The sequence below is a fragment of the Hyla sarda genome, chromosome 8 (genome assembly GCF_029499605.1).
Source record: "Hyla sarda isolate aHylSar1 chromosome 8, aHylSar1.hap1, whole genome shotgun sequence".
NCBI classification, from domain to species: Eukaryota; Metazoa; Chordata; class Amphibia; order Anura; family Hylidae; genus Hyla; species Hyla sarda.
Genome location: NC_079196.1, coordinates 211,111,409 through 211,255,587, shown reverse-complemented (window position 1 = coordinate 211,255,587; position 144,179 = coordinate 211,111,409). Strand labels below are relative to the sequence as shown.

The 144,179-nt window shown below is 45.8% G+C and overlaps 1 protein-coding gene across 8 annotated transcripts; it reads right to left on the bottom strand.

Annotated features, from left to right (window-relative positions):
• Positions 1-30,577: 30,577 nt before the first annotated feature.
• On the bottom strand, positions 30,578-121,947 carry LOC130284659 (low choriolytic enzyme-like). Of its 8 annotated transcripts, none has more exons than XM_056535220.1 (15): positions 121,834-121,914; positions 119,924-119,963; positions 119,493-119,543; positions 60,379-60,429; positions 57,012-57,062; positions 52,547-52,597; positions 52,279-52,452; positions 50,945-51,062; positions 47,134-47,312; positions 42,288-42,372; positions 40,278-40,402; positions 38,896-39,081; positions 38,304-38,413; positions 37,515-37,772; positions 35,905-36,060 (listed from the first exon to the last, which is right to left on the bottom strand). In XM_056535220.1, the coding sequence occupies exons 1-14, from the start codon at positions 121,897-121,899 to the stop codon at positions 37,539-37,541; spliced, it is 1,521 nt and encodes a 506-aa protein (XP_056391195.1). In that variant the 5' UTR covers positions 121,900-121,914; the 3' UTR covers positions 35,905-36,060; positions 37,515-37,538. The 8 variants fall into 8 exon arrangements, with proteins under 8 accessions (XP_056391201.1, XP_056391202.1, XP_056391195.1 ...); XM_056535222.1 differs by lacking the exons at positions 57,012-57,062; positions 119,493-119,543; positions 119,924-119,963; positions 121,834-121,914 and adding exons at positions 58,668-58,718; positions 65,545-65,595; positions 65,966-66,005; positions 66,650-66,730; XM_056535221.1 differs by lacking the exons at positions 119,493-119,543; positions 119,924-119,963; positions 121,834-121,914 and adding exons at positions 65,545-65,595; positions 65,966-66,005; positions 66,650-66,730.
• Positions 121,948-144,179: the final 22,232 nt, after the last annotated feature.

The following is a 144,179-nucleotide window of genomic DNA, read 5'->3' as shown; positions in this document are numbered from 1 at the left end:
CCCCTTCATCATCACCCCTTCATCATCACCGCCTGTCATCATCCCCCCTTCATCATCCCCCCTTCATCATCACCGCCTGTCATCATCCCCCCTTCATCATCCCCCCTTCATCATCACCGCCTGTCATCATCCCCCCTTCATCATTACCCTGTCATCATCCCCCCTTCATCATCACCCCTTCATCATCACCGCCTGTCATCATCACCGCCTGTCATCATCCCCCCTTCATCATCCCCCCTTCATCATCACCGCCTGTCATCATCCCCCCTTCATCATCCCCCCTTCATCATCACCGCCTGTCATCATCCCCCCTTCATCATTACCCTGTCATCATCCCCCCTTCATCATCCCCCCTTCATCATTACCCTGTCATCATCACCCCTTCATCATCACCGCCTGTCATCATCCCCCCTTCATCATTACCCTGTCATCATCACCCCTTCATCATCACCGCCTGTCATCATCCCCCCTTCATCATCCCCCCTTCATCATCACCGCCTGTCATCATCCCCCTTCATCATCCCCCTTCATCATCACCGCCTGTCATCATCCCCCTTCATCATCCCCCCTTCATCATCACCGCCTGTCATCATCACCCTGTCATCATCACCGCCTGTCATCATCACCCTGTCATCATCCCCCCTTCATCATCACCGCCTGTCATCATCACCCTGTCATCATCACCGCCTGTCATCATCCCCCCTTCATCATTACCCGGTCATCATCCCCCCTTCATCATCACCGCCTGTCATCACCCCAACCCTCCCTTCATCATCACTGCCTGTCATCATCCCCCTGTCATCATCCCACACCCCCTTCATCATCACCGCCTGTCATCATCCCCCTGTCATCACCCCAATCCCCCCTTCATCATCACCGCCTGTCATCATCCCCCTGTCATCACCCCAATCCCCCCTTCATCATCACCGCCTGTCATCATCCCCCTGTCATCATCCCACACGGGGGGGTGTGGGATGATGACAGGCGGTGATGATGAAGGGGGGCTTCATCATCACCGCCTGTCATCATCCCACACCCCCCCTTCATCATCACCACCTGTCATCATCCCACACCCCCCCTTCATCATCACCGCCTGTCAATGTCTGAACAGTGGTCTTCAACCTGCGGACCTCCAGGTGTTTCAAAACTACAACTCCCAGTAGTTGTAGTTTTGAAACATCTGGAGGTCCGCAGGTTGAAGACAACTGCGGCCATCGTCATCATCCAGACCCCCCCCCCCCCCCTTTAGTTTTGTACTCACCTCCGCTCGACGGGAAGGAAGGGTGAGCTGGTCCGGGCCATCTGTGCTGCAGGGACCGTCCGGTGGGGAGGGATAGTCGTTCCGGGCTGTCCATCTTCACCATCTTCGCCTCCTCTCCGCGCTTCGGGCCCGGCCCCGGAATAGTGACGTTGCCTTGACGACGAGGCACAGAGACATTCCTGCGCGACGTCCCTGTGCATCGTCGTCAAGGCAACGTCACTATTCCGGGCCCGAAGCACGGAGAAGAGGCCCCCCCCCCCCCCCCCGGTGAAGATGGACTGCCCGGAGCGACTATCCCTCCCCACCGGACGGTCCCTGTAGCACAGATGGCCCGGACCAGCTTACCCTTCCTTCCCGCCGAGCGGAGGTGAGTACAAAACTAAAGGGGGTGGGGGGGTCTGGATGATGACGATGGCCGCAGTGGTCTTCAACCTGCGGACCTCCAGATGTTTCAAAACTACAACTCCCAGCATGCCCGGACAGCCGATGGCTGTCCGGGCATGCTGGGAGTTGTAGTTTTGAAACATCTGGAGGTCCGCAGGTTGAAGACCACTGAGGGCGGAGAGTTCACTCGAGTATAAGCCGAGGGGGGTGTTTTTAGCATGAAAAATCATGCCGAAAAACTCGCCTTATACTCGCGTATATACGGTACACACATCACACACACATCTGGAGGGCCACCAGTTTGAGACCCCTGGTCTAGAGGGACTTGTGGCTTGTGCTCCTGATCTTTTAACACCCTAAGGACCCGGCCAATTTTTTTGTTTTTGCACTTTTGTTTTTTCCTCCTTCCCTTCTAAAAATCATAACACTTTCAATTTTGCACCTACAGACCCATATAGGGTCTTGTTTTTTGTGTTACTCATTGTACTTTGTAATGACATCACTTATTTAATAACATAATCTGTGGCAAAACAAAAAAAATAGTTATTTGTGGGGTGAAATCAAAAAAATAACGCCATTTTGCAACTTTTTAGGGCTTCCGTTTCTACGCAGTGCACTTTTCGGTAAAAAAATGACACCTTATCTTTATTCTGTAGGTCCATACGGTTGCAAGGATACCCAATTTATCTAGGTTTTATTTTATTTTACTACTTTAAAAAACTGATAACTACACGCACCAAAATTAGTATGTTTCAAATTGTCATCTTCTGACTCCTATAACCTTTTTATTTTTCCGCGGTCTGCAGTATTTTATCGGTACCATTTTTGTTTTGATTGGACTTTTTGATCGCTTTTTCTTAATATTTTTATGGTATATGTAGTGACCAAAAATGCACAATTTTAGACTTTTTTTTTTTTTTTTTTTTTATGTGTACGCCATCGACCGTGTGGTTTTGCTAAACTTATATTTTAATAGTTCGGACTATTTTAAATAAAAAAAATATATATTTGATTATACTGATCAATGCTACGCCATAGCATAGCATTGATCAGTGTTATCGGTGCTATGCTGCCTCCAGCCTGCCATGGCAGGCTTAGAGCAATAGAGCACTGTCCGGACGGCGACGAGGCAGGTAAGAGCCCTCCCGCCGTCCTCTCAGCTGATCGAGACATCACGATTTTGTCACGATCAGCTCTTGCCGGAATACTTTCTGTTTATTTTTAGACGCTGTGATCAACTTTGATTGTGGCGCCTAAAGGGTTAATGCCGGGCATCGGCCCGATCGGTGATACCTGGAATTAAAGGAGTAGTCCAGTTCTGAAAAACGTATACCTTTTCCTAAGGATAGGGGCTAAGTTTCAGATCGTGGGGGCGGTCCGACCGCTGGGGCCCCCCCACGATCTCCTGTAAGGGGCCCCGGCACCCCGCGGGAAGGGGGCGTGTTGACCACCGCACGAAGCAGCGGCTGACACGCCCCCTCAATACAACTCTATGGCAGAGCCGGAGCGCTGCCTTCGGAAATCTCTGCCGCCGCTTTGTGTGGTGATCAACACGCCTCCTTCCCGCGGGCTGCCGGGGCCCCGTGCAGGAGATCGCGGGGGGCCCCAGCGGGTCGGACCCCCTGCCGATCTGAAACTTAGGATAGGGGATACGTTTTTCAGGACTAGACTTTAACCCTGGGTCCTGGCTGCTGATAGCAGTTGGGACTCACCAAGTTTTAAAGCATCATCCGATCGTGAGAACGCTTTAAATGCGACCAGAACGTAGAGTTACGCTCTGAGGGGGAGATTTATCATTGCTTTTAGAGCTTTTTTTTTGTCTATGTTTTTGCGCAGTTCAGGCACAAGCAGCGTATTAAGCGACTTTTTTTTTTTTAACTGTAGTGTTTTATGAAAGATTTGTCATAGGTACAACTCAAAACAAAAAGAAGAATACTCAATTTTAAACATCATGGGGGCCAGAGCCCGTTAACAACAAGGTTAAAACAAGTGAGTGTATACGCAGGTGACGAGATCAGGACGGACTAATGAAGCGGCGACAACACTCCACCAGCCCTCCGCGATAAGCGTGTAGAACCATGACTGAAGAAGCCTTTGAGGACATAATGAAAACAAATAAGCAATTAATCCGCACGGTAGCGAGTATAGGGAAAAGGCCAGGGGCCACAAATGAGGGAGGGGAGGGTGAGGATCACAGACCAGGGGACACACAAGGACCAACAAAAAGTGACGACAACACACAAAGAGGTAGATAGTGAGACAAGAGAAGGAGAGAGAAAAGAGAATAAGAGAACAGAGTGTATCAAGGCGGTTGTCTATCGGAAAAAACTATCCCAGTAAGCGACTTTTCTGCGCCTTTTGATATACACAGTTTCACTCTTTTTTTGCCGACCCGTAGAACTTTTTCTTTTGACATGCAGTGGTCACATAATTATCATTTGCGACTTTTGTCAAAGTCGCTATTTTGTGCGAAAAGGTACTTTTTTAGGCGCAAAGCTACACCACTACCAGTAGGCGTGAGAATCACTTCTACCTTCCCGCAATTCAACCTTTAACCTCTTGTGGATGACAGCGTCCCACTCCCCTTCTATGACACGTGATCAAGAGCTGAGCGCGGGTCATAGCTGGGTGGTCCTGCCAGCTATCCGCCACCAGGACCCATCTCTAATGCCAGACATCACAATCAAGTTTTTGCCCGGCTTTAACCCCTTAGACACAGCAATCAAATTTGATTGAAACGTCTAAAATGCAAGTAAAAATGTCCAGGCAGCTCTGTGAAATTAAAGGGGTATTCCAGGCAAAAACTTATATATATATATATATTATATATATATATATATATATATATATATATATATATATATATATATATCTCAACTGGCTCCGGAAAGTTAAACAGATTTGTAAATTACTTCTATTAAACAAATCTTAATCCTTCCAATAGTTATTAGCTTCTGAGTTGAGTAGCTGTTTTCTGTCTAACTGCTTTCTGATGACTCACGCCCCGGGAGCTGTCCAGTTCCTATGGGGATATTCTCCCATCATGCACAGCTCCGGGACGTGACATCATCATTGAGAAGTTAGACAGAAAACTTCAGAAGCTAATAACTATTGGAAGGATTAAGATTTTTCTAATAGAAGTAATTTACAAATCTGTTTAACTTTCCGGAGCCAGTTGATATATATAAAAAAAAAGTTTTTGCCTGGAATACCCCTTTAAGTAAAAATACCTCATTCAGGACCTCCGGTGTGCATCCCCTGCGTCGTTGCTATGCGCTGCGAGGACACAATGACGTCACTCGTCATTACGCCGTGCAGTGCATAGCAAACGACGCAGGGGACGCACACCGGAGGCCTGAAGCAGCGCGGACTCGACCCCGGCAACAGGTAATTATACGACCGGGGATGGGGGAGGCAACGGGGCAGCGGCGTCGGCAATGGGTGCCGCTGCCCCTTCTCTCCCCCTGGCTATCGGCGCCGCTGCCCCTTCGCTGGCACCGCTTCTCTCCCCCTGGTTATCGGCACCGGCACCGATACTCAGAGGGAGAGAACGGGCAGCGGCGCAGATAGCCAGCGGGAGAGAAGGGCCGGCAGCAGAGCTCTAGACCCCAGGAAAGGCAGGGGGAGAGAAGCAGCAACGGCCCCTCTCCCCCTGTCTTTCCTGGGGGTGTATCGGGGTATACACATGCACACACACGCACCCTCATTTTACCAAGGATATTTGGGTAAAAAACTTTTTTTACCCAAATATCCTTGGTAACATGAGGGTGCGTGTTATAGGCCGGTGCGTCGTATACCCCGATAAATACGGTAGCTCTACCGTAGACATTCTTTGATAAACCTGGGCCTGAGTCCCCACGTGGTTAATAAACTTGCAACACTCCCGGCATCGCTACATCGCCAATTAACCAAAGGTGACTGACTTGTTTTATTTATTTTCAGCTTTTGGGGCCCCACTTTTCATTTTGCCCAGGGCCACATAAAGTCTAAAACCAGCCCTGGGTACAGGATAATGACACTGACACTTAGGGTACCAAGACTTCAAGATTGAGGTTCATTTCCAGTCATATTTTTCATCATTTCAGTTTGGATCCCAGTAATAGGTATCAGGGGGTCCGGCTCATTGACATAAGTCACTTAGTGTAAACAGAACAGATGGAGGGATGGACGTTTAGTGCAGTGTTTCCAAGCAGGGAGCTTCCAGCTGTTGCAAAACTACAACTCCCAGCATGCCGGACAGCCAAAGGCTGTCCGGGCATGCTGGGAGTTGTAGTTTTGCAACAGCTGGGGGCACCCTGCTTGGGAAATACTGGTTTAGTGATAAAGTGCTGGTTGGTCACATGACTGTTCAAACATATAAATATTAATTGAAGGTGCAGACACGGAGATATGTGAACACAAATGTTCTTTAGTCGGCACCACACCACATTATTAAGGCTACCAAATTAAAGGACATTTAGGTCCTATGTAGCCATTATTAGGGCGCTTACACTCATCATATTAACTAAACAGGAATATCTGCTGGTGTGAACGGGCCTTTATATGCTGGTGCAGAAGTCATGCAGCATTTGTCTTTGAGAAGATTTGAGCATGAAATCCCATATGACACGGACTCTCGTAGAGATCAGACGACACATTTACACTGATGGGGGATTTATCATTAGTATGATAGATAGTACAAGGTATGAGTGAGTGTTCTTTATTCCCCCCCCTTAGGAGTGTGTGGTATCTCAGTGATGATGTGATGACTCCCCCCCCCCTTATGTCTCTTTATATAGAGGGTAGCGAGGGACTCCGTTACAGATCTGATACAAGACTCCAGGCTGAACACAGGGGTGGAGGCTCCAGCAGTTATAGACCCTGCCCTCCCATACAGAACCTAAGGGCTCCTCTGCCCTTACAGCTCCCATACAGAACCTAAGGGCTCCTCTGCCCATACAGCTCCCATACAGAACCTAGGGGCTCCTCTGCCCTTACAGCTCCCATACAGAACCTAAGGGCTCCTCTGCCCTTACAGCTCCCATACAGAACCTAAGGGCTCCTCTGCCCTTACAGCTCCCATACAGAACCTAAGGGCTCCTCTGCCCATACAGCTCCCATACAGAATCTAAGGGCTCCTCTGCCCTTACAGCTCCCATACAGAACCTAAGGCTCCTCTGCCCATACAGCTCCCATACAGAACCTAAGGGCTCCTCTGCCCATACAGCTCTTCATCTCCTACCATCCTGACCAGTCCAGGAGGACACTCAATCTCAACTGACCTTGTGTACTGCTAAACTATGGCTTGGCTCATAAGCCCCATTGGTTGTTGTTTCTAGGGACCTTACTTCTATCTACACCTCATCCAGGGGCATCCTGGTACAAGCACTCTGCCAGTCCCAGGTACCACACTGTGGGCAGAGCCTCCGGACTCCTCATAGGGGTTCGCCGCTCACCTTACTTATGGAGAAGAGATGCTAAAGTGGACACCCAGCAGCAGGGGGAAGAAGAGGACACAGGGTTATTACAGACACCCTGGGGTGACGAAGGGGTACGTTGTCCCCTTATTCAGGAGAGAAGAGGTTATTACTGAAACTGATCCAAGATGAGAGAATCTTCAAGAAGGTCAAGATGGAAAGAGCTTCGAGCAAGAACCCTTAGTGTACAGTGACCCAGGAGAAGAGAGAAGTCTGGTGGACCAGAGCCGGGTGACCAGGTACCCAGAGGAGGAGGAGAGAAGAAGCCTTGAGGGGCCAAATGTTGGTCAACGTGGGGCAAGGAGAAAGAAAGAGGAGCCCAGAAGAGACTTGGGTCACTATGGAGCCAGAGGAAGTAGTCAGGAGTCTAGAAGGTGAGGAAAGGAAGATGAGGAACCCAGACAGACATGTGAGGAGCTCCACAGAGCCGGAGCAGGAGAGACGACCGAGTGGAGAGGACATCCTGGCCATGTTCCTTCAACTGCAGGAGAACAGGTCACCATCCCCAGCCATGGAGAACACCGAAAGATAAGCAGGTACCATTCATTTAAAGGGTGGCATATCTGGGTGACAACTAGGGCTGCCACCTGGTTGGTATTTTACTGGCACAGACAGTATTTTTGCCAACTTGCCGGTATTTATCCAACCAATTCTTCAACTCCTGGAATGTTGCACCATATACCATGCCAGTGTTTCCTAATCAGAGCACCTCCAGCTGTTGCAAAACTATAACTCCCAGCATGCCCCGACAGCCGTTGGCTGTCTGGCATGCTGGGAGTTGAAGTTTTGAAACAGCTGGAGACACACCTGGCTGGGAACACTGACCTGTACTTTATACTACTATATAGCTCAACATGCTGGGAGTTGTAGTTTTGAAACAGCTGGAGGCTCCCCTGGTTGGGAAACACTCACCTATACTATATACTACTATATAATCCAACATGCTGGGAGTTGTAGTTTTGAAACAGCTGGGGGCACCCCTGGTTGGGAAACACTGACCTATACTATTTACTACTATATAGTCCAACATGATGGGAGTTGTAGTTTTGAAACAGCTGGAGGCACCCCTGGTTGGGAAAACACTGACCTATACTATATACTACTATATAGCTCAACAATGCTGGGAGTTGTAGTTTTGAAACAGCTGGAAGCACCTCTGGCTGGGAAACACTGACCTATACTATATACTAATATACTAGCTCAACATGCTGGGAGTTGTAGTTTTGAAACAGCTGGAGGCACCTCTGTTGGGAAACACTGACCTATATTATATACTACTATATAGTCCAACATGCTGGGAGTTGTAGTTTTCTTTTGGGGCAGCTGCTGAGCCACAGGCTGGATCAGGGCATGCTGGGAGTTGTAGTTAGCATGAGCCCTCATACAGCCCTACATAAGGAGAAATAAAAAAGTTATAGGGGTCAGAATAGGACAACATTCCCCCCGCATATGTGTATCCTGTGCAACCCTAGTGACAACCAATATGGCAGTACCCAGATAAACACCCAGGCTCCTGATCATCAGGCACTAATCTCTGCTCACACCCAGCTTTTCCAGAAACAGATCTATCTAAGAAATGATTGAATAGATTGGCTAGACTATAGGCTGTGTCTGGTATCACAGTACTCACTTGAATAGTGCTGAGCTGCAATACCAGACTCAGCCTTTAGAGAAGAGTGGCACTGTTTCTGGAAAAAAAAAAAAGTCTATTCAGTGACCCCTACAGAACAACCGTATCATGACAGGGTCTGTTTCTAATGTTTAAAGGGGTTATCCAGGAAAAAATTTTTTATTACATATCAACTGGCTCCAAAAAGTTGAACAGATTTGTAAATTACTTCTATTAAAAAAATCTTAATCCTTTCAGTACTTATGAGCTGCTGAAGTTGAGTTGTTCTTTTCTGTCTAAGTGCTCTCTGATGACACCTGTCTCGGGAACTGTCCATAGTAGAAGCAAATCCCCATAGCAAACCTCTTCTACTCTGTGCAGTTCCCGAAACAAACAGAGATGTCAGCAGAGAGCACTGTTGCCAGATGGAAAACAACGACTCAACTTCAGCAGCTGATAATTATTGAAAGGATTAGGATTTTTTAATAGAAGTAATTAACAATTTTTTTCCTGGAATACCCCTTTAAGAGAACTGTATAGTGCAGTGTTACCCAACCAGGGTGCCTCCAGCTGTTTCAAAACTACAACTCCCAGCATGCCCGGACAGCCTTTGGCTGTCCGGGCATGCTGGGAGTTGTAGTTTTGCAACAGCTGGAGGCACCCTGATTGGGTAACACTAGTAGAGGTGTCACAGGAGTATAAGGGTGTCCAAAGAGATCCACAGATGAATTGTACTGTACCAGACATACAAACGTAGCAGAGTTGAATGTGTTAGGAGCAGCAGAGTGTTAGAAATAAATACTAGAGATGAGCGAAGTTACAGTAAATTCGATTCGTCACGAACTTCTCGGCTTGGCAGTTGCTGACTTTCCCTGCATAAATTAGTTCAGCTTTCCGGTGCTCCCGTGGGCTGGAAAAGGTGGATACAGTCCTAGGAGACTCTTTCCTAGGACTGTATCCACCTTTTCTAGCCCACCGGAGCATCGGAAAGCTGAACTAATTTATGCAGGAAAAGTCAGCAACCGCCGAGCTGAGAAGTTCGTGACGAATCGAATTTACTGTAAATTCGCTCATCTCTAATAAATAGGATACAGATAACAAATTCATCTCTGATACATCTCTTCGGTATCTTGTTTATATTGCTGTATTTCGTGTCATTTAATTAGATAATACAGAATATACATTACGTAGATATATAGAATCACCAGCGGAGGTTTATCTTAATTACTATAATAACGTATAATTACACTATTACATTTCATAGAGCAGGTTTATAGGGAAAGTGATGGATAAAAGGGCTCAGTGAGTAAGAGAGAGGAGGATATTGGGACAATGGGGGAGAGCAGTGACATCAGGAAGGTGCTTGGTGCAGTGAGTACGATGTACATTGGTGATATATGATGTTGGTACAGTGAGGAAGAGTATATATATATATATATATATATATATATATATATATATATAGTACCTATAGTAGGAGGTATAGTGAGAAAAAGTACATATAGTAGGAGGGATTTTGGGAGGGTGAGAATGTGTATCTATAAAAATTTCAGAATGTGGAAGACTGGTCCAGTGAAGTAGTGAATCTATTATAGTGGTCCAGTGAGGTAGAGGATCTATTATAGTGGTCCAGTGAAGTAGAGGATCTATTATAGTGGTCCAGTGAGGTAGAGGATCTATTATAGTGGTCCAGTGAAGTAGAGGATCTATTATAGTGGTCCAGTGAGGTAGAGGATCTATTATAGTGGTCCAGTGAAGTAGAGGATCTATTATAGTGGTCCAGTGAGGTAGAGGATCTATTATAGTGGTCCAGTGAAGTAGAGGATCTATTATAGTGGACCAGTGAGGTAGAGGATCTATTATAGTGGTTCAGTGAGGTAGAGAATGTAATATAGTGGTTCAGTGAGGTAGAGGATCTATTATAGTGGTTCAGTGAGGTAGAGGATCTATTATAGTGGTCCAGTGAAGTAGAGGATCTATTATAGTGGACCAGTGAGGTAGAGGATCTATTATAGTGGTTCAGTGGGGTAGATGATCTATTATAGTGGTTCAGTGGGGTAGAGAATCTATTATAGTGGTTGAGTGAGGTAGAGGATCTATTATAGTGGTTCAGTAAGGAAGATAATATATTATAGTGGTTGAGTGAGGTAGAGAATCTATTATAGTGGTCCAGTGAGGTAGAGAATCTATTATAGTGGTCCAGTGAGGTAGAGAATCTATTATAGTGGTTCAGTGAGGTAGAGGATCTATTATAGTGGTCCAGTGAGGTAGAGAATCTATTATAGTGGTCCAGTGAGGTAGAGAATCTATTATAGTGGTCCAGTGAGGTAGAGAATCTATTATAGTGGTCCAGTGAGGTAGAGGATCTATTATAGTGGTTCAGTGAGGTAGAGGATCTATTATAGTGGTCCAGTGAGGTAGAGAATCTATTATAGTGGTCCAGTGAGGTAGAGGATCTATTATAGTGGTTGAGTGAGGTAGAGAATCTATTATAGTGGTCCGGTGAGGTAGAGGATCTATTATAGTGGTTCAGTGAGGTAGAGAATGTAATATAGTGGTCCAGTGAGGCAGAGGATCTATTATAGTGGTCCAGTGAGGTAGAGGATCTATTATAGTGGTCCAGTGAGGTAGAGGATCTATTATAGTGGTCCAGTGAGGTAGAGGATCTATTATAGTGGTTCAGTGAGGTAGAGAATGTAATATAGTGGTTCAGTGAGGTAGAGGATCTATTATAGTGGTTCAGTGAGGTAGAGGATCTATTATAGTGGTCCAGTGAAGTAGAGGATCTATTATAGTGGACCAGTGAGGTAGAGGATCTATTATAGTGGTTCAGTGGGGTAGATGATCTATTATAGTGGTTCAGTGGGGTAGAGAATCTATTATAGTGGTTGAGTGAGGTAGAGGATCTATTATAGTGGTTCAGTAAGGAAGATAATATATTATAGTGGTTGAGTGAGGTAGAGAATCTATTATAGTGGTCCAGTGAGGTAGAGAATCTATTATAGTGGTCCAGTGAGGTAGAGAATCTATTATAGTGGTTCAGTGAGGTAGAGGATCTATTATAGTGGTCCAGTGAGGTAGAGAATCTATTATAGTGGTCCAGTGAGGTAGAGAATCTATTATAGTGGTCCAGTGAGGTAGAGAATCTATTATAGTGGTCCAGTGAGGTAGAGGATCTATTATAGTGGTTCAGTGAGGTAGAGGATCTATTATAGTGGTCCAGTGAGGTAGAGAATCTATTATAGTGGTCCAGTGAGGTAGAGGATCTATTATAGTGGTTGAGTGAGGTAGAGAATCTATTATAGTGGTCCGGTGAGGTAGAGGATCTATTATAGTGGTTCAGTGAGGTAGAGAATGTAATATAGTGGTCCAGTGAGGCAGAGGATCTATTATAGTGGTCCAGTGAGGTAGAGGATCTATTATAGTGGTCCAGTGAGGTAGAGGATCTATTATAGTGGTCCAGTGAGGTAGAGGATCTATTATAGTGGTTCAGTGAGGTAGAGAATCTATTATAGTGGTTCAGTGAGGTAGAGAATCTATTATAGTGGTTCAGTGAGGTAGAGGATCTATTATAGTGGTCCAGTGAGGTAGATAATCTATTATAGTGGTTCAGTGAGGTAGAGGATCTATTATAGTGGTCCAGTGAGGTAGAGGATCTATTATAATGGTTTAGTGAGGTAGAGGATCTATTATAGTGGTTCAGTGAGGTAGAGGATCTATTATAGTGGTTCAGTGAGGTAGAGGATCTATTATAGTGGTTCAGTTAGGTAGAGGATCTATTATAGTGGTTCAGTGAGGTAGAGGATCTATTATAGTGGTCCAGTGAGGTAGAGGATCTATTATAGTGGTCCAGTGAGGTAGAGGATCTATTATAGTGGTCCAGTGAGGTAGAGGATCTATTATAGTAGTTCAGTGAGGTAGAGGATCTATTATAGTGGTCCAGTGAGGTAGAGGATCTATTATAGTGGTCCAGTGAAGTAGAGGATCTATTATAGTGGTCCAGTGAGGTAGAGGATCTATTATAGTGGTCCAGTGAGGTAGAGGATCTATTATAGTGGTCCAGTGAGGTAGAGGATCTATTATAGTGGTCCAGTGAGGTAGAGGATCTATTATAGTGGTTCAGTGAGGTAGAGGATCTATTATAGTGGTCCAGTGAGGTAGAGGATCTATTATAGTGGTCCAGTAAGGTAGAGGATCTATTATAGTGGTTCAGTGAGGTAGAGAATCTATTATAGTGGTTCAGTGAGGTAGAGAATCTATTATAGTGGTTCAGTGAGGTAGAGGATCTATTATAGTGGTCCAGTGAGGTAGAGAATCTATTATAGTGGTTCAGTGAGGTAGAGGATCTATTATAGTGGTCCAGTGAGGTAGAGGATCTATTATAATGGTTCAGTGAGGTAGAGGATCTATTATAGTGGTTCAGTGAGGTAGAGGATCTATTATAGTGGTTCAGTGAGGTAGAGGATCTATTATAGTGGTTCAGTGTGGTAGAGGATCTATTATAGTGGTCCAGTGAGGTAGAGGATCTATTATAGTGGTCCAGTGAGGTGGAGAATCTATTATAGTGGTCCAGTGAGGTAGAGAATCTATTATAGTGGTTCAGTGAGGTAGAGGATCTTTTATAGTGGTTCAGTGAGGTAGAGGATCTATTATAGTGGTTCAGTGAGGTAGAGAATCTATTATAGTGGTTCAGTGAGGTAGAGGATCTATTATAGTGGTCCAGTGAGGTAGAGAATCTATTATAGTGGTCCAGTGAGGTAGAGAATCTATTATAGTGGTCCAGTGAGGTAGAGAATCTATTATAGTGGTCCAGTGAGGTAGAGGATCTATTATAGTGGTTCAGTGAGGTAGAGGATCTATTATAGTGGTCCAGTGAGGTAGAGAATCTATTATAGTGGTCCAGTGAGGTAGAGGATCTATTATAGTGGTTGAGTGAGGTAGAGAATCTATTATAGTGGTCCGGTGAGGTAGAGGATCTATTATAGTGGTTCAGTGAGGTAGAGAATGTAATATAGTGGTCCAGTGAGGCAGAGGATCTATTATAGTGGTCCAGTGAGGTAGAGGATCTATTATAGTGGTCCAGTGAGGTAGAGGATCTATTATAGTGGTCCAGTGAGGTAGAGGATCTATTATAGTGGTTCAGTGAGGTAGAGAATGTAATATAGTGGTTCAGTGAGGTAGAGGATCTATTATAGTGGTTCAGTGAGGTAGAGGATCTATTATAGTGGTCCAGTGAAGTAGAGGATCTATTATAGTGGACCAGTGAGGTAGAGGATCTATTGTAGTGGTTCAGTGGGGTAGATGATCTATTATAGTGGTTCAGTGGGGTAGAGAATCTATTATAGTGGTTGAGTGAGGTAGAGGATCTATTATAGTGGTTCAGTAAGGAAGATAATATATTATAGTGGTTGAGTGAGGTAGAGAATCTATTATAGTGGTCCAGTGAGGTAGAGAATCTATTATAGTGGTCCAGTGAGGTAGAGAATCTATTATAGTGGTTCAGTGAGGTAGAGGATCTATTATAGTGGTCCAGTGAGGTAGAGAATCTATTATAGTGGTCCAGTGAGGTAGAGAATCTATTATAGTGGTCCAGTGAGGTAGAGAATCTATTATAGTGGTCCAGTGAGGTAGAGGATCTATTATAGTGGTTCAGTGAGGTAGAGGATCTATTATAGTGGTCCAGTGAGGTAGAGAATCTATTATAGTGGTCCAGTGAGGTAGAGGATCTATTATAGTGGTTGAGTGAGGTAGAGAATCTATTATAGTGGTCCGGTGAGGTAGAGGATCTATTATAGTGGTTCAGTGAGGTAGAGAATGTAATATAGTGGTCCAGTGAGGCAGAGGATCTATTATAGTGGTCCAGTGAGGTAGAGGATCTATTATAGTGGTCCAGTGAGGTAGAGGATCTATTATAGTGGTCCAGTGAGGTAGAGGATCTATTATAGTGGTTCAGTGAGGTAGAGAATCTATTATAGTGGTTCAGTGAGGTAGAGAATCTATTATAGTGGTTCAGTGAGGTAGAGGATCTATTATAGTGGTCCAGTGAGGTAGATAATCTATTATAGTGGTTCAGTGAGGTAGAGGATCTATTATAGTGGTCCAGTGAGGTAGAGGATCTATTATAATGGTTTAGTGAGGTAGAGGATCTATTATAGTGGTTCAGTGAGGTAGAGGATCTATTATAGTGGTTCAGTGAGGTAGAGGATCTATTATAGTGGTTCAGTCAGGTAGAGGATCTATTATAGTGGTTCAGTGAGGTAGAGGATCTATTATAGTGGTCCAGTGAGGTAGAGGATCTATTATAGTGGTCCAGTGAGGTAGAGGATCTATTATAGTGGTCCAGTGAGGTAGAGGATCTATTATAGTAGTTCAGTGAGGTAGAGGATCTATTATAGTGGTCCAGTGAGGTAGAGGATCTATTATAGTGGTCCAGTGAAGTAGAGGATCTATTATAGTGGTCCAGTGAGGTAGAGGATCTATTATAGTGGTCCAGTGAGGTAGAGGATCTATTATAGTGGTCCAGTGAGGTAGAGGATCTATTATAGTGGTCCAGTGAGGTAGAGGATCTATTATAGTGGTTCAGTGAGGTAGAGGATCTATTATAGTGGTCCAGTGAGGTAGAGGATCTATTATAGTGGTCCAGTAAGGTAGAGGATCTATTATAGTGGTTCAGTGAGGTAGAGAATCTATTATAGTGGTTCAGTGAGGTAGAGAATCTATTATAGTGGTTCAGTGAGGTAGAGGATCTATTATAGTGGTCCAGTGAGGTAGAGAATCTATTATAGTGGTTCAGTGAGGTAGAGGATCTATTATAGTGGTCCAGTGAGGTAGAGGATCTATTATAATGGTTCAGTGAGGTAGAGGATCTATTATAGTGGTTCAGTGAGGTAGAGGATCTATTATAGTGGTTCAGTGAGGTAGAGGATCTATTATAGTGGTTCAGTGTGGTAGAGGATCTATTATAGTGGTCCAGTGAGGTAGAGGATCTATTATAGTGGTCCAGTGAGGTGGAGAATCTATTATAGTGGTCCAGTGAGGTAGAGAATCTATTATAGTGGTTCAGTGAGGTAGAGGATCTTTTATAGTGGTTCAGTGAGGTAGAGGATCTATTATAGTGGTTCAGTGAGGTAGAGAATCTATTATAGTGGTTCAGTGAGGTAGAGGATCTATTATAGTGGTCCAGTGAGGTGGAGAATCTATTATAGTGGTCCAGTGAGGTAGAGAATCTATTATAGTGGTCCAGTGAGGTAGAGGATCTATGATAGTGGTCCAGTGAGGTAGAGGATCTATTATAGTGGTCCAGTGAGGTAGAGAATCTATTATAGTGGTTCAGTGAGGTAGAGGATCTATTATAGTGGTTCAGTGAGGTAGAGAATCTATTATTGTGGTTCAGTGAGGTAGAGGATCTATTATAGTGGTTTAGTGAGGTAGAGGATCTATTATAGTGGTCCAGTAAGGTAGAGGATCTATTCTAGTGGTTCAGTGAGGTAGAGGATCTATTATAGTGGTTCAGTGAGGTAGAGGATCTATTATAGTGGTTCAGTGAGGTAGATAATCTATTATAGTGGTCCAGTGGGGTAGAGGATCTATTATAGTGGTCCAGTGAGGTAGAGGATCTATTATAGTGGTCCAGTGAGGTAGAGGATCTATTATAGTGGTTCAGTGAGGTAGAGAATCTATTATAGTGGTTCAGTGAGGTAGAGAATCTATTATAGTGGTTCAGTGAGGTAGAGGATCTATTATAGTGGTTCAGTGAGGTAGAGGATCTATTATAGTGGCTCAGTGAGGTATAGGATCTATTATACTGGTCCAGTGGGGTAGAGGATCTATTATAGTGGTTCAGTGAGGTAGAGGATCTATTATAGTGGTTCAGTGAGGTAGAGGATCTATTATAGTGGTTCAGTGAGGTATAGGATCTATAGTGGGGGTTTAGTGAGGCGGAGAATCTATTATAGTGGTCCAGTGAGGTAGAGAATCTATTATAGTGGTTCAGTGAGGTAGATAATCTATTATAGTGGACCACTGAGGTAGAGGATCTATTATAGTGGTCCAGTGAGGTAGAGGCTCTATTATAGTGGTTCAGTGAGGTAGAGGATCTATTATAGTGGTTCAGTGAGGTAGAGAATCTATTATAGTGGTCCAGTGAGGTAGAGGGTCTATTATAGTGGTCCAGTGAGGTAGAGGATCTATTATAGTGGTTCAGTGAGGCGGAGAATCTATTAAAGTGGTTCAGTGCGGTAGAGAATCTATTATAGTGGTCCAGTGAGGTAGAGAATCTATTATAGTGGACCAGTGAGGTAGAGGATCTATTATAGTGGTCCAGTGAGGTAGAGGCTCTATTATAGTGGTTCAGTGAGGTAGAGGATCTATTATAGTTGTCCAGTGAGGTAGAGGCTCTATTATAGTGGTTCAGTGAGGTAGAGGATCTATTATAGTGGTTCAGTGAGGTAGAGGATCTATTATAGTGGTTCAGTGAGGAAGAGGATCTATTATAATGGTTCAGTGAGGAAGATAATATATTATAGTGGTTCAGTGTAGTAGAGAATCTATTATAGTGGTTCAGTGAGGTAGAGGATCTATTATAGTGGTTCAGTGAGGTAGATAATCTATTATAGTGATCCAGTGAGGTAGAGGGTCTATTATAGTGGTCCAGTGAGGTAGAGGATCTATTATAGTGGTTCAGTGAGGCGGAGAATCTATTAAAGTGGTTCAGTGCGGTAGATAATCTATTATAGTGGTCCAGTGAGGTAGAGAATCTGTTATAGTGGTTCAGTGAGGAAAAGGATCTATTATAGTGGTCCAGTGAGGTAGAGGATCTATTATAGTGGTCCAGTGAGGTAGAGGATCTATTATAGTGGTCCAGTGAGGTAGAGAATCTATTATAGTGGTCCAGTGAGGTAGAGAATCGATTATAGTGGTTCAGTGAGGTAGAGGATCTATTATGGTGGTCCAGTGAGGTAGAGGATCTATTATAGTGGTCCAGTTAGGTAGAGGATCTATTATAGTGGTCCAGTGAGGTAGAGAATCGATTATAGTGGTTCAGTGAGGTAGAGGATCTATTATAGTGGTCCAGTGAGGTAGAGGATCTATTATAGTGGTCCAGTGAGGTAGAGGATCTATTATAGTGGTCCAGTGGGGTAGAGGATCTATTATAGTGGTTCAGTGAGGTAGAGAATCTATTATAGTGGTTCAGTGAGGTAGAGGATCTATTATGGGGGTCCAGTGAGGAAGAGAATCTAATATAGTGGTTCAGTGAGGAAAAGTTCCTACATAAATAGTCTAGCGAGAACAAACACCTACAGTCATGGCCGTAAATGTTGGCACTCCTGAAATTTTTCTAGAAAATGAAGTATTTCTCACAGAAAAGGATTGCAGTAACACATGTTTTGCTATACACATGTCTATTCCCTTTGTGTGTTTTGGAACTAAACCAAAAAAGGGAGAAAGAAAAGCAAATTGGACATAATGTCAACAAACTCCAAAAATGGGCTGGATAAAATTATTGGCACCATTTCAAAATTGTGGAAAAATAAGATTGTTTCAAGCATGTGATGCTCCTTTATACTCACCTGGGGCAAGTAACAGGTGTGGGCAATATAAAAATCACACCTGAAAGCAGATAAAAAGGAGAGAAGTTCACTTAGTCTTTGCATTGTGTGTCTGTGTGTGCTACACTAAGTATGGACAACAGAAAGAGGTAAAAAGAACTGTCTGAGGACTTGAGAACCAAAATTGTGGAAAAATATCAACAATCTCAAGGTTACAAGTCCCTCTCCAGAGATCTAGATTTGCCTTTGTCCACAGTGGGCGGCATTATCAAGAAGTTTGCAACCCATGGCTCTGTAGCTAATCTCCCTGGGCGTGGACGGAAGAGAAAAATTGATGAAAGGTGTCAACGCAGGATAGTCCGGATGGTGAATAAGCAGCCCCAGACAAGTTCCAAAGATATTTAAGCTGTCCTGCAGGCTCAGGGAGCGTAAGTGTCAGCATGAACTATCCGTTAACATTTAAATGAAATGAAACACTGTGGCAGGAGACCCAGGAGGACCCCACTATGGAGGAGACCCAGGAGGACCCCACTATGGAGGAGACCCAGGAGGACCCCACTATGGAGGAGACCCAGGAGGACCCCACTATGGAGGAGACCCAGGAGGACCCCACTATGGAGGAGACCGAGGAGGACCCCACTGCTGACACAGAGACATAAAAAAAAGCAAGAATACATTTTGCCTAAATGAACTTGAGTAACCAAAATCCTTCTGGGAAACGTCTTGTGGACAGATGAGACCAAGATAGAGCTTTTTGGAAAAGCCCATCATTCTACTGTTTACCGAAAACGGAATGAGGCCTACAAAGAAAAGAACACAGTACCTACAGTGAAATTTGGTGGAGGTCAATGATGTTTTGGGTTGTTTTGCTGCCTCTGGCACTGGGGGTCTTGAATGTGTACAAGACATCATGAAATCTAAGGATTACCAATGGATTTTGGGTCGCACTGTACAGCCCAGTGTCAGAAAGCTGGGTTTGTGTCCGAGATCTTGGGTCTTCCAGCAGGACAATGACCCCAAACATACGTCAAAAAGCCCCAGAAATGGATGGCAACAAAGTGCTGAAGAGTTCTGAAGTGGCAGCAATGAGTCCAGATCTAAATCCCATTGATCACCTGTGGAGAGATCTTAAAATTGCTGTTGGGAAAAGGCGCCTTCCAATAAGAGACCGGGAGCAGTTTGTAAAGGAAGAGTGGTCCAACATTCCGGCTGAGAGGTGTAAGAAGCTTATTGATGGTTATAGGAAGAGTGGTCCAACATTCCGGCTGAGAGGTGTAAGAAGCCTATTGATGGTTATAGGAAGCCACTGATTTCAGTTATTTTTTCCAAAGGGTGTGCAACCAAATATTAAGTTAAGTGTGACAATAATTTTTTCCAGCCCATTTTTGGAGTTTGGTGACATTATGTCCAATTTGCTTTTTTTCCTCCCTTTTTTGGTTTAGTTCCAATACACACAAAGGGAATAAACATGTGTATAGCAAAACATGTGTTACTGCAATCCTTTTCTGTGAGAAATACTTCATTTTCTAGAAAAATTTAAGGGGTGCCAACATTTACCGCCATGACTGTAAGTGGTCTAGTGAGGAAGAGGACCTGTAAGGCTAAGTTTCCTCTTGGTCTTTTTTTCTGGTAGTTTTTAGAATAGTGCCACTGCAGTTTTTGAGACACTTATGGATCCACTTCTTATTTTGGCAGAAAAACTTCAGTGGCAGTTTTCCAAAAACTGCCAGAAAAAAAAAACAAGTGGAAACTTAACCTAATAGTGGTCCTGTGGTCAAGTGTACTTGTAGACGTGGAGAGTCCCAGTAATAGGCATCAATAGTAAGTTGTGGTGTCCCGGTACCATATTACATTCCGTACCTAGTGTAGAGGTCCCCAAAGTCAGAGTAACTACGCCCAGGTAGGGTTCCTCAGGTGGGACAGACCCTAGTCGCCTCTCCTCAAAGTCTAATTCTCTAATGATAATATATGTATATATTTAATAATTATATATATTTTATAGTAATGTATAGTACTTACCTTGTTAAGCGTCGCAGAACCTTCGGTCATGTGACCATGCTAGTAACCTCTATGGTATGTTTCATGACCTTGGGAGGTCCTTGGGTCACTTGTTACCCACAAATCCTTGTAATGGTGATTGACATCAGTATGGACCAATTAGCGTTAGTCCAGCCCCTGCCCATATAAGGGAGCTGTGTCCAATTATCGCTCTCTTGGGTTGCTGCTCTCGTGGATGCCGGACTAACAGGACGGTTCTGCGCAACTTTCAAAGACACGCTAGGCCTCAAAAACCTACCGGCCTCAGCAGAACCAAAACCATGTGTTCAAATCTAAATCCCCGCTAATGCTAGCGTGACTACTAACCCCTAAATCCAGTGGAACAACGCACAGTACTAAAAGACTCTAAATGCTAAAGTCCCAACCTTTGTCAATCACCAAGGAAAACCGTTGTTATGATTAGAGACTGTTGTATTATTGAAGCTTGCAGAAATTCTCCAGTAAAAGTTAATCCTGTTACAGAAAACTCTCCGGTTGTGGACATTCTATTATTATCTACCTCCCTATCGCTCTTGGGAAGGGCGGTGGTAGGACAAGCGTTACCGAGGAGCCCTCACCCTGGCTTCGCGAATAACAAGAGTTAATAAACACCCTTTAATTACAGCACAGCTACACTCCCCATACCCTACACCCCCCAGGCTATCACAAAGTAATATGCAGATCCTCCTCAGTCTTGATGTATCAGCGCTCATCATTGTAAAGCACGTTGGCTGGATGAGCTGCGATTAGAGATGAGCGAACTTACAGTAAATTCGATGCGTCACGAACTTCTCGGCTCGGCAGTTGATGACTTTTCCTGCATAAATTAGTTCAGCTTTCCGGTGCTCCGGTGGGCTGGAAAAGGTGGATACAGTCCTAGGAGACTCTTTCCTAGGACTGTATCCACCTTTTCAAGCCCACCGGAGCACCTGAAGGCTGAACTAATTTACGCAGGATAAGTCATCAACTGCCGAGCCGAGAAGTTCGTGACGAATCGAATTTACTGTAAGTTCGCTCATCTCTAGCTGCGATGTTTAATTTACAATGTGTTAGGGACGTCTCTTGATAATCTCCCAGCAGTCCTCTGGTTAGCAGACTGCAGTGTAACAGGGGATGCACCAGGGAGCTCTGGATGACCCAGCCTTATAATAATTATTTGGTAAGTAAAGAAAATAGACGACACTGGTATACAGGGAGCACCCCCCCCCCCCCCCCCCCCCGCCTCACCTGTTCCAGCACGAGCTCCCTGTATACCTGTGTCGTCTATTTTCTCTACTTGCCAAATACAGCCTGAAGTTTCTGCACAGCCTCTGGTGAGTGCGTTATCCTTCTTCATTCTCTGATGTAGGATATTGTCAAGCAAGATTGTTCCCGTCTTTATGGATAAGTGCTCCGCTTCAGCTCTATTGTTTGACTTACAGTTACACCTGCTACACGCCACCATCTATATCAGTGGTCTTCAACCTGCGGACCTCCAGATGTTGCAAAACTACAACTCCCAGCATGCACGGACAGCCGTTGGCTGTCCGTGCATGCTGGGAGTTGTAGTTTTGCAACATCTGGAGGTCCGCAGGTTGAAGACCACTCATCTAGATACTAGGAATTTCTCTGAAATTTGCATTAGCAGTGCCAGACCATTATCCTCTTCATTTTTATTTTTTTGTTTTTTAATAATAATTGATGCCTGTTTGTATTGCTGGAGAATTGTCTGTGACATAATGGAATGATTAATGCCTTCAGCTGTCCGGGCATGCTGGGAGTTGTAGTATTGCAATAGCTAAAAGGCAACACTGCTGTAATGGAATGGAAACCCAACACTTCACAGCTGAAAACATACATCTGCAGAACAGCAGTTTGTCCTATCTTGTTACAATGTATCAGAGCAACGAGATAGATAGAGAGATAGATAGAGAGATAGATAGAGATAGAGAGATAGATAGAGATAGATAGATAGATAGAGATAGATAGATAGATATGAGATAGATAGAGGATAGATAGATATGAGATAGATAGAGATAGATATGAGATAGATAGAGATAGATAGATAGATATGAGATAGATAGGTAGAGATAGATAGATATGAGATAGATAGATAGACAGGAGATAGATAGGTAGAGATAGAGAGATAGATAGAGATAGATAGATAGATAGATATGAGATAGATAGATAGAGATAGATAGATATGACATAGATAGATATGAGATAGATAGATATGAGATAGATAGATATGAGATAGATAGATAGATAGATAGATAGATATGAGATAGATAGATAGAGATAGATAGATATGAGATAGATAGATATGAGATAGATAGATATGAGATAGATAGATAGAGAGATAGATAGAGATAGAGATATAGATAGATAGAGACAGAGAGAGAGCGAGAAAGAGAGACAGAGATAGAGATAGAGAGATCGAGATAGATAGATATATATATATATATATATATATATATATATATATATTTATATATGGACTGGCTTCAGAAAGTTAAACAGATTTGTAAATTACTTCTATTAAAAAATCTTAATCCTTCCAATAATTATCAGCTGCTGAAGTTGAGTTGTTCTTTTCTGTCTAGCAACAGTGCTCTCTGCTGACATCTCTGCTTGTTTCACGAACTGCACAGAGCAGAAGAGGTTTGCTATGGGGATTTGCTTCTACTCTGGACAGTTCCGGAGACAGGTGTCATCAGAGAGCACTTAGACAGAAAAGAACAACTCAACTTCAGCAGCTCATAAGTACTGAAAGGATTAAGATTTTTTTAATAGAAGTAATTTACAAATCTGTTTAACTTTCTGGAGCCAGTTGATGTATAAAAAAAGGTTTTCTTCTGGAATACCCCTTTAGTAAAAGAACAAATATATAAAATAACCATTTGCAGTATGGAATATAAAATAATATGTACGTACAATGTCACCGAAAATATTTAATTGTGACAATAACATAGGTCCTAATGGATTATTTGTATAATTCAGAAATAAGTTTGCAGATCTCTGTCGGCATCACCCCCCTTCATGTCTTATCTTAGACATCCTATGGTAAGTTTGCGCCAAGCACTTTCAGGGAGACACTAATATTATTAATTAGTATTCAGGAAGAAATACTTAAAGGGGTACTCCAGTGGAAAATATAATTTTTTTTTAAATCAACTGGTGCCAGAAAGATAAACAGATTTGTAAATTACTTCTATTAAAAAATCTTTATCCTTCCAGTACTTTTTAGCAGCTGTATGCTAGAGGAAATTCTTTTCTTTTTGAATTTCTTTTTTGTCTTGTCCACAGTGCTCTCTGCTGACATCTCTGTCCGTGTCAGGAACTGTCCAGAGCAGCATAGGTTTGCAATGGGGATTTTCTCCTGCTCTGGACAGTTCCTGATACGGACATCAGGTGTCAGCAGAGAGCACTGTGGACAAGACAAAAAAGAAATTCAAATAGAAAAGAATTTCCTCTGTAGCATACAGCTTGTTACGCCGAGCGCTCCGGGTCCCCGCTCCTCCCCGGAGCGCTCGCTACACTTCCCTCACTGCAGCGCCCCGGTCGGTTCCACGGACCCGGGGCGCTGCGTTACTACCTCCGGCCGGGATGCGATTCGCGATGCGGGTAGCGCCCGCTCGCGATGCGCACCCCGGCTCCCGTACCTTACTCGCTCCCCGTCAGTTCTGTCCCGGCGCGCGCGGCCCCGCTCCCTAGGGCGCGCGCGCGCCGGGTCTTTGCGATTTAAAGGGCCACTGCACCGCTGATTGGTGCAGTGGTTCCAATTAGTGTTTACACCTGTGCACTTCCCTATATCACCTCACTTCCCCTTCACTCCCTCGCCGGATCTTGTTGCCCTAGTGCCAGTGAAAGCGTTCCTTGTGTGTTCCTTGCCTGTGATTCCAGACCTTCTGCCGTTGCCCCTGACTACGATCCTTGCTGCCTGCCCCGACCTTCTGCTACGTCCGACCTTGCTTCTGTCTACTCCCTTGTACCGCGCCTATCTTCAGCAGCCAGAGAGGTTGAGCCGTTGCTAGGGGATACGACCTGGTCACTACCGCCGCAGCAAGACCATCCCGCTTTGCGGCGGGCTCTGGTGAAAACCAGTAGTGACTTAGAACCGATCCTCTAGCACGGTCCACGCCAATCCCTCTCTGGCACAGAGGATCCACTACCTGCCAGCCGGCATCGTGACAGTAGATCCGGCCATGGATCCCGCTGAAGTTCCTCTGCCAGTTGTCGCTGACCTCACCACGGTGGTCGCCCAGCAGTCACAACAGATTGCGCAACAAGGCCAACAGCTGTCTCAACTGACTGTTATGCTACAACAGTTACTACCACAGCTCCAGCAATCATCTCCTCCGCCAGCTCCTGTACCTCCTCCGCAGCGAGTGGCCGCTTCTGGAATACGACTATCCTTGCCGGATAAATTTGATGGGGACTCTAAGTTTTGCCGTGGCTTTCTTTCCCAATGTTCATTACACTTGGAGATGATGTCGGACCAGTTCCCCACTGAAAGGTCTAAGGTGGCTTTCGTAGTCAGCCTGCTGTCTGGAAAAGCCCTGGCTTGGGCCACACCGCTCTGGGACCGCAATGACCCCGTCACTGCCTCTGTACACTCCTTCTTCTCGGAAATTCGAAGTGTCTTTGAGGAACCTGCCCGAGCCTCTTCTGCTGAGACTGCCCTGTTGAACCTGGTCCAGGGTAATTCTTCCGTTGGCGAGTATGCCGTACAGTTCCGTACCCTTGCTTCAGAATTATCCTGGAATAATGAGGCACTCTGCGCGACCTTTAAAAAAGGCCTATCCAGCAACATTAAAGATGTTCTGGCCGCACGAGAAATCCCTGCTAACCTACATGAACTCATCCATCTTGCCACTCGCATTGACATGCGTTTTTCCGAACGGCGTCAGGAGCTCCGCCAGGATATGGACTCTGTTCGCACGAGGCGTTTCTTCTCCCCGGCTCCTCTCTCCTCTGGTCCCCTGCAATCTGTTCCTGTGCCTCCCGCCGTGGAGGCTATGCAGGTCGACCGGTCTCGCCTGACACCCCAAGAGAGGACACGACGCCGCATGGAGAATCTCTGCCTGTACTGTGCTAGTACCGAACACTTCCTGAAGGATTGTCCTATCCGTCCTCCCCGCCTGGAAAGACGTCCGCTGACTCCGCACAAAGGTGAGACAGTCCTTGATGTCTACTCTGCTTCTCCACGTCTTACTGTGCCTGTGCGGATGTCTGCCTCTGCCTTCTCCTTCTCTGCTGTGGCCTTCCTGGACTCTGGATCTGCAGGAAATTTCATCTTAGCCTCTCTCGTCAACAGGTTCAACATCCCGGTGACCAGTCTCGCCAGACCCCTCTACATCAATTGTGTAAACAATGAAAGATTGGACTGTACTATACGTTTCCGCACGGAGCCCCTTCTAATGTGCATCGGATCTCATCACGAGAGGATTGAACTGTTGGTCCTCCCCAATTGCACTTCTGAAATCCTTCTTGGACTTCCCTGGCTTCAACTCCATTCCCCAATCCTGGATTGGTCCACTGGGGAGATCAAGAGTTGGGGGCCCTCTTGTTCCAAGGACTGCTTAAAACCGGTTCCCAGTAAACCTTGCCGTGTCCCTGTGCTTCCTCATGTAATCGGTCTCCCTAAGGCCTATATGGACTTTGCGGACGTTTTTTGCAAAAAACAAGCTGAGACTCTACCTCCTCACAGGCCTTATGATTGTCCCATTGACCTCCTCCCGGGCACTACTCCACCCCGGGGCAGAATCTATCCTCTGTCCGTCCCAGAGACTCTTGCCATGTCTGAATACGTCCAAGAAAATTTAAAAAAGGGCTTTATCCGTAAATCCTCCTCTCCTGCCGGAGCCGGATTTTTCTTTGTGTCCAAAAAAGATGGCTCTCTACGTCCTTGCATTGACTACCGCGGTCTTAATAAAATCACGGTTAAGAACCGCTACCCCCTACCCCTCATCTCTGAACTCTTTGATCGTCTCCAAGGTGCCCATATTTTTACCAAACTGGACTTAAGAGGTGCTTATAATCTCATCCGCATCAGAGAGGGGGATGAATGGAAAACGGCATTTAACACCAGAGATGGACACTTTGAGTATCTGGTCATGCCCTTTGGTCTATGCAACGCCCCTGCCGTCTTCCAAGACTTTGTTAATGAAATTTTTCGTGATCTACTATACTCCTGTGTTGTTGTATATCTGGACGATATCCTGATTTTTTCTGCCAATCTTGAAGAACACCGCCAGCATGTCCGTATGGTTCTTCAGAGACTTCGTGATAATCAACTCTATGCCAAAATAGAGAAATGTCTGTTTGAATGCCAATCTCTTCCTTTTCTAGGATACTTGGTCTCTGGCCAGGGACTACAAATGGACCCAGATAAACTCTCTGCCGTCTTAGATTGGCCACGCCCCTCCGGACTCCGTGCCATCCAACGTTTTTTGGGGTTCGCCAATTATTACAGGCAATTTATTCCACATTTTTCTACCATTGTGGCTCCTATTGTGGCTTTAACAAAAAAAAATGCCGATCCCAAGTCTTGGCCTCCTCAAGCGGAAGACGCCTTTAAACGACTCAAGTCTGCCTTTTCTTCGGCTCCCGTGCTCTCCAGACCTGACCCATCTAAACCCTTCCTATTGGAGGTTGATGCCTCCTCAGTGGGAGCTGGAGCTGTCCTTCTACAAAAAAACTCTTCCGGGCATGCTGTTACTTGTGGTTTTTTTTCCAGGACCTTCTCTCCGGCGGAGAGGAACTACTCCATCGGGGATCGAGAGCTTCTAGCCATTAAATTAGCACTTGAGGAATGGAGGCATCTGCTGGAGGGATCAAGATTTCCAGTTATTATTTACACCGATCACAAGAACCTCTCCTACCTCCAGTCTGCCCAACGGCTGAATCCTCGTCAGGCCAGGTGGTCTCTGTTCTTTGCCCGATTTAATTTTGAAATTCACTTTCGGCCTGCTGATAAAAACATTAGGGCCGATGCTCTCTCTCGTTCCTCAGATGCCTCTGAAATTGAACTCTCTCCTCAACACATCATTCCTCCTGACTGCCTGATTTCCACTTCTCCAGCCTCCATCAGGCAAACTCCTCCAGGAAAGACCTTTGTTTCTCCACGCCAACGCCTTGGGATCCTCAAATGGGGTCACTCCTCCCATCTCGCAGGTCATGCGGGCATCAAGAAATCTGTGCAACTCATCTCTCGCTTCTATTGGTGGCCGACTCTAGAGACTGATGTGGTGGACTTTGTGCGAGCCTGCACTATCTGTGCCCGGGATAAGACTCCTCGCCAGAAGCCCGCTGGTTTTCTTCATCCTCTACCTGTCCCCGAACAACCTTGGTCTCTGATTGGTATGGATTTTATTACTGACTTACCCCCATCCCATGGCAACACTGTTATTTGGGTGGTCGTTGATCGATTCTCCAAAATGGCACATTTCATCCCTCTTCCTGGTCTTCCTTCAGCGCCTCAGTTGGCTAAACAATTTTTTGTACACATTTTTCGTCTTCACGGGTTGCCTACACAGATCGTCTCGGATAGAGGCGTCCAATTTGTGTCTAAATTCTGGAGGGCTCTCTGTAAACAACTCAAGATTAAATTAAATTTTTCTTCTGCATACCATCCTCAATCCAATGGACAAGTAGAGAGAATTAACCAGATCTTGGGTGACTATTTACGACATTTTGTTTCCTCCCGCCAGGATGACTGGGCAGATCTTCTACCTTGGGCCGAATTCTCGTATAATTTCAGAATCTCTGAATCTTCCTCCAAATCTCCGTTTTTCGTGGTGTACGGCCGTCACCCTCTTCCCCCCCTCCCTACCCCCTTGCCCTCTGGTCTGCCCGCTGTGGATGAAATTTCTCGTGATCTTTCCACCATATGGAAAGAGACCCAAAATTCTCTCTTACAGGCTTCTTCTCGCATGAAGAGATTCGCAGATAAGAAAAGAAGAGCTCCTCCCATTTTTTCCCCTGGAGACAAGGTATGGCTCTCCGCTAAATATGTCCGTTTCCGTGTCCCGAGCTATAAGTTGGGACCACGCTATCTTGGTCCTTTTAAAGTTTTGTGTCAAATTAATCCTGTCTCTTACAAACTTCTTCTTCCTCCTTCTCTTCGTATCCCTAATGCCTTTCACGTCTCTCTTCTTAAACCTCTCATCCTCAACCGTTTTTCTCCTAAATCTGTTCCTCCCACTCCTGTTTCCGGCTCCTCGGACATCTTCTCTGTCAAAGAGATTTTGGCCTCTAAAAAGGTCAGGGGAAGAACTTTTTTTTTAGTGGATTGGGAGGGTTGTGGTCCAGAAGAGAGGTCCTGGGAACCTGAGGACAATATCCTGGACAAAAGTCTGATCCTCAGGTTCTCAGGCCCCAAGAAGAGGGGGAGACCCAAGGGGGGGGGTACTGTTACGCCGAGCGCTCCGGGTCCCCGCTCCTCCCCGGAGCGCTCGCTACACTTCCCTCACTGCAGCGCCCCGGTCGGTTCCACGGACCCGGGGCGCTGCGTTACTACCTCCGGCCGGGATGCGATTCGCGATGCGGGTAGCGCCCGCTCGCGATGCGCACCCCGGCTCCCGTACCTTACTCGCTCCCCGTCAGTTCTGTCCCGGCGCGCGCGGCCCCGCTCCCTAGGGCGCGCGCGCGCCGGGTCTTTGCGATTTAAAGGGCCACTGCACCGCTGATTGGTGCAGTGGTTCCAATTAGTGTTTACACCTGTGCACTTCCCTATATCACCTCACTTCCCCTTCACTCCCTCGCCGGATCTTGTTGCCCTAGTGCCAGTGAAAGCGTTCCTTGTGTGTTCCTTGCCTGTGATTCCAGACCTTCTGCCGTTGCCCCTGACTACGATCCTTGCTGCCTGCCCCGACCTTCTGCTACGTCCGACCTTGCTTCTGTCTACTCCCTTGTACCGCGCCTATCTTCAGCAGCCAGAGAGGTTGAGCCGTTGCTAGGGGATACGACCTGGTCACTACCGCCGCAGCAAGACCATCCCGCTTTGCGGCGGGCTCTGGTGAAAACCAGTAGTGACTTAGAACCGATCCTCTAGCACGGTCCACGCCAATCCCTCTCTGGCACAGAGGATCCACTACCTGCCAGCCGGCATCGTGACACAGCTGCTAAAAAGTACTGGAAGGGTAAAGATTTTTTTAACAGAAGTCATTTACAAATCTGTTTAACTCTCTGGCACCAGTTGATTTAAAAAATAAATAAAAAAATGTTTTCCACCGGAGTACCCCTTTAAAGACAGTTAGAAAATGAAATGAAAGAAATTGTACGAGACCTTTTGAGGAACCTACTTAAAACACATCTAAGATGTTCACTACGGACAACATGTATGCCATGATTTTGATCATCATCCCTTTATCTTTTATTTTCGGATCTATAATTAGCATGACATATCCCCCCCCCCCCCCCCCCAAAAGGTATGGCTGCATTGCATTTATAATGAACAGTAATATCATGGTAGTCATCTGGGGGGGGGTTCAAAGTTGGTGACAGTTTTGCTTTAAGCAGTCTAAAGACATACAGTAAGTGTTAAAGGGGTACTCCGTTGCTCAGCGTATGGAGCAAACTGTTCCGAACGCTGGAGCCGGCAGCTCGTGACGTCATAGCCCCGCCCCCTCAATGCAAGTCTATGGGAGGGGGCGGGACTATGACGTCGCAAACTCCCGGCCCCGGCTCCAGCGTTCGGAACAGTTTGTTCAAAACACTGAGCAGCGGAGTACCCCTTCTTTAGAATCACAGTATCCAAACAGGTTCAACCTATGTTCATTGGCAGCAGGTGGATCAGGTACCTGGATACCGCACTGTTGTAGCAAACCCACATCATTAAGGGGTTATCCAGGAAAAACTTTTTTCTATATATCAACTGGCTCCAGAAAGTTAAACAGATTTGTATATTACTTCTATTAAAAAATCTTAATCCTTTCAATAACTTATCAGCTGCTGAAGTTGAGTTGTTCTTTTCTCTCTGGCAACAGTGCTCTCTGCTGACATCTCTGCTTGTCTCGGGAACTGCACAGAGTAGAAGAGGTTTGCTATGGGGATTTGCTTCTTCTCTGGACAGTTCCCGAGACAGGTGTCATCAGAGAGCACTTAGACAGAAAAGAACAACTCCACTTCAGCAGCTCATAAGTACTGGAAGGATTAAGATTTTTTAATAGAAGTAATTTACAAATCTGTTTAACTTTCTGGAGCCAGTTGATATATATATAAAAAAAGTTTTTTTCCTTAATAACCCCTTTAATTAGTATTAGATCTATACTGTGTATCAGCCACTGGGTGTAAACAAGAATGTTCCCACTCACTTACAGCAAGCAGAGATCTTGTAAAGTTTCCAAATGTTGATTTTTTATTAATTTTTTTTGCCTCCACAGCCGTTGTATCCCAAGTCCAAGACTTCCGAATGGATTAACTGTGAAGACTTCAGAGTGATGTCCTATAAGGTCCTGTGCAGAGCCAGACTACAGTCCCTGTCTCCTTGTCAGCCGCGGCCCGCAGACCCCGCCGCTGATTTATGAACTCAAGCCATCGTATATCGATATGGAAGCTCCGATAGACTGTCCATCACTCGTCTACGGTAGACCATCGCGCCGGGCGATCACCAAGGATAAAACTCTGCAGCCTCATCATCTATAGGGTGAAAACACATGATCAGATGTTCCCAGAGGACCCCCAGAAACTGGGTAATCCTGAATCACCCTCCCCCAATAGAGCTTAAAGGGATATTCTGGCCAAATATACCTTACCCTCTATCCAAAGGATAGAGGATAAGATGTCTGATCACATGGGGGCCGCCACTGGGACCCCCCGCAATCTCCTTGTAGCACCCGCGTTCTATACGGGGCTGCGTCTCCAGTCTGGGAAAGCTCTGTGTTCCGGGATGTGACGTCATGCCATGCCCCCTCCATTCATGTCTATGGGAGGGGGCATGGCAGCCACCATGCCCCCTCCCATAGACATGAATGGAGGGGGCGTGGCATGACATCACGAGGGGGTGTGGTGTGATGTCTCCAGTTCAGGAAACACGGAGCATAGAATCCGGGTGCTGCAAGGAGATCGCGAGGGGTCCCAGCGGCGCCCCCCACCCCCCGCGATCAAACATCTTATCCTTTGTATAGGGGATAAGATGTCTATGGCCGGAATACACAAAAAAGGTCGGCAGCCAGTATTTATTACCGTATTCTTCGCCGTATAGGACGCACCGGCGTATAAGACGCACCCAATTTATAGGTGCAAAATCTAAAAAAAATAAAGATTTTTAATACAATAGTGGTCTTCAACCTGCGGACCTCCAGATGTTGCAAAACTACAACTCCCAGCATGCCCGGACAGCCGTTGGCTGTCCGGGCATGCTGGGAGTTGTAGTTTTGCAACATCTGGAGGTCCGCAGATTGAAGACCACTGCATAGGAGGTAATACTCACGTGTCCCCGCCGCTCCGGACCCGTCACCGCTGCCCTGGATGTCGCTCCATCGCTGTCGCCGTGTCCCCGTCGCTCCGGAACGTCTCTGCTGCCGGCCGGGTCTGCTGCCGGCGGTCCCGAACAGCCCGACTGAACAGCCGGGTTAGTGTCACTTTCCCTTCTGACGCGGCGGTCAGCTTTGATCGCCGCGTCTGAAGGGTTAATACAGGGCATCACCGCGATCGGTGATGTCCTGTATTAGCAGCGGGTCCCGGCCGTTGATGGCCGCAGGGACCGCCGCGATAGGGGTGTATTCGCCGTATAAGACGCACCGACTTTTTCCCCCCAGTTTTGGGGAAGAAAAAGTGCGTCTTATACGGCGAAAAATACGGTAAGTAAAACATGTGAACAGGTATAAAGTAAAAAGAACAGCAAAAACTAAGAGGTAAAGCATAAAGAAATAAACAAATCTCCAATTAAAGGGGTAATTCCCAGCTCGTTACTTTCGGCTTTTTCCTGCTCCCACTTGCAGAGGCCAGAGGTGGTCAGGAAAGCCGAAAGCAGCCGAGGTGGAAAATGACATAGTCTTCACAACTTCCTATGACTTTAATGGTAATTGCGCAAATGGAGTAGCCCCGAGGACTACTTTGCTTAGGTAACTCCAGGAAATACGTAAACATATTTTTTCCTTTTCCTTTTTTTTTCCAATTATTATTTTTACATTTTTTTTCCTGATTTTTATATAATAAACTTTAACATATTTTTCTTTAATTTTTTCTTCTTTTTTATATTTCCTTTTAAATTTTTTTTTACTTTTTTAAATTTAATTTTTAAATACGTTTTCCAGATTTTTATATAATTCATTTTTAAATGCTAAGTAGAATCACACTTTTTTTTTATTATTTCTTTTTTACATATTTTTTCCTTTTTTTACATTTTTTTATTTATTTAATTTTACATATTTTTTCCTGATTTTTATATAATTCATCTTTACATATTTTTTTCTTTTTTCTTTCTTTTTTTTATATTTCCTTTTTACAGAGTTTTTCAATTTTTTTTTCTTTTTCTATTTATTTATTTAAAAAAAAAAAAAAAAATGTTTTCTTTTTTACAGGACTCAAACCAGAAATACAAAATTAAATGAAAGCAAAAATGATGGGGGGAGGTAAACGTCCCAAGACCCACCAGCACAGGGGGGGGCACCAGACAGGGAAGGGAAAGGGGAAATAATAATGGCTTGCCCCCTGACTACACAACCCCCCCCCCCCCACCCCCACCCCTGTGTGTAGTCAGGGGGGACTTTCCTTATAAAGAGCAGCCCCCCCTACAGGTTGTGCTGCTGTTTCCAATGCTGCAATGAAATTCTTCAATTTCTTACCATTGGAAACAGACGCAACGCAATTACAGACCGCAATGCCACCTGATCGTGTGTTTTTACCCATAGAGCTATGGATATGTCCATTTCAGAACTGATTTTGGTCTAGTAAGTCACCAGCGAATTTCGAGTATTCGAATTTTGTGTATTGCTTTGGCTTTCTTTTTTCCACTCATGTTCCCTTGTTATACAATAAAGGTGTTTTTTCGTTTGTTCAGCAGAATACATGTATTGAATTTCCAGAAATAAAAAATAAAAGTCCATCGCCGTTTCATTTTTCTAACCTAACTAGGTATAAAATGAGCTGAATAATTTGATATATTTCCATATCTATATATACACATATATTTAATGCAGTGATTCCCAACCACTGTGCCTGCAGCTGTAGCAAAACTACAACTCCAAGCATGCCCGGACAGCCGTTGGCTGTCCGGGCATGCTAGGAATTGTAGTTTTGCAACAGCTGAGGGCACAATCTTCCAGTCACTGAACACGTTGAGCATGCATGTGTATGGAAGGATCGGGAGAGAGATCTGTTGGCTGAAGGAGTGTTTGGCCGAGAGATGTTTTAGGGTATGATCACTATTTGCCTATCCATTGCATGGGTAATCCCTTAAAGAGTATCTGTCAGATCCTTCCCCCCCCTCAAAAAAACCTTTTATATGTTGCTCAGTACCTCACCCTGATCATATACATCTAATTTGTATGTGTCTACAACCTATATTTCTCTCAGAATTACCTTTATTTACTTGCCATAATTGCTCAGTGAGGTTTCTGTCCATGCAGAGGCCAGGGGGCGTGTCCCTCTCTTCTCCTCACTGTGATGACTCCTCCCCCTCCCTCCACTCTGCTCTGACTTACAGAGGGCAGGGAGCAAGCACAGCAGCTCTGGACCTACCTGCAGCCCTGCCAATCACTCATGGTGTCCATGACGAGTCGATGACCATTAGACACTGCAGGACTGGTATGTGTCCCAGGAGGCAGGGGGACCCCTAATGGCCACCGTTTTTGACTGGCTTTTTCAGTATGAAATACTGAAAATTTTCTGATGAAAGCAATTGCAAAACATATTGTTTTTGCATGCTTTATAACATTTGAAAAGTTATTGTATCTGACAATGCCCATTTAATGGAGTACTGTTTATCCAAAGTATAAGGGATAAGTGTGTGATCGCGGAGGGGGGTCCAACCACTGACCTCCCCCCTGCGATCTCCTGTACTGTACCCAGTATCTCCCAAGGAACAGAGCGTGTCGACCCCCGTACGTGTTGGCCACTGCTTTGTGCCGAGAGCTGGGGGGCAGTGCAGGAGATCACACTCAGACCCCCCAATGATCAGACAATCCGTTGTCCTTTGGATAGGGGATAACTTGTACTGCACCACAGTACTCCTTTAACCTGTCTTAATGGGGTGCCAACATTTCTGTGCACGGAGAGGCACAGGCCCTATAGATTTTAATGTCTCAAATGTAGTCAGTGACTACTGGGTCTTTTTACGACTGTATCTTCAAATATTTGGGCGGACCATGGAAATGGTAGAGCGTTCATGGTACAAAAGCTCAAACATTTATTGATTGGTGCAACTTAAGTTTCGAACCCACTCGAGTTCTTCGTCAGGCCCACGTATACATTACAAGTGTAAGTGTGGTATTTTTAAAACACATTTGGATTTTAAAAATACAGCACTTACACTTTTAATGTATACGTGTGCCTGACGAAGAACTCGAGTGGGTTCGAAACTTAAGTTGCACCAATCAATAAATGTTTGAGCTTTTGCACCATGAACACTCTACCATTTCTTTCCGAGGAACGGCGCTAAATTATCCACGTTTTTTTTGGATCACATTTTCCATGGTCCGTCCAAATATTTGAAGATATCATTTACCGCTGCCCTGAGAAGCATCGGGGACCACGTGGAAGCTGCCACCTCTTCACTGCACAGGATCCACAGCAGCTGCTGTGCTCTAAGCACAAGACCATCCGGTAAGCGGGGTTGCTGATTTTTAGGGGTTGCTGTTTTTTCTATTTCTTTTCTTTTTACGACTGTAGACCAGTTTTGTTTCAGACCCAAAAGTAAATAGGGTCCGTATGTACAGGCATATAACTTCGATGACCCATACATAGATGACTATGTTTGGGTTAATAAAGGGGCATTCCGGGCAAAAATATTTTATCCCCTAGCCAAAGGATAAGGGATAAGGTGTCTGATCGCGGGGGACCCGCTGCTGAGACCCCCCACGATCTCACTGTAGCACTCGCATTCTATGCGGGTGCTGAATCTCCAGTTTCGGAAACCTCCAGGTTTCCGGAACTGGGGACGTCACGCCACGTCCCCTCCATTCATGTCTATGGGAAGGGGCGTGACGGCTGTCACGCCCCCTCCCATAGACATGAATGGAGGGGGCGTGGCGTGACTTCACGTCCCCAGACCAGGAAACCCGCAGATTTCCAAAACTAGAGACACAGTCCCCGCATAGAATGCGGGTGCTGCAGAGAGATCGTGGGGGTCTCAGCAGCGGGTCCCCCGCGATCAGACATCTTATCCCCTATCCTTTGGATAGGGGATAAAATGTTTTTGCCCGGAATACCCCTTTAAAGTCTAAGGGCCCCGTGCCTCTCCATGAACTTATACATAAGCATCATGGGAGAATATCTATGCAATGGCGAGGCAAATGGTGACATGAACATACCCTTATGTGTATGGCCAGCTGTAGGGGGACCCCTAGGCCTCTGTGCCACATGGGATGGCAATACTAAAACTATGAATTCAAAGTAAAACACAATGCATAATAAGTGATATAGAACATAAGATATCATTTATTTATATGTATAAAAAACAAGAGTTACATGAAGGATACAATAGACAAAAGAACATGTAGAACATGAGACAAGTGCCTTAAATGAACAGGAGCAGAATGGAGTCTGGTCTCTTAGGAGAGGGGCCTGAGTCTTGTACGAATGTTACAATGTTCTGTAGATGTTCTCTTTCCATAGACGACACTGCGAGAAAATAAACTACAGAAAGTTAATGATGTGTATACATTGTATATTACTTGCTTAAACTACCCCAGCAGAAAGTTGATAATCCGCAACCAGACAGCTCTGGCACAAGTTTATTACTCGAAGAACAAACGGGTCGGGCGGCCAAAATCCTACATGCCAGACCCTTCTCTCCACCGACATCATCTGTCGGGGAAGAACAGGGAGGCCACCATACACCTTAGATAGTATAAGGTATATGGGCACCTTAATGAGAGAGTGCAAGCCTTGAGTCCTCCTCTACCAGGAAGCTGCTTTGAGCTTCTCTTGATGGGGGGGAGGGGGCGCCATGTTAGTTTGGGCCATACCCATGTGTAGTGTGAACCCATCTATCGATGTAGTTCCTAATAAACCAGGGAGGATTGGCAACATGTTGGTTTGGGCCTTCCCGATGGGTTAATGTTAACCCAATCTGTATCCATATAATTCCCAATAAACAGAGGTGTAACTTGCAGCGTCTGGGCCCTGATGCTAAATCTGCAACTGGGCCCCATATGCCAATTATAATACTGGTCTCTTATGGGGAAGATGTGCTTTGGGGCACCCTTAGGCACCAGAGCCCCGGTGCGACTGCTACCTCTATAGCTACGCCCCTGCCAATAAATAAGGGACGAATGGCCCAAGTGTCATATTGCCCTTCTCTCCCAATAGGGAGGGTGCAAACAAGTTCTGAGCTGTTCTAATCCCAGTTGCTTTGAGCTTTTCTTTATAGTGAGAGAGGAACCATGTTGGTTTGGGTCATCTTCAGGAATAACCCAAGTGTCCCGTTGTGCTTTTCTCCTACAAAGGATCGTGCAAACAAGAGCTGAGTTCTCCTTTCCCAGGAACCTACCTTGAGCTTCTGTAAGTAGAACAGGTAGCCCCCATCTGAACAAAGTGAAAACTGTTCTATAAATAAACCTCCTAAGAAACTGGACAGGAACAGCCCAAGTGTCAAATTGCCCTACTCCAGTCCAGTATTAGTATGCTGATCAGTGGTGGCAAGAACCAGCACCAGGATGAAGGCATTATTTTTAACTGCATTAGAAGCCATGTTTCCAGCAAGCCCCATGGACATGGGCAACAATAGACAGGAGCTGTCCAATTGACATGAATGGGAAAGGTTACTGTTCTTCATGACCTTGGAAAAGAATATTCCACAGGAAGGGGAAGGCTGAGCTGTGAGCTTCATCTATTATCTTCTCTATCTACTGGTGTCAACTTCCACTGTCGATCAGCCTCCTCCTTCACAGACAATAATCTAATTTTGACTTTGGGCTTAGTGGTGAGAATGGAAACGTATTTTATAATACCGAAAGTAAAATTAATAATTAGAAAAAAACATCACCAAAAATTCTTAAAAAATATGTTTAGCATAAAAACTTGTTTTGAACAATAGGTCATTTTCTGATACACCTCACTACAGTAGAACCTACCTTTCAGTTAAACAAAACAATCCTCTAAATGTGTTTGTAGACCACCCGAAATCCTTTCAGTACGACATGTGAGTCAGAGATGAAGACAAGCTGCATTGAGTTTCCAAAGGAAGTAATGGGTGATGGGATATCCTGCCCGCAGAGATCCTTGAGCTGATACACATTATTGAAGTCCCGTCCATTGAAGATCCTCAACTTGTCAAACAAACAGTTGTAACTCTCGCTCTCAATGTCAAAGTCTGTGAAGGTGACTCTGAACTGTAATAAAATGGTTAAAAAATGGATTAGACTGTCTCCATGTAATGAAACGGGTTGGGGTTAACATCGCTGTCCCATCCATTCCTATGGATGTTCCATAACTTAGATAGGTGGGAGGGGGGGGGGGCATAGCTAAAGGGTGACCATCAATGAGGTTCCGCACCTCCCTGCAAACACCCCGGGTACTCCTGTATGGGCAAGGTACCGACCGTTATCGGCTCTGCGGGCAGATACCTTGGCTAACGCCAAGGGGGATGCCGGGAGCATTTGTGGTCCCTTAGTAGCTTCGGCGAAAAGGGACATCGAACCTGGAACCTAGCAGGTACCTTTTGGTCCGAAGGCGAAGGGTAAGGTTTGTTGGGGGGGACTCTCTCCTATCGGAGAAGGGCTTGCGATAGACCGCATCCTCTGTGCAGGTTTTTTTTTGTGTAACACGTTTGCACTTTTTCTTGCACTTTGGGTGATTCGATCGCACGTTCCTCGGCTCTTAAAATCAACGACATATCAGGATAGATAAAGCTGGGTCCTTACCCTTGTATTGGTGGTGATGTTCCAGTGACAGTAAGCGTTATTAGGGTAATTGTTGGGATAATTCGGAGATGTGATAACACCTTCAGGTCCTGACAAGTTCCCTCCACAACCTGTAAAAACATTATTAATGCCTTATACATCCTGGAAAGTAAATGGGGATTTTGTAAGGCTGCATTCACACCTCGTTTTTTACACACGGGTGCCGGCTGGGGGAGGGGAAAACCGGGCGCTCCCGTACCCCAGCCGGATCAGCCCGTGACTTCATTTACTTTAATGAGCCGGCCAGAGTCAAACGGTGACTCCGGTAGGCTCAGTTTTGACCCGTATGCGGTTTCGGACCGGACCTAAAACCGTAGAATACTACGGTTTTAGGTCCGGTCAGAAAACCGCATACGGGTCAAAACTGAGCCGACCGGAGTCCCCGTTTGACTCCGGTCGGCTCATTAAAGTAAATGGAGTCACGGGCCGATCCGGCTGGGGTACGGGAGCGCCCGGTTTTCCCCTCCCCCAGCCGGATCCGGCACCCGTGTGTAAAAAACGAGGTGGGAATGCAGCCTTACTATTATAGTAGAAAACTGAATGTTCTTCTTACCATTAGGGATAGTGTTGGTCGTGGTGGTTGTAGTAGTAGTAGTTGTTCTTGTGGTCGGTTTTGTGGTAGTAGTGGTTGTGGATCTTGTGGTTGGTTTTATGGTAGTGGTGGTGGTGGATCTTGTGGTTCTAGTCGTAGATGCAGTGGTAGTCGTGGTGATTGGAGTTGTTTTGGTAGTTGTAGTATCTGTTAGGAAATATAAATAAATAAAGAAAAGACCAATTGGTGAATTACATTTAATTACATTTATTATTTTTTGTTTTGTTGATTTGATAGACCTAACCCCTTCGACTCAAAGACTAGAAATGAGTGGATATCTGCTAAAAGTATGGAATTAAAGCAGTACTCCGCCGAAAAACATCTTATCCCCTATCTAAAGGATAGGGTATAAGATGTCTGATCGCGGGGGTCCCCAGTCCACGATCTTCAGCGTGGCACTCCGGTCATTCGCGCACAGAGTAAACTCCGCTCAGTGCCAGATGACTGGCGACTACAGCCGCCATGTCCCCTCCATTCATGTCTATGGGAGGAGGCGTGACGGCTACTACGTAGCCGTCACGCCTCCTCCCATAGACATGAATGGAGGGGGCGTGGCGTCACATCACAAATGCGGGAGCTTCAAGCTTCCGTGTTCCGGAAGCCACCACTGGGGACCCCCGCCATCTCTGGGCCTGCAGTGGCGGCTTCCAGAACACGGAAGCTTGGACCCCCGCAATCAGACATCTTATCCCCTATCCTTTGGATAGGGGATAATATGTTTTTCGGCGGAGTACCCCTTCAAAGTAGAATTCCACCTTAAAGAGGACCTGTGGCCAACCATAAAAATTTTAGACCAGAAACTGTCAATAACTATTTTAGGGTGCCCTGATCACACCTTTTTACAGTTTTTTTTATACACCCAGATATGAGGGTTTATAATTTGTCTGACAATTCAGCAATTCAGTCAGATGGGAATGAACTTAATCTTAATAATGGGAGTGACTATCAGGTGATGGGCGGGATTATACAGTCAGGGGGTGTGAATGTTGTGCACTGAGGTGCGTCTGCCTAATACACCCCCCCCCCTCCCCGACTGTATAATCCCGCCCATAATCTGATAGTCACTCCCATTATTAAAATTAAGTTCCCGCCCATCTGACTGATTGCGTGACAAACTATAAACCCCCATATCTCAAGAATGGACGGGTGTATCTAGATACTGTAAAAAGGAATGTTATCGGGGTCGCTATGCTATTTATTTATCATGCAATTTCATTTTTTTTTGGGGGGGTTGACATATCAGAATGTAACATGAGGAACCCCCAACTACCTCCGGTTAAGAGGACTGCTCGACATCTACTTACAGAACCCCAATGAAATGACAGAAATGGCTGAATACTTACTGCATTTGTATAGCGTGTTTATTTTCAAGACATCCAATTCGCTCATGGAGAAATACTTTCCTAACTGGATAGTATTGTCGGGTATAGGGATGAGGGTCGGCTGACCATTAGAGGAGAACGCCGTACTGGAGGAGAAAAAGAATATGTAAGTGATCCGCAGTTTTCTATAACTTACTTAAGGGGTACTCTGGTGGAATAAAAATGATTTCAAATCAGCTGGTGCCAGAAAGTTATACAGATTTGTAAATTACTTCTATTAAAAAAATCTTAATCCTTGCAGTACTTATCAGCTGCTGTATGCTGCAGAGGAAGTTGTGTGGTTCTTTCCAGTCTGACCACAGTGCTCTCTGCTGACACCTCTGTCCATGTCAGGAACTGTCCAGAGCAGGAGAGGTTTGCTATTGGGATTTGCTCAATCTCTGGACAGTTCCTGACATGGACAGATGCTCTGATCCCCCACTGACTCAGCATCAGTATAATATATATATATATATATATATATATATATATATATATATGTATATATATATATATATATATATATATATATATATATATATACACATACATACATGTATTTATTTTATAACATAATCCTATTCCTTACCAATTTAGGAGCACATATACTCAAGATTAACAGTCTCTAATTTTAGGTACTTATCTACAGGATAGGGAATAAGTTTCTGATTGTGGGGGGCTCCAACCACTGGGCCCCCTTGCGATCTCCTGTATGGGGCCCCCACCTTCCTGGACCAGCAAAAATGATGGCCTGCTCAGCCAACCACAGCAATGTCCTGTCTCAGAGGGTGATTGGCTGAGCGGGCCATTACTCACGCTCGCCCAGGTAGGTGGAGCCCGGTAAGTAGCTGGGCCCTGTACATGAGATCGCGAGGGGGCCCAGCGGTCCGACACTTTTCCCCTATCCCGTAAATAGGGGATGAGTTCAGTTCCCCGGAGTACCCCTTTAAGGCTGGGGTAATACAACAATGTTAAGGGAGACAAGGGTCACACAACCAAACATCGCTGTGTTGCACTATGTGGATCACGCTGCATCGTGCCTAAGGTACGTAAATGGGGTCGTTCTGTGACCCACAAGTGGCCATGACCGCGATACAACAGTGACAAAAAAAAAATCCAGCAGATATAGATTTTTTTAGGACTGTCAGGTTAAGGTCATTTGTGGGTCGCAGTATGACCCCTTTTACTTGATTTCACACGTACATATTACGGATATATTTTTATATCCGTATTATGACTACAAGCCCAAGCCTTACTTCAGGTCTGGTGACCCGACTGGACACCAGACTATTTAAAGGAGATATCCAGTGCTGAAAAACTTAGCCCCTAGCCTAAGGATAGGGGATACGTTTCAGATCGCAGGGGATCCGACCGCTGGGCCCCCCCCCCCCCCCCGCGATCTCCTGTACGGGGGAAGGGGCGTGTTGACCACCGCACGAAGTGGCGACTGACACGCCCCCTCAATACAACTCTATGGCAGAGCCGAAGCGCTGCCTTCGGCAATCTCTGACTCCGCCATAGCGATGTATTGAGGGGGCGTATCCGCCGCCGCTTCGTGCAATGGTCGACACCCACTATCTGGCCAGCGAGCCGGGGCCCCGTACAGGAGATCGCGGGGGACCCCTGCTGTTGGACCCCCCACGATCTGAAACTTATGCCCCTATCCTTAGGATAGGGGATACGTTTTTCAGCACTGGACTACCCCTTTAATGCGTGTGAGGGTGGCCAGACTCCATACTGTCTATGGCAGTGTTTCCCAACCAGGGTGCCTCCAGCTGTTGCAAAACTGCAACTCCCAGCATGCCCGGACAGCCTTTGGCTGTCCGGGCATGCTGGGAGTTGCAGTTTTGCAACAGCTGGAGGCACCCTGGTTGGGAAACACTGGTCTATGGAGAAGTCTGGAGAAACTGAGAATGAGCATATGCAGCTTTACACTTGGCAGTAATGGTAGTAAACCATAAGTACAGTAACACAAATTAAATATATACTCACTTGGTGTAGTGCATGATGGAGTAATAGTCATAAGCAGTAAGTTTTTCGTTATAGGTGTCAGATATGTCAAAATTAGACTTCGCACCTGCAATGAGATAGTTCGGTTACATAACTGCACGTACTGCACGGGGCCCAGGCCAAACTACCCATACAAAGCGGTCCTCTATTGATGGCTTTGCCACCCGCCTACTGGACACTATTACTTGGCAAAAAAAACAAAACAAGGCAAGGCAGCAGGGCCCACCAATTAGAAAACGATTGTATGTCGACTGATCACAATTCTTGTGCGGCTAAAAAAAATCAAGGGGGGAGATTTATCAAAACCTGTCCAGAGGAAAAGTTGCTGAGTTGCCCATAGCAACCAATCAGATCGCTTCATTCATTTTGCAGAGGTCTTGTTAAAAATGAAAGGAGCGATCTGATTGGTTGCTATGGGCAACGCAGCAACTTATCCCTCTGGACAGGTTTTGATAAATCTCCCCCCATGTTACTGGTGTAATCAGCGACAGCGATGAGGTGAATGACCGCAGGATCAATTCAGCAATTATTCAGCCCAAAGAAGGCCCAATAATGGTGTGAACATGGCCTCATAGAGAAATGGCCTCAAAAATGGCACGAACATGGCCTCATAGTGAAAATGGCCCCAAGATGGTGTGAACATGGCCTCATAGAGAAAATGGCCCCAAGACGGTGGGAACATGGCATCATAGAGAAAATGGCCCCAAGACGGTGGGAACATGGCCTCATAGAGAAAATGGCCCCAAGATGGTGTGAACATGGCCCATAGAGAAAAATGGCCCCAAGATGGTGGGAACATGGCCTCATAGAGAAAATAGCCCCAAGACGGTGGGAACATGGCCTCATAGAGAAAATGGCCCCAAGATGGTGTGAACATGGCCTCATAGAGAGAAATGGCCTCAAGATGGTGGGAACATGGCCTCATAGGGAAAATGGCCTCAAGATGGTGTGAACATGGCCTCATAGAGAAAATGGCCCCAAGACCATGTGAACATGGCCTCATAGAGAAAATGGCCCCAAGACGGTGTGAACATGGCCTCATAGAGAAAATAGCCCCAAGACGGTGTGAACATGGCCTCATAGAGAAAATGTCCCAAAGACGGTGGGAACATGGCCTGATAGAGAAAATGGCCCCAAGATGGTGGGAACATGGCCTCAGAGAAAATGGCCCCAAGACGGTGGGAACATGGCCTGATAGAGAAAATGGCCCCAAGATAGTGTGAACATGGCCTGATAGAGAAAATGGCCCCAAGATGGTGGGAACATGGCCTCAGAGAAAATGGCCCCAAGATGGTGTGAACATGGCCTCATAGAGAAAATGGCCCCAAGACAGTGGGAACATGGCCTCATAGAGAAAATGGCCCCAAGATGGTGGGAACATGGCCTCATAGAGAAAATGGCCCCAAGACGGTGGGAACATGGTCTCATAGAGAAAATGGCCCCAAGATGGTGGGAACATGGCCTCATAGAGAAAATGGCCCCAAGATGGTGGGAACATGGCCTCAGAGAAAATGGCCCCAAGATGGTGTGAACATGGCCTCATAGAGAAAATGGCCCCAAGACGGTGGGAACATGGCCTCATAGAGAAAATGGCCCCAAGATGGTGGGAACATGGCCTCATAGAGAAAATGGCCCCAAGATGGTGGGAACATGGCCTGATAGAGAAAATGGCCCCAAGACGGTGGGAACATGGCCTCATAGAGAAAATGGCCCCAAGATGGTGGGAACATGGCCTCATAGAGAAAATGGCCCCAAAACGGTGGAAACATGGCCTCATAGAGAAAATGGCCCCAAGACGGTGGGAACATGGCCTCATAGAGAAAATGGCCCCAAGATCGTGTGAGCATGGCCTCATAGAGAAAATGGCCCCAAGATGGTGGGAACATGGCCTCATATGGAAAATGGCCCAAACAATGTAAACATACATTATAGAGAAAATGGTCCAAAAATTGTGCAGACATATCCTCATAGAGAACATGGCCAAAAAAAGGGTGTGAACATAGCCTTATAGAGAAAATGGCTCAAAAATGGTGTGAATTCACAGCTTTACTGTAGAACTGCTAGTATTTGATAGCAATAGTGTCTTGCATTATGGATCTGCAATAAAATTTAATTTTAATACACCAGAACAAAGTGCTGGACTTCTCTATAGGCTATGTTCACACTGTTTATGGACCATTTTCTCTATGAGGCTATGTTCACACCGCTTTTAGGTAATTATCTCTATAAGGCTATGCTTACACGGTTTTTATACTATTTTCTCTATGAGGCTATGTTCACACCATTTATGGACCATTTTCTTTATAAGGCTATGTTCACACCATTTATGGACCATTTTCTCTATGAGGCTATGTTCACACCATTTATGGACCATTTTCTCTATGAGGCTATGTTCACACCATTTTTAGGTCATATTCTCTATAAGGCTATGCTTACACTGTTTTCAGACCATTTTCTCTATGAGGCTATGTGCACACAGTTTTTGGACCATTTTCTCTATAAGGTTATGTTCTGTTTTTTGAGCAACTCTAAAAAAGCTGCTTTACAGCTCAAGAAATGGCCCAATATCTCAATAGTAAAACCCTGCTTGTGCTCACAGAGATTCATTTTATGGGCATAAGGCTAAGTTTACACTTGGTATTTTTTCTGGCAGTTTTTGGATATCTGCCACTGCAGTTTTTGAGCCAAAGCCAGAAGTGTATTCAAAAGGAATAGGACATATAAAGGAAGGAATTACACTTCTCCTCCCTTATGGATCCACTTCTGACTTTGGCTCAAAAACTGCAGTGGTAGATATCCAAAAACTGCCAGAGAAAAAAACAAGTGGAAACTTAGCCTTATAGTTACAGCTGTAAAATTAGGTGAACCTTAACTTTAATCCATCTCGCCCACGATCAATAGAGATCACTACAACAAAGGGACAGAAGCACCCGGCTGAGCGCTGTGCCCCTTCGTTTCTGCTCTACTTTCCTTAACCCCTTAAGGATGCAGGACGTAAATGTACGTCCTGGTGAGGTGGTACTTAAAGCACCAGGACGTACATTTACGTCCTGTGCATAACCGCGGGCATCGGAGCGATGCCCGTGTCATGCGCGGCTGATCCCGGCTGCTGATCGCAGCCAGGGACCCGCCGGCAATGGCCGACGCCCGCGATCTCGCGGGCGTCCGCCATTAACCCCTCAGGTGCCGGGATCAATACAGATCCCGGCATCTGCGGCAGTGCGCGATTTAAATGAACGATCGGATCGCCCGCAGCGCTGCTGCGGGGATCCGATCATTCATAACGCCGCACGGAGGTCCCCTCACCTCCCTCCGTGCGGCTCCCGGCGTCTCCTGCTCTGGTCTGTGATCGAGCAGACCAGAGCAGAAGATGACCGATAACACTGATCTGTTCTATGTCCTATACATAGAACAGATCAGTATTAGCAATCATGATATTGCTATGAATGGTCCCCTATGGGGACTATTCAAGTGTAAAAAAAAATGTAAAAAAATGTAAAAGTAAAAGTAAAAAAAAAGTGAAAAATCCCCTCCCCCAATAAAAAGTAAAACGTCCGTTTTTTCCTATTTTACCCTCAAAAAGCGTAAAAAACTTTTTTTATAGACATATTTTGTATCGTCGCGTGTGTAAATGTCCGAACTATTAAAATAAAATGTTAATGATCCCGTACGGGGAACGGCGTGAACGGAAAAAAAAATAAAAGTCCAAAATTCCTACTTTTTTAATACATTTTATTAAAAAAAAAATTATAAAAAATGTATCAAAAGTTTTTTATATGCAAATGTGGTATCAAAAAAAAGTACAGATCATGGCGCAAAAAATGAGCCCACATACCGCCGCTTATACGAAAAAATAAAAAAGTTAGAGGTCATCAAAATAAAGGGATTATAAACGTACTAATTTTGTTAAAAAGTTTGTGATTTTATTTAAGCGCAACAATAATATAAAAGTACGTAATAATGGGTATCATTTTAATTGTATTGACCCTCAGAATAAAGAACACATGTCATTTTTACCATAAATTGTACGGCGTGAAAACGAAACCTTCCAAAATTAGCAAAATTGCGTTTTTCGTTTTAATTTCCCCACAAAAATAGTGTTTTTTGGTTGCGCCATACATTTTATGATATAATGAGTGATGTCATTACAAAGGACAACTGGTCGCGCAAAAAACAAGCCCTCATACTAGTCTGTGGATGAAAATATAAAAGAGTTATGATTTTTAGAAGGCGAGGATGAAAAAATGAAAAACGTAAAAATTTAATTGTCTGAGTCCTTAAGGACAAAATGGGCTGAGTCCTTAAGGGGTTAAAGGGGTACTCCGCCCCTAGACATCTTATCCCCTATCCAAAGTATAGGGGATAAGATGTCTGATCACCGGGGTCCCGCAGCTGGGTCTCTGTGCAGTACCACACGATCTCTGTGCAGTACCTGGCGTTCGTTTAGAGCGCTGGATGTGGGTGGCGGGGGTCGTGACGTCACGACCACGCCACCTTGTGATGTCACATCTAGACAAGCCTAGACTTCCATTGAGGGGGCGTGATGTGACATCACGAGGGGGCGTGGCTGTGATGTCACATCCCCCTGCCGCCCGCTCCAAGCTTTCGGAACAAAATGTTCCAAACGCTGGGGCAGCGGAGTACCCCTTTAAAAAGTCGACCGCACCAAGTTCGGACACCATGACGGTCTCTATGCATATCTATAAGACTGTCATGGTGTACTTGATGCGCTCTGCTGTACAGATCCCAAATTGAAATAGTAGTTTGGAAAGGGGGAGGGGGTACAGATATTTCTGATGGCCGCCCTAATGATGTAGCAAGAACTTACTGCTCTGGATGTTATTCCACTGAACTTGTACGTAGCCGTCCCGGTCAGTTCTCACGTGTTCATGGTTAAGACCTAGAGCGTGAAGAACCTCATGTAGGACAATGCCTGACCACAAACATGAGGGTTGTTCCAGAGAGACGGTCTGCGCACCGCCAGTGATACCCATTGAAGACCAACACCTGCCGAACAGAAGAAGACAAAAATAGCGTAGAAATATGGATGGAACATACCGTATATACTCGAGTATAAGCCGAGGCCCCTAATTTCAACCCATAAACCCAGGAAAAGTTATTGACTCGACTATAAGCCTAGGGTGGGAAATACATCATCACCGCCTGTTAATCCCTTCATCAGTGGTCTTCATCATCTGCGGACCTCCAGAGGTTGCAAAACTACAACTCCCAGCATGCCCGGACAGCCGATGGCTGTCCGGGCATGCTGGGAGTTGTAGTTTTGAAACCTCTGGAGGTCCGCAGGTTGAAGACCACTGCGGCCTTCATCATCATGCAGACCCCCCCTTTAGTTTTCTACTCACCTCCCCTCGGTGGGAAGGAAGGGTGAGCTGTTCCGGGCCATCTATGCTGCAGGGACCGTCCGGTGGGGAGGGTTAGTCGTTCCGGGCTGTCCATTTTCACTGGGAGGCCCTCTTCTTCGCTCCGGAGAAATAAATCTACCCTCTTAGTGCCTGAGCCCTTAAAGGAAATCTGCAGCATAGGGGATACCGTAAGTGTTTGATCGCGGGGGTCCGAATGCTGGGACCCCCGCGATCTCCTGCACGGGGCCACGCCTCCTCCATGTAGTTCTATGGGAGAGGGGGGGATGCAGCGTTCATGCCTCCCCGTCTCTCCCATAGAGCTGTATGGGGAGGGGGAATACCGTCAACCTCAGTGAAGTCGATGCTACGTGCATTAGCCGACGCATATCACGGCAATGCGGGGGTCCCGTTCGGGAGATCGTGGGAGGTCCCAGTTGTCGACCCCCTGCGATCAGACACTTCTGTGGATAGGGGATAAGTTATTATGGCTGCAGATGTCCTTTACCTGTACTAGAGTCACTTCCGACTCCACATCACTATTGTGCATGCATGATACTGCACACACACCGACCATGCCATGGTTCCCATTCTATGCTTAGTACAAACCATGGCATTTGATTTGGATATATACCGTTCTTCAGGACATTGATGGTTCCCTACATCTGGTGTCTATGCTGATCCAGTATGGCTGATGACAACCCCTTAACCCTTATTACCACGTGTGAACCCAACTAGCAGTCTAATAGAAACATAGGGGGAGATTTATCAAAACCTCCATGGATCAGTGGTGCAGTTGCCCATAGCAACCATTCAGATTTCTTCTTTTAATTTTCTGAGGCTTTTTAAAAAATTAAATAAGTGATATGATTGGTTACTAAGTGCAACTGGTTAACTTTTGATTAATTTCCCCTATAGACTGTGTCAACACATAAGAACCATTTGGCTCATCTAGTCAGTCCAATATAGTGAATACTACGAATAGTCCCTGGCCCTATCTTATATGAAGGATAGCCTTATACCTATCTCTATCTTATATGAAGGATAGCCTTATACCTATCTCTATCTTATATGAAGGATAGCCTTATACCTATCTCTATCTTATATGAAGGATAGCCTTATACCTATCTATCTAATATGAAGGATAGCCTTATACCTATCTCTATCTTATATGAAGGATATCCTTATGCCTATCTCTATCTTATATGAAGGATAGCCTTATACCTATCTCTATCTAATATGAAGGATAGCCTTATACCTATCTCTATCTTATATGAAGGATATCCTTATGCCTATCTCTATCTTATATGAAGGATATCCTTATGCCTATCCCTATCTTATATGAAGGATAGCCTTATACTTATCTCTATCTAATATGAAGGATAGCCTTATACTTATCTCTATCTTATATGAAGGATAGCCTTATACCTATCTCTATCTTATATGAAGGATAGTATTATGCCTATCTCTATCTTATATGAAGGATAGCCTTATACCTATCTATCTAATATGAAGGATAGCCTTATACCTATCTCTATCTTATATGAAGGATATCCTTATGCCTATCTCTATCTTATATGAAGGATAGCCTTATACCTATCTCTATCTTATATGAAGGATAGCCTTATACCTATCTCTATCTTATATGAAGGATACCCTTATACCTATCTCTATCTTATATGAAGGATAGACTTATGCCTATCTCATGCATGCATAAACTCCTTCACTGTATTTGCAGCTACCGCTACTGCATGAGTGCATCCCTCTCTACTACTAATACCTCTCCCTAAACACCCATGAGCACTTTCTTCTCTACTGCTAATACCTCTTCCTATACACCCATGAGCACTTCCCTCTACTGTTAATAACTCTCCCTATACACATATGAGCACTTTCCTCTACTGCTGCTAATACCTCTCCCTATACACCCATGAGCACTTCCTTCTTTCTACTGCTAATACCTCTCCCTATACACCCATGAGCACTTCCCTCTCTACTGCTAATACCTCTCCCTATACACCCATGATCACTTCCCTCTACTGCTAATACCTCTCCCTATACACCCATGAGCCCTTCCCTCTACTGTTAATACATCTCCCTATACACCCATGAGCGCTTTCCTCTGCTGCTAATACCTCTCCCTATAAACCCATGAGCACTTCCTTCTTTCTACTGCTAATACCTCTCCCTATACACCCATGAGCACTTCCCTCTTTCTACTGCTAATACCTCTCCCTATACACCCATGAACACTTCCCTCTTTCTACTGCTAATACCTCTCCTTATACACCCATGAGCACTTCCCTCTTTACTGCTAATAACTGTTCCTATACACCCATGAGCACTTCTCTCTCTACTGCTAATACCTCTCCCTATACATCCATGAGCACTTCCCTCTGCTGCTAATACCTCTCCTTATACACCCATGAGCCCTTCCCTCTACTGTTAATATCTCTCCCTATACACCAATGAGCATTTCCCTCTACTGCTAATACCTCTACCTATACACCCATGAGCACTTCCCTCTACTGCTTATACCTCTCCCTATACACCAATGAGCACTTTCCTCTGCTGCTAATACCTCTCCTTATACACCCAAGAGCACTTCCCTCTACTATTAATACCTCTCCCAATACACCAATGAGCATTTCCCTCTACTGCTAATACCTCTCCCTATACACCCATCAGCACTTCCCTCTACTGCTAATACTCTCCCTAAACACCAATGAGCACTTCCCTCTACTGCTAATACCTCTCCCTATACACCCAAACATTCTGCTAGAGTTTCCTGCAGCTCTATGACATTGTCTGCCTACCTTAAGGTCTTCTGAAATGATGACCCCAATAATAGTTATGACTCCCATCAGGAGAGTGGCTTCCATAACTCCCCCTTGGGTTCCCAGTGGCCAGTCCTTCACATGTTATATGAGAAATCAGTGTGTGTGTAAAACATGTGTTATTGACGTGAGACCCCCATTTCCGACCCTAATTTATCATCAGCCCATTGCTTTCAGTGGGAACTGTCGGGGCTCTGTAGGGGAAATGATGGGAATCTTAACAGCTGGACACCTTGTGACTTATTGTTGAGAGACTGATAGCAGACCGCCCTTTAACCGTAAAAAGATTAGTACATAACCCCCTATTAGTGCAGTATGTCCCAGTCATTAATCGCTCACCTCTTAACTTCACATTATACCTGATAAACCATGAATATGTCCATTTATTGGGCTCAGGACATGCTATATGCACAACGTGTCACCCATCTATGTGTGTACCTACCCTTGAGTAGGCTGAAAGTTGATGTAGTCCTTCTCTGATGTCTGCGGTCTGAAGCGAATGCAGGTGGCGTCCTCAATGTCACTTATGGAGGATGAAATGACGATTTTGCTATAGGAGCCTGAGAAAAACAGGGGGGGGGGGGGGGGTCTCATTGAATTTAGAGCTCTTTCTTTGCTTACATTTGGCGCATGAAATGTCGCATGTATGCTTAAATGGGCACTGTCAGATACAAAAACTTTTGATGTGTTGTAAAGCAAATATAACCAATAGGGTTTGCAATTGCTTTCATTAGAAAATTTTCAGTATTTCATACTGATAAAGCCAGTCAAACAACTGCCCCCCTGCCTGCTTGGACACATACTAGTCCTGCTGTGTCCATGCATCATCACCTATGTCATGGACACACTTCCTTGATTGACAGGTGTGAGCGCAGGGTTCAGAGCTGGAGGAAAAATCCTCCCACTGTCATCCTGTGTCCCGCTACTGTCAGTGAGGACAAGCTGGGAGTTGTAGTTTTGCTAATGCTAGGGGAGATGTGAGCAGACAGCATACTGAGGGAGGGGGCGGAGACGTGCACAGTGAGGCCACGCCCCCTCCCTTTGAGAGGAATTCAGACTAATGAGCTAAATTAAAAGTGTAATAAAACAATAAATAAAGGTGCTAGACACATAAAAATTAGATGTACATGATCAGGATTAGGTACTGAGTGATATATAAAATAAAATAAAAATTGTTGGATCTGACGGGTACACTTTAAGCACTTTTTTTGTGACAACCCTATTGTAATGCATCAAGCCTCCAGATGTTGTTAAACTTCAAACACACAGTCTCCAGCTGTTGCTAAACTACAACCCCCATCATTCCCAGACAGCCGAATATATAATTAATATATGTATATGAAGAACCAAAGAATCAGCAGCACTCCGTTCCTTCAGCTGAATCAGTGCATGACTTTATTCATCTTGTGTTACAAGCAGCTACGTTTCGGCTGTCTCACAAGCCTATTGGCTTGATGATGGTTGTGTGAGACAGCCGAAACGTAGCTGCTTATAACACAAGATAAATAAAGTCATGCACTGATTCATCTGAAGGAATGGAGTGCTGCTGATTCTTTGGTTCTTTGTATACTGGAGGGCCTCTATAATTATAGTGGTTGTGCTGCTCTACTGCGAAGTATATATATATATATATATATATATATATATATATTTTTACACACGTGTGTCTGTACATTTTATCAACTCCCCCGTGATGGTATGAGAAATATGTTGCACTAAGTGGCACTATAAGGGTACACAGCAGATCTATCAACACAGAGGCAATAAAATAATTACTGAAACCACTGGATATGGCGTAAGGGATGTACACAAATCCATCAGAAGACTTGGGCCACAAGCAGATATTATTCGGACATCTAACAACTTTTGTCAATGTCACGATGTCACTTCTGCCGATTCTAGAAGCGATGTCCAGATTTCGGATTAAATATTTTCCAACGATGACGGTCCCTGGGTGACAAAAGGTGGTCAGTGGAGGAATAATAATACAATGGAGCGTCATCTCTAATACAGTGCTGGGCCGTCATACCAGAATCAGCCTTACCATTGTTGACTTCAGAAATGTTATCAAACCAGCTCTGATTCCTCTGGGCATCTATAAGGAGAAAACGAAATATTAACTTTTCGGAAATGATCTCGCTCTCTCGGTGTCGGACTGTAGTAACTTGGCCTCACTAGGGACAATCAATGTCTGAGCTTGTATTAAAATGAGCATTCATTACATTTGCCCCAAAATTTCCCAAAAAGGGCAGACAGTCTACTTGTGTATGTGGTTGCCCAGTACAGGAGTTACACCCCTGTACCCTGCTGTCCTGTCTGGCAAACTCTATTGCAGTGTCCCCCGAGTCCCCCTTTAATCTGTGTATCATAAATGGTTAACAAGTGCTTCATGTTATGTATAAGAATGCCTTTATAATGCATATACCTTTAAATGTTGTTGCTAAGTCTTGTAACCAGAGAAGGTGTCAGTGACCAGGTGACATGTGAGGTGACCTATAGGACTCCCCAAAAGATCTCCTATATAAACTAAGGGAGGAGCTAGCTTAGATGAGACGAGTCTGAGGAACAGAACAGACAAGACCTGGAGAGAGTGTCTGGTGTCCTGAGGAGACCCAAGGCCGACCACGCAGCCACGCTTCTACCAATCCAGTGCCCCACAGGTGGAGGTCAGACCTGGTAAGGTACACAAGGAGTGAAGTCTAATCAGTCCTAGTCAAGTCAGCCAAGTCTGTGTAAATTCAGTGTGGGTCTGCATAATTCTGCCAAGTCTACTACAAGTCCCAGCGAGCCCGCAAGTTTCCTAAGTCACTGGTCATCTCCTTGGGCCTAAATGAGCTGTAAAGACTATTCCATCTGTCTGCCTCAGTAAAGCGACCGTTGTTCCGTAACTTGCGTCAGAGTCATTATTTGCCCCATGCCTAGCCCAGGATTCAGCGGCCATACCTCAGGTGGTGCAGAGGTCAACCACGCCCTGGTGTCACGAATACAAGGGGTTAATGCCATCTGCCCCTAGGGTAATAACATCTGCCCTCATCACACCCTCACCACATGTATATATGAGTGGCGGGAGGGGCACTCTGTTGGCATTATAGGTGGAGCGCACTCTGCTGGTAATATTTATGGAGCGCACTCTGCTGGTACTATTTGTGGAGCGCACTCTGCTGGTAATATTTATGGAGCGCACTCTGCTGGTACTATTTGTGGAGCGCACTCTGCTGGTAATATTTATGGAGCGCACTCTGCTGGTAATATTTATGGAGCGCACTCTGCTGGTACTATTTATGGAGCGCACTCTGCTGGTACTATTTATGGAGCGCACTCTGCTGGTACTATTTGTGGAGCGCACTCTGCTGGTACTATTTATGGAGCGCACTCTGCTGGTACTATTTGTGGAGCGCACTCTGCTGGTAATATTTATGGAGCGCACTCTGCTGGTAATATTTATGGAGTGCACTCTGCTGGTACTATTTATGGAGCGCACTCTGCTGGTACTTTTTGTGGAGCGCACTCTGCTGGTAATATTTATGGAGCGCACTCTGCTGGTACTATTTGTGGAGCGCACTCTGCTGGTAATATTTATGGAGCGCACTCTGCTGGTACTATTTGTGGAGCGCACTCTGCTGGTAATATTTATGGAGCGCACTCTGCTGGTAATATTTATGGAGCGCACTCTGCTGGTACTATTTGTGGAGCGCACTCTGCTGGTACTATTTGTGGAGCGCACTCTGCTGGTACTATTTATGGAGCGCACTCTGCTGGTACTATTTGTGGAGCGCACTCTGCTTTTAATATTTATGGAGCGCACTCTGCTGGTAATATTTATGGAGCGCACTCTGCTGGTACTATTTGTGGAGCGCACTCTGCTTTTAATATTTATGGAGCGCACTCTGCTGGTAATATTTATGGAGCGCACTCTGCTGGTAATATTTATGGAGCGCACTCTGCTGGTAATATTTATGGAGCGCACTCTGCTGGTACTATTTGTGGAGCGCACTCTGCTGGTAATATTTATGGAGCGCACTCTGCTGGTAATATTTATGGAGCGCACTCTGCTGGTAATATTTATGGAGCGCACTCTGCTGGTAATATTTATGGAGCGCACTCTGCTGGTAATATTTATGGAGAGCACTCTGCTGGTAATATTTATGGAGCGCACTCTGCTGGTAAAATTTATGGAGCGCACTCTGCTGGTAATATTTGTGGAGCGCACTCTGCTGGTAATATTTATGGAGCGCACTCTGCTGGTAATATTTATGGAGAGCACTCTGCTGGTAATATTTATGGAGCGCACTCTGCTGGTAAAATTTATGGAGCGCACTCTGCTGGTAATATTTATGGAGCGCACTCTGCTGGTACTATTTGTGGAGCGCACTCTGCTGGTAATATTTATGGAGCGCACTCTGCTGGTACTATTTGTGGAGCGCACTCTGCTGGCACTATTTGTGGGGTGCACTCTGCTGGTACTATTTATGGAGCGCACTCTGCTGGTACTATTTGTGGAGCGCACTCTGCTGGTACTATTTATACGAGGCCGGAAGAAGCGTGTCCTGCGCGAAACTTTGCCGGCAGTCGCCTCCACTCTGAGCGCCCTGCTACCAGCCTGATGCCTGGTATCTCCTAGAGTCCAGGAGAGTCGGTTTGCTGTTTCCTCACGGTGAGTGCGGATACCTGTTTATCTTCATTTGTATATTGTTGAGTGACTTTGGATTTCTTTGTCCTCAGCACCCCCGGACTAAAGGGCACCAGGACTCCGCGTGGCCACAGTGACAATTCGTTAGGCTCCTTATTATATGCTGTTATACAGCTGGGCATAGGTGTCAATCCCTCTTTTCAGCAGTGCCCTCTATCTTGTGTTTGTCAGTAATATTTATGGAGTGCACTCTGCTGGTAATATTTATGGAGCGCACTCTGCTGGTAATATTTATGGAGCGCACTCTGCTGGTAATATTTATGGAGCGCACTCTGCTGGTACTATTTGTGGAGCGCACTCTGCTGGTAATATTTATGGAGCGCACTCTGCTGGTACTATTTGTGGAGCACACTTTGTTGGCACTATATGTTGGGCACACTTTTCTGGTAGAATTTGCGGAGCACACTATGTTGGCTCTGTAGGTGGAGTGTACCCTGCTGATACTATTTCTGGTGCAGACTTTGTTGGCACTATAGGTGGAGCGCGCCCTGCTGGTACTATTTATGAAGCATACTGTTGGCACTATAGGTGGAGCAAACTCTGCTGGTACTATTTATGGAGTACACTTTGTCGGTACTATAGTTTGGGCACACTCTGCTGGTACTATTTATGGAGCACACTTTGTCGGCACTATAGTTTGGGCACACTCTGCTGGTACTATTTATGGAGCACACTTTGTCGGTACTATAGTTTGGGCACACTCTGCTGGCACTATTTACGGAGCACACTCTGTCGGCACTATAGTTTGGGCAAACTCTGCTGGTACTATTTATGGAGCACACTTTGTCGGCACTATAGTTTTGGCACACTCTGCTGGTACTATTTATGAAGCACACTCTGTCTGCACTATAGTTTGGGCACACTCTGCTGGTAATATTTATGGAGCACACTTTGTCGGCATTATAGTTTGGGCACACTCTGCTGGTACTATTTATGGAGCACACTTTGTCGGTACTATAGTTTGGGCACACTCTGCTGGCACTATTTACGGAGCACACTCTGTCGGCACTATAGTTTGGGCAAACTCTGCTGGTACTATTTATGGAGCACACTTTGTCGGCACTATAGTTTTGGCACACTCTGCTGGTACTATTTATGAAGCACACTCTGTCTGCACTATAGTTTGGGCACACTCTGCTGGTAATATTTATGAAGCACACTCTGTCGGCACTATAGTTTGGGCACACTCTGCTAATACTATTTATGGGGAACACTCTGTTGGCAGTATAGTTTGGGCACACTCTGCTGGTACTATTTATGGAGCACACTTTGTCGGCATTATAGTTTGGGCACACTCTGCTGGTACTATTTATGGAGAACACTTTGTCGGCACTATAGTTTGGGCACACTCTGCTGGTACTATTTATGGAGCACACTCTGTCGGCACTATAGTTTGGGCACTCTGCTGGTACTATTTGCGGGGTGCCCTCATTTGGAACCATAGGTGGAGCGCACCCTGCTGGCACTATTTGAGAAGCGCATTGTGTCACGATCTGAGACTTTCATTAACATTTTATATAATCGGATCATTACCATGAATTCTATTATTGCTCAGAATAATATAAATATACACTGAGACGTCAGATATAAAAACTCTTATTGTAATAGACCTGTATGTACTGTGGGGGCCGACAACTATGTATAATATAAACATATTAATGTGTAAAGTACAATACATGCTTAAAGAAAAAAAGGAAAATACAATAGTGCCACCTAGAGGATAGAAAAATGTAACATCGGTGGAAGCTTATATAGGATTTGTACCTGTATATAACATTCTACATTCTTATTATGTTACATTAGGAAGACGATGACTTACTGTTAGTTGTGAATTCTTCTATAGAGTTGTTTTGTGCTGGCGGCTCCGGACCTGTGTATATGTAGACAGTAGGTGATCAGTGTTTAATAGGAGACATAAAGGCTTGTACACGTTTCTTCTCCATGCTTTACCCTGCAGCACTGCTCTCTATTACATCAATCTCTACAGAGAGGTAGTCCATCAAAAGTAATTTACATTAAAATCCACTACATTACCAAAGATTATTGGGTAATTTCTGCCCAGATAAAGAAGCTGGTACTCTTTGTGGACCACACTCTTTTGGCACTATAGGTGGAGTGCACTCCGCTGGTACTCATTGGGCACACTCCGCTGGTACTATTTGCAGAGCACATAGCGTTGGCACTGTAGGAAGCGTGTACCCTGCTGGTACTATTTATGGAGTACACTCTGTCGGCACTATAGTTTGGGCACACTCTGCTGGTACTATTTATGGAGCACACTTTGTCGGCACTATAGTTTGGGCACACTCTGCTGGTACTATTTATGGAGCACACTTTGTCGGCATTATAGTTTGGGCACACTCTGCTGGTACTATTTATGGAGCACACTGTCGGTACTATAGTTTGGGCACACTCTGCTGGTATTATTTATGGGGCACACTCTGTCGGCACTATAGTTTGGGCACACTGCTGGTACTATTTATGGAGCACACTGTCGGTACTATAGTTTGGGCACACTCTGCTGGTACTATTTATGGGGCACACTTTGTCGGCACTATAGTTTGGGCACACTCTGCTGGTACTATTTATGGAGCACACTTTGTCAGCACTATAGTTTGGGCACACTCTGCTGGTACTATTTATGGGGCACACTTTGTCGGCACTATAGTTTGGGCACACTCTGCTGGTACTATTTATGGGGCACACTCTGTTGGCAGTATAGTTTGGGCACACTCTGCTGGTACTATTTATGGGGCACACTTTGTCGGCACTATAGTTTGGGCACACTCTGCTGGTACTATTTATGGAGCACACTTTGTCGGCACTATAGTTTGGGCACACTCTGCTGGTACTATTTATGGAGAACACTTTGTCGGCACTATAGTTTGAGCACACTCTGCTGGTACTATTTAAGGAGCACACTTTGTCGGCACTATAGTTTGGGCACACTCTGCTGGTACTATTTATGGAGCACACTTTGTCAGCACTATAGTTTGGGCACACTCTGCTGGTACTATTTATGGAGCACACTTTGTCGGCACTATAGTTTGGGCACACTCTGATGGTACTATTTGCGGGGTGCACTCATTTGGCACCATAGGTGGAGCGCACCCTGCTGGCACTATTTGAGAAGCGCATTGTGTCACGATCTGAGACTTTCATTAACATTTTATATAATCGGATCATTACCATGAAATCTATTATTGCTCAGGATAATATAAATATTCACTGAGACGTCAGATATAAAAACTCTTATTGTAATAGACCTGTATGTACTGTGGGGGCCGACAACTATGTATAATATAAACATATTAATGTGTAAAGTACAATACATGCTTAAAGAAAAAAAGGAAAATACAATAGTGCCACCTAGAGGATAGAAAAATGTAACATCGGTGGAAGCTTATATAGGATTTGTACCTGTATATAACATTCTACATTCTTATTATGTTACATTAGGAAGACGATGACTTACTGTTAGTTGTGAATTCTTCTAGAGAGTTGTTTTGTGCTGGCGGCTCCGGACCTGTGTATATGTAGACAGTAGGTGATCAGTGTTTAATAGGAGACATAAAGGCTTGTACACGTTTCTTCTCCATGCTTTACCCTGCAGCACTGCTCTCTATTACATCAATCTCTACAGAGAGGTAGTCCATCAAAAGAAATTTACATTAAAATCCACTACATTACCAAAGATTATTGGGTAATTTCTGCCCAGATAAAGAAGCTGGTACTCTTTGTGGACCACACTCTTTTGGCACTATAGGTGGAGTGCACTCCGCTGGTACTCATTGGGCACACTCCGCTGGTACTATTTGCAGAGCACATAGCGTTGGCACTGTAGGAAGCGTGTACCCTGCTGGTACTATTTATGAAGCACACGTTGTCGGTACTATAGTTTGGGCACACTCTGCTGGTACTATTTATGGAGCACACGTTGTCGGCACTATAGTTTGGGCACACTCTGCTGGTACTATTTATGGAGCACACTTTGTCGGTACTATAGTTTGTGCACACTCTGCTGGTACTATTTATGGAGCACACTGTCGGTACTATAGTTTGGGCACACTCTGCTGGTACTATTTATGGAGCACACTTTGTCGGTACTATAGTTTGTGCACACTCTGCTGGTACTATTTATGGAGCACACTGTCGGTACTATAGTTTGGGCACACTCTGCTGGTACTATTTATGGAGCACACTTTGTCAGCACTATAGTTTGGGCACACTCTGCTGGTACTATTTATGGAGCACACTCTGTCTGCACTATAGTTTGGGCACACTCTGCTGGTACTATTTATGAAGCACACGTTGTCGGCACTATTGTTTGGGCACATTCTGCTGGTACTATTTATGGAGCACACTTTGTTGGCACTATAGTTTGGGTACACTCTGCTGGTACTATTTATGGAGCACACACTGTTGGCACTATAGTTTGGGCGCACTCTGCTGGTACTATTTATGGGGCACATTCTCTCGGCACTATAGTTTGGGCACACTCTGCTGGTACTATTTATGGAGCACACTTTGTCGGCACTATAGTTTGGGCACACTCTGCTGGTACTATTTATGGAGAACACTTTGTCGGCACTATAGTTTGAGCACACTCTGCTGGTACTATTTAAGGAGCACACTTTGTCGGCACTATAGTTTGGGCACACTCTGCTGGTACTATTTATGGAGCACACTTTGTCAGCACTATAGTTTGGGCACACTCTGCTGGTACTATTTATGGAGCACACTTTGTCGGCACTATAGTTTGGGCACACTCTGATGGTACTATTTGCGGGGTGCACTCATTTGGCACCATAGGTGGAGCGCACCCTGCTGGCACTATTTGAGAAGCGCATTGTGTCACGATCTGAGACTTTCATTAACATTTTATATAATCGGATCATTACCATGAATTCTATTATTGCTCAGGATAATATAAATATACACTGAGACGTCAGATATAAAAACTCTTATTGTAATAGACCTGTATGTACTGTGGGGGCCGACAACTATGTATAATATAAACATATTAATGTGTAAAGTACAATACATGCTTAAAGAAAAAAGGAAAATACAACAGTGCCACCTAGAGGATAGAAAAATGTAACATCGATGGAAGCTTATATAGGATTTGTACCTGTATATAACATTCTACATTCTTATTATGTTACATTAGGAAGACGATGACTTACTGTTAGTTGTGAATTCTTCTATAGAGTTGTTTTGTGCTGGCGGCTCCGGACCTGTGTATATGTAGACAGTAGGTGATCAGTGTTTAATAGGAGACATAAAGGCTTGTACACGTTTCTTCTCCATGCTTTACCCTCCAGCACTGCTCTCTATTACATCAATCTCTACAGAGAGGTAGTCCATCAAAAGTAATTTACATTAAAATCCACTAAATTACCAAAGATTATTAGGTAATTTCTGCCCAGATAAAGAAGCTGGTACTTTTTGTGGACCACACTCTTTTGGCACTATAGGTGGAGTGCACTCTGCTGGTACTCATTGGGCACACTCCGCTGGTACTATTTGCAGAGCACATAGCGTTGGCACTGTAGGCGGCGTGTACCCTGCTGGTACTATTTATGGTGCACACTCAGTCGGCACTATAGTTTGGGCACACTCTGCTGGCACTATTTATGGGGCACAATCTGTCGGCACTATAGTTTGGGCACACTCTGCTGGTACTATTTATGGAGCACACTTTGTCTGCACTACAGTTTGGGCACACTCTGCTGGTACTATTTATGGAGCACACACTGTCGGCACTATAGTTTGGGCACACTCTGCTGGTACTATTTATGGAGCACACTTTGTCTGCACTACAGTTTGGGCACACTCTGCTGGTACTATTTATGGGGCACACTTTGTCGGCACTATAGTTTGGGCACACTCTGCTGGCACTATTTATGGGGCACAATCTGTCGGCACTATAGTTTGGGCACACTCTGCTGGTACTATTTATGGAGCACACTTTGTCTGCACTACAGTTTGGGCACACTCTGCTGGTACTATTTATGGAGCACACACTGTCGGCACTATAGTTTGGGCACACTCTGCTGGTACTATTTATGAAGCACACTTTGTCTGCACTACAGTTTGGGCACACTCTGCTGGTACTATTTATGGAGCACACTCTGTCGGCACTATAGTTTGGGCACACTCTGCTGGTACTATTTATGGAGCACACTTTGTCGGCACTATAGTTTGGGCACACTCTGCTGGTACTATTTATGGGGCACACTCTGTCTGCACTATAGTTTGGGCACACTCTGCTGGTACTATTTATGGGGCACACTCTGTCGGCATTATAGTTTGGGCACACTCTGCTGGTACTATTTATGGAGCACACTTTGTCGGTACTATAGTTTGGGCACACTCTGCTGGTACTATTTATGGAGCACACTTTGTCGGCACTATAGTTTGGGCACACTCTGCTGGTACTATTTATGGAGCATATTCTGTCGGCACTATAATTTGGGCACACTCTGCTGGTACTATTTATGGAGCACACTCTGTCTGCACTATAGTTTGGGCACACTCTGTCGGCACTATAGTTTGGGCACACTCTGCTGGTACTATTTATGGAGCACACTTTGTCGGCACTATAGTTTGGGCACACTCTGCTGGTACTATTTATGGAGCACACTTTGTCTGCACTACAGTTTGGGCACACTCTGCTGGTACTATTTATGGAGCACACTTTGTCTGCACTACAGTTTGGGCACACTCTGCTGGTACTATTTATGGGGCACAATCTGTCGGCACTATAGTTTGGGCACACTCTGCTGGTACTATTTATGGAGCACACTTTGTCTGCACTACAGTTTGGGCACACTCTGCTGGTACTATTTATGGAGCACACACTGTCGGCACTATAGTTTGGGCACACTCTGCTGGTACTATTTATGAAGCACACTTTGTCTGCACTACAGTTTGGGCACACTCTGCTGGTACTATTTATGGAGCACACTCTGTCGGCACTATAGTTTGGGCACACTCTGCTGGTACTATTTATGGAGCACACTTTGTCGGCACTATAGTTTGGGCACACTCTGCTGGTACTATTTATGGGGCACACTCTGTCTGCACTATAGTTTGGGCACACTCTGCTGGTACTATTTATGGGGCACACTCTGTCGGCATTATAGTTTGGGCACACTCTGCTGGTACTATTTATGGAGCACACTTTGTCGGTACTATAGTTTGGGCACACTCTGCTGGTACTATTTATGGAGCACACTTTGTCGGCACTATAGTTTGGGCACACTCTGCTGGTACTATTTATGGAGCATATTCTGTCGGCACTATAATTTGGGCACACTCTGCTGGTACTATTTATGGAGCACACTCTGTCTGCACTATAGTTTGGGCACACTCTGTCGGCACTATAGTTTGGGCACACTCTGCTGGTACTATTTATGGAGCACACTTTGTCGGCACTATAGTTTGGGCACACTCTGCTGGCACTATTTATGGGGCACACTCTGCTGGTACTATTTATGGGGCACACTTTGTCGGCAGTATAGTTTGGGCACACTCTGCTGGTACTATTTATGGAGCACACTTTGTCGGTACTATAGTTTGGGCACACTCTGCTGGTACTATTTATGGAGCACACTTTGTCGGCACTATAGTTTGGGCACACTCTGCTGGTACTATTTATGGAGCATACTCTGTCGGCACTATAGTTTGGGCACACTCTGCTGGTACTATTTATGGAGCACACTTTGTCGGCACTATAGTTTGGGCACACTCTGCTGGCACTATTTATGGGGCACACTCTGCTGGTACTATTTATGGGGCACACTTTGTCGGCAGTATAGTTTGGGCACACTCTGCTGGTACTATTTATGGGGCACACTTTGTCGGTACTATAGTTTGGGCGCACTCTGCTGGTACTATTTATAGAGCACACTTTGTCGGCACTATAGTTTGGGCACACTCTGCTGGTACTATTTATGGAGCACACTTTGTCGGCATTATAGTTTGGGCACACTCTGCTAATACTATTTATGGGGCACACTCTGTCGGCACTATAGTTTGGGCACACTCTGCTGGTACTATTTATGGAGCACACTCTGTCGGCACTATAGTTTGGGCACACTCTGCTGGTACTATTTATGGTGCACACTCAGTCGGCACTATAGTTTGGGCACACTCTGCTGGCACTATTTATGGGGCACACTTTGTCGGCACTATAGTTTGGGCAAGCTCTGCTGGTACTATTTATGGGGCACAATCTGTCGGCACTATAGTTTGGGCACACTCTGCTGGTACTATTTATGGAGCACACTTTGTCTGCACTACAGTTTGGGCACACTGCTGGTACTATTTATGGAGCACACTCTGTCGGCACTATGGTTTGGGCACACTCTGCTGGTACTATTTATGGAGCACACTTTGTCTGCACTACAGTTTGGGCACACTCTGCTGGTACTATTTATGGAGCACACTTTGTCGGCACTATAGTTTGGGCACACTCTGCTGGTACTATTTATGAAGCACACTTTGTCTGCACTACAGTTTGGGCACACTCTGCTGGTACTATTTATGGAGCACACTCTGTCGGCACTATAGTTTGGGCACACTCTGCTGGTACTATTTATGGAGCACACTTTGTCGGCACTATAGTTTGGGCACACTCTGCTGGCACTATTTATGGAGCACACTCTGTCTGCACTATAGTTTGGGCACACTCTGTCGGCACTATAGTTTGGGCACACTCTGCTGGTACTATTTATGGAGCACACTTTGTCGGCACTATAGTTTGGGCACACTCTGCTGGCACTATTTATGGGGCACACTCTGCTGGTACTATTTATGGGGCACACTTTGTCGGCAGAATAGTTTGGGCACACTCTGCTGGTACTATTTATGGGGCACACTTTGTCGGTACTATAGTTTGGGCGCACTCTGCTGGTACTATTTATGGGGCACACTCTGTCGGCACTATAGTTTGGGCACACTCTGCTGGTACTATTTATAGAGCACACTTTGTCGGCACTATAGTTTGGGCACACTCTGCTGGTACTATTTATGGAGCACACTTTGTCGGCATTATAGTTTGGGCACACTCTGCTAATACTATTTATGGGGCACACTCTGTCGGCACTATAGTTTGGGCACACTCTGCTGGTACTATTTATGGAGCACACTCTGTCGGCACTATAGTTTGGGCACACTCTGCTGGTACTATTTATGGGGCACACTGTCGGCATTATAGTTTGGGCACACTCTGCTGGTACTATTTATGGAGCACACTTTGTCGGCACTATAGTTTGGGCACACTCTGCTGGTACTATTTATGAAGCACACTCTGTCTGCACTATAGTTTGGGCACACTCTGCTGGTACTATTTATGGGGCACACTTTGTCGGCACTATAGTTTGGGCACACTCTGCTGGTAATATTTATGAAGCACACTCTGTTGGCATTATAGTTTGGGCACACTCTGCTGGTACTATTTATGAAGCACACTCTGTCGGTACTATAGTTTGGGCACACTCTGCTGGTAATATTTATGGAGCACACTTTGTCGGCATTATAGTTTGGGCACACTCTGCTAATACTATTTATGGGGCACACTCTGTCGGCACTATAGTTTGGGCACACTCTGCTGGTACTATTTATGGGGCACACTCTGTCTGCACTATAGTTTGGGCACACTCTGCTGGTACTATTTATGGAGCACACTCGGTCGGCACTATAGTTTGGGCACACTCTGCTGGTACTATTTATGGAGCACACTTTGTCGGCATTATAGTTTGGGCACACTCTGCTGGTACTATTTATGGGGCACACTTTGTCGGCACTATAGTTTGGGCACACAATGCTGGTACTATTTATGGAGCACACTTTGTCGGCACTATAGTTTGGGCAAACTCTGCTGGTACTATTTATGGGGCACACTCTGTCGGCACTATAGTTTGGGCACTCTGCTGGTACTATTTCCGGGGTGCACTCATTTGGAACCATAGGTGGAGCGCACCCTGCTGGCACTATTTGAAAAGCGCATTGTGTCACGATCTGAGACTTTCATTAACATTTTATATAATCGGATCATTACCATGAAATCTATTATTGCTCAGGATAATATAAATATACACTGAGACGTCAGATATAAAAACTCTTATTGTAATAGACCTGTATGTACTGTGGGGGCCGACAACTATGTATAATATAAACATATTAATGTGTAAAGTACAATACATGCTTAAAGAAAAAAAGGAAAATACAATAGTGCCACCTAGAGGATAGAAAAATGTAACATCGGTGGAAGCTTATATAGGATTTGTACCTGTATATAACATTCTACATTCTTATTATGTTACATTAGGAAGACGATGACTTACTGTTAGTTGTGAATTCTTCTATAGAGTTGTTTTGTGCTGTCGGCTCCGGACCTGTGTATATGTAGACAGTAGGTGATCAGTGTTTAATAGGAGACATAAAGGCTTGTACACGTTTCTTCTCCATGCTTTACCCTTCAGCACTGCTCTCTATTACATCAATCTCTACAGAGAGGTAGTCCATCAAAAGTAATTTACATTAAAATCCACTAAATTACCAAAGATTATTGGGTACATTTGGCCAGATAAAGAGGCGACCTGTACCCCTGTATTCCCTACCCCTGTATTAACCCACACCGGGACATTCGGGAGTCATGGAAACACAGTAAAAGGTGTAATAGCGGCCATATTGGTTGTTACCTCATTTTTCGGTATTAAAGCTACATACAAATTCTTATTTGTTAAGAAAGTCAGAATCTCTTACCCGGTTCGTCCCCGGTGTCTCTTCTCTTCCTGTGCGATCCCTGTAAATACACAAAAATAACAATACATTATCATTTCCCAACCAGGATGCCTTCAGCTGTTGCAAAACTACAACTCCCAGCATGCCCGGACAGCCGTTGGCTGTCCGGGCATGCTGAGAGTTGAAGTTTTGCAACAGCTGGGGGCACACTGGCTGCTGTAGAGAGATGTCTCATAGGCAGATGCCACCCAAAAAAAAAAAATCAAATGACCTGCCTAGACCTGTGTACACACTATGCACCAGTGATGCTGCTATAGAGCGATGGAGATAAGCGGCTGCCAGGTACAATGGATGCCACTTATCTCTGTTAATGCACAAAAATAACAATACATTAGCGTTTCCCAACCAGGATGCCTCCAGCTGTTGCAAAACTACAACTCCCAGCATGCCCGGACAGCCGTTGGCTGTCCGGGCATGCTGGGAGTTGTAGTTTTGCAACAGCTGGAGGCACACTGGCTGCTATAGAGAGATGTCTCATAGGCAGATCCCACCCAAAAAAATCACATGACCTGCCTAGACCTGTGTACACACTATGCACCAGTGATTCCATCCAGCACCATTAACACTTGTGGTTGCCCCCATTGGGCTATGGTATCTTGGGTCCACCAATTTCCACCCAGTTGATGTAAATAATACAGTACTTACCTGGAATGGAAGAGCCAAGCAGACACAGCATAGGGCGGCCAGCACTAGAGTCCTCATGGTGTTCATGATGATGACGATGGTCTGGAGATGTCTACAGCTTCTCCAGTAGGACCATAGTATGACTTAGCCTTGTCTTACTCCTTATATACCCTCAACCCCTAAACACAGCTATGTCGCCACGTTTCTGCAAGTAACTACAGTAACCTGCTAAACAATGGACTTTCCTGGTGGACTTTCTTGTTTTCCCAGATAACTGCTTTGATATGCTCCCTGTTCACACAGTGCATCCTGTAATTAGTTAGCATTATCACAGCCCCCTTAGATATCCATCTTGCCTCCCAATGTGGAGATATTTTAATTTGATCCCTTACAGATGAACCCGCCACACTGGGTCTTCGTTGAAATTGCAGGTCTTCATGAGATGACCCCCCATGAGGTCAAACATACAAGCCAAGCCCTAATAAATACCTCTGTATACAAATCCAGGAAAATCTCTTTACAAGGTCAGTAGGGGGTCCTTTTACACAACACCCTCTCCAACAGAGGTCCATCTACTGGATTCCACCATATTTCCATAATGTTCCAGCTCCCCCATGTAATTGTTGGGCTTGGCTGGATGTGTTTAGAAGAAAACCAGGCACTGCCCATCATCTGCCCAATACCATCCCTACAGAGATCATGGTGGGGGCACCATCATGTCTGGAGGAAACCAGGCACTGCCCATCACCTGCCCAATACCATCCCTACAGTGATCATGGTGGGGGCAGCATCATGTCTGGGGGAAACCAGGCACTGCCCATCACCTGCCCAATACCATCCCTACAGAGATCATGGTGGGGGCACCATCATGTCTGGAGGAAACCAGGCACTGCCCATCACCTGCCCAATACCATCCCTACAGTGATCATGGTGGGGGCAGCATCATGTCTGGGGGAAACCAGGTACTGCCCATCATCTGCCCAATACCATCCCTACAGTGATCATGGTGGGGGCAGCATCATGTCTGGGGGAAACCAGTCACTGCCCATCACCTGCCCAATACCATCTCTACAGTGATCATGGTGGGGGCAGCATCATGTCTGGGGTAAACCAGGCACTGCCCATCACCCGCCCAATACCATCACTACAGTGATCATGGTGGGAGCAGCATCATGTAGAGGAAACCAGGCACTGCCCATCACCTGCCCAATACCATCCCTACAGTGATCATGGAGGGGGCAGCATCATGTCTGGGGGAAACCAGGCCCTGCCCATCACCTGCCCAATACAATCCCTATAGTGATCATGGTGGGGGCATCATCATGTCTGGGGGAAACCAGTCACTTCCCCTCACCTGCCCAATACCATCCCTACAGTGATCATGGTGGGGGCAGCATCATGTCTGGAGGAAACCAGGTACTGCCCATCACCTGCCCAATACCATCCCTACAGTGATCATGGTGGGGGCAGCATCATGTCTGGGGGAAACCAGGGACTGCCCATCACCTGCCCAATACCATCCCTACAGTGATCATGGTGGGGGCAGCATCATGTCTGGAGGAAACCAGGTACTGCCCATCACCTGCCCAATACCATCCCTACAGTGATCATGGTGGGGGCAGCATCATATCTGGGGGAAACCAGGCACTGCCCATCACCCGCCCAATACCATCCCTACAGTGATCATGGTGGGGGCAGGATCATGTCTGGAGGAAACCAGGTACTGCCCATCACCTGCCCAATGCCATCCCTACAGTGATCATGGTGGGGGCAGCATCATGTCTGGGGGAAACAAGGCACTGCCCATCACCCGCCCAATACCATCCCGACAGTGATCATGGTGGGAGCAGCATCATGTAGAGGAAACCAGGCACTGCCCATCACCTGCCCAATACCATCCCTACAGTGATCATGGTGGGGGCAGCATCATGTCTGGAGGAAACCAGGCACTGCCCATCACCTGCCCAATACCATCCCTACAGTGATCATGGTGGGGACTGCATCATGTCTGGAGGAAACCAGGTACTGCCCATCACCTGCCCAATACCATCCCTACATTGATCATGGTGGGGGCATCATCATGTCTGGGGGAAACCAGGCACTGCCCAATACCTGCCCAATACCTTCCCTAGAGTGATCATGGTGGGGGCAGCATCATGTCTGGATGAAACCAGGTACTGCCCATCACCTGCCCAATACCATCCCTACAGTGATCATGGTGGGGGCAGCATCATGTCTGGGGGAAACCAGGCACTGCCCATCACCTGCCCAATACCATCCCTACAGTGATCATGGTGGGAGCAGCATCATGTCTGGGGGAAACCAGGCACTGCCCATCACCTGCCCAATACCATCCCTACATTGATCATGGTGGGGGCATCATCATGTCTGGGGGAAACCAGGCACTGCCCAATACCTGCCCAATACCTTCCCTAGAGTGATCATGGTGGGGGCCGCATCATGTATGGAGGAAACCAGGTACTGCCCATCACCTGCCCAATACCATCCCTACAGTGATCATGGTGGGGGCAGCATCATGTCTGGGGGAAACCAGGCACTGCCCATCACCTGCCCAATACCATCCCTACAGTGATCATGGTGGGAGCAGCATCATGTCTGGGGGAAACCAGGCACTGCCCATCACCTGCCCAATACCTTCCCTACAGTGATCATGGTGGGGGCAGCATCATGTCTGGAGGAAACCAGGCACTGCCCATCACCTGCCCAATACCATCCCTACAGTGATCATGGTGGGGGCAGCATCATGTCTGGGGGAAACCAGGCACTGCCCATCACCTGCCCAATACTATCCCTACAGTGATCATGGTGGGAGCAGCATCATGTCTGGGGGAAACCAGGCACTGCCCATCATCTGCCCAATACCATCCCTACAGTGATCATGGTGGGGGCAGCATCATGTCTGGAGGAAACCAGGCACTGCCCATCACCTGCCCAATACCATCCCTACAGTGATCATGGTGGGGGCAGCATCATGTCTGGGGGAAACCATGCACTGCCCATCACCTGCCCAATACCATCCCCTACAGTGATCATGGTGGGGGCAGCATCATATCTGGAGGAAACCAGGCACTGACTATTACCTGCCCAATACCATCCCTACAGTGATCATGGTGGGGGCAGCATCATGTCTGGAGGAAACCAGGTACTGTCCATCACCTGCCCAATACCAGAGCTGTTTTTAGAAGAAAGAAAGAAATTAGATGAACCAATATACTAAGCTTTGCCTAGTGCAGGGTCTGAGGGAATAGAGCATGCAATAAGGAGTTAAACGGGTACTACGGGGAACTGAACTTATAATTGTCTTATCGTGATGGAGGGTGAGAATCCGACCTCTGTGACCCCCCACAATTTCCTGTACGGGACCAGGTCCTAGTTGCGCTCCGGGCCCCACCCTCAGGCAGATGTGATGGCCAATCACCGTCTGACACAGGACATCACTGCAATCGGTGATTGGCCATTACTTGTGCTCGTCTCGGAAGGTGCAGGCTGGAACGTGCCAAAGTTAATAGGCTCCGTATAGGAGATTGCGGTTGTCACAGTGGTCGGACCTCCCGCAATCATTCTGTGAATAGGAGATAAGTTCAGTTCTCTGGAGTACCCCTTTAAAGAAACAATTCCTTTGTAATGTTCCAGCCACTCAGGCAACATTAGGCCTGTGATACTAAGGGGTACTCCACTGGAAAACAATGTTTTTTTAAATCAACTGGTGCCATAAAGTTAAACAGATTTGCAAATTACTTCTATTTAAAAATCTTAACTCTTCCAGCACTTATCAGATGCTGTATGCTCCACAGGAAGTTCTTTTCTTTTTGAATTTCCTTTCTGTCTGACCACGGTGCTCTCTGCTGACACCTCTGTCTATGTCAGGAACTGTCCAGTGTAGGAGAAAATCCCCATAGCAAACCTATCCTGCTCCGGACAGTTCCTGACATGGACAGAGATGTCAGCAGAGAGCACTGTGTTCAGACAGAAAAGAAATTCAAAAAGAAAAGAACTTCCTGTGAAGCAGCTGATAAGTACTGGAAGGATTAACATTTTTAAATAGAAGTAATTTACAAATCTGTTTAACCTTCTCGCACCAGTTGATTAAAAATGTTTTTTTCCACCGGAGTACCCCTTTAAGTGGTCTATTTTACCCCATGTTCAGTAGGAGGTAACTGTAGGGAGTGCAGGGGAAGTGGCCGCACTCAAGCCCTGTTGCTTTCTGCCACATAAGGAGACACCACTATTATAGATGGGGGCCCATTACTTTGCACTGGAGTGGAGGAGCTACAAGTTATGCCTCTGGCTGTAGCATAATAGTTGACGTTTCTAGGAAGGCTGCCACTTACGCCCCTGGCCTCTGGGCATAGTACTGTAGAAAAAAAGGGCTAAAGCCAAAAACAACAGTAGAGATAGCAGAGACAGTGATAGTATCCGACAACAGAGGAGAAAATTCACTATGGTTATAAATGCAAATGCTCTGTCACCATAGAGTGACCAATATAATCTTATTATTAAGAGAGTATTCCCGGAATCTTAAAGGAAATAAATACATCTAAATAAAACTCTTCTAAACACAGTGAATATGCAGCACAGTATGGTTAATATTAAATAAATAAGTAAATAAATATAACAACAACACTTTTTTTAGGCTTCATAAAACACATAACAAATGCATATATGCGGATGAAGTCTACTTGTATATCTAACACATACCAAATACATATGTGGCGGTCATATGGTGTTAGTAAGAGTAACTGTTCATGTCGTGACGCCAGGGCACCGTTATCCTATACACGGTCCGAGGTTGGAGGCAGCTTTTCCTGTGCCAGACACGATGAGCAAATAAACACACCGACATCAGGTTGTGGATTACTGTCTTTACTGAACTTGTGCAGATGTTAACACACAGACAGCTGGCCTTGGTGTGAGAGTGCAGCATACCCCTTGCGAGCCTTGCTGAGACTAGTGGTGCTTTCACCGGACAGAATTGTAGACTGTAACTTTAGATTTTGGTTGCTAGGGTCCTTCCAAGGCTTTGTAGACTATTCTGCAGGGCCATGTAATCCTCCTGCGTGTGAACCTTGTAGGATGACCTGTAGAAAGATGGCCAGTAGGCTGATGTGTGGGAGGGAGGAAAATGGAATTATGGGATTTGTAGTAAAAAAAGGAAAAGTCAAACAGGAAATACCAGTTGACAAAAAGCTAGCCAAAGTATTATGGTAATCTCATGACATAGCCATTTAGCCCGAAGACAAGCGCAGATCCTTCCTAAGCATGTCCATTACTGTCTGCCAGGTACGTACTAAATTCATCTCATGGTGGAGAACCCCTTTAAAGCTGAAGTAGGCCTCTACTCAGAGCACACAACATACAGCACAACTGAGCTTAGCTGTTGCTCAGAAGCCTCATGGGGTGAAACTAGACTGGACTAGTGCCAGCAATGGACTGACTAACTCCCCCCCTGCTTCTGCTACTTTTGAGGTCTCAATGACTCACATGGGGTTCACTGCTCACATTTTAAAGGCACAGTACACTTATTACAACCTATATACACATAAATAAATAAAAATAATTTTATAAAAATATATTACATGATATTATATCCACAACATGAACATTATCCCAGTAGAACTGGTGTGGCCGAATACCCTGTGATGACTAGTGTTGCTCGCGAATATTCGCAATGCGAATTTTATTCGCGAATATCGCATATTCGCGAATATAGCACTATATATTCGTAATTACGAATATTCTTTTTTTTTTTTTCACAGTACCCATCACAGTGATCACCCCTCTCTGCTTCCAGCTTGTGTGGGATAAAGAAGGCTCTAATACTACTGTGAGAGACTGAGGTGCGAATTTTCGCATATGCGATTTTCGCATATATCCAAATTTTCGCATATGCAAATTTTCGCATACGCAAATTTTTCGTGTATGTGAAAATAAACGCGATTATTACGAATATGCAAATTTAGCGAATATATGACGAATATTCGTCCATATATTCGCGAAATATTGCGAATTCGAATATGGCCTATGCCGCTCAACACTAGTGATGACAAGCTGCCCGAAACAGTTCAAAGGCCTGGGACAGCCTCTGGTAATGGGACACCACACATATAAAAGGAACAATCCATACTGTGAGGTTAACCCATTATTTAGAGTGACTGCTAAACTGTATTAAAATATTTTACTAAAATAATGATGGGAAATTTTTATTATGTAACTCTGTGGTGTCCCGGCAGAGCACACCTGTCTACCTGCCCTGTCAGGTGGATGTCACTTTGACGTGTTTGCTCCGGGCCCATTTCTCAGGTTTATACGTATTGTGTTTCATAATTTATTGCGTTGTGATATACATTGTTAAGTGCACTAGTATGCCTTATTGCCTTTTTAAGAGTTAATCTTGTCTGTGCAGGAGGAAGCTTATAGAGGTACTCCGCTGCTCACCGTTTGGAACAAACTGTTCCGAATGCTGGAGCCGGCGCCGGGAGCTCGTGACGTCATGACCCCGCCCCCTCTGCTGAGCAGCGGAGTACCCCTTTAAAGGAGTTCTGTAGTGAAAGATAACTAATCCCCTATCCAAAGGAGATAAGAATGTCCATGTGGAATATTCTGGCGGAATTTTGCTCGGACATTTCTCTGTGTGAGCATACCCTGAGTGTGTCAAATTATTTCTGCGCCATCTGCTCAGCGTGACGGCATCCTAGTAGCCCCTAAAGATCATCATCTTATACATGGATGGGGTACATGCCAAGCCACTCTATTCGACCATTCTTTAAGGGGTATTTCCATCTCAGCTTGTTATCCTATGCCGGGAGGTCTTTTTGGAAGTGCTGCCTTGGATTGTCTTTAAAGGGGTACTCCACTACTAAGCGTTTGGAACAAACTGTTTTGAACACTGGAGCAGGTGCCGGGAGCTCGTGATGGCGGGAGCTCATGACGTCATAGCCCCGCCCCCTCATGATTGCACGCCCCGCCCCCTCAATGCAAGTCTATGGGAGCGGGTGTGACAGCCATCACGCCCCCTCCCATAGACTTGCATTGAGGGGGCGGGGCGTAACATCATGAGGGGGCGGGGCTATGACGCCATTAGCTACCGACGTCACGAGCTCCTGGCGCCAGCTCCAGACCTCACAAGTCACATGCCATCATTACCTTATGATGCTTTCATTTTTGTGGTAAAAATTACAGCAGAACACAGGGCATTAGCCCAAAATGTTGCCATTTTCTATTGTTGCCATTGTTTTTTTTTTTTTTTTTTACGAGACATGGAAAATAAAAATCAATATAGTGTAACCTCTTTCATAGGCCACACGTTTAAGAAGACCACCCCTTTATCTAGATCAGATTTAGTGTGATTGATTTTAAGTTCAACCTACATTATACATTCTATGGATTCAATTTGTACCTTAAACAGCAGGTGAAATAAGTATTGAACACGTCACCATTTTTCTCACTAATTATATTTTCACAGATGCTATTGACATGAAATGTTCACCAGATGTTGGTAACACGGCTCAGAAATTAAGTTAACAAAGGGAGGTGCCAAAAGACATGGAAAGCCAAGACAACAGCTGAAATTATCACTAATTAAAGAGCAATCCAGCCCCTTGTCAGTGTAAATAATATCAGCTGGTTCAGTCCCAACTAATAGCTACAAAAAGGTACAAAACGACACATCTCATGATAGGTCAAAGTAAAGAGCTATCTCAAGACCTTCACAACCTAAGGGTGCATTTACACTGGGGAATTCAAGAGGAATTCACGAAATTGTTGCCTTCTGTCATTTTATCCATCAAGCAGAATACGAGCGGAATTACCACACAGAAATGAAGAGGAATGAAGGAGGAGGCTATTTAAAGGAGTACTCCGGTGGAAAACTTTTTTTTTTTTAAATCAACTGGTGCCAGAAAGTTAAACAGATTTGTAAATGACTTCTATTAAAAAATCTTAATCCTTCCAGTACTTATTAGCTGCTGAATACTACAGAGGAAATTATTTTCTTTTTGGAACAAAGTGCTCTCTGCTGACATCTCTGTCCATTTTAGGAACTGTCCAGAGCATATGCATATGAGCAGAGCTTATGTTTGCTATCGGGATTTCAGCAGAGAGCACTGCATGTCAGCAGAGAGCACTGCGCTCATGATGTCAGCAGAGAGCTCTGTGTTCCAAAAAGAAAATAATTTCCTCTGTAGTAGTCAGCAGCTAATAAGTACTGGAAGGATTAAGATTTTTTAAAGTAATTTACAAATCTGTTTAACTTTCTGGTGCCAGTTTTCCACCGGTGTACCCCTTTAAGTAATGCACTCCGCCTCCATGGCCTGTATGCACGCCCACTACGCAAGACTCCATTGTTAAATAAAAAGCATATTGAAGCTCAGTTAAAGGGAACCTGTTATGAGATTTGACCATATATAATGTAAGTAGTCCCCTAGGCGGGAGCTATACTCACCTAGTCCTGTCTTATCGGGCAGTAATCACACCCCCTCAGTGTGATTGACAGCCTTCGTCACCGCTCTGCTCCCTAAGCAGACAAGCAGTGAGGAGACGGACCGCGCCGAGGCTGTCAATAACACTGAAGGGGGCGTGATTACAGCTGGACAAGATGGGACTAGGTGAGTATAACTCCCCGCCCAGGGCACTACTTATGGGGCTGGAACACTTTCTATCATCAAATCCTCACCATCCCTGCCGGCAGGAACGTCTCCCGTGGATGGCGAGGAAGAAGATTTTACCATATTTAATGCTTTGCCACACTACAGTTTGCCTCACAACATTTGTTTGGATGCCATAATACACACCATGTTTGGAGGAGAAATGGTACCATACCATACCGACAGTGAAGTTTGGAGGTGGAAACATCATGGTGTGGGGATGCTTTTCAGCCACCGAGGTGAAAATCTGCCACTAGGGGTCCCCACACCTACTGGGATACTAACCAGTCCTGCAGCAGCATCAGGTTTGTCCATAAATCATGGACAAGAGATGACTCATGGACAAGCCTGCAAGAGCAGACACTACAATCACCTCCCATCACCCCATTGAGGGGCACGCCCCCTCCCACCACACACTATTCACCTCCCACCACAAGGAGGGACACGCCCCCTCCCACCACACACTATTCACCTCCCACCACAAGGAGGGACACGCCCCCTCCCACCACACACCATTCACCTCCCATCACAAGGACGGACACGCCCCCTCTCACCACACACCATCCACCTCCCACCACAAGGAGGGACACGCCCCCTCCCACCACACACTATTCACCTTCCACCACAAGGAGGGACACGCCCCCTCCCACCACACACCATTCACCTCCCATCACAAGGACGGACACGCCCCCTCTCACCACACACCATCCACCTCCCACCACAAGGAGGGACACGCCCCCTCCCACCACACACCATTCACCTCCCACCACAAGGAGGGACACACCGCCTCCCACCACACCATTCACCTCCCACCACAAGGAGGGACACGCCCCCTCTCACCACACACCATCCACCTCCCACCACAAGGAGGGACACGCCCCCTCTCACCACACACCATTCACCTCCCACCACAAGGAGGGACACGCCCCCTCCCACCACACACCATTCACCTCCCACCACAAGGAGGGACACACCGCCTCCCACCACACCATTCACCTCCCACCACAAGGAGGGACACGCCCCCTCTCACCACACACCATTCACCTCCTCCCACAAGGAGGGACACGCCCCCTCTGACCACACACCATTCACCTCCCACCACAAGAAGGGACACGCCCCCTCTCACCACACACCATTCACCTCCCACCACAAGTAGGGTTGCCACCCTGCCGGTATTTTACCGGCACAGCCGGTATTTTCATCTACATTCCGGGCTGTGCCGGTAAATTTGGATGAAAAATACCGGCCATGCAATGGCCGGTATTTTTTATTCACTGACAGGGGCGGACGGAGCAGCATCCCCAGAAGAAAACTTCTTTCATGACCGGCCATACAATGCCCAGGTCTGACACCACCAGCCTGTGACAGGGAGAGCTCCGTGCGATGACAGGAAGAGACTGTACAGTGCTGGGGAGGGGGCGTGACCTCCTGTCTCCTCTCTCTCCCCCTCCCCCTCCCCCTCCTTCTCTCTGCCCCGTGCAGTCTTACAACCCTCTATAGGCAGAGCAGGGAGGGGAGAGGAGGAGAGGCCGTGTATCCTGTCTCCCTCTGCAGCGCAGGGCGGGTGAGTGTCTGTGTTTACATGTGTCTGTGTTTACATGTGTCTCTGTGTGTCTGTATATGTGTCTGTGTTTATATGTATCTCTGTGTATATGTGTCTCTGTGTATACGTGTGTCTGTGTATCTATATATGTGTGTGTGTGTGGGGGGGGGGGGGGGTAAACTGCCTAATCTGGGGGACAACTATGCTGCCTAATCTGGGGGACAACTATGCTGCCTAATCTGGGGGACAACTATGCTGCCTAATCTGGGGAACAACTATGCTGCCTAATCTGGGTTACATCTATGCTGCCTTATCTGGGGGACAACTATGCTCCTAATCTGGGGGACAACTATGCTCCTAATCTGGGGGACAACTATGGTCCTAATCTGGGGGACAACTATGCTCCTAACCTGGGGGACAACTATGCTGCCTAATCTGGGGGACAACTATGCTGCCTAATCTGGGGGACAACTATGCTCCTAATCTGGGGGACAACTATGCTCCTAATCTGGGGGACAACTATGCTCCTAATCTGGGGGACAACTATGCTGCCTAATCTGGGGGACAACTATGCTGCCTAATCTGGGGGACAACTGTGCTCCTAATCTGGGGAACAACTGTGCTCCTAATCTGGGGGACAATTATGCTGCATAATCTGGGTTACATCTATGCTGCCTAATCTGGGGGACAACTATGCTCCTAATCTGGGGGACAACTATGCTGCCTAATCTAGGTTACATCTATGCTGCCCAATCTGGGGGACAACTATGCTCCTAATCTGGGGGACAACTATGCTCCTAATCTGGGGGACAACTATGCTCCTAACCTGGGGGACAACTATGCTCCTAATCTGGGGGACAACTATGCTCCTAACCTGGGGGACAACTATGCTGCCTAATCTGGGGGACAACTATGCTGCCTAATCTGGGGGACAACTATGCTCCTAATCTGGGGGACAACTATGCTCCTAATCTGGGGGACAACTATGCTGCCTTATCTGGGGGACAATTATGCTGCCTAATCTGGGGGACAACTATGCTCCTAATTTGGGGAACAACTATGCTGCCTGATCTGGGGGACAACTATGCTGCCTGATCTGGGGGACAACTATGCTGCCTGATCTGGGGGACAATTATGCTGCCTAATCTGGGGGACAACTATGCTCCTAATTTGGGGGACAACTATGCTGCCTGATCTGGGGGACAACTATGCTGCCTAATCTGGGGGACATCTGTGCTCCTAATCTGGGGGACAACTATGCTCCTAATCTGGGGGACAACTATGCTCCTAATCTGGGGGACAACTATGCTGCCTAATCTGGGGGACATCTGTGCTCCTAAACTGGGGGACAACTATGCTCCTAATTTGGGGGACAACCATGCTGCCTGATCTGGGGGACAACTAGGCTGCCTAATCTGGGGGACATCTGTGCTTCTAATCTGGGGGACAACTATGCTCCTAATCTGGGGGACAGCTATGCTCCTAATCTGGGGGACAACTATGCTGCCTGATCTGGGGGACAACTATGCTGCCTGATCTGGGGGACAACTATGCTCCTAATCTGGGGGACAACTATGCTGCCTAATCTGGGGGACAACTATGCTCCTAATCTGGGGGACAACTATGCTGCCTAATCTGGGGGACAACTATGCTGCCTGATCTGGGGGACAACTATGCTCCTAATCTGGGGGACAACTATGCTGCCTAATCTGGGGGACAACTATGCTGCCTGATCTGGGGGACATCTGTGCTCCTAATCTGGGGGACAACTATGCTGCCTAATCTGGGGGACAACTATGCTGCCTGATCTGGCGGACAACTATGCTGCCTAATCTGGGGAAAAACTACCCGGCCCTCCACAATATTTTTAGTTTCTCATGTGGCCCCATGGGATAAATAATTGCCCACCCCATTCCTCCTCAACCCCGGACATTCCTTAACCTGGAGCCGCCCGGGGAAAGGAGAAAGTGAAGACAAGAGACTGGTGAGACCTCTCTGCAAAATTGTGTATTTAATGCAGTGTTTCCCAACCAGGGTGCCTCAAGCTGTTGCAAAACTATTACTCCCAGCATGCCCTGACAGCCTTTGGCTGTCCGGGCATGCTGGAAGTTGTAGTTTTGCAATAGCTGGAGGCACCCTGTTTGGGAAACACTGATTTAATGTTTTAATGTGTGAAACTATCTGCTCCGCTCTGTATCTAATCCTGTCATGTGTGATACTGTCTGCTGAGCCTGTATATCCAAATCTGTCATGTGGGATATGAGCCTGTGTATCTAATCCTGTCATGTGCGATACTGTCTGCTGAGCCTGTGTATCTAATCCTGTCATGTGTGATACTGTGAGCTGAGCCTGTGTATCTAATCCTGTCATGTGGGATACTGTCTGCTGAGCCTGTGTATCTAATCCTATCATGTGTGATACTGTGAGCTGAGCCTGTGTAGCTAATCCTGTCATGTGGGATATTGTCTGCTGAGCCTGTGTATCTAATCCTGCCATGTGTGATACTGTCTGCTGAGCTTGTATATCCAAATCTGTCATGTGGGTTACTATCTGCTGAGCCTGTGTATCTAATCCTGTCATGTGTGATACTGTGAGCTGAGCCTGTGTATCTAATCCTGTCATGTGGGATACTGTCTGCTGAGCCTGTGTATCTAATCCTGTCATGTGTGATACTGTGAGCTGAGCCTGTGTAGCTAATCCTGTCATGTGGGATACTGTCTGCTGATCCTGTGTATCTAATCCTGTCATGTGCGATACTGTCTGCTGAGCCTGTGTATCTAATCCTGTCATGTGTGATACTGTCTGCTGAGCCTGTATATCCACATCTGTCATGTGGGATACTATCTGCTGAGCCTGTGTATCTAATCCTGTCATGTGTGATACTGTCTGATTAGCCTGTTTATCTGACGTTGCGCAGGGGGACGTCACTCGTCATCAGAGAGAGCCAGCGTTGCTGTCGCGCACCACCACTACCGCCGCCGCTGGCATAAATAGGGTTTTGGTAGGTATTCTCTAAATGTCAATGTTTTTGTGCGATATAGGAAAATTCCCCCCGCATATATATTGTATCCCTCCAATCTCCCATGCCATTTCTTAAACCCCCCTCCCATCCCCCATGCCATTTCTTAAACCCCTGATCCCTCAGCCCCTGTGCAATCTGGTCCCTCCCCTTTTGTAGCTCCACCCCCACATAGCCACACCCATGACCGGTATTTTTCTGAGGGAAAGGTGGCAACCCTAACCACAAGGAGGGACACGCCCCCTCCCACCACACACCATTCACCTCCCACCACAAGGAGGGACACGCCCCCTCTCACCACACACCATTCACCTCCTCCCACAAGGAGGGACACGCCCCCTCTCACCACACACCATTCACCTCCTCCCACAAGGAGGGACACGCCCCCTCTCACCACACACCATTCCCCTCCTCCCACAAGGAGGGGCACGCCCCCTCTCACCACACACCATTCACCTCCCACCACAAGGAGGGACACGCCCCCTCTCACCACACACCATTCACCTCCCACCACAAGGAGGGACACGCCCCCTTCTCCTGAGAGGATTTCTAACACTGTAAGCTAAAGAAAAGAGGGATTTTTATAATAAATATAGGTGATAGAGGCATAAAAATTTTTTGGGGATCTGACAGGTACGCTATAAGTACAACCTAATACAAGTGACACAAATATATCATTTATTTTCAAATATAAAAAGAAGAATAACATAAACAACACAATAGACAAAAGAATGTGTAGAACGAGACAAGAGCATTAAATTAACAGCAGCAGCAGAATGGAGTCTGGTCTCTTATGACGGGGCCTAAGCCTTGCGCCAATTTATCACTGCAAGAAAACAAAATGCAGGAAGGTAATGTTCTGAATGTTGCAATGTATGACATTTGCTTAAAGGAGTATAGTACCCCCCCCCCCCAAGAGAAAGCAATGAGAACTCATAACTTGTTAGTTACCATTGATCTCTTGGTACAGAAGATGGCACCATGAACCTAGTCCAGCTCTGATCGTGTCCGGAGCAGAAGCATACCCCTATAGCGAACCTCTCCTGCCATGGAAAGTTCCTGACATGAACAGAGGTGTCAGCAGAGAGCACTGTGGTTAGATTGGAAAGACTACACAACTTACTCTGGAGCATGCAGCAGCTTATAAGTACTGGAAGGATTAAGATTTTTATATAGAAATAATTTACAAATCTGTATAACTTTCTGGCACCGGTTGATAAAAAAAAAAAAAAAAAAAAAAACATCATTCTCCTGAGTACTCCTTTAAGGACCCATGCCCTTCACTACAGGATAACCTACCTTTCAGCTAAACAAAACAATCCTCTAAATGTGTTTGTAGACCGCCCAAATCCTTTCAGTACGGCATGTGGGTCAGAGATGAAGACAAGCTGCATTGAGTTTCCATAGGAAGTAATGGGTGATGGGATATCCTGCCCGCAGAGACCATCGAGCTGATACAAATTATTGAAGTCCCGTCCATTGAAGATCCTCAACTTGTCGAACAAACAGTTGTAACTCTCGCTCTCAATGTCAAAGTCTGTGAAGGTGACTGAACTGTAATAAAATGGTTAAAAAATGGATTAGACTGTCTCCATATGTCAGTGTTTCCCAACCAAGGTGCCTCCAGCTGTTGCAAAACTACAACTACCAGCATGCAGGGAGTTGTAGTTTGGCAACAGCTGGAGGTACCCTGGTTGAGAAACACTGCCATTTGTAATGATAAAGGTCAGAAGATAGAATGAGTTGGAGTCGACATTGCTGTCATATTCATTCCTATGGGGTGCAATGGCTGAAGTTTAGACAGATGGGGGCCCTAGATCAACGACATACAGGCCTGGTGAAAGGATTTTTTTCACCCTAGGCAAAAGTTAATTTTGACGCCCCTTGACCCCGCCCATTGGCTCCGTCCTTTGACACGCCCCACCTTACTACTGGGGTGACACACTGTAACAACCCCCTACTCCTGTAATCTTCTTACTAATAAGGTGGCACACTGTAACAACCCTCCTCCTCATATAATCACCTTACTACTGGGGTGACACACTGTAACAAACCTCCTCCTCATGTAATCTCCTTACTACTGGGGTGACACTGTAACAAACCTCCACCTCATGTAATCTCCTTACTACTGGGGTGACACACTGTAACAAACCTCCTCCTCATATAATCACCATACTACTGGGGTGACACACTGTAATAAACCCCCTCCTCATGTAATCTCCTTACTACTGGGGTGACACTGTAACAAACCTCCACCTCATGTAATCTCCTTACTACTGGGGTGACACACTGTAACAAACCTCCTCCTCATATAATCACCATACTACTGGGGTGACACTGTAATAAACCCCCTCCTCATGTAATCTCCTTACTACTGGGGTGGCACACTGTAACAACCCTCCTCCTCATATAATCACCTTACTACTGGGGTGACACACTGTAACAACCCTCCTCCTCATATAATCACCATACTACTGGGGTGACACACTGTAACAAACCTCCTCCTCATGTAATCTCCTTACTACTGGGGTGACACACTGTAATAAACCCCCTCCTCATGTAATCTCCTTACTACTGGGGTGACACACTGTAATAAACCCCCTCCTCATGTAATCTCCTTACTACTGGGGTGACACACTGTAACAACCCCCTACTCCTGTAATCTTCTTACTAATAAGGTGGCACACTGTAACAACCCTCCTCCTCATATAATCACCTTACTACTGGGGTGACACACTGTAACAACCCTCCTCCTCATATAATCACCATACTACTGGGGTGACACACTGTAACAACCCTCCTCCTCATATAATCACCATACTACTGGGGTGACACACTGTAATAAACCCCCTCCTCATGTAATCTCCTTACTACTGGGGTGACACACTGTAACAAACCTCCTCCTCATGTAATCTCCTTACTACTGGGGTGACACACTGTAACAAACCTCCTCCTCATGTAATCTCCTTACTACTGGGGTGAAACACTGTAACCAACCTCCTCCTCATGTAATCACCTTACTACTGGGATGACACACTGTAACAAACCTCCTCCTCATGTAATCTCCTTACTACTGGGGTGACACACTGTAACAAACCTCTTCCTCATGTAATCATCTTACTACTGGGGTGACACACTGTAACAAGCTCCCTCCTCATGTAATCTCCTTACTACTGGGGTGACAGTCTGTAACATACCTTCTCCTCATGTAATCTCCTTACTACTGGGATGACACACTGTAACAAACCTCCTCCTCATGTAATCTCCTTACTACTGGGGTGACACACTGTAACATACCTCCTCCTTGTGTAATCACCTTACTACTGGGATGACACACTGTAACAACCCTCCTCCTCATGTAATCACCTTACTACTGGGATGACACACTGTAACAACCCTCCTCCTCATGTAATCACCTTACTACTGGGGTGACACACTGTAACAACCCTCCTCCTTATGAAATCAATCAGGGGATTTTGCGGGGTTTTGCTGGATGAACAGGTGCTGTGAATGCTAACTTTATTGCTGCTGGCAGAGTGGTGCCCCCCATTAAGAGTGCGCTCTAGGCGGCTGCCTATTTTGCCTATAGGCAAAGCCGGCCCTGACGACACATCAGGATAGATAAAGCTGGGTCCTTACCCTTGTATTGGTGGTGATATTCCAGTGACAGTAAGCGTTATTAGGGTAATTGTTGGGATAATTCGGAGATGTGATAACACCTTCAGGTCCTGACAAGTTCCCTCCACAACCTGTGAAAACATTATTAATGCCTTATACATCCTGGAAAGTAAACAGGGATTTAGAAAGTGCTATAGTAAAGGAAAGCAAATGGTCTTCTTACCGTTACGGATAGTCTTGGGGGCGGTGGGCGTTAGAGTTTTAGTAGTTGTTCTTTTGGTTGGTTTAGTGGTAGTAATTGTGGTTTTGGTTCTAGATGTCTTGGTAGTAGTTGATCTAGGAGCTCTTGTGGTGGTAGTAGTTGTGGTTTTGGTTCTAGATGCCTTGGTGGTGGTCGATCTAGGAGCTCTTGTGGTGGTAGTAGTTGTGGTTTTGGTCCTAGATGTCTTGGTGGTGGTCGATCTAGGAGCTCTTGTGGTGGTAGTAGTTGTGGTTTTGGTCCTAGATGTCTTGGTAGTAGTTGATCTAGGAGCTCTTGTGGTGGTAGTAGTGCTGCTTGGAGTCCTTTTGGACAATTTGGTGGCGCCAGTACTTACTGTGCTTGTGGTTTTCAGAGGAGTAATATCTATATAAAAACAATCAATCCGGTGAATAATATTTATTCACATTTTTGGCTGGTGCTGTGATAGATCTAACCCCCTAGATTCTACACATAGGGTGAGATTTATCAAATCCTAGGCAGAAGAAAAGTTGACCGGTTGGCCATAGCAACCAATCAGATTGCTTCTTTCATTCCTAACAAGGCCAGTGGCATTGGTAGGGTTTTTGTCACCCGATGGGATAGAAAATGGTGTCCCCCCCATACCCCCCAACCAAAGTATTTTTTTAAACTGTTGTGATGAACGCCAGTGGTGTTAGTGCTTTGTAGAGTACAGTTTCCACTATAATACCATAATTAAATATACCAATTGAAAAGTAAGAAGAAAGAGCTAAAGATGTTTTAACCATTTAAAACTACAGCTCCCAGTATGACCTAAGTGGTGGTAAGGTTATGCTGGGAGTTGTTGTTTTATTTATCATTACTGCAGAACTTACAAGTGACTCCAGCTGTGATGGGACATAGTGAGGAGAATACACAATGATATCAGTGACTACAGGTGATGTCTTCTCTATAGTGAAGAGAATACACAATGATATCAGTAATTACAGGTGACGTCTTCTCTATAGTGAGCAGAATACACAATGATATCAGTGATTATAGGTGATGTCTTCTCTATAGTGAGCAGAATACACAATGATATCAGTGACTACAGGTGACATCTTCTCTATAGTGAGGAGAATACACAATGATATCAGTGACTACAGGTGACGTCTTCTCTATAGTGAGGAGAATACACAATGATATCAGTGACTACAGGTGATGTCTTCTCTATAGTGAGGAGAATACACAATGTTATTAGTGACTACAGGTGATGTCTTCTCTATAGCGAGGAGAATACACAATGATATCAGTGACTACAGGTGATGTCTTCTCTATAGTGAGGAGAATACACAATGATATCAGTGATTATCTTCTCTATAGTGAGGAGAATACACAATAATATCAGTGATTACAGGTGACTTCTTCTCTATAGTGAGGAGAATACACAATATCATCAGTGATTACACGTGACGTCTTCTCTATAGTGAGGAGAATACACAATGTTATTAGTGACTACAGGTTATGTCTTCTCTATAGTGAGGAGAATACACAATATCATCAGTGACTACAGGTGATGTCTTCTCTATAGTGAGGAGAATACACAATGTTATTAGTGACTACAGGTGATGTCTTCTCTATAGTGAGGAGAATACACAATGATATCAGTGACTACAGGTGATGTCTTCTCTATAGTGAGGAGAATACACAATGATATCGGTCACTACAGGTGACGTCTTCTCTATAGTGAGGAGAATACACAATGATATCAGTGATTACAGGTGATGTCTTCTCTATAGTGAGAATACACAATGATATCAGTGACTAGAGGTGACGTCTTCTCTATAGTGAGGAGAATACACAATGATATCAGTAACTATAGGTGACGTCTTCTCTATAGTGAGGAAAATACACAATGATATCAGTGACTACAGGTGACTTCTTCTCTATAGTGAGGAGAATACACAATGATATCAGTGACTACAGGTGACGTCTTCTCTATAGTGAGGAAAATACACAATGATATCAGTGATTACAGGTGACGTCTGCTCTATAGTGAGGAGAATACACAATGATATCAGTGATTACAGGTGACTTCTTCTCTATAGTGAGGAGAATACACAATGATATCAGTGACTACAGGTGACGTCTTGTCTATAGTGAGGAGAATACACAATGATATCAGTGACTACAGGTGACGTCTTCTTTATAGTGAGGAGAATACACAATATCATCAGTGATTACAGGTGACTTCTCTATAGTGAGGAGAATACACAATGATATGCGTGATTACAGGTGACACTGCACCAAAGAGAAAAAGAGATACGCAATATAATGCACACCCAAAGTTGCTGAGTTACAAACAATGTTATCTTTATTGCACATAAGTATATACAAAATACAAGACAATTAAAATCAATTAAAAGGCCCAAATGGCCCCTGCACTAACTAACAATGTCGCGCCTGCGCAGTGCGTTACTTGCATGTCCCATTTACACCGCTCAACTCCGGTAAACTAACGAATCACGGGTGGATCCAATTTAAGTCCATGGAATCCATCAGGACCCGGTGGTGTCAGTTGTGCTCGGACCAGTTCTGTGTTTGTTTGAAACCCCACCAAAAAAAACAAAAAAACAACTACCCAACAGACCCAGAATGGGACGGATTACAATGGCATAAGACTAGAATTACACCCTAAACTCCCTTCCGTTTAATCACATATCAGAAGATAACATTGGGGCGCGGTCTGTGAGCTGAAACCATCACGCCCCCTCCCATAGACTTGCATTGAGGGGGCGTGGTGTGACATCATGAGGGGGCATGGCTATGACATCACGAGCTCCCGGCTCCAGCGTTCGGAACAGTTTGTTCCAAACGCTGAGCAGCAGAGTACCCCTTTAAACTGGTTTTCCATCCCTTTCACACTGCCGTTATGACCCGGCAGTGCAGCGGCCGTTACGAAATGAGAGAACAGTGGAAAAAAATTACTGCATGCACCGTCTTTTTCTCCCACTAGTCTTGCTAAAAAAAACAATGGTGTCTGACGGACCCCATTATAGTCAATGGAATCCATCGGGACTCATTGTTGCCCATTGTGCCCCATCCTGATAAGGCAAAAAGAGAGCCTAATGGCTGTTTTTTGGTGGAGCACCGTGGCAGTGTGAAAGAAGCCTTACACCAGGGACAGGCAATGCCCGAGAAAACGTGTCCCGATGACGTTTCCATATATTCGGCATTGGCAAGTGAAGACTGAGGCCAGTGATTGGCTGTAGCATTCTGTGCTGAGTGTACGAGGCATCATTGGTGCACTTCCGGAGTGTACGGGGCATCATTGGTGCACTTCCGGAGTGTACGGGGCATCATTGGTGCACTTCCGGAGTGTACGGGGCATCATTGGTGCACTGGTGGGGCAAGCTGTGCATAACTAGCTTGCCCCCTGACTGGTGAGCAGTAAGGGGTTAAGAAATATACAGGCAATGTTTTAGCCCCCTCCCCCACCTGTAAAACTTGCCAGTGGCTATAGTGGTATGTCCCATGGGTGGGGGGAAGGAGTGCACCAATCAGGGGTTCAATAGTTTCCCGGGCTTTCAGGGGCCCTCCCCTGGGTATTTATAGCTGTGGTGCCTCCCTTCCCCCCTCAATCTGCCCAGGACCCAGAGTTTTGTCTGCTGGTTGGTATGTTACTGCTCCTTATTTATGGCCCGGATGGAGCAGGAGGGTGAAGGCTGGCATGCTCCCTTGTGGCTGAGCTGGCCTCCCCTCCTGTTGCGCCGGTGTTGGGTTCGGGAGGCTGGCGGACCTCTCCTCAGTCCCGCTCTCCTTTCCCCTGTAGTCCCTGTGCGGCCTGTCCCACCCGCTCCTTTTGCCCTCTTCCCTGCCCCGAGCCCTCTCCCCTGCCTGTACCTTGATCCCTCTCCCCAGGCATGCTCCTTATGAGCATGCTCTGGTTTCCTTCTTGTCCACCCCCTGTTGTCCCCCCCCCCTGTTGTCCCCCCCCCCTGTTGTCCCCCCCCCCTGTTGTCCCCTTCCCCTGTTGTCCCCTCCGTCTCTGGAGGGGGCGGCCCCTGGGTGGCTGCTGCTGGCTTAACCTCCCTTTTTTCCTGCGCAAATGGACGTTTATTAACGTCCATTTGCGCGTCCCCAGCTGTAATGCGCGCTCCTAAGGCGAGCGCGCATCATAGCCGTGAGTCCCGGTTGCTATTAGCAACCAGGACTCATGCTATGCCGGACATCGCCGATCGGGCAGATGTCCGGCATTGCATCTTTAGACGTGGCGATCAAGGTTGATCGCCGCGTCTGAAAGTGACATTGCAAGCATCCCGGCTGCTCAGTCGGGCTGATCGGGACCATCGCGATAAAATCGCGATGTCCCGATCAGCTGGGACGCAGCAGGAGGGTCACTCACCTGCCTCCTGCGCGTCCGCTCGTGATTGATTGCTACAAGCCTGAAATTCAGGCTTGAGCAATCGATCGTTGTTAGCACTGATCGTTGCCATGTTCATACATGGCAAGTGATCAGTGTCAGGTTCAGTGAGTGCAGCGTTATAGCCCCCTGTGGGAGCTATGTCAGTGCAAAAAAAAAAAAAAAGAAAAAAAAAAAAAAAAAAAAAAAGATTTCAACAGTTAAGTTTAACCCTTTCAATAAAAGTTTGTATGTATATGTGTGTATATATGTATGTATATGTGTGTATATGTGTATATATATATATATATATATGTGTGTGTGTGCACATAAATTAAGTACTGTATATTGTAACAAACACACACATATGTGGTATCGCCACGTGCGTACATGTCCGAAATATAACAATATATCATCAATTTAAGCGCTCCGTCTATGGCGTATGTGCAAAAAAAAAAAAAAAAATTTATAAATAAATATATAAAAATAAAAAAATAAAAAAATAAAAAAAAAAATAATAAAATAGATAATTTAATACATAAAAAAAATAAAAAAAAATAAAAAAATTAAAAATAATTAAAAAAATAAGAAATTATTAAATAAATACGATACATAAATAGCTACACATATAAATAATTGAATAAACATATTTCACAGTCCTAATTAGCGTGTTTTTGATCGCTTTTTGTACTGTAAATATGTATAAACAGTGATCTCATCTTCTGATCAAAATGACGCTGGTACCACGTACGACTTCAGATCAAGGCGCAAACTGTATGAGCCCTCATATCGTCCCCACTCATTTACCCAGCTCCTTACCCCCACCACACTAGCGCCCCCCCCCTTATCTCCCCCTGCTTTTCTAGTGCTCCCCATATCCTTGCAGCCACGGCCCCCCCCGCCTCCCCATCACCTCCCCGTCCCAAGTTCCCAACCCCCCCTTCCCCCCCCCCCCTGCTGCCGCTGCTGTCCTTCTTCCTCCTGCCTCTCCAGTGCCCCCCGTGGAGGGGTAGGGAGTGCTCCCCTGATTTCATGTTGCTCTTCCCTCTCTGGGGCCGGATGGGAGCATAGACTTATTCGTCGCCGCTCTCGCTCTGGCCCTGGGAGGCGGCGTTTTTATTTATTTATTTACTTATTTTTTATTTATTTATTTATTTTTGGACCTTCTGCTCACCTGCAGGGAGTAGGTGTTTCGGTTCTTCCCGCAGTGGTTCTCCCTCATCCTCCTCAGCCTCATACAGTGCCTCGGAGTCCTCTACTGTTGGTTTCCCGGCATGGTTTCCAGCACCGTTTCGGGCGGCGGCCGAGTGCCTGCTACCCGGCGGTCTCCAGCGTGCCTTGTCCCATGCCTGCGGCAGTGGTGTAGTGGTCCCTCCAGCTGTTGTGCTTCTCCATCTTCTGGAATTGGTGAGTGTTCTGCTGTGGGGCTTGGCCCCTTCCCCGGTTTGTGTGCTTATGGCTACGTTCTGTTTAGTGTTCGTCCTTTTGTTCCCGTGTGTTTGTTGTGTTTGGGTCTCGGATATGGATGTATGTCTGTTTTGGTCTCTGGTGGTGAGTTGGGTAAGTCTCTTCTTGACGGGGTGCTTTGGTAGGGTTTCATCTTGCGCGGTGTGCACTTGGGTGAGTGGTCTTTTGGCCTTAAACTCTGGGTGGCCGGGGTTTGGCGGACTTCGCTCCCGAGGCTTGTTCCTTGTCCTGGATCAATGGTTGCCACCGAGTTACGGTTTTGTTTCTTTTGGTTTTCTCCCCCTTTGTTTGGTTTATCTCTCCATCTTGGTTGTAGTTTCTCTCCGCTGCGACTCCTGTATGTTGTGCTGGGTGCTTTAGCTGATGTGGCGGTGGGTAGATTTTGCTTGAGTCTTCAGTGGGTAGGTTTTGCTTGAGTAGCCGTTTGTCCACCCTTGTGAGTTCTTTTCGTGGTGGTATTCCGGAGGGTGATTCTCCAGTGCTCTACGCTTGTTGGGGTGTGGTTTATTGCTGCAAGGCTGACATGCAACTTTGTGAAGTGTTCCATATTTTGTGCTCGCTTCGGCAGCACGTATGTTATAATTGGAACGATACAGTAAAGATTAGCATGGCTTCCGCATGCCGCGTTGGTGTTGGTCTGCTGCTTTCCTGTGGTTAGGGAGTGATTGCGTTCAAAAGTTTAAAAAAAAATAAATAAAAAAATAAAAAATAAAAAAATTCTGTTTTTGGTTTCCTCTGGGCTTGTAGGTGCCCTGGTTCCGGTCCTTGCTAATTTACTGAATGTTACACGGGGACTATGGTTCTGGGCGGAGTTTTTTCCTGCAGGTTGTCTCTGGCTGCCGAGGGTGTGTGGTGTCTGTGCCCCTGCATATGTGCCCCGGGTGCGCTAAGGGCTGATGTTTCGGTTGCTTGGGGTTTTTCGTGAGTTGTGCAGTGGACAGGCCTGCTTTCAGTCCCCGGTTGTGGCTCACGTGGAGCTTGCTCTGTTCTCAGATGTGGCTGGTTTGGTTGGTTGTTGGTGTGGTGTTTGGTTTTCCCAGTGGTGCTGCGGGGTGGTTTACCCCTGGGTCTTAGTAGTCGGGGGGTTTCTGCCATGCTTGGGTTTTGTATGCGTTTTTCCCTTGGTATTGGTTGTGGGACTTTGGGTGCTTGCTTCGGCAGCTCATGTTCTAGAATTGTAACGGTACTGTGTGGGTTGGCGTGGCCCCTAAAACATGGCCGAGCGGTCTAAGGCGCCAGACTCAAGAGGACTCTTTTGCGCTTGGTTGCGCTCTAATTTGGTGATACTTTTCTTCTTTTCTAGGGTGTGATTTGAGTGATCGTGGTGTGTTGTCGGTCTGACATTCGGGGCGTTGTCTCTGCTATTATCTCTTTTTCGGCTTTCTTCCTGTGCTCGGTTTGTTGCACCCAGTTCTTCGCTGTTTGGAGTTACGAGTTATTTTGGGGCTATGCTCCTTGGGGTCGGTACTGGGTGTTGATGCTTTGTCCCGTTTTCTCTGGCGGTGGTTCCGGAGGTTGCTCCCTTGGGTGGAGTTGGAAGGTTTGCTTGTGTGGCTGGCCCATGTGTCATTGTGCAGAGTGGTGTATTTCTTGGTCCGCTTTGGTGGGTCCTGCGACTCACGGTAAGGCGCTTGCGAGTGGCTGGTGTTGGTGTGGAGGCCGGGATGTCTACAGCCGGGGAGGGTCCCGGAGGTTCCAAATGGTCTGTGGATAGGGGATTTGTTTTTCATACCTGGAATGCCCCTTGTGGTAACCTTACGAGGCTCTGATGTTTGATTTCCTATTTCGTTTTAATAGGTTGTGTTAACGGACGTTAACTGCTGTGTCGCCTCTCTAAGGAGGTTTGAGATTTGGGCTGTGTTCTCCGTGAATCCAAATAACATTCTTAGTATGTGACGCTGGGTATCTTCACCTGTTCATGTGAATCACCTGCTAATAAAAAAAAATAAATAAATAAATAAAAAAATAAAAAAAAAATTGGGTGGCTTTCCCGCTGTGCTGCGATCCAGTGGGGTGCGGTTGCCGCATGGCACATGGCGGGGGTGTTTTCTTTTCTGTTTTGCGGTTGGTGTATACCTAGGGGCTGGGCCCGTGAGTGGGTGGCCTTGCTGTCGGCGACCGGTTTTTCCTATCAGTTTTTGGGTCGCTTGGCGGCGGCTGCGGGTCGGGTTTTTTGGTTGTCGCTTTTGCGTCGTTTTCTCTGATCCGAGGTTTTGCGCTAGCTTTTTTCGGGGCTATGTGGATGGGGCACTTCCTTTCTCCTCGTCCCCTTCCATGGGACTTGGGTGTCTGTGTTTTTGGGCACCTATCTTGTGGTTTCACGGAAAAAGTAAAAAAAAATAAATAAATAAATAAATAAAAAAAAAATAAAAAAAAAAAAGGCCCGTCGGTCCGAGACTGCTTAGGCGATCGGGGTCACGCAGCTTGTGCTGCATGAGGGTCCGCGGATGACTGTTTTTTCCATTGTCCTCCTATTGTTGCCTGGGCGGTGGTGGGGCCCCTCCCCCTTTTTCTTTTGCTCCCCGCCCCCGATTATTCAGTTCCAGGTTTTTTGTCTGTTTTGGGTTTTGGCTTTTCTTTGATAGGATGGGGTTTTTGTGAGTTCGGGATTTGCTCTCTTTTTGTATCGGGGCCGGCGGAGGTGGCTGGGTTTCCGGAGAGGATAGCGCTGTGCATGGGGCGCGGGCGATCTGCATGTTGTGTTGCTATTTTTGCCCAGTTTGATGTTTCCCATATGTGTTTTTGTTTTGAGAGCGACTTTCCACAAGGTGGTACGAGTGCTGCGGCACTCTTCGCTGTGTGGGCGAGTCTGAGAGTGGAGTTCACACGAGTTATTTAATTTAAAAAAAAATAAAAATAAAAATTAAAAAAAAATGGTCCTGGCGGCAGGTACCTCTGATTTCCTGGAGAGGAAAAGTGTTGGGTGTATTTCCTGGAGAGGAAATGTGTTGGGCGGATTTCCTGGAGAGGGAATGTATTGAGCGGATTTCCTGGAGAGGAAATGTGTTGTGTGTGTCCGGGGGGCTGAGGTGGCCCCAGGTGTTGGCTATCCAGTATCTCTTGGGTGGGGGTCGGAGCCCAGTGTAGGGCTAACTGGGCTCCTCCGTGGCGGTAAGAAGACGGTGAAAGCGGGGTCAACCCGGGGTAGACCTCCACACAGGACGGTGTGGCAGCACCTCTCGGGTTGGTAAGAAGCCAATCGGTGTCTTTGTTACAGTTAAATTGTTATTTATATAAGTAATTTTATAAATAAAGCTGTGGCCGATCCCCACCCACGGAAAAGTTAAATTGTGTTGTGTCAGTTATTATTTAATTAATTAATTATTGTAGTAAGGGGGAGGGGTAGTTATAGCCTGCTAGGAGCTAATTGGGTCTCAACAGTCTTCCTGAGTGTACGGGGCATCATTGGTGCACTTCCTGAGTGTACGGGGCATCATTGGTGCACTTCCGTAGTGTACGGGGCATCATTGGTGCACTTCCGGAGTGTACGGGGCATCACTGGTGTACTTCCGGAGTGTACGGGCATCACTGGTGTACTTCCGGAGTGTACGGGGCATCATTGGTGCACTTCCGGAGTGTACGGGGCATCATTGGTGCACTTCCGGAGTGTACGGGGCATCATTGGTGCACTTCCGGAGTGTACGGGGCATCATTGGTGCACTTCCGGAGTGTACGGGGCATCATTGGTGCACTTCCGGCGTGTACGGGGCATCATTGGTGCACTTCCGGCGTGTACGGGCATCATTGGTGCACATCCAGAGTGTACGGGGCATCATTGGTGCACTTCCGGAGTGTACGGGGTATCATTGGTGCACTTCCGGAGTGTACAGGGCATCATTGGTGCACTTCCGGAGTGTACGGGGCATCATTGGTGCAATTCCGGAGTGTACCGGACATCATTTGTGCACTTCCGGAGTGTACGGGGCATCATTGGTGCACTTCCGGAGTGTACGGGGCATCATTGGTGCACTTCCGGAGTGTACGGGGCATCATTGGTGCACTTCCGGCGTGTACGGGGCATCATTGGTGCACTTCCGGAGTGTACGGGGCATCATTGGTGCACTTCCGTAGTGTACGGGGCATCATTAGTGCACTTCCGGAGTGTACGGGGCATCATTGGTGCAATTCCGGAGTGTACGGGGCATCATTGGTGCAATTCCGGAGTGTATGGGGCATCATTGGTGCACTTCCGGAGTGTACGGGGCATCATTGGTGCACTTCCGGCGTGTACGGGGCATCATTGGTGCACTTCCGGAGTGTACGGGGCATCATTGGTGGACTATGAAATGTCACTGGCGCAGGACTGCAATGCGAGTGGAAGGGTGAGTATTTATTTATTTATTTTTTTCCATTTGTCCTAACATTGCCTGCCAATGGCAAATTTTGTCAAAGGGGCCAAAAAAAACCTTATAAAGGGGCCCAGATATATTAGCTGCGGCTGACTCCACACTGCCTATGGGTATTAGTATATTGTGTATGAGTATTAGTATAAGAAAAGTATATACTCACTTGGTGTAGTGCATGATGGAGTGATAGTCATAAGAGGTAAGTTTTTCGTTTAAGGTGTCGGTCACCACAAAATTACTCTTAGCACCTGCAATGAGATAGGTAGGTTACTCAACTGTATTTAGAGTAGGTTGTATCTATGGATAATCACATAAAAGGGCGACATCAAGTCACGTAACAAGGGAACTCACTGTCCAGGATGTTATTCCACTGAACTTGTAAGTAGCCGTCCCGGTCAGATCTCACGTGTTCATGGTGAAGTCCTAGAGCGTGAAGAACCTCATGTATGACAATGCCTGACCACAAACATGAGGGTTTCTGCAGAGACACGGTCTGCGCACCGCCAACGTGACCCATAGTAGCCCAACACCTGCAAGACGGAAGAAGAAAGCAACTCGAAATATAGGTGTGACGAAAAGTGGAAGGGGCAGTTAAAGGGGTACTCCTGTGGAAAATCATTTTTTTTCAAATCATCTGGTGCCAGAAAGTTAAACAGATTTGTTAATGACTTCTATTTAAAAATATTAATCCTTCCACTACTTATCAGCTGCTGTGTGCTCCAGAGGAAGTTGTGTAGTTATTTTCTGTCTGACCACTTTGCTCTCTGCTGACACCTCTGTCCATTTCAGGAACTGTGCAGAGCAGGAGAGGTCTTCTATGGGGATTTGCCCCTGCTTTAAACAGTTCCTGATACAGACAGAGGTGTCAGCAGAGAGCACTGTGGTCAGACAGAAAAGAACTCCAGAAAGAAATACAACTTCCTCTGTAGTTTACAGAAGCTGATAAGTACTGGAAGGATTAATATTTTTAAATAGAAGTGATTTACAAATCTGTTTAACTTTCTAGTACCAGTTGATTAGAAAAAAAAGTTTTTCCACTGGAGTACCCCTTTAAAGGTCTTCAAAAGATCTTGTGCAGTGGTCTTCAACCTGTGGACCTCCAGCCGTTAGCTGTCCGGGCATGCTGGGAGTTGTAGTTTTGCAACATCTGGTAGTCCGCAGGTTGGAGACCACTGATCTAGTACCTGAGCCCTCCACCGCACATCACTATGTATGCCATCAATATGGTCTTAGTCCAGCCATGCCTTGTCATCACATGACCAAATTAGAGTAATAAAACACATGAATGCAGCTGCGCTGGAATAAAACAAAAGGCGCTCTAGGGCTTGTGATGGGGAAAAAAATGGAGTACTTCTTTAATTTCAGTGGGAACTGTGTAATGCCTCATCAGCCCTGTGGGGGCAGTGTAGGAAAATTAAGCACATGTGAGCTGCCATGGGCACTGTCAGAACCAAAAATGTTATGTTGTACATCTTGCCAAAACATTAAAGGGGTACTCCGGTGGAAAAACAATTTATTTTTTATTTTTTTAAATCAACTGATGCCAGAAAGTTAAACATATTTGCAAATTACTTTGATTAAAAAATCTTAATCCTTCCTGTATTTATTAGCTGCTGAATACTACAGAGGAAATTCTTTTCTTTTTGGAATGTTCTCTGATGACATCATGAACACACTGCTCTCTGCTGACATTATTATAATAATAAGTCTTTATTTATTGTTGTCCTTAGTAGGATTTGAACCCAAGGCCCCAGCACTGCAAGGCAGCAGTGCTAACCACTAAGCCACCATGCTGCCCTTAGCATACATCTGCTATGGGCAGCATGGTGGATGCCAGCAGAGAGTTCTGTGGTTGTGATGTCATCAGTGTTCCAAAAAGAAAGGAATTTCCTCTGTAGCATTCAGCAGCTAATAAGTACTGGAAGGATTAAGATTTTTTAATAGAAGTAATTTACAAATATGTTTAACTTTCTGGCACCAGATGATTTAAAAAAGAAAAAAAAATTGTTTTTCCACCGGAGTACCCCTTTAACCTTTCTAATATAGTTCATAAAAAATGTTATCCTCTTTTTATAGAAATCATGGCTAATAAAAAAAAGACCACTAGGGGTCCTCATACCATCAAGAACATAATCCTGTCTGGCTGCAGTGTCAACTTTGTACCAGCAGAGGCACAGGCAGGGACAAAGTCCAGGAAGAGAGGGCGGGACTAGCACTCCTCTGTGCTCACTCCTGTCCTATCATACTGCAGCATGAAAACAGAGAGGAGGGGGTTATAGAACAGCCTGTGGTGACTGGATGAAGGGACTCAGCACAGCAGACTCAGGGATGAAGTGAATGCATGGTGAGTAAGGGCGGGATCAGTGCTTGCCTCGGACATGCCCCTTCCTGAGCAGTGGATGTCAGAATGAGTGAGCAGCAGAACTGGGGATTTGTGAGCCAAATACAGAACTAGAGACATAAAGACATGGAATGCATCTGCATGATCTTGTGAGTAACATATAGAAGCATTATTTTTTTTTGTGATAAGCAGACCCCCCCCTTCAAAAGAAATGGGGTTGAAAGTGGAGTGCTGTGAGCAAGGAAAAGTATTACTGTTCCTCCTCCCAGATAACTCCTTTAAAGGGGTACTCCACTGGAAAACTTTTTATTTTATTTTATTCTTTATTTTATTCATTCAAATCAACTGGTGCCAGAAAGTTAAACAGATTTGTAAATGACTTCTATAAAAAAAAATCTTAATCCTTCCAGTACTTATCAGCTGCTATATACTCAACAGAAAGTTCTTTTCTTTTTGAATTTCCTTTCTGTCTGACCACAGTACTCCCTGCTGACATCTCTGTCCATTTTAGGAACTGTCCAGAGTGGTAGAGGTTTGCTATAGGGATTGTCTCCTACTCTGGACAGTTCCTGACATGGACTGAGGCGTCAGCAGAGAGCACTGTGGTCAGACAGAAAGGAAATGCAAAAAGAAAAGAACTTCCTGTGGAGTAAATAGCAGCTAATAAGTACTGGAAGGATTAAGATTTTTTTTTTTTTATAGAAGTCATTTACAAATCAGTTAAATTTTCTGGAGACAGTTGATTTAAAAAAATAAATAGATAAAATTTTTTCCAGTGGAGTACCCCTTTAACTATAAAAAGAACAGTACATAACCCACGATTAGTGCAGTATGTGCCAGTCATTAATCACTCACCTTCTTTACGTCACATAATACGTGATAAACCATGAATATGTCCATTTATCAGGACAAACTATACACACAACGTGTCACCCATCTATGTATGTACCTACCCTTGAGTAGGCTGAAAGTTGATGTAGTCCTTCTCTGACGTCTGCGGTCTGAAGCGAATGCAGGTGGCGTCCTCAATGTCACTTAAGGAGGTCGAAATTACGATGTTGTCATAGGAACCTGACAAAAACAGAATATAATAGTATAATACAAAAGTATACAAGCCCTCCCTAAGACATGGTATACAGTAAATCAGTGTTTTCCAACCAGTGTGCCTCCAGCTGTTGCAAAACTACAACTCCCAGCATGCCCGGACAGCCAACGGCTGTCCGGGCATGCTGGGAGTTGTAGTTTTGCAACAGCTGCCGGGCCACAGATTGGACAACAAGACTGAGACAGATTGAGATAAGTGGCTGCCACACATATCTGATGGCACTTATCTTAAAGGGGTATTCCAGGAAAAAACTTTTTTTTAATTTATTTTTTATTTTTTTTTATATCAACTGGCTCAAGAAAAGTAAACAGACTTGCAAATTACTTCTATAAAAAAATCTTAATCCTTCCAATAATTATCAGCTGCTGAAGTTGAGTTGTTCTTTTCTGTCTGGCAACAGTGCTCTCTGCTGACACCTCTGCTTGTCTCGGGAACTGCACAGAGTAGAAGGTTTGCTATGGGGATTTGCTTCTACTCTGGACAGTTCCCGAGACAGGTGTCATTAGATAGCACTTAGACAGAAAAGAACAACTCAACTTCAGCAGCTCATAAGTACTGAAAATATTAAGAAGTCATTTACAAATCTGTTTAACTTTTCTGGAGCCCCTTTAAATAGTCACTGTCAATTGAACACGCGCTGCATAGATCTATAGTACAAGCAAATATAAGAAACTTTGTAATATATCTTATTAGACAAAAATGCTTCTTTCCCCCTTTTATCAAGCTTCTTCCCTCTCCTGTGAGACAGCTTTCCACTCTGAAAATCAGCTCAGCTTTGTCCTGTGTCTGCAAGACAAGCAATACAAGTCTATGGAGGAAGAGGAGGGCGTTCCGCCCACCAGCTCAAGGAGAACTGCAAATTATAGACGAAGCCTGCAGAGCAGAAATCTGCTGGGGAAAAAATCATATATAAGTTATATAATCAAATACATCAAATAAGCATCAAATGGGCTGCGGATAGGCTGTGTGTGACCCTACCCTAAAGGGGTTGTCCAGGAATGGAAAACCAGGCTAATTTCTTCCAAAAACAGCACCACCTTGTCCTCAGGTTTTGTGGGGTATTACAACTTCTTCATTCACTTCAATGTAGCTGAGCTGCAATGCCACACACAACCTGAGGACAGGGATAGTTTTTTTTTTATTTTATTTTTTTAGGGGGGGGTAAATAGCAACAAGATAGGTTAAATAAAAAAAAAAGGAGGTTATTTTCATGGAGTTAGGGGAATAACCAGCTGCCAGATACAAGGATGCTGCTTATCTCTCTTTCACCTTGATGGGCAGTAATAGTATAGACATAGACCTATGATGCTGGGAATTGTAGTTTTGCAACAGCTGGAGGCACACTGGTTGGGAAACACTGCAGTAGATTATAGAATACGGTATTTGTCAGGTAGAGTCAAGTGGGTGGAGTGGAGCCGCCATATACGTGATACGTTGTGGTACACTGTGTTGTGACCTTTCTATGTGGCACTATGAGGGTACAGTGAGTAAGTACAGTTGTGCACAGGGGAGATAGGGCTGCACTGGTGATACATCTGCTTATGCCATCTATGTCTATGTCTATGGGCCTGAATGTGTGTGATCTCAATTAAAGGGGTTATCCAGGAAAAAAAACGTTATATATATATATATATATATATATATATATATATATATATATATATATATATAAATTGGTTCCAGAAAGTTAATCAGATTTGTAAATTACTTCTATAAAAAAATATGAATCCTTTCAGTACTTATGAGCTGCTGAAGTTGAGTTGTTCTTTTCTGTCTAAGTGCTCTCTGATGACACCTGTCCCGGGAACTGTCCAGAGTAGAAGCAAATCCCCATAGAAAACCTCTTCTACTCTGTGCAGTTCCCGAGACAAGCAGAGATGTCAGCAGAGAGCACTGTTGTCAGACAGAAAAGAACAACTCAACTTCAGCAGCTGATCAGTATTGGAAGGATTAAGATTTTTTAAATAGAAGTAATTTATAAATCTGTTTAACTTTCTGGAGCCAGTTGATTTAACAAAAAAAAAAAAAATAATAATAATATTTTCCTGGAATAACCCTTTATTTGAAAACAAGCATTAGATTTTACACATTATATACCGTATGGTAAAATCCTTATCCTCACCCTCCGCGGGGGACGTATTTGCCCCCAGGGATGGTGAGGATATGAAGTTACAATGTCTCTCCAGCCACCCTGTAAGTAGTCCCCTGGGCGACAAGCTATACTAACCAGGTCCCATTACTCCGTGACGCCCCCTTGACGTGGTTGACAGCCCGAGTCATCGCTCTGCTCCTTAAGACAGACAGAGCAGAGCGGCTGGAGCGACGGGACTGAGTAAGTATAGCTTGCCGCCCAGGGGACTTCTTACAGGGTGGCGGGGGAGACTTTATAACTTCATATCCTTACCATCCCTGGGGGCAAAAATGTCCCCCGGGGATAGTGAGGATACAGATTTTACCACTTATGACACGTTGCCGAGCATTATATATGGTAAAATCTAATTATTGGTTCCCTTTAAATGGGCACTATCATTAAAGCTAATTTTTGCTATTACACTCCTTACGGTAAATATAAAAAATATTTCCAATGTACTTTCTTTTTAAAAAAATGAAGTTTTCCATGTTTTGAGTTGAAAAAAGCTGCCACTAGGTGTCTCCCTACTTGTCCAGAGCACATTTCTCCCCATCTCTTCCACAGACTTTGGATCCCTGCTGGCCTGGCAGAAGTCCAAAATGGGGGGGGGGGGGGGTGCAGCCTTAGCCAATCATAGCTCATCTCATCTGCTCTGGGCTGTGTGTAGCAGAGTGAGGGAGGAAGTTCTCCCCTGTATGGCTTCAGATGATGTCACGCCTACTGGGGAACGCCCCTTCCCAGTCTGTGAATCTGACTGAGATTGAGCAGAAAATACAGAGCAATATCAAGGTAGAAAACTAAAAAATAATTAAAAATAAAGGCAGGAGGTGGTTTATCATGATGGGGGCAGTGAACTGGGAGGATTATAACATTTAACAAGGTCATGAGAGGGACTCTTTAAGCATGGGCGTGGCAAGGCAATTCTGGGGCTGAGCAGGGGTGGGTCATTGTTGTAATTGTGACGTGAATGTCCACACACACAGTGGCGTTGCGACCCGGGTGCGGGGGGTGCGGCCCGCACCGGGTGACACCAACCTAATGGGGTGACACCAAGACGCTCCGCAGCACCCACACCCCCTCCCCAGCTACACTGACACCCCCCTATGTGCCCGACCGGCCTCCCATCTGTCAGCATCCCCCCCCCCCCCCCCCCGCCTGAGCTGTGTGTGCGGTGCGCCCGTCCGTTAGAAACCCCCCCCCCCTTTCAGCGCGCCCGTCCGTCATCACGCCCCCCCCCCCCTCACCTTCACCAGTACTGTGCCCGGCCTCCGCTCCCACGTCTGCGCCGGCCTGACGTCACACCGCATGGCCGCGCAGGGGGACGTCAGTTACGTCACTCGCATTGCGCCCGGTGAGAAGGATTGCTGCGCTGGATGGGTGAGTGTGTCTGTCTGTCTCTATCTATGTTTGTGTGTGACTGTGTATCTGTGTATTTGTGTGACTCTGTGTGTGACTCTGTGTGTGACTCTGTGTGTGTGTGACTGTGTGACTCTGTGTGTCTGTGTGTGACTGTGTGTTTGTGTGACTCTGTGTGTGTGTGTGACTCTGTGTGTGTGTGTGACTCTGTGTGTGACTCTGTGTGACTGTGTGTGACTCTGTGTGTCTGTCTGTGAGTGTGTGTCTCTCTGACTGTGTGTTTGTGTGTGTGTCTCTCTGTGTTGTATGTGTTTTTTTTTGTGTGTGTGTGGGGAGACTTTGACGCATTGTGGGAACCTGCAAGGGAACCTGCGGCCTAATGTGGGAAGTCTATGCTACCTAATGTGGGGAGTCTATGCTACCTAATGTGGGGAGTCTATGCTACCTAATGTGCGGAGTCTATGCTACCTAATGTGCGGAGTCTATGCTACCTAATGTGCGGAGTCTATGCTACCTAATGTGGGGAGTCTATGCTAGCTAATGTGGGGAATCTGTGCTACCGAATGTGGGGAAACTGCTACCTAATGTGGGGAATCTGTGCTACCTAATGTGGGGAAATTGCTACCTAATGTGGGGTAACTGGTACATACCTAATGTGGGGAAACTGGTACCAAATGTGGGGAATCCATGCTGCCTAATGTGGGGAAAAGATGCTACCTAATGTGGGGAAACTGCTACCTACCTAATGTGGGGGAACTGCTGCCTACCTAATGCTCCCACCCTGGCAGTAGCACCCTCATAATCCGCCAGCAACTACCCCCCCCCCCCAGCAGCAGCACCTCCATCAGCAGATCCTGATGGAGGATGATGGCGGTGCTCCTGCCAGGAGGATGATCCTGCCGATGGATGATGGGGGTGATACTGCCAGGGGGGATGGCCAGTAGCACCCTCATCATCCTTCAGCAACACCCCCCCAGTAGTAGCACCCCCATCATCCACTAGCAACGCCACCAATACCCCCCTCCCGTGGAAATAGCATCAGCTAACGGATGTTGAGGGGTGTTACTGCGGTTGTGGTATTATATTCAGAGGGTGCACTGTATGGCAACGTTATATTCAGAGGGCGCAGTTTGTGGTAGTATTATATTCAGAGGGCACAGTGGGTGGTAGTATTATATTCAGAGGGCGCAGTTTGTGGTAGTATTATTAGAGATGAGCGAACTTACAGTAAATTCGATTCGTCACAAACTTCTCGGCTCAGCAGTTGATGACTTATCCTGCATAAATTAGTTCAGCCTTCAGGTGCTCCGGTGGGCTGGAAAAGGTGGATACATTCATAGGAAAGATTCTCCTAGGACAATATCCACCTTTTCCAGCCCACGGGAGCACCTGAAAGCTGAACTACTTTATTGTTACGCCGAGCGCTCCGGGTCCCCGCTCCTCCCCGGAGCGCTCGCTTCACCCCCTTCGCTGCAGCGCTCCGGTCACGTCCTCTGACCCGGGGCGCTGCGATCCTGCTGCCAGCCGGGATGCGATTCGCGATGCGGGTAGCGCCCGCTCGCGATGCGCACCCCGGCTCCCCTACCTGACCCGCTCCCCGTCTGTTCTGTCCCGGCGCGCGCGGCCCCGCTCCCTAGGGCGCGCGCGCGCCGGGTCTCTGCGATTTAAAGGGCCACTGCGCCGCTGATTGGCGCAGTGGTTCCAATTAGGGTTTTCACCTGTGCACTTCCCTATATTACCTCACTTCCCTTGCACTCCCTTGCCGGATCTTGTTGCCTTAGTGCCAGTGAAAGCGTTCCTTGTGTGTTCCTTGCCTGTGTTTCCAGACCTTCTGCCGTTGCCCCTGACTACGATCCTTGCTGCCTGCCCCGACCTTCTGCTACGTCCGACCTTGCTTCTGCCTACTCCCTTGTACCGCGCCTATCTTCAGCAGCCAGAGAGGTGAGCCGTTGCTAGTGGATACGACCTGGTCACTACCGCCGCAGCAAGACCATCCCGCTTTGCGGCGGGCTCTGGTGAAAACCAGTAGTGGCTTAGAACCGGTCCACTAGCACGGTCCACGCCAATCCCTCTCTGGCACAGAGGGTCCACTACCTGCCAGCCGGCATCGTGACAGTAGATCCGGCCATGGATCCCGCTGAAGTTCCTCTGCCAGTTGTCGCTGACCTCACCACGGTGGTCGCCCAGCAGTCACAACAGATAGCGCAACAAGGCCAACAGCTGTCTCAACTGACCGTTATGCTACAACAGTTGCTACCACAGCTTCAGCAGTCATCTCCTCCGCCAGCTCCTGCACCTCCTCCGCAGCGAGTGGCCGCTCCTGGGATACGCTTATCCTTGCCAGATAAATTTGATGGGGACTCTAAGTTTTGCCGTGGCTTTCTCTCCCAATGTTCCCTGCATCTGGAGATGATGTCGGACCTGTTTCCCACTGAAAGGTCTAAGGTGGCTTTCGTAGTCAGTCTTCTGTCCGGAAAAGCCCTGTCATGGGCCACACCGCTCTGGGACCGCAATGACCCCGTCACTGCCTCAGTACACTCCTTCTTCTCGGAAATCCGAAGTGTCTTTGAGGAACCTGCCCGAGCCTCTTCTGCTGAGACTGCCCTGTTGAACCTGGTCCAGGGTAATTCTTCCGTTGGCGAGTACGCCGTACAATTCCGTACACTTGCTTCAGAATTGTCCTGGAATAATGAGGCCCTCTGCGCGACCTTCAAAAAAGGCCTATCCAGCAACATCAAAGATGTTCTGGCCGCACGAGAAATTCCTGCTAATCTACATGAACTTATTCACCTAGCCACTCGCATTGACATGCGTTTTTCTGAAAGGCGTCAGGAACTCCGCCAAGATATGGACTCTGTTCGCACAAGGCGTTTCGTCTCCTCGGCTCCTCTCTCCTCTGGTCCCCTGCAATCTGTTCCTGTGCCCCCCGCCGTGGAGGCTATGCAGGTCGACCGGTCTCGCCTGACACCCCAAGAGAGGACACGACGCCGTATGGAGAACCTCTGCCTGTACTGTGCTAGTACCGAACACTTCCTGAGGGATTGTCCTATCCGTCCTCCCCGCCTGGAAAGACGTACGCTGACTCCGCACAAAGGTGAGACAGTCCTTGACGTCTACTCTGCTTCTCCACGTCTTACTGTGCCTGTGCGGTTGTCTGCCTCTGCCTTCTCCTTCTCTACAGTGGCTTTCTTGGACTCTGGATCTGCAGGAAATTTTATTTTGGCCTCTCTCGTCAACAGGTTCAACATCCCAGTGACCGGTCTCGCCAGACCCCTCTACATCAATTGTGTAAATAATGAAAGATTGGACTGTACCATACGTTTCCGCACGGAGCCCCTTCTTATGAGCATCGGATCTCATCATGAGAGGATTGAACTTTTGGTCCTCCCCAATTGCACCTCGGAGATTCTCCTTGGACTTCCCTGGCTTCAACTTCATTCCCCAACCCTGGATTGGTCCACTGGGGAGATCAAGAGTTGGGGGTCCTCTTGTTCCAAGAACTGTCAAAAACCGGTTCCCAGTAACCCTTGCCGTAACTCTGTGGTTCCTCCAGTAACCGGTCTCCCTAAGGCCTATATGGACTTCACGGATGTCTTCTGCAAAAAACAAGCTGAGACTCTACCTCCTCACAGGCCTTATGATTGCCCTATCGACCTCCTCCCGGGTACTACTCCACCCCGGGGCAGAATTTATCCTCTCTCTGCCCCAGAGACTCTTGCCATGTCCGAATACGTCCAGGAGAATCTAAAAAAGGGCTTTATCCGTAAATCCTCCTCTCCTGCCGGAGCCGGATTTTTCTTTGTGTCCAAAAAAGATGGCTCCCTACGTCCTTGCATTGACTACCGCGGTCTTAATAAAATCACGGTTAAGAACCGCTACCCCTTACCCCTCATCTCTGAACTCTTTGATCGCCTCCAAGGTGCCCACATCTTCACTAAATTGGACTTAAGAGGCGCCTATAACCTCATCCGCATCAGAGAGGGGGACGAGTGGAAAACGGCATTTAACACCAGAGATGGACACTTTGAGTATCTGGTCATGCCCTTTGGACTGTGTAATGCCCCTGCCGTCTTCCAAGACTTTGTCAATGAAATTTTTCGTGATCTATTATACTCCTGTGTTGTGGTATATCTGGACGATATCCTAATTTTTTCTGCCAATCTAGAAGAACACCGCCAGCATGTCCGTATGGTTCTTCAGAGACTTCGTGACAACCAACTCTATGCCAAAATTGAGAAATGTCTGTTTGAATGCCAATCTCTTCCTTTTCTAGGATATTTGGTCTCTGGCCAGGGACTACAGATGGATCCAGACAAACTCTCTGCCGTCTTAAATTGGCCACGCCCCTCTGGACTCCGTGCTATCCAACGCTTTTTGGGGTTCGCCAATTATTACAGGCAATTTATTCCACATTTTTCTACCATTGTGGCTCCTATCGTGGCTTTAACCAAGAAAAATGCTGATCCCAAGTCCTGGCCTCCTCAAGCAGAAGACTCCTTTAAACGACTCAAGTCTGCCTTTTCTTCGGCTCCCGTGCTCTCCAGACCTGACCCTTCCAAACCCTTCCTATTGGAGGTTGATGCCTCCTCAGTAGGAGCTGGAGCTGTCCTTCTACAAAAAAATCCTTCCGGGCATGCTGTCACTTGTGGTTTTTTCTCTAGGACCTTCTCTCCAGCGGAGAGGAACTACTCCATCGGGGATCGAGAGCTTCTAGCCATTAAATTAGCACTTGAGGAATGGAGGCATCTGCTGGAGGGATCAAGATTTCCTGTTATTATCTACACCGACCACAAGAACCTCTCCTACCTCCAGTCGGCCCAACGGCTGAATCCTCGCCAGGCCCGGTGGTCTCTGTTCTTTGCCCGATTTAATTTTGAGATTCACTTTCGTCCTGCCGATAAGAACATTAGGGCCGATGCTCTCTCTCGTTCCTCGGATGCCTCAGAAGTTGATCTCCCTCCGCAACACATCATTCCACCTGACTGCCTGATCTCCACTTCTCCTGCCTCCATCAGGCAGACTCCTCCAGGAAAGACCTTTGTTTCTCCACGCCAACGCCTCGGAATCCTCAAATGGGGTCACTCCTCCCATCTCGCAGGTCATGCCGGCATCAAGAAATCTGTGCAACTCATCTCCCGCTTCTATTGGTGGCCGACTCTGGAGACGGATGTTGGGGACTTTGTGCGAGCCTGCACTATCTGTGCCCGGGATAAGACTCCTCGCCAGAAGCCCGCTGGTTTTCTTCATCCTCTGCCTGTCCCCGAACAGCCTTGGTCCCTGATTGGTATGGATTTTATTACTGATTTACCCCCTTCCCGTGGCAACACCGTTATTTGGGTGGTCGTTGATCGATTCTCCAAAATGGCACATTTCATCCCTCTTCCTGGTCTTCCTTCTGCGCCTCAGTTGGCTAAACAATTTTTTCTACACATTTTTCGTCTTCACGGGTTGCCTACGCAGATTGTCTCGGATAGAGGGGTCCAATTCGTGTCTAAATTCTGGAGGGCTCTCTGTAAACAACTCAAGATTAAATTAAATTTTTCCTCTGCATATCATCCCCAGTCCAATGGACAAGTAGAAAGAATTAACCAGATCCTGGGTGATTATTTGCGACATTTTGTTTCCTCCCGCCAGGATGACTGGGCAGATCTCCTTCCATGGGCCGAATTTTCGTATAACTTCAGGGTCTCTGAATCTTCCTCCAAATCCCCATTTTTCGTGGTGTACGGCCGTCACCCTCTTCCCCCCCTCCCTACCCCCTTGCCCTCTGGTCTGCCCGCTGTGGATGAAATTTCTCGTGACCTTTCCATTATATGGAGAGAGACCCAAAATTCTCTCTTACAGGCTTCTTCACGCATGAAGAGGTTCGCAGATAAGAAAAGAAGAGCTCCTCCCGTTTTTTCCCCTGGAGACAAGGTATGGCTCTCCGCTAAATATGTCCGCTTCCGTGTCCCTAGCTACAAGTTGGGACCACGCTATCTTGGTCCCTTCAAAATTTTGTGTCAAATTAATCCTGTCTCTTATAAACTTCTTCTTCCTCCTTCTCTTCGTATCCCTAATGCCTTTCACGTCTCTCTTCTCAAACCACTCATCCTCAACCGTTTTTCTCCCAAATCTGTTCCTCCCACTCCTGTTTCCGGCTCCTCGGACGTCTTCTCGGTCAAGGAAATTTTGGCTGCCAAAAAGGTCAGAGGAAAGAATTTTTTTTTAGTGGACTGGGAGGGTTGTGGTCCTGAAGAGAGATCCTGGGAACCTGAGGACAACATCCTTGACAAAAGTCTGCTCCTCAGGTTCTCAGGCTCCAAGAAGAGGGGGAGACCCAAGGGGGGGGGTACTGTTACGCCGAGCGCTCCGGGTCCCCGCTCCTCCCCGGAGCGCTCGCTTCACCCCCTTCGCTGCAGCGCTCCGGTCACGTCCTCTGACCCGGGGCGCTGCGATCCTGCTGCCAGCCGGGATGCGATTCGCGATGCGGGTAGCGCCCGCTCGCGATGCGCACCCCGGCTCCCCTACCTGACCCGCTCCCCGTCTGTTCTGTCCCGGCGCGCGCGGCCCCGCTCCCTAGGGCGCGCGCGCGCCGGGTCTCTGCGATTTAAAGGGCCACTGCGCCGCTGATTGGCGCAGTGGTTCCAATTAGGGTTTTCACCTGTGCACTTCCCTATATTACCTCACTTCCCTTGCACTCCCTTGCCGGATCTTGTTGCCTTAGTGCCAGTGAAAGCGTTCCTTGTGTGTTCCTTGCCTGTGTTTCCAGACCTTCTGCCGTTGCCCCTGACTACGATCCTTGCTGCCTGCCCCGACCTTCTGCTACGTCCGACCTTGCTTCTGCCTACTCCCTTGTACCGCGCCTATCTTCAGCAGCCAGAGAGGTGAGCCGTTGCTAGTGGATACGACCTGGTCACTACCGCCGCAGCAAGACCATCCCGCTTTGCGGCGGGCTCTGGTGAAAACCAGTAGTGGCTTAGAACCGGTCCACTAGCACGGTCCACGCCAATCCCTCTCTGGCACAGAGGGTCCACTACCTGCCAGCCGGCATCGTGACATTTATGCAGGAAAAGCCATCAACTGCCGAGCCGAGAAGTTTGTGACAAGTTGAATTTACTGTAGTTTGCTCATCTCTAAGTATTATATTCAGAGGGCGCAGTGGGTGGTAGTAATATATTCAGAGTGTACAGTATGTGTTGGTATTATATTCAGAGGGTACAGTATGTGATAGTATTATATTCAGGGGTACAGTATGTGGCAGATTTATATTCAGAGTGTACAGTATGTGTTGGTATTATATTCAGAATGTACAGTGTGTGGTAGTATTATATTCAGTGGGTACAGTGTGTGGCGGTATATTCAGGGGTACAGTATGTGGCAGATTTATATTCAGAGTGTACAGTATGTGATGGTATTATATTCAGAATGTACAGTGTGTGGTATTATTATATTCAGTGGGTATGGTGTATGGAAGGTTTATAATCAAAGAGTATAGTGTATAGTAGTATTATATTTAGAGGATACAATGTCTGGCAGGTTTATAATAATACTTGTTTTCATATAGAGGAAGAGAATGCACTGACATAGTGAGGAGACGTCTGGGCGTCACATTCTACAGACAGAAGTTTTAGCTGGACCAGGCGGTATGTACCATCTGAATTAGATAAGGAAAGACTATAGAGAAGACGTCACCTGTAGTCACTGATATCATTGTGTATTCTCCTCACTATAGAGAAGACGTCACCTGTAGTCACTGATATCATTGTGTATTCTCCTCACTATAGAGAAGACGTCACCTGTAATAACTGATATCATTCTGTATCCTCCTCACTATAGAGAAGACGTCACCTGTAATCACTGATATCATTGTGTATTCTCCTCACTATAGAGAAGACGTCACCTGTAATCACTGATATCATTGTGTATTCTCCTCACTATAGAGAAGACGTCACCTGTAATCACTGATATCATTGTGTATTCTCCTCACTATAGAGAAGACTTCACCTGTAGTCACTGATATCATTGTGTATTCTCCTCACTATAGAGAAGACGTCACCTGTAGTCACTGATATCATTGTACATTCTCCTCACTATGTCCTATCAGAGCTGTAGTCGCTTGTCAGTTCTACAGTTATGGTCAGTGAAACTACAACTCCCAGCATAACCTCACCACTGCTCAAAGGGGTACTCTACTGGAAAACATTTTTTTTTAATCAACTGGTGCTACAAAGTTAAACAGATTTGTAAATTACTTCTATTTAAAAATCTTAATCCTTCCAGTACTTATTAGCTGCTGTATAAGCGATTCACAGGAAGTTATTTTCTTTTTTAATTTCTTTTCTGTCTTACCACAGTGCTCTGTGCTGACACCTCTGTCCATGTCAAGAACTGTCCATAGTAGGAGCAAATCCCCATAGCAAACCTATCCTGCTCTGGACAGTTCCTGACATGGACAGAGGTGTCAGCAAATAGCACTGTGGTCAGATTGGAAAGAACTACACAACTTCCTGTGGAGCATACACCAGCTTATAAGTACTGTAAGGATTAAGATTTTAAATAGAAGTAATTTAAAAATCTGTTTAACTTTCTGGCACCAGTTGATATAAAAGTAAATGTTTTCCAGTGGAGTACCCCTTTAAGTAATTCTGGGAGCTGTATATTTAAATGGTGAAAACTTCTTTAACACTTTCCTATTCTGTGGCAGCTGGTATATCTGATTATTATACTGGAATTTCTCACAATGCGCTACAACAGTGGTGTCTGTCACAACAGGCTAAATACTTACTGAGGGGAGGGGGGAGGTATGGGGGTGACACCATTTTCTACCGCACCGGGTGACACCAACCCTAGCAACGCCACTGTTTGTGGAGTGCACTCTGCTGGCACTATTTGTGGAGCGCACTCTGCTGGCACTATTTGTGGAGTGCACTCTGCTGGCACTATTTGTGGAGTGCACTCTGCTGGCACTATTTGTGGAGTGCACTCTGCTGGCCCTATTTGTGGAGTGCACTCTGCTGGCACTATTTGTGGAGTGCACTCTGCTGGTACTATTTGTGGAGTGCACTCTTCTGGCACTATTTGTGGAGTGCACTCTGCTGGTACTATTTGTGGAGTGCACTCTTCTGGCACTATTTGTGGAGTGCACTCTGCTGTTACTATTTGTGGAGTGCACTCTTCTGGCACTATTTGTGGAGTGCACTCTGCTGGTACTATTTGTGGAGTGCACTCTTCTGGCACTATTTGTGGAGTGCACTCTGCTGGTACTATTTGTGGAGTGCACTCTTCTGGCACTATTTGTGGAGTGCACTCTTCTGGCACTATTTGTGGAGTGCACTCTGCTGGTACTATTTTTGGAGTGCACTCTGCTGGTACTATTTGTGGAGTGCACTCTTCTGGCACTATTTGTGGAGTGCACTCTTCTGGCACTATTTGTGGAGTGCACTCTGCTGGCACTATTTGTGGAGCGCACTCTGCTGGCACTATTTGTGGAGTGCACTCTGCTGGCACTATTTGTGGAGTGCACTCTGCTGGCACTATTTGTGGAGTGCACTCTGCTGGCCCTATTTGTGGAGTGCACTCTGCTGGCACTATTTGTGGAGTGCACTCTGCTGGTACTATTTGTGGAGTGCACTCTTCTGGCACTATTTGTGGAGTGCACTCTGCTGGTACTATTTGTGGAGTGCACTCTTCTGGCACTATTTGTGGAGTGCACTCTGCTGTTACTATTTGTGGAGTGCACTCTTCTGGCACTATTTGTGGAGTGCACTCTGCTGGTACTATTTGTGGAGTGCACTCTTCTGGCACTATTTGTGGAGTGCACTCTGCTGGTACTATTTGTGGAGTGCACTCTTCTGGCACTATTTGTGGAGTGCACTCTTCTGGCACTATTTGTGGAGTGCACTCTGCTGGTACTATTTTTGGAGTGCACTCTGCTGGTACTATTTGTGGAGTGCACTCTTCTGGCACTATTTGTGGAGTGCACTCTTCTGGCACTATTTGTGGAGTGCACTCTGCTGGTACTATTTGTGGAGTGCACTCTTCTGGCACTATTTGTGGAGTGCACTCTGCTGGTACTATTTGTGGAGTGCACTCTTCTGGCACTATTTGTGGAGTGCACTCTTCTGGCACTATTTGTGGAGTGCACTCTGCTGGTACTATTTGTGGAGTGCACTCTTCTGGCACTATTTGTGGAGTGCACTCTTCTGGCACTATTTGTGGAGTGCACTCTTCTGGCACTATTTGTGGAGTGCACTCTGCTGGTACTATTTGTGGAGTGCACTCTTCTGGCACTATTTGTGGAGTGCACTCTGCTGGTACTATTTGTGGAGTGCACTCTTCTGGCACTATTTGTGGAGTGCACTCTTCTGGCACTATTTGTGGAGTGCACTCTGCTGGTACTATTTTTGGAGTGCACTCTGCTGGTACTATTTGTGGAGTGCACTCTTCTGGCACTATTTGTGGAGTGCACTCTTCTGGCACTATTTGTGGAGTGCACTCTGCTGGCACTATTTGTGGAGCGCACTCTGCTGGCACTATTTGTGGAGTGCACTCTGCTGGCACTATTTGTGGAGTGCACTCTGCTGGCACTATTTGTGGAGTGCACTCTGCTGGCCCTATTTGTGGAGTGCACTCTGCTGGCACTATTTGTGGAGTGCACTCTGCTGGTACTATTTGTGGAGTGCACTCTTCTGGCACTATTTGTGGAGTGCACTCTGCTGGTACTATTTGTGGAGTGCACTCTTCTGGCACTATTTGTGGAGTGCACTCTGCTGTTACTATTTGTGGAGTGCACTCTTCTGGCACTATTTGTGGAGTGCACTCTGCTGGTACTATTTGTGGAGTGCACTCTTCTGGCACTATTTGTGGAGTGCACTCTTCTGGCACTATTTGTGGAGTGCACTCTGCTGGTACTATTTGTGGAGTGCACTCTTCTGGCACTATTTGTGGAGTGCACTCTGCTGGTACTATTTGTGGAGTGCACTCTTCTGGCACTATTTGTGGAGTGCACTCTTCTGGCACTATTTGTGGAGTGCACTCTGCTGGTACTATTTGTGGAGTGCACTCTTCTGGCACTATTTGTGGAGTGCACTCTTCTGGCACTATTTGTGGAGTGCACTCTTCTGGCACTATTTGTGGAGTGCACTCTGCTGGTACTATTTGTGGAGTGCACTCTTCTGGCACTATTTGTGGAGTGCACTCTGCTGGTACTATTTGTGGAGTGCACTCTTCTGGCACTATTTGTGGAGTGCACTCTTCTGGCACTATTTGTGGAGTGCACTCTGCTGGTACTATTTTTGGAGTGCACTCTGCTGGTACTATTTGTGGAGTGCACTCTTCTGGCACTATTTGTGGAGTGCACTCTTCTGGCACTATTTGTGGAGTGCACTCTGCTGGCACTATTTGTGGAGCGCACTCTGCTGGCACTATTTGTGGAGTGCACTCTGCTGGCACTATTTGTGGAGTGCACTCTGCTGGCACTATTTGTGGAGTGCACTCTGCTGGCCCTATTTGTGGAGTGCACTCTGCTGGCACTATTTGTGGAGTGCACTCTGCTGGTACTATTTGTGGAGTGCACTCTTCTGGCACTATTTGTGGAGTGCACTCTGCTGGTACTATTTGTGGAGTGCACTCTTCTGGCACTATTTGTGGAGTGCACTCTGCTGTTACTATTTGTGGAGTGCACTCTTCTGGCACTATTTGTGGAGTGCACTCTGCTGGTACTATTTGTGGAGTGCACTCTTCTGGCACTATTTGTGGAGTGCACTCTGCTGGTACTATTTGTGGAGTGCACTCTTCTGGCACTATTTGTGGAGTGCACTCTTCTGGCACTATTTGTGGAGTGCACTCTGCTGGTACTATTTGTGGAGTGCACTCTTCTGGCACTATTTGTGGAGTGCACTCTGCTGGTACTATTTGTGGAGTGCACTCTTCTGGCACTATTTGTGGAGTGCACTCTTCTGGCACTATTTGTGGAGTGCACTCTGCTGGTACTATTTGTGGAGTGCACTCTTCTGGCACTATTTGTGGAGTGCACTCTGCTGGTACTATTTGTGGAGTGCACTCTTCTGGCACTATTTGTGGAGTGCACTCTGCTGTTACTATTTGTGGAGTGCACTCTTCTGGCACTATTTGTGGAGTGCACTCTGCTGTTACTATTTTTGGAGTGCACTCTTCTGGCACTATTTGTGGAGTGCACTCTGCTGGTACTATTTGTGGAGTGCACTCTGCTGGCACTATTTGTGGAGTGCACTCTTCTGGCACTATTTGTGGAGTGCACTCTGCTGGTACTATTTGTGGAGTGCACTCTTCTGGCACTATTTGTGGAGTGCACTCTGCTGGTACTATTTGTGGAGTGCACTCTTCTGGCACTATTTGTGGAGTGCACTCTTCTGGCACTATTTGTGGAGTGCACTCTGCTGGCACTATTTGTGGAGTGCACTCTGCTGGTACTATTTGTGGAGTGCACTCTTCTGGCACTATTTGTGGAGTGCACTCTGCTGGTACTATTTGTGGAGTGCACTCTTCTGGCACTATTTGTGGAGTGCACTCTGCTGTTACTATTTGTGGAGTGCACTCTTCTGGCACTATTTGTGGAGTGCACTCTGCTGGTACTATTTGTGGAGTGCACTCTTCTGGCACTATTTGTGGAGTGCACTCTGCTGTTACTATTTGTGGAGTGCACTCTTCTGGCACTATTTGTGGAGTGCACTCTGCTGTTACTATTTGTGGAGTGCACTCTGCTGGCACTATTTGTGGAGTGCACTCTTCTGGCACTATTTGTGGAGTGCACTCTGCTGGCACTATTTGTGGAGTGCACTCTGCTGGCACTATTTGTGGAGTGCACTCTGCTGGCACTATTTGTGGAGTGCACTCTGCTGGCACTATTTGTGGAGTGCACTCTTCTGGCACTATTTGTGGAGTGCACTCAGTCTGCTAGTACTATTTGTGAGGCGCACTCTGCTGTTACTATTTGTGGAGTGCACTCTGCTGGTACTATTTGTGGAGTGCACTCTGCTGGTAATATTTGTGGAGTGCACTCTTCTGGCACTATTTGTGGAGTGCACTCTGCTGGTACTATTTGTGAGGCGCACTCTGCTGTTACTATTTGTGGAGTACACTCTTCTGGTACTATTTGTGGAGTGCACTCTGCTGGTACTATTTGTGAGGCGCACTCTGCTGTTACTATTTGTGGAGTGCACTCTTCTGGCACTATTTTTGGAGCGCACTCTGCTGGTAATATTTGTGAGGCGCACTCTGCTGTTACTATTTGTGGAGTGCACTCTTCTGGCACTATTTGTGGAGTGCACTCTGCTGGTAATATTTGTGGAGTGCACTCTGCTGGTAATATTTGTGGAGTGCACTCTGCTGTTACTATTTGTGGAGCGCACTCTGCTGGTACTATTTGTGAGGCGCACTCTGCTGGTACTATTTGTGGAGTGCACTCTGCTGGTACTATTTGTGAGGCGCACTCTGCTGGTACTATTTGTGGAGTGCACTCTGCTGGCACTATTTGTGGAGTGCACTCTGCTGTTACTATTTGTGGAGCGCACTCTGCTGGTACTATTTGTGAGGCGCACTCTGCTGGTACTATTTGTGGAGTGCACTCTGCTGGTACTATTTGTGAGGCGCACTCTGCTGGTACTATTTGTGGAGTGCACTCTGCTGGCACTATTTGTGGAGTGCACTCTGCTGTTACTATTTGTGGAGTGCACTCTTCTGGCACTATTTTTGGAGTGCACTCTGCTGGTACTATTTGTGAGGCGCACTCTGCTGTTACTATTTGTGGAGTGCACTCTTCTGGCACTATTTGTGGAGTGCACTCTTCTGGCACTATTTGTGGAGTGCACTCTGCTGGTACTATTTGTGGAGTACACTCTTCTGGCACTATTTGTGGAGTGCACTCTTCTGGTACTATTTGTGGAGTGCACTCTGCTTGTACTATTTGTGAGGTGCACTCTGCTGGTCCTATAATTGGAGCACGCACTGCTTGTAATATTTATGGGGGCACTCTGCCGGCCCTATAGTCGGAACACACTCTGTTAGTACTATTTATGGGGGCACTCTGCTGGCCCTATAGTCAGAGCACACTCTGCTTGTACTATTTATGGGGGCACTCTGCCGGCCCTATAGTTGGAGCACACTCTGCTTGTACTATTTATGGGGGCACTCTGCTGGCCCTATAGTCAGAGCACACTCTGCTTGTACTATTTATGGGGGCACTCTGCCAGCCCTATAGTTGGAGCACGCACTGCTTGTACTATTTATGGGGGCACTCTGCTGGCCTATAGTCGGAGCACACTCTGCTTGTACTATTTATGGGGGCACTCTGCCGGCACTGTATATACATCTCTCAGATGTTTTCGGACGTGACATGTATCTATGAATCTATGAAGATTGTTTTTCTTTAGGCAGGCATGAGTCAGATCATATAACAATTATAAGGGTTAATATAATCTTTTCGGGGCAGAACAATCCTCTACTCTTCTATTGTGTTATTATCTGAGACTTTCATTAACATTTTATATAATCGGATCATTATCATGAATTCTATTATTGCTCAGGACGCTATTAATATGCACTGAGATGTCAAAACTCTTATTGTTATAGACTTGTATGTAATGTGCGACAACTACATGGAATGCAAATACATTCAGTAGAGAAAAAAATGCAATAGCGCCACCTAGAGTACAGAGGGGAAAAAACTAATTTCTATTTGTTCCATGTTCCATTCAGTATACTGGAGAAGGGCTGATATTGATTTAAAAGTAAATAGGGCTGAGCTGCAATACCAGACCCGGCCTACGGGGGAGGGCTATTTTTACAATCCCAGTAAAAGCAATAAAAACTGATCATACGTATTAGATTAAAGGGGTGCTCTAAAAAAAAAAAAAATTTAAAATCAACTGTTTTCAAACTTGAACCTTCTAGTACAGTGGTCTCCAACCTGCGGACCTCCGGATGTTGCAAAACTACAACTCCCAGCATGCCCGGACAGCCGTTGGCTGTCCGGGCATGCTGGGAGTTGTAGTTTTGCAACATCTGGAGGTCCACAGGTTGAAGACCACTGTTCTAGTACTCATCAGCTGCTGTATGCCCTGGGGGGGAAGTCATGTAGTTCTTTCCAGTCTGACCACAGTGCTCTCTGCTGCCACCCTTGTCCATATCATAGACTGCCCAGAGCAGGAGCAAATCCCATAGCAAACCACAGTTCCTGATATAGACAGAAGTGGCAGCAGAGAGCACTGTGTTCTGACTGGAAAGAACTACACAACTTCCTCTAGAGCATACAGCAGCTGATAAATGCTGGAAGGATTAAACATTTTAAAAAGAAGTAATTTACAAATCTGTATAACTTTGTGGCACCAGTTGATTTAAAAAAAAAAAAAAAAAAATTCCGGAGAACCCCTTTAAAGGGGTACTCCACTGGAAAACATTTATTTTTTTTATTTTTTTTTATTAACTGGTGCCAGAAAGATAAAAAGATTTGTAAATTACTTCTATTTAAAAATCTTAATCCTTCCAGTACTTATCAGCTGCTGGTATGATCCACAGGAAGTTCTTTTCTTTTTGAATTTCCTTCCTGGCCGACCACAGTGCTCTCTGCTGACACCTCTGTCCATTTTAGGAACTGTCCAGAGCAGGATAGGTTTTATATGAGGATTTGCTCCTACTCTGGACAGTTCCTGACATGGACAGAGGTGTCAGCAGAGAGCACTGTGGTCAGACAGAAAAGAAATAAAAAAAAGAATAGAACTTCCTGTGGATCATAACAGCAGATGATAAGTACTGGAAGGATTAAGATTTTTTTATAGAAGTAATTGACAAATCTGTTTAACTTTCTGTCACTGGTTGATTTAAAATTTTTTTTTTCCAGTGGAGTACCCCTTTAATGTTGGCCAGACCTGATGATAATCAGACAACCACATTTGTTGGCTCAATTGGATATAATGGATTTCAAGTCCTTTCAGAGGTGTCTGATTTTGTTAAATCAACTGGTGCCTGAAAGTTAAACAGATTTGTAAATTACTTCTATTAAAAAATCTTAATCCTTCCAGTACTTATTAGCTGCTGAATACTACAGCGGAAATTCTTTTCTTTTTGAAACACAGAGCTCTCTGCTAACATCATGAGCACAGTGCTCTCTGCTGACATCTCTGTCCATTTTAGGAACTGTCCAGAACAGCATATGTTTGCTATGGGGATTTCCTTTTACTCTGGACAGTTCCTAAAATGGACAGAGGTGTCAGCAGAGAGCACTGTGCTCATGATGTCAGCAGAGAGCTCTGTATTTCAAATGGAAAAGAATTTCCACTGTAGTATTCAGCAGCTAATAAGTATAGGAAGGATTAAGATTTTTTTAATAGAAGTCATTTACAAATCTGTTTAACTTTCTGGCACCAGTTGATTTAAAAAAAAAAAAAAAAAAAGTTTTTCACCGGAGTACCCCTTTAATATGAGATATAAAAGCTTTTTCACATTTATCCATGCTTTACCCTGCAGCACTGCTCTCTAAATAGGCGGCACATCAAAAGTAATGTATATTAGAAAACAACTAAATTACTAAAGATTATTAGGTCATTTCTGCAGAGATAAAGAGCGGCCTGTACCCCTGTATTGCCCCACACCAGGGGGAGACATTCTGGAGGATCCAAAACACAGTAAAAGGTGTAATAGCGGCCATATTGGTTGTAACCCAATTCTTCAGTATTAAAGCTACATACAACTACATGGAATACAAATACATTCAGTAGAGAATAAAAATGCAATAGCGCCACCTAGAGTACAGAAAAAAAAATCATTTCTACTTGCGAAAAATTCAATCAGCATGTTCCATTCAGTATACTGGAGAAGGGCTGATATTGATATCAAAGTAAATAGGGCTGAGCTGCAATACCAGACCCGGCCTACGGGGGAGGGCTATTTTTCCAATTCTGTCCTGATCATACATATTAGATTAAAGGGGTACTCTGGAGGAAAAAATAAAAGTAAAGCTGGTCATACTCAGGCCGATCCCTGAGTGTGCATGCCTTCTGACTGGGAAGAGGGGAGAAAGCCGCTGCCAGACACCTCTGAACGGACCTAAAATCCATTATATCCAAGGGAGCCACCAAATGTGGTCCTCTGATCATCGTCAGGTCTGGCCAACATTAAAGGGGTACTTCGGAAAAACTAAAATTTCAAATCAACCGGTGACAGAAAGTTATACAGATTTGTAAACTTAAACCTTCCAGTACTTATCAGCTGCTGTGGGCTCCAGAGGAATTTGTGTAGTTCTTTCCAGTCTGACCACAGTGCTCTCTGCTGACTCCTCTGTCCATATCAGGAACTGTCCAACAAATCCCCATAGCGAACTACAATTCCTGACATGGACAGAGGTGGCAGCAGAGAGCACTGTGGTCAGACTGGAAAGAACTACTCAACTTCCTCTGGTATGTAGAAATAGAAAGAACAGACAAGACAGGCGCTATCTAAGTGCCGTTAAATCCCAAAAATAATGAGAGGGTGATCTAGAGAAAGTCTGTCAGTTTCCCATAGAGACAAGGTAGCGAGATGTTGCGCTGCAGGCACAACACTGTTAGTCACATATATGAGAGTAGAAGCTCAAAAGTATTCCCGCGGCAGCCTTGCATCCGTTCCCGGCCATCAGAGATGGCAGTATGGTTACTGGAGTCAATGATGTGAGTGAAGGACTGCTCACTGTGTTCCGTCTGCACATCCAGCGCTTGCGGGGTAGCTGGGGCACCAAATAAGACGCAAGTACCAGCAAAGGTTAAAACCAGTAGGTTTATTTCCAGAAGAAAATTAAAAGACAAGTAGACAACGCGTTTCGCGAGGGCATACCCTCGCTTCATCAGGTGCTATACAGATGACGCTCCTTTTATATCTAAATATTTAGAAAAAATGCGGGAGATAGCTCCGGTTCATGACGTCACCTGCGGGCCGGAAGTGTGTATACACGAGACAGTACATAAATAAATATTAAAAACATTCATTAAACATATTTAAAATGGGTTGAAAGCTCTGCTGCACAATGACTTAACATATATGTAAACAGAGGAGTATGTTTATAACATATTTTGATACCTTTTTTCCTCAGCAGAGCTGGAGAGATATGACGGTGCTGCAGAACCATACACTCCGGAGCAGCGCTGTCCTCCCGACACTTGTCAGTGGATGCGCATATAGGTAAGTAGCGCTGACACGCTGAGCAAACCATCCGGTTTTAACCTTGGGCGGATTTGCAGACGGAACACAGTGAGCAGTCCTTGGCTCACATCCTTGACTCCAACAACTTCCTCTGGAGCATACAGCAGCTAATAAGTACTGGAAGGATTAAGATTTTTATATAGAAGTCATTTACAAATCTGTATAACTTTCTGGCACCAGTTAATTTTATTTTTTTATTTTTTCCAGAGTACGCCTTTAATGTTGGCCAGACCCGCCAATAATTAGACGACCACATTTGGTGGCTCCATTGGATATAATGGATTTCAGGTCCTTTCAGGGGTGTCTGGCAGCGGCTTTCTCCTCTCTTCCCATTCAGAACGCATACACGCTCGGGGATCGGTTATATGTATGACCAGCTTTACTTTCATTGTTCATGAAACACCGGTGGAAGCTTATATAGGATTTGTACCTGTATATAACATTCTACATTCTTATTATGTTACATTAGGAAGATGATGACTTACTGTTAGTTGTGAATTCTTCTACAGAGTTGTTTTGTGCTGTCGGCTCCGGACCTGTGTATATGTAGACAGTAGGTGATCAGTGTTTAATAAGAGATATTTAGGCTTTTTCCATTCCCTTCTCCTTGCTTTACCCTGCAGCACTGCTCTCTATTACATCAATCTCTACAGAGAGGTAGTCCATCAAAAGTAATTTACATTAAAATCCACTAAATTACCCAATATTATTAGTAATTTTTGCCCAGATAAAGAGGCGACCTGTACCCCTGTATTCCCTACCCCGGTATTCTGTACCCCTGTGTTAACCCACACCTGGGCAGAGGAGACATTCGGGAGTCTCAAAAACACTGTAAAAAAGGTGTAATAGCGGCCATATTGGTTGTTATCCAGTTCTTCAGTATTACATACAAATGTATTTGTTCAAAATATCTTACCTGGCCCATCTCCTGTGTCTCTTCTCTTCCTGTACGATCCCTGTAAATACATAAAAATATCAATACATTAAGAGACAATATAGATAGTCCTAGACACAGGACAGCTGGGAATGGGCACGCCATTCTTCTATAGCAGTGTTTCCCAACCAGGGTATCTCCAGCTGTTGCAAAACTACAACTTCCAGCATGCCCGGACAGCCAACGGCTGGGAGTTGTAGTTTTGAAACAGCTGGAGGCACTCTGGTTGGGAGACACTGCTATAGAAGGATGGAAATAAGTGGCTGCCAGATACTATGGATGCCTTTTATCTCCATTTGACCTGGGCAGTATAGACATACGACATATAGAAATATAGTAGGTGCAAACGGACATGTCATTTTTATGGAAGAGGGAGAACAGTGGCTGCAAGATACATTAAGTGCCGCTTATCTCTGGGAAATATTAGGATTACAATCCCTGTTTTCCCTGATGGGCAATATAGACATATGACATATAGACCATGTTGTATTTCAGTTTTCTGCTGCCCTAGGCCTAGGACCACAACCAACCTACCCATCCCCCCCCCCCCCAGGGCAGGCTGGACCGGCGCCGCCCTCTGATAAAAAGTCACATCTCCATTTAAAAGTCTCATATGTATTCCAGGTCCAACCTGGCTTACAGTAAGTGCATACGTCTGCAGAAAAGGACATTAACACCCACTTTAACAACTGTTCTTGTTCTGCATGAAACAAAGCTGCTACATTAATGTTACTTATAGAAAATATGAATTATATGACTAATAACTCTACTAATTTTAAGGTTGAAAATACACACTGCACACCTTGTTAATTTTAGGACACGTACATGCTGGCGTACCCACTAAATGTTAAAATTAATGTTGTGTTAAAATAGAATAAGGCACAAAATAATTGTGTAAGAATTTTTACAGAATACGTAAATAACCCATATGTGGCACAAAAATGTTTCCTTAAAAAAAAAAAAGAAACATCCATAGTAATAGTAATACAGCTTCATGCACATTTTGGGGAGGGTAACGTACCCAGCCGTTTTTATTTTTTTGTGGCTTCACTATTGTTTCTGTGCCTGTTTGTGCTGCGCTGTCTTCCTTGCTGACGTAAACTCCGGCCTCAGCGCAGCGACGCAAGACTCCGCCCACCAACGTCACAAAATGCGGCTCAAAATTAAACAAAAAAGCCTCCAGAGTACGGATATTCATGGTGCGGCAAAGTATGTTTTTAATATTTTTTAATTTCTGAGGAGGGTGGATGGGTTGTTGCGGTATAGTTGGAGTGCAGCTATTTAGTGCCAGGCAGGGTGTCACCCGATGCGGTACGCCCCCCCCCCCCCCCCCCCTCTCCGTCACTCTCTAGCTACTCTACTGGTAATAAAGGGTAGGTAAAGAACTTCGTCTATTAAGATAAGGGAACATTTTCTGCTTTAAAAAATGCTTTTGTAAGTGGGTCTCCCGGGTTTTGCTTACGTGTGATTTATTTATCAAGGTCGTGTGACTATTTGATAAATAGGTCGCACGTAAGCAAAAGTAAGTTAAAAAAAATTGTCATATAAAAGCCATACGTGTGAAAAGAATGATAAATCTCCTTCCATGTTATTTTCATAAGTGACTGGCAAAGACATGACGCCGCTTGTCTAAATGCAAAAAAAATTGTAAAAAAAAACGCATCTATCCAATATATATTTCTCCTAATGGGAAACCTCAAGCTGATAAGAGATAAGAGTTGGGAGATCACACCCAAAATAATCTAGCGTCCATTACCCGCTTAGACAGAATACATTATGCATCAGTGATTTCATCCATCACCATTAACAATTGTGGTCGCCCCCATTGGGTCCACTAGAGAACACCAATGTTTTGCAAATGTTATCAAAATTGATGTAAATATCCTACTCACCGGGAATGGAAGAGCCAAGCAGACACAGCATAGGGCGGCCAGCAGTAGAGTCCTCATGGTGTTCATGATGATGACGATGGTCTGGAGATGTCTACAGCTTCTCCAGTAGGACCATAGTATGACTTAGCCTTGTCTTACTCCTTATATACCCTCAACACCTCAGCTATATCTCCACTTTCATGCTCAGTATCTACAGTAACCTGCTAAACAATGGACTTTCCCGACGCCATTTGTTTTTTCACATAACTGCTTTCTTATGCTCCCCATTCACACAGTGCATCCTGTAAATAGAGAATTCTTTATAGGACCCCGCACTATTGCATCTACTCTGAATGTGGAGATATTCTAATTTGATCTCTTTCAGATGAACCCGCCGCACTGGATTTTCATGCAAGATGTAGGTCCTTATAAAGGGAAGACCCTGTGTACCTACATACAAAGGTCAAAAATACAATCCGTAATACCTTGGTATATAAATCCATAAACAGTACTTCATAGTGTCACTCAGGATTCTTTCCCAACACCCCCTTCATAATAAGAATTAGTGGAGGTCTATTCTCCACCACATTTCCTCATATTCCTCCCAAATCCCCCATATAAGTGTGGGCAAAAGGAGATCCAAGAAAGGGAGATGAATCACGCTGCCTTAAAGGGGTACTCTGGCACTTAGACATCTTATCCCCTATCCAAATTATAGGGGATAAGATGCCTGATCGCTCGGGACCCCCGTGATCTTGCACGCTGCACCCCGTTAAAATCAGTCCCTGGAGCGTGTTCGCTCCGGGTCTGATTACTATCGATCATGGGGCCGAAGCGCTGTGACGTCACGGCTCCGCCCCCCGTGTGACGTCACGCTCCGCCCCTCAATGCAAGCCTATGGGAGGGGGCGTGACTGCCATCACGCCCTCTCCCATAAACTTGCATTGAGGGGCGGGGCGTGATGTCACACGGGGCGGAGCCGTAATGTCACGCTCTTTCACTTGCGTGGTTGGGATCCGAAGCCTCCAGCGTTGCCGGAAGCTGTTGAGGTGGGTGCTGCAGCCGAGATCCCGGGGGTCCCCAGCAGCGGGACCCCGCGATCTGACATCTTATCCCCTATCCTTTGGATAGGGGATAAGGTGTCTAGGGGCGGAGTACCCCTTTAAGAAGTATGTATAAGGTAAATTTATTGCACACAAAGGATCCACACAACGCGTTTCAAAGCCGCTCCGGCTTTTTCGTCAGGCGCCTGATGAAAAAGCTGGGGCGGCTTTGAAATGCGTTGCGTGGATCCTTTGTGTGCAACAAATTTACCTTATACATACTTCTTGTGGCAGCGCGATTCATCTCCCTTTCTTGGATCTCCTTTTGCCTATGTTTGCGCCTGGACGCTGGGAGCCGCAGCAGCCGCTATCACAGGATTCCTGATCAAGCACATTGAGTGTGGTGCCTCCATTCGCACAACTCGCACAGGAGAGTGCGTTTTGATTGGGCTCTCCACTATCTCATCCATCAGGTTCCATCCAGGGGCGCGCACCCTGTTCTCTTTTGTATTTACCATATAAGTGTTGGGCTTGGTTCGGTGTTTCCATTGGAGATAGGGAAATTAGGTTTGCTAGACTCTCTAGTAGTATTCTACTGATAAGACATGATGAAATCCAACATGTCCAATCCTTCTTTCCCCTAACATGTTCTGTAGGGACATCATTAAAAGCTTGGTTCACTGGAGCCTGCATGATGAGGGTCTTATCTTCATAAAAACGAAAGGATTAGGTATTTTGATATCCATCATGCCCAACAGTTCTTTCCCCTAGCATCTGGTGTCGAGGAATAGTTGGGAGACCCCTAAACAATGGATTAGTCCAACATCTAACAATTATACCACAAACCTACGGCGACCTGCGGCAAGATGTGTGCAGCACACCGCCACAACACTAGCTCCCAACCCAAAGATTAATGCCGGACTGCACAGCCACCCAGCATCAGCAAGTGGAGAAACCCAGGAACTAACTTACCTTTATCCCAAAACCATCCTCATAAAGTTATAAAGTTATGTTAGTGAAAAAAAGTTATGCAGAAATATACATATATACATATATAGACTACCCAACTATCCTGCATCATTATTAATACCGATGACTTCTTATGTGAAAGGGAGACCATTGGGCCCCCTTATGGTGCCCAAACACCTTAGACAAAAGTCATCCGAACCCACTGCCTTTGTTGCTTTCATCCAACTGTCTAAAGGCAAGGTTCACACTGCGGAATCTCCAGACTGAAAATTTCCATCTAGAGATTCTGAGTGTAGCCAGCGCTCACTGAATCAGTCGGCGCTAGGACCGCGTGGACATTGCAGTCCCCAATAGGCTGCAATGTGTTCTGCGAGTATTTCCGCATGAAGAAAGAGCAGCACCATTCTTCAGGCAGAAATTTTTAAGCAGATTTTCCATTCACAAATTCTGCTTCAAAAATTCTAAAGTGTGAATTGGTGAACGGAAAATCCATTCACTAGCATAATACATTTTAGTAAGCAGAATTTCTGCCTGCAATTTCAAAGTGGAATAGGGGGAGATTTATCAAAACCTGTGTAGAGGAAACGTTGACCAGTTGCCCATAGCAACCAATCAGATCGCTTCTTTCATTTTGAAAAGGGTCTTTGAAAAATAAAAAAAGAAGCAATCTGATTGGTTGCTATGGGCAACTAGACAAACTTTTCCTTTATACAGTTTTTGTATAAAGTACAAATTTATAAATACCTTTGTTTGGCAGAAAGGGGGGGGAGTTTAAATGGGATAATAACAAACCCCCCTGCCTCCTAAGTTCAATTAAATCTGTCATTTTAGAAAAATTCGATTAGGCCGATTCCCCAAATTTTCCGAAAAAATTTGGTTCGGACCGAACCTGTATTAAAAACGGCTATTTCTGGCCTACAGAGAGCCTCAATAGGGGTGCAGAACACTTTGCCTTGCTGTAACACGCATAGGGTGTGGGCTGGGTTAGTGAAATAATACTGTTATTCAGAATAACATGCAGATTACAGACGTCGCTATTACAATCACTGTCACAGAGCGGCACAATGACAGAACCTGGAGGTGTGGAGGTGGCGGCAGCATGAGGAGACATATAGTGGCTGAATGACACAGCTTGGAGGTGGCGGCAGCATGAGGAGACCATATAGTGGCTGAATGACACAGCATGGAGGTGGCAGCAGCATGAGGAGCCCATATGGTGGCTGAATGACATAGCATGGAGGTGTTGGCAGCATGAGGAGACAATATAGTGGATGAATGACACAGCCTGGAGGTGGGGGCAGCATAAGGAGCCCATATAGTGACTGAATGACACAGCCTGTAGTTGGTGGCAGCATAAGGAGAACATATAGTGGCTGAATGACACAGCCTGGAGTTGGCGGCAGCAAGAGCAGACCATATAGCGGCTGAATGACACAGCCTGGAGTTGGCGGCAGCATGAGGGGACCATATAGTGGCTGAATGACACAGCCTGGAGTTTACGGAAGCATGAGGAGACCATATAGTGGCTGAATGACACAGTCTGGAGGTGGCGGAAGCATGAAGAGACCATATAGTTGCAGAATGAGACAGCCTGGAGCAGGCATCAGCATGAGGAGAACATAGGGTGGCAGAATGACACAGCCTGGAGGTGGCAGCAGCATGAGAACATATGGTGGCAGAATGAGACAGCCTGGAGCTGGCAGCATGAGGAGAACATATGGTGGCAGTATGAGACAGCCTGGAGGTGGCATCAGCAGCATCAGGAGTCCTGAAATTGACCCAGTGACATAGTGGGGCGGTGGGTGGCAATACCAGTACTCGGTGACGAAGGTGGGTGAAAAAAGGAGAACTTGGCATCAGATGTGTGGCATCAGAATAGTAGCTGGAGCAGGTAGGCAGAAGAAAAAGTTCTCTTATGTAAAAGTGTTAGTGTGCACAAGTAAGTATTTAGGATATGCATTACGTAATGACAGCTGTTACCGGGAGCTCAGGCCTCTCGCTGTGACTCCTGCTGCCACCCGCCCCTAGTCTGCTGCGACGTCTGCCTGATGAATTTAGGCCTCTGCCACTCATCTGTGCATGTCCTGGCACTTCTCTGCCTGACATACTTAGTGCATATATGAGGGGAGTACAATACGCTCCACTACGCTTAAAACAGTATTTGTCTACAACACCAGCAGGTGTGTACTATTGCCTGGCCTTTCACAGTATCTAGGCACTTAAGACTTTAACAGGAACAAAATGGTACACCACTTAGATGTATGTATGTGGTATGTACTTATGAGGGGAGGACATTGCACTCCAGTACGCTTAAAACAGTATTTGTGTACAACACCAGCAGGTGTGTACATTTGGCTGGCCTTTCACAGTATCTAGGCCCTTAAGACTTTAACAGGAACAAAATGATACACCACTTAGATGTATGCACAGGTTACAATTAATAGAGGACAATACGCTTTTAGTGCTCTGTTCACCCTAACTATTTTCAGTTGTTGTACACACCAGTGCTGCAGCACACAGTCGCTGTGTACTACACCCAAAATTGCACTCTCTCTCAATCTCACTCCCTTCCCTATCAGTGCGTTTAGGCTGGATTTGGGCTTGAGGTGAAACGCTGTTGTAAAAAAGCTTTTCTGTGCAACACACTGCTCTCTGTCCCTCTCTCTCTCTCTCTCTCTGTAATAGAACACTGATGTGACTGGCCGCAAGATGGCTGCCGATTATATAGGGCTGTGACATCACAGGGGTGGCTGGCTGCTGATAGGCTGCATGCTGCATATGATTCAGGGTCATCCCACCTACCTGCCTTCCCAGGATTCCTTACCACATGTCCTCACATGTGGATCTACCATTTTACATGCACGGCCCCTGGAGCCTGGACCTCACTAAATGGAGTTTAATGAATCGCAGTGATATTCTCATTCGTTACGAATCAAATTTTTCCTGAAATTTGTAACAAATTCGGTTTCCTCAGATTCGATTTGGTCATCCCTAATACCGACCAGTGATGTCTTTATGGCCGGGAGGTCATGATGTGATCTGTAGTCTTTACCCTATGTAAATACGGTCATTCGCTGCAGTATCTGTCCACACATGTATATCGCTTCTCGGTCTTTTGGCTAAGATCAAGTGTAGTATCTGTTACGCCAGTGTGGAGCTGATGGGAATGGGTGCTGCATGGTAGGGGTCAGGTGTAACTGGGCGTTCCGGGGCTGGTTCGGAGGAATCAGCTCGACGGCTGCCCCGATGTGACCTGTTTCTTTCGGGTCTCACCATGAGGCTGAGAGGGTCTAGAGCCGAGGTACTTTAGTGCCTCGGGGAGTGGTAACCCCGAGGTGCCGAAACTCACTGGGAGGATAGACTCACTGAGTTGAAGCACGGGCACCATGATCTTCACCTTTGTGGCACTCACCTCTTGATTCCCGGCCTTCTGGCTAGGATCAGAGACATTTTTATAGATGTCCGGGCAGTATATCTGCGCACATTCACTTATTTATTTCTTTTTGTCACTGTGTCACTTTTTGTGTGTTGTGTGTCCACAGGATTTGTCAGGATGCGGTAGCCCTTCTGGGTGTCCCTCTTTGCGGTCTAGGGGAGGTGTGTGTGGCCATTAGGTTCCCTACCTCCCCGCAAACACCCCGGGTACTCCTGTATGGGCAGGGCACCGACCGTTATCGCCAAGGGGGATGCCGGGAGCATTTGTGGTCCCTTAGTAGCATTGGCGAAAAAAGGGACATCGAACCTGGAACCGTGCAGGTGCCTTTTGGTCCGGAGGCAAAGGGTAAAGGTTGTTGGGGGGCCTCTCTCCTATCGTAGAAGGGCTTAGCGATAGACCGCATCCTCTGTTCACATTTTTTTTTTTTTTTTTAGTGTAACACGTTTGCACTTTTTCTTGCACTTTGGGTGATTCGAGAGCACGTTCCTCGGCTCTTAGATAAAATCTGTCCACACATGTATTCTTGTCTTGGTTACACGTATACGTGATTTCAATGGAGAGAGGAGAGAATTTTGTTGCCAGTCTCCTCTGGTGGCAGATTATCCCTGCGAATAACAAAAAGATTAAAGGGGTATTCCAGGCAAAACCTTTTTTTATATATATATCAACTGGCTCCGGAAAATTAAACAGATTTGTAAATTACTTCTATTAAAAAATCTTAATCCTTCCAATAGTTATTAGCTTCTGAAGTTTTCTGTCTAACTGCTCAATGATGATGTCACGTCCCGGGAGCTGTGCATGATGGGAGAATATCACCATAGGAACTGCACAGCTCCCGGGACGTGAGTCATCAGAGAGCAGTTAGACAGAAATAACAACTCAACTTCAGAAGCTAATAACTATTGGAAGGATTAAGATTTTTTAATAGAAGTAATTTACAAATCTGTGTAAACTTTCCGGAGCCAGTTGATATATATAAAAAAGTTTTGGCCTGGAATACCCCTTTAAGCATTGCAATTCAACAAGCTTGTTCCTTCTCTTCAGGAGGCCCCCTATACATTGTATAGTCGGTCAGACCTGCCAAAATTGATGGGTTCTGTCCACTTTCCTTTAATGTGTATTGGGTCCTTTAGAATACAATGATGGCAGCCAAGGCTCTCAGCAAGTGGCCCTGAAGCATCTTAGAAACTGTGCAGCGTGAGCCCTGCAGTAGCGTCATCCAGTAGAGGAACAGACTATATAGTAACATGGCCATGGGTGCTAGGGCCTACTGCTGAGACTTCATTTAAAGGGGTACTCCGGTGAAAAAATAATTTTTTTATCTATAAAGTATTCCCAGACTTCACAATATTTAAATATAGCATTAACATTTTCCAGTCTTCCTAGCCTTAAAGGGGTACTCCGTTGCTCAGTGTTTGGAACAAACTGTTCCGAACGCTGGAGCCGGCGACGTGAGCTCGTGATGTCATAGCCCCGCCCCTCATGACATCATGACCCGCCCCCTCAATGCAAGTCTATGGGAGGGGGCGTGACACGAGCCTTCGGCTGTCCGGGCATGCTGGGGGTTGTAGTTTTGCAACAGCTGGAGGTACCCTCTTTGGGAAACACTGGTCTATGTAGAGGAAAGGAGCTTCTTCAGGGTCCTGTACAGAACACGCAATGTCCTAAAAAAAAAAGTTAAATGGAGCCGCCCTCACCTGATGCCCAAAGGAGCAGCTAACCCTGGCACAGGTAAAGAGTAGTACAGAACATGTAATACCTCCCTGTACTGTAGGGGGCGCTACCAGACACCAGTCAGTGCATGCACTTCAGTAATACAGGTAAAGAGTAGTACAAAACATGTAATACCTCCCTATACTGTAGGGGGCGCTACCAGACACCAGTCAGTGCATACACTTCAGAAATACAGGTGAAAAGTAGTAAGGAACATGTAATACCACCCTGTACTGTAGGGGGCGCTACCAGACACCAGTCAGTGCATACACTTCAGTAATACAGATAAAGAGTAGTACAGAACATGTAATACCTCCCTGTACTGTAGGGGGCGCTACCAGACACCAGTCAGTGCATACACTTCAGTAATACAGGTAAAGAGTACAGAACATGTAATACCTCCCTGTACTGTAGGGGGCGCTACCTGACAGCCAGTCAGTGCATACACTTCAGTAATACAGCTAAAGAGTACAGAACATGTAATACCTCCCTGTACTGTAGGGAGCGCTACCAGACACCAGTCAGTGCATGCACTTCAGTAATACAGGTAAAGAGTAGTACAGAACATGTAATACCTCCCTGTACTGTGGGGGGCGCTACCAGACACCAGTCAGTGCATACACTTCAGTAATACAGGTAAAGAGTACAGAACATGTAATACCTCCCTGTACTGTAGGGGGCGCTACCAGACACCAGTCAGTGCAGACACTTCAGTAATACAGGTAAAGAGTACAGAACATGTAATACCTCCCTGTACTGTCGGGGGGTGCTACCAGACACCAGTCAGTGCATACACTTCAGTAATACAGATAAAGAATAGTACAGAACATGTAGTACCTCCCTGTACTGTAGGGGGCGCTACCAGACACCAGTCAGTGCATGCACTTCAGTAATACAGGTAAAGAGTAGTACAGAATATGTAATACCTCCCTGTACTGTTTTAGGGAGCGCTACCAGACACCAGTCAGTGCATACACTTCAGTAATACAGGTAAAGAGTAGTACAGAACATGTAATACCTCCCTGTACTGTAGGGGGCGCTACCAGACACCAGTCAGTGCATACACTTTAGGAATACAGGGGTTTTATCAGTGAAATGTCCATTCTGATTGGTCAGTTCTTCCAGCCCTTGACACGTTTCGCAGATTCCATAGCATTGTATGTTGAGTCTGGTTTCAAGTCACAATGGTCTAGAAAAGACCACTGTATGTTGAAACTATTGTATGTTGAGGGATCACTGTATATCTTCCTTCCTTTATCCTCCCCCAATTTAAAAGGGTTTTCACAGTGACGTACCTGGAGATCCTTAAAAAAAAGTTCTTGGGTGACATTCCAAAATGTTTAGAGATAGTTTCAAAAGGTAATAGAGAATCTCTCTCACTAATTTCTCCCAAAGTATTAAAGGGGTACTCCGGTGGAATTATTTTTTATTTTTTTTCTTTCTTAAATGAACTGATGCTAGTAAGTTAAACAGATTTATAAATTACTTCTATTAAAAAATCTTTACCCTTCCAGTACTTTTTAGCAGCTGTATGCTACAGAGGAAAATTCTTTCCTTTTTGATTTTCTTTTTTGTCTTGTTGACAGTACTCTCTGCTGACACCTCTGTCCATGTCAGTAACTGTCCTGATATTTCCTGATACGGGCATCAGGTGCCAGCAGAGAGCACTGTGGACAAGATAAAAAAAGAAATTTAAAAAGAAAAGAATTTCCTCTGTAGCGTACAACTGCTAATAAGTACTGGAAGGGTAAAGATTTTTTAATAGAAGTAATGTACAAATCTGTTTAACATTCTGGCACCAGTTGATTTAAAAAAAAAAAAAATTCCACCGGAGTACCCCTTTAACCTTATTCTTTCTATGCAGTTCTGTGAGATCTGTTAAGAGTGATGTTTTTTTTTTTAGTTGTATTCCTTTTTTCGGTGGGCCGTCTGGCTTATTATCTGGCCTCTTACTGATGCTTTAGACGTGGCGTAGACTACTAACAAACTAGGTTTTGACAAACAAAGACTCTCTATAACCTCTAGGCTGGATTCATACTGTGCGTTTTTGTTACCTTTTTAAGGTGTTTTTTGTTTTTTTTGAATTCCCATGTCACAGAATGGAAAGACATGATACAAAAGGAACAAAAAGGCACAGTGTGAACCGAGCCTACAAAGCCCTCTTCACACAAAAACATTATTATAACTGCCGTTATTTTTACTGAGCATGCTCAGAAGAGGTGACATCAGCAGACTCTTGTAGTGCTGAGGGACTACTACTACTCCCATCATGGAACAGACTTGTTTCCATGATGGGAGTAGTAATTCCCTGGCTGTGGGAGTCTGCAGACAACTCGGGAGGCTACATTAGTGTTTGTACTACTACCCCCATCATGGAACAGACTCTGTTCCATGATGGGGGTTGTAGTACAAACACTAATGTAGCCTCCCCAGCTGTCTGCAGACTCCCGCAGCCAAGTCTGTTCCATGATGGGAGTAGTAGTAGTCCCGGCTTTGGGAGTCTGTAAGCAGAGGTGTTCGGCCATACATGAGGGATAACGGGTCTTAATGGATGAATATTTATTCAGCCTTTAGCACCCGTTATTTCATCCGTTATTAAAGGAGAACTCAAGACCATAAAAATTGTCCCCATAGTGCCGGCAGTAAAAAAAATTAAGATGTACATACCTTCCTCCGCTCCCCCCGGGGCCTCCGTTAACCGGCTCCGGTCTCCGCCGCAATCCACTTCCTGGTTGCCGGTGGTCGGATGAATCAGCCAATCACCAGCCGCAGCGCAGTCCGACGCGGTCGGCAATAGGCTGAGCGGCAGTGTGAAAACACTTCAGGACACAAAATTCTTCACTACACCGGCACCTGCGGCCGAAAACGTCACACTGCCGCTCAGCCTATCGCTGGCCGAGTCGGACTGCGCTGCGGCTGGTGATTGGCTGATTCATCTGACCACCGGCAACCAGGAAGTGAAAAAAAAAAATTTATGTTGATATATTATTTAATGTATCGAAAAAATATAAATGTATAGGATCTTTCCCGGGTCATGTGATGTACAGTTGTGATGTATAATTGTTTAAGGACCTTACTGGGTCATGTGATGTACCCAGAGTTCACTGGGTTCAGGACTTACAGGTTTGCTGACCAATGAACTTATTCCAGCCCCCTATTATATAAAGGGCTGTAGTCTGTAAACTCTCTCTTAGTTCCAGACTATCAAGCAAGCACAATCAGCAGAACTTCATTCAATTCATCTAGGCCAAAGCCTGAAAGAACCAGCAGCCACTAAAACCGTGAGTTATCAAACTCAGACTATCAAATCCTGTGTGACTACTACCAGCTAAAATCTTATAATTAGTAGCACAGTGGCCTGCATAAAAAAAGCTCATTATTTCATGTCCCAGCAAAACCTGTGAGGAACCTGCATCCCGGTTCTCTCTGAAAGACTGCATAATGTTGCATATCAGTTAAAGTAAAGTTTTCCAGTTACTTCATACAATCTGCAGTTTGTGGACTGGTTTGTGGCAGGAACATTACTATTAAGCAAACCTCTCCCTGGCGTCACGACAACTAAGGGTTAATACCACCAGACCCTGTAATACTATTCCATCACCCCTACACTACAAATCCTGAGGACCACCACATCAGGAACTGTCCAGAGTAGGAGCAAATCCCCAGAGCAAACCTCTCCTGCTCTGGACAGTTCCTGACATGGACAGAGGTGTCAGCAGAGAGCACTGTGGTCAGACTTGACAGAACTACACAACTTCCTCTGGAGCATACAGCAGCTGATAAGTGCTGGAAGGATTAAGATTTTTGAATAGAAGTAATTTACAAATCCGTATAACTTTCTGGCATCGGCTGATTAAATTTTTTAAAAATAAATAAATAAATAAAATATCTGGAGTACCCCTTTAACCTGTCATTTCTTCCTGTTGGCTACCTGGTCTATCCTGTGAGTTTTGCTGACTTACATCTAGTGTGTATAAGCTCCGTTATTCGTCACCTTTAATCTGGTATTGGGTACATAAGCAGAAAAAAACGTAAACACGAAAGTGTTTCCCAACAAGGTTGCCTAAAGCTGTTGCAAAACTACAACTCCCAGCATGCCCGGACAGCCGTTGTCTGTCCGGGCATACTGGGAGTTGTAGTTTTGCAACAGCTGGAGGCACCCAGGTTGGGAAACACTGGAGTAAACAATTGTCCTGCCGCTCTGATATCTTGAGACAAGATGGCCGACTGGAAACAATGGCAGAATCCGGAGTGGGAGCTATTTTTACTACTCCCGAGCATGCTGGGATTTGTAGTTTTGCAACAGCTGGAGGCACCCAGGTTGGGAAACAATGGAGTATACAATTGTCCTGCCGCTCTAATATCTTGAGACAAGATGGCCGACTGGAGACAAGGGCAGAATCCGGAGTGGGAGCTATTTTTACCACTCCCGAGCATACTGGGAGTTGTAGTTTTGCAACAGCTCGAGGCACCCAGGTTGGGAAACACTGGAGTAAACAATTGGTCAGCCATTCTGATATCTTGAGACAAGATGGCCGACTGGAAACAATGGGAGAATCCGGAGTGGCAGCTATTTTTACTACTCCCGAGCATGCTGGGAGTTGTAGTTTTGCAACAGCTGGAGGCACCCAGGTTGGGAAACACTGGAGTAAACAATTGTCCTGCCGCTCTAATATCTTGAGACAAGATGGCCGACTGGAGACAATGGCAGAATCCGGAGTGGGAGCTATTTTTACCACAGAGAATAGTGATACCGTAGGCAGGGGTGACATGGCTCTCCCTGGGGCAGGTCACTGTGAGTTTAGAGCTCAGCGTCAGATGACACCCGGCATTATAGGAAAGCAGGGCAGGAAACAGGAGCGGTGCCCGATCGGCAGTCTTGGAGGAAACCTATTGTCTTCTGTAGAGGGAGGAGAAGCATGGAATAGAAGGAAAGAGTGACCGCAGAGAGGACCCCTGTGTGAAAAGCGAGTCTTCCTGTCTACCATATTGACTCCCTCTTCCTGAATGTGTAACATGTAAATGAGGCCAAAAGCATCGACACCTAATGGTTCTTGGTATCAGTTTCAGTTCCAGCCGGGCCCCAAGGCCTAGAAGCCCCTTCAACATCCCTTGCTGGTCAATCCAAAATGGACCAGTATACAAATGTGCATATACAAACACAAAACGCTATATAAACACAGTTATCAAAACAAGTCCAGAGGAAAAGTTGCCCATAGCAACCTATCAGATCACTGCTTTCATTTTTGAAAAGGCCTCTGAAAAATGAAAGTAGTGATCTGATTGGTTGCTATGGGCAACTCAGCAACTATTCCTCTGGACAGGTTTGGATAAATCTCCCAAAGTGTACCAAACCTAGTCACTTTTAGGGTACAGTCGGCGCATAGAAATGAATGGATGGCGGGGAGACATTGTGGTATACGTCGCCATCTTGTCTGTTTGGTTGCCAACATACACCCACCACAAAATTTAGTACATAAAGGTGGGCAAATGTTTTAAAGAACTATCGGCAGAACGTTCAACCTCCCCATGCACATGAAAGTTCTGCACTGTGGCATACAGTGTTCCCTAAGGGTACGGTCCAACGTACCGCTTACGCAGCGTATTTCACGCTGCGCAAAATTGTCTGCAGCCGCGTATACACTGCCTATTCCCAGATTATCATGCACACAGGGCTAGTGGGCGGCAGCCCTTCGTTTTCAGTGAAGATTGAAGGCGAAGCCTCGCTGGCGTGACTTTGACACCTGGACCCGCCTCCAATCTTCACTGAAAATGCAGGGCTGCCCACCTTGATCTCCGGAACGCATGTGGTAGATGGCACGCGCTCTATTCATTTCTATGGGAGCCACAATGATTCTCGAGTGCTGTACTCAGATCTCTTCGGCGCTCCCATAGAAATTTATGTGGGGAGCGCCCCCCTAATGATCCTGGGGATAAGGTAGTTTTAGCTGAAGTTCTACTTAAAGTTACAATATTCAGGCTGTTGCTGTTTGGTTGGTATTTGGCTGAAAATGAAAAGACGGGGAACCACACACGTTAAAAAAAAAAAAAGGGAGGGGGTTCCCCGTCTTTTCATTTTCCAAACAGCAACAGCCTGACGTTACCAGGGTGGGTGAGGACCGTCGTTACTGGCCCTCCCCAGCCTAAATAACGCCAGCCTGTTACCGCCTAGGCCCAAGAACGCCATATTTGGCGCTCTGGGCCTGTTGGTATCAGCTCTTCCCGGTACCCCTGTGGCGGTGGGTACCGGGGTAATAATTGGGGGTTAGCGCTAGCTGTTTTTGGGGCTAACGCTAAGCCCCGACTTAGTAATGGACTCCGTCTATAAGACGGCTTCCACTAATAAGCCTGTAAAGTAATTTAAAAAAAAGCACACACAAGTTAAAACATTTTTATTAGGAAAAACACTCCCCCACAGCCCTCGTTAACCATTTTATTAAAAGAAAAGAAAAAATGCAGGTCATCGTCGTAGTCCACCGATTCCGATGTAGTCCTCTGCATTCAGGTATCTGAAATGAGAAGAAAAACACAAAAAAAATGGATTAGTACCTGGAGAGCCTAACTTACCACCCCCGTTCCAGCTCCGTCATCTTCCAGCGTTGCTACACGTCCAGTGACGGAGCAGGAACGGAGGTGGGTAAGTGGCCTTGTGATCACCGTATACAGCCATCTATACAGATGGCTGTATACTGCATTAACGTAGCAGAGCGCAACTGCCTCTGCTACTTTTGCAAAACTACAACTTCCATCCTGCCCGGACAGCCTTTGGCTGTCTGGGCATGCTGGGAGTTGTCGCCACTTTACTTTATTACTAAGCTAAGTTACACCCCACACTAAACTATCTAAACTACACTTCATCTGCCTGTAAAACTAAGTTAGCTACACTACACCCGTGTACAACTACACCAACTATGCTAGAACTGAATTAACACTACGCTAACTACTCTAAGACTACGCTGCGCTCACTACTCTAAGACTACGCTGCGCTCACTACTCTAAGACTACACTAACAATACGCTACGCTAAAACTGTGCTAACGCTACACTACACTAAATACATTAAAAGTGCGCTAACACTACACTAAATACACTAAAACTGTGCTAAAACTAAGCTATGCTAAATACATTAAAACTGCGCTAACACTAAGCTACGCTAAAACTACGCTAACACTACACTACGCTAAATACACTAAAACTGTGCTTAAAGTAAGCTACGCTAAATACGCTAAAACTGCGCTAACACTACACTACGCTAAATACACTAAAACTGCGGTATAAATAAGGTACGCTAAATACGCTAAAACTGCGCTAAAACTAAGGTACGCTAAATACGCTAAAACTGTGCTAACACTACACTAAATACGCTAAAACTGCGCTAACACTACACTACGCTAAATACACTAAAACTACGCTAACACTACATTACACTAAAAGTGCGCTAACACTACACTACCCTAAATGTACGCTACACTAAAAATTTAAAACTGCGCTAACACTAAATTAAAGCTACGCTAAAATTGAGCTAACACTACGCTTTGCTAACTACGCTTAAATCGCGCTAACACTACTTTATACCTGTGTAAAATTACAACTCCCAGCATGCCTGGGCAGCCTTTAGCTGTCTAGGCATGCTGGGAGTTATGGTCCTTTCACTGCACTACAACTCCCAGCATCACCGCGCAGCCTTCAGCTGTCTGGGCATGCTGGGAGTTGTGGGCCCTTCCCTTAACTACAACTCCCAGCATGCCCGGGCAGCCTTCAGCTGTCTGGGCATGCTGGGAGTTGTGGGCCCTTCACTGCACTACAACTCCCAGCATGCTCGGGCAGCCTTCAGCTGTCTGGGCATGCTGGGAGTTGTGGTCCCATCAGCTAAACTCCAACTCCCAGCATGCCCAGGCAGCCTTCAGCTGTCTGGGCATGTTGGGAGTTGTGGGCCCTTCCCTGCACTACAACTCCCAGCATGCCCAGGCATGCTGGGAGTTGTAGTCTCTTTCAAACTAATCCTAAACTACGCTACACTGAAAGTAAATCTATGCTAACTACCTAGGCATGCGCAGTACTCGCTGCGCCCGAAGCCCTTTAAATCTGTTTCCCATTCCCTGAGCTAACAGGGAGCGCGGAACAGAGCCGCGGGCGGGGTGGATGGCTCGTGCAGGCGGGGACACATAACTGTTAGCGGGCACAGGGGTCCCGTTAGCAGTGAACATTAAGCAGGCGGGGACACATAACACTGCTAGCGGGCACAGGGGTCCCGTTAGCGGTGAACATTGCGCTGGCGGGGACACATTACACTTCTAGCGGGCACAGGGGTCCCGTTAGCAGTGAAGACTGTTGAGACCCAATTAGCTCCTAGCAGGCTATAACTCCCCCTCCCCCTTACTACAATAATTAATTAAATAATAACTGACACAACAATTCAACTTTTTATGGGTGGGGATCGGCCACAGCTTTATTTATAAAATTACTTATATAAATAACAATTTTACTGTAACAAAGACACCGATTGGCTTCTTGCCAACGCGAGAGGTGCTGCCACACTGTCCTGTGTGGAGGTCTACCCCGGGTTGACCCCGCTTTCACCGTCTTCTTACCGCCAAGCTGTGACTTACAATAAACAGAGATACAAAAAAGGAGGGAGGGAGGGCAAAACTCCGGGTCCTGGGCAGATTGAGGGGGGGAAGGGAGGCACCACAGCTATAAATACCCAGGGGAGGGCCCCTGAAAGCCCGGGAAACTATTAGACCCCTGATTGGTGCACTCCTTCCCCCCCACCCATGGGACATACCACTATAGTTACCAACAAGTTTTTACAGGCGGGGGAGGGGGCTAAAAAACATTGCCTGTATATTTCTTAACCCCTTAACTGCTCACCAGTCAGGGGGCAAGCTAGTTATGCACAGCTTGCCCCTCCACATTGCTCGCACTGGCGGGTGACACTGACTGTCAGCTTGTGCGAGGGGCACACAAGCTGACAGGCGCAGCGGGGAGGACACAGTAAATGGATTGACTTCTGTGGCTCCATTCCGCTCGCGGAATCGGGCCACAAAGGCCATGAGAGTTCCGTGCAGCTTCAGGCTATCACGGGGAGAGATCCTCTCCCAGTGATAGCCCAAGTGAGACTGCCGTGAGCTGCGATGCCTGATGATTAAATATGTCACGTGACACTCGCACACACCCCCCCCCCCAGCCCCCAATGGTTGGGGGGTGGTGTGCGAGTGTCAGCCTATAGAATGTAATGGAGGCGGAGGCTCGAGCAGGGAAAACTGCTGAGTCACAATCTATGGCAAATCACAATCTATGGCACTGCCCCGGCACCAACAGACCTGGTAAGAGGCACATAGTGCCGGACTTCCTATTCTCCCTTACCATTTGTCCCCGTGCCGCCGGGGTATATAGAGTGCCGGGCTGTGCATTCGACCAGCCTTGCACAGACAAGAATCCAGTGGGCTCCCATTCAGGAGTCTCCAGCGCTACCGAGCGCAGCCACGAAGTATAGAGCAGCCCCATACTGGATTTAATCTATTAGCGCTGCTTGCGCCAACTAACTGTTTAATGAACTGTGACTCATATCACCCCAGCGATAAGTCACCAGTATAAATTGGACTATCGCATTGTGCTCATTATAGCGCAGTTTACATATGTCCCCACTATTTCATTAATTTTATATTGTGCATCGCTAGTTTTTAATGTACAGGGTGGGCCATTTATATGGATACACCTTAATAAAATGGGAATGGTTGGTGATATTAACTTCCTGTTTGTGGCACATTAGTATATGTGAGGGGGGAAACTTTTCAAGATTGGTGGTAACCATGGTGGCCATTTTGAAGTCAGCCATTTTGAATCCAACTTTTGTTTTTTCAATAGGAAGAGGGTCATGTGACACATCAAACTTATTGGGAATTTCACAAGAAAAACAATGATGTGATTGGTTTTAACATAACTTTATTGTTTCATGAGTTATTTACAAGTTTCTGACCACTTATAAAATGTGTTCAATGTCCTGCCTATTGTGTTGGATTGTCAATGCAACCCTCTTCTCCCACTCTTCACACACTGATAGCAACACCGCAGGAAAAATGCTAGCACAGGCTTCCAGTATCCGTATACACTGCTATATACTACTATATACACCGCAGGAGAAATGCTAGCACAGGCTTCCAGTATCCGTATACACTGCTATATACTACTATATACACCGCAGGAGAAATGCTAGCACAGGCCTCCAGTATCCGTATACACTGCTATATACTACTATATACACCGCAGGAGAAATGCTAGCACAGGCTTCCAGTATCCGTATACACTGCTATATACTACTATATACACCGCAGGAGAAATGCTAGCACAGGCTTCCAGTATCCGTATACACTGCTATATACTACTATATACACCGCAGGAGAAATGCTAGCACAGGCCTCCAGTATCCGTATACACTGCTATATACTACTATATACACCGCAGGAGAAATGCTAGCACAGGCTTCCAGTATCCGTATACACTGCTATATACTACTATATACACCGCAGGAGAAATGCTAGCACAGGCTTCCAGTATCCGTATACACTGCTATATACTACTATATACACCGCAGGAGAAATGCTAGCACAGGCTTCCAGTATCCGTATACACTGCTATATACTACTATATACACCGCAGGAGAAATGCTAGCACAGGCCTCCAGTATCCGTATACACTGCTATATACTACTATATACACCGCAGGAGAAATGCTAGCACAGGCTTCCAGTATCCGTATACACTGCTATATACTACTATATACACCGCAGGAGAAATGCTAGCACAGGCTTCCAGTATCTGTAGTTTTAGGTGCTGCACATCTTGTATCTTCACAGAATAGACAATTGCCTTCAGATGGCCCCAAAGATAAAAGTCTAAGGGGGTCAGATCGGGAGACCTTGGGGGCCCTTCAACTGGCCCACGGCGACCAATCCACTTTCCAGGAAACTGTTCATCTAGGAATGCTTGGACCTGACACCCATAATGTGGTGGTCACCATCTTGCTGGAAAAACTCAGGGAACGTGCAGCTTCAGTGCATAAAGAGGGAAACACATCATCATGTAGCAATTTCGCATATCCAGTGGCCTTGAGGTTTCCATTGATGAAGAATGGCCCCACTATCTTTGTACCCCATATACCACACCATATCATCAATTTGGGTGTCGGGTCCGAGCATTCCTAGATGAACAGTTTTCTGGAAAGTGGATTGGTCATTGTGTGCCAGTTGAATGGCCCCCAAGGTCTCTCGATCTGACCCCCTTAGACTTTTATCTTTGGGGTCATCTGAAGGCAATTGTCTATGCTGTGAAGATACGAGATGTGCAGGACCTGAAACTACGGATACTGGAAGCCTGTGCTAGCATTTCTCCTGCGGTGTATATAGTAGTATATAGCAGTGTATACGGATACTGGAAGCCTGCGCTAGCATTTCTCCTGCGGTGTATATAGAAGTATATAGCAGTGTATACGGATACTGGAAGCCTGTGCTAGCATTTCTCCTGCGGTGTATATAGTAGTATATGGCAGTGTATACGGATACTGGAAGCCTGTGCTAGCATTTTTCCTGCGGTGTATATAGTAGTATATAGCAGTGTATACGGATACTGGAAGCCTGTGCTAGCATTTCTCCTGCGGTGTATATAGTAGTATATAGCAGTGTATACGGATACTGGAAGCCTGTGCTAGCATTTCTCCTGCGGTGTATATAGTAGTATATAGCAGTGTATACGGATACTGGAAGCCTGTGCTAGCATTTCTCCTGCGGTGTATATAGTAGTATATAGCAGTATATAGAGAAGAGGGTTGCATTGACAATCTAACACAATAGGCAGCACATTGAACACATTTTATAAGTGTTCAGAAACTTGTAAATAACTCATGAAACAATAAAGTTACATTAAAACCAAGAACATCATTGTTTTTCTTGTGAAATTCCCAATAAGTTTCATGTGTCACATGACCCTCTTCCTATTGAAAAAACAAAAGTTGGATTCAAAATGGCCGACTTCAAAATGGCCACCATGGTCACCACCACTCATCTTGAAAAGTTTCCCGCCTCACATATACTAATGTGCCACAAACAGGAAGTTAATATCACCAATAATTCCCATTTTATTAAGGTGTATCCATAGAAATGGCCCACCCTGTATATTGTTTGTTACTTGGTAAGGTTTTGCTTTCGCTGTCCGCACGCTCTGCATTCATCATTACAGTATATTGTTTGTTACTGGGTAAGGTTTCGCTTCCGCTGCCCGCACGCTCTGCATACATCATTACAGTATATTGTTTGTTACTGTGTAATGTTTCGCTTCCGCTGTCTGCACGCTCTGCATACATCATTACAGTATATTATTGTTACCAGGTAGTTACATTTCCGCGCCCCCATGCTTGGTATGTATGTTACAATGTCACAGTATATTCACAGACTGCGTTTCCGCTATGCCGGGCGCAGGGTTTCGGTTACCCAGGGATCTGAAAGTACATTCTTTGGGTGTCCGGCAGATTGATAATTCGGGATGCATGCTCTAGGCAGCTTCTTAGATTTCATTCCTCAAGCTGTCATGGGTTATACACCGATGGGTTGGCCCAACTGACAGTTTCACAGGTGTTCCTGGGGCATGCATCATGTTTTGTTGCAGAAAATAGTTTTAATGTAGAATATTGTTAATGACCTATTTACACTCGTTGGCGGCTTGAAGTTTGGTGTGTCGTAGGAGCTTATTATCATCGTTGATTGCTCAACAAACTCTATTTAGGGGTAGCTTATTGTGATTTCAGTATGAACGTATAACTGCCATACCTGACACGACTTTAGGTTGTGGATACGTTTTATTATATTGTTGTTACTGACACGTACTCAGAGCAACGCAAATCGTTTATTTACTGAAACATGCAATGTTTATAGTTTGTCTTGTGTAGTGGCAGTTGGTCTCCTGAAGATTGGTGTTTCGATGGAGGTTGCTGTCGTCGTTGATTGCTCAGCAAGCCCTCTACAGGGTTAGGTTTGTGATTTCACTTGAACGTATACCTGACTCGACTTCTGATTTGGATACGGTTCACTACATTGTTGTTACTGACACGTCTTCAGAGCAACGCATTTGTTACGCCGAGCGCTCCGGGTCCCCGCTCCTCTCCGGAGCGCTTGCGGCGTTCTCCTGTTCGCAGCGCCCCCGGTCAGACCCGCTGACCGGGAGTGCTGCGATAATGTCCCTAGCCGGGATGCGATTCGCGATGCGGGACGCGCCCGCTCGTGGTTCGCATCCCGGCCCGCTTACCAGACTCGTTCCCCTTCTGTTCTGTCCCGGCGCGCGCGGCCCCGCTCCCTAGGGCGCGCGTGCGCCGGCTCTCTGCGATTTAAAGGGCAGTTGCGCCACTGATTGGCGCCTGGTTCTAATTAGTGTGTTCACCTGTGCACTTCCCTACATAACCTCACTTCCCCTTCCCTTCCTTGCCGGATCTTGTTGCCATTGTGCCAGTGAAAGCGTTCCTTGTATGTCCCAAGCCAGTGTTCCAGACCTCTTGCCGTTGCCCCTGACTACGATCCTTGCTGCCTGCCCTGACCTTCTGCTACGTCCGACCTTGCTCTTGCCTAATCCCTTGTACCGCGCCTATCTCTGCAGTCAGAGAGGTTGATCCGTTGCCGGTGGATACGACCTGGTTGCTACCGCCGCTGCAAGACCATCCCGCTTTGCGGTGGGCTCTGGTGAATACCAGTAGCAACTTAGAACCGGTCCGCCGGCACGGTCCACGCCAATCCCTCTCTGACACAGAGGATCCACCTCCAGCCTGCCGAATCCTGACAGCATTTTATTCACCCCGCTTGTTTCTTACACGTCTTCAGAGCAACGCTGTTTGTTTTACCACTCTTGTTGTTACTGACATGTCTTCAGAGCAACTCATTGTACAATTTCATTTCGGTATATGACCACAAATACTGCACGTACACTCATAACATTTAGACTGCACGTACACGCATAGCATTTATACTGCACGTACACTCATAGCATTTATACTGCACGTACAGTTATAGCATTTATACTGCGCGTACACTCATAGCATTTATACTGCATGTACACTCAGCATTTATACTGCACGTACACTCATAGCATTTATACTGCATGTACACTCAGCATTTATACTGCACGTACACTCATAGCATTTATACTGCATGTACACGCAGCATTTATACTGCTCGTACACTCATAGCATTTATACTGCATGTACACTCAGCATTTATACTGCATGTACACTCATAGCATTTATACTGCATGTACACGCAGCATTTATACTGCACGTACACTCGTAGCATTTATACTGTATGTACACTCAGCATTTATACTGCACGTACACTCATAGCATTTATACTGCACACATGTTCATAGCATTTATACTGCATGCACACTCTTCGCATGCGGCGCGTTCACTCACTGCATTCACTCTGCTCAGATGCTCATAGTATTTATACTGCACATAAGCTCATAGCAGTTATACTGTACTCACACACATAGCATTTATACTGCTCATATGCTCTTAGCAGTTATACTGTTCATATGCTTAAAGCATTTATACTGCTCACATCATTTATACAGCACCTACATTCATGGCATTTATGCTGCACATTTGCTCATAGCTTTTATACGGCACATGCTCATAGCAATGATACTGCACTTACGCTTATAGCATGTATACTGCTCGTACGCTCATAGCTTTTAAACTGTACATATGCTCTTAGCATTTATACTGCTCGTATGCTCATAGCTTTTATGCTGTACGTACGCACTTAGCATTTATACTGCTCGTACGCTCATAGCTTTTATACTGCACATACGCTCATAGTATTTATACTGCACATACGCTCATAGCATTTTACTGTACTCAAACACATATCATTTATACTGCACATACGCTCATAGTATTTATACTGCACATATGCTTATACCATTTATACTGCACATTTGCTCATAGCATTTATACTGCAGATACGCTCATAGCATTTATACTGCAGATACGCTCATAGTATTTATACTGCACATATGCTTATACCATTTATACTGCACATACGCTCATAGCATTTATACTGTACTCACGCTCATAGCATTTTACTGTATGTACTCTCATAGCATTTGTACTGCATGTACGCTCATAGCATTATACGGCACGTACTCTCATAGTTTTATACTGCACATA

Bases quoted from the DNA above. Each gene is read 5' to 3' on its own strand.
- LOC130284659 (XM_056535220.1), bottom strand. From the start codon at position 121,899: ATGAACACCATGAGGACTCTACTGCTGGCCGCCCTATGCTGTGTCTGC. The intron at 57,063-60,378 runs GTAAGTCATCGT...ACATATACACAG, and splicing joins AGAAGAATTCACAACTAACA to GTCCGGAGCCGCCAGCACAA. The intron at 52,598-57,011 runs GTAAGTCATCGT...TTCTCCTTATAG, and splicing joins AGAAGAATTCACAACTAACA to ATGCCCAGAGGAATCAGAGC.